The sequence below is a fragment of the Triplophysa dalaica genome, chromosome 22, assembly GCF_015846415.1.
Source record: "Triplophysa dalaica isolate WHDGS20190420 chromosome 22, ASM1584641v1, whole genome shotgun sequence".
Taxonomy (NCBI): domain Eukaryota; kingdom Metazoa; phylum Chordata; class Actinopteri; order Cypriniformes; family Nemacheilidae; genus Triplophysa; species Triplophysa dalaica.
In genome coordinates, this window is record NC_079563.1 from 2,064,838 (window position 1) to 2,209,016 (window position 144,179).

General features: G+C 39.9%; 3 protein-coding genes and 1 long non-coding RNA gene across 11 annotated transcripts in view; 1 reads left to right on the forward strand and 3 right to left on the reverse strand.

Annotated features, from left to right (window-relative positions):
- LOC130412005 (uncharacterized) overlaps positions 1–2,467 on the forward strand; it is a 4,330-nt gene extending 1,863 nt beyond the window's left edge. Inside the window, exons 1-3 of the long non-coding RNA XR_008905147.1 lie at positions 1–887; positions 1,253–1,295; positions 1,625–2,467. The exon at positions 1–887 is cut by the window's left edge and continues 1,863 nt beyond it. This is a non-coding gene — a long non-coding RNA (uncharacterized LOC130412005). The remainder of the gene's footprint in view (positions 888–1,252; positions 1,296–1,624) is intronic.
- A 7,393-nt stretch (positions 2,468–9,860) lies between these two features.
- On the reverse strand, positions 9,861–22,760 carry kcnv2a (potassium channel, subfamily V, member 2a). The gene is made up of 2 exons (XM_056735844.1): positions 21,384–22,760; positions 9,861–10,119 (listed from the first exon to the last, which is right to left on the reverse strand). Exons 1-2 carry the CDS (start codon positions 22,695–22,697, stop codon positions 9,877–9,879), a joined length of 1,557 nt encoding a protein of 518 aa, XP_056591822.1. The 5' UTR covers positions 22,698–22,760; the 3' UTR covers positions 9,861–9,876.
- Positions 22,761–23,517: 757 nt separating this feature from the next.
- On the reverse strand, positions 23,518–92,685 carry vldlr (very low density lipoprotein receptor). 5 transcript variants are annotated; one of them, XM_056735870.1, is made up of 19 exons: positions 92,612–92,685; positions 63,449–63,568; positions 56,326–56,448; positions 55,223–55,345; positions 53,996–54,367; positions 52,862–52,984; positions 51,270–51,392; positions 38,287–38,406; positions 38,054–38,179; positions 37,471–37,642; positions 37,098–37,322; positions 36,879–36,997; positions 36,258–36,397; positions 36,016–36,157; positions 35,703–35,852; positions 25,779–25,820; positions 25,382–25,465; positions 24,903–25,072; positions 23,518–24,672 (listed from the first exon to the last, which is right to left on the reverse strand). In XM_056735870.1, exons 1-19 carry the CDS (start codon positions 92,670–92,672, stop codon positions 24,637–24,639), a joined length of 2,571 nt encoding a protein of 856 aa, XP_056591848.1. In that variant the 5' UTR covers positions 92,673–92,685; the 3' UTR covers positions 23,518–24,636. The 5 variants fall into 5 exon arrangements, with proteins under 5 accessions (XP_056591848.1, XP_056591847.1, XP_056591846.1 ...); XM_056735869.1 differs by lacking the exon at positions 92,612–92,685 and adding an exon at positions 90,309–90,620 and having other exon boundaries at positions 25,382–25,462; XM_056735868.1 differs by lacking the exon at positions 92,612–92,685 and adding an exon at positions 90,309–90,620.
- A 3,171-nt stretch (positions 92,686–95,856) lies between these two features.
- On the reverse strand, positions 95,857–132,504 carry sh3bp2 (SH3-domain binding protein 2). 4 transcript variants are annotated; one of them, XM_056735876.1, is made up of 13 exons: positions 132,433–132,504; positions 119,269–119,408; positions 118,639–118,741; positions 115,824–115,941; positions 115,643–115,710; positions 112,762–112,847; positions 110,010–110,081; positions 107,825–108,353; positions 107,422–107,533; positions 102,173–102,228; positions 100,887–100,965; positions 97,609–97,668; positions 95,857–97,531 (listed from the first exon to the last, which is right to left on the reverse strand). In XM_056735876.1, exons 2-13 carry the CDS (start codon positions 119,402–119,404, stop codon positions 97,376–97,378), a joined length of 1,575 nt encoding a protein of 524 aa, XP_056591854.1. In that variant the 5' UTR covers positions 119,405–119,408; positions 132,433–132,504; the 3' UTR covers positions 95,857–97,375. The 4 variants fall into 4 exon arrangements, with proteins under 4 accessions (XP_056591854.1, XP_056591853.1, XP_056591852.1 ...); XM_056735875.1 differs by lacking the exon at positions 132,433–132,504 and adding an exon at positions 129,351–129,558; XM_056735874.1 differs by lacking the exon at positions 132,433–132,504 and adding an exon at positions 120,232–121,000 and having other exon boundaries at positions 107,422–107,530.
- Between the last annotated feature and the right edge of the window lie 11,675 nt (positions 132,505–144,179).

The following is a 144,179-nucleotide window of genomic DNA, read 5'->3' on the forward strand; positions in this document are numbered from 1 at the left end:
AAAAATTCTGTCGGTCTGCCAGCGTTTTTTGCGTGGCACCCACCAGCGGCTTGCTGCTGCTGGACCTCTGATGGTACAGCAGTGGCAAACTTACAAGAAAGGTTTCATTTATGTATTTTTACAGTCAAAGTAATCTTACGATGGGATATACTGGCTAAATATTTTAATTTAATATAATAGTAGGTTAATAATTATTTAATGCAAGAAAACTTTAGTATTAAAAATATTTTTTTCCGTTAAAACAAAAGGCTTTTAATTTGCAATTTAATGAGATTTAATAGTTTATGTAGTATATCTGGACATTCATGTGGCATTCAAACACTGTAGCGGAGGGAGTAACCATGGAAATGGGGCGGCACCAGGAACTGACAAGCAGCAAGCTTGGTTTCTGACGGGTTTCTTCAGTGTTTTCAGGTAGTCACTCAAATCACACAAATAATATACACAACTGTTGTTGACACTTTTATTACTTATAATTGACACATATCTTTTGAATATTTACTTATTTACTTAGAAAGGGTTTTATGTCTTCAAGAAAAAAGTCTGTTAGCATCTCTACCGTTTTCAGAAGAGGCTGACGTTAACTCTATAGCTCTAGCACTTCTTTATTAAAGTTTGGGCTTCTGATAAAGTCTTTATTTTGTAGATGAGAGGTTTTGATAGCTTTGTAAATGTTGTCAGTGGATTATTGGATGTATTTATGTGCGATATAACCTTCTGTAATTTACATGGAGCACAGAAATGTACTGCAACTAATTCAAGCGTGTTTTTATGTTTTATCGTAAACAGATATGGTCAAAAAGTTTTTCTCTGATTTCATGAGTGACAAAATAACACATTGATGACAACGTTGAGATTTCAACATTTCTGAAAGGAGTTACAGAAAGGTAGAATTTAAATGAGTTGAGAAAACTAAGATCATTAAATCACCTCATGTACTTTTTTTGATTTTACAACATATGACCAAGCATCTATTTACAACATGTTTTTTTCCTTTGAATTTTTTTACAGTTATTTTAAGGGTTTGACATCCAAACATGAGAGGCAATTAATTAGCAATATTAAATGAATAAGTAAACCTAAAAAGCCTAAATTCAGTTATTTTAGCAAATATGTTTTTGTATAGTCTCTGGATACTATACTTTTTGTTTTCAGTGTTTTGCCTTTACTATTGTTTGTTTTCTTTTAATGAATCTGGCACTGCATACTAAATTTTCATGACTCTGTGACAAACTGCATGTTATGTTTATAGATTCTTCCTCGCTGATGGCCGAGCGCCGTAAACCATATGACTAGTAAGTAAAACCACAAACATAAAGACTACTGTTTAAATGTTTTAGGTTATGATTTTAGTTTAGTTTAGTTTGATTGGACAAAAATACAGTATAAACTCACAAAACTCTGGACTATTGGCAGTCCATCACACTGAAAGCATTTTACTCCTATACTCTCCCAGTTTGAATCTAGATTATAACATATCTTTTTAGTCAAGCATACACATGACACATCTTGTAACCTTGTTCTCCAGTAATGAAATAAAAAATGCACATGATCATCGTTTGCTTGAAATAATACAAACAGCAGTTATGCTAATCCTTCTCCTTTTCCTGTTTCTCCCTCCGAGGGATGCACATCCTAAAGTAACTAGAGATTATAGTAGCTCCAGTTCGGTTCCAGGATCACTTGTGAAGAATTCCGATGACACCAACACTCATGAAGACTTCAGATGATGGCAAATATAGATGGACATACAAAACTGCCATGTATGATGTATTGTAATCACTGCGTAAATTTGCAGATTTTCAACCAACTTTGTATTTTTTCAATATTGGCAATATATGTGAACAGACAATGTTTACTCTTTTCAGAGTTACTCGTATTGAGATATTCCGATTTATTTTTCCACAAAACTCTGGATAAAGTGTTTTGCATCATTCACAATTTACATATATTATAGACATTGTACCAGTACAAAGTGGGTTGAAAATCTGCAAACTTACCCTATAATATGTTATTTTTAATAGAACATGACTTTGAGTACATGACTTGTATTATCTTAGAGCTATTGCGATATGAACTTTATTTGTTGCCAGAAGATATTTCTCAGTGAGTCATAGCCCCCTCTGTCTGATTAACTTCTATAGCATTGAAACATGCATTTTCTGTAAAGCTTCTTTGAAATTGTTTACATTTTAAAAATGGCTAAACCCTTTAAGACAGTTAACCTGGTATTTCCTGTGGTAAAACCATCATGTCATGTTGAAATCAAATCATGTTTTTTTTCAAACTAAGGTTTTGATATAAAAGTTCTACTATAGTAATATTATAGGAACGCAGGAGTAATGTGGTAGCATATAGTTATTGAAAAACATGGGAACAGTTGGATTACTACTATGCAAGTAAGACCATGGTTATTTTGGGATTTACTGTTGTTTTTCTACAATAATCATAGTTATTATTGGTTTATTTTGTGTTTACTATAGTCTTACCGGAAACATGGATAACTATATAATTATGGATACAAATTAATATTAACTGAATGCTTATTTGTGTAACGTTGGTTAAAAGAATTTGATAAATGTAATGCATTTGTGTATTTGATCTGTTAAAATAATACATTTGCCGTTTTTTCATTTAAAGTTTAAAGGTTCTATTTTGCTGTTTTTAAATGTAGCATTACGATGTGATTACGTGGTTGCCAATCCAAAATAATAAAGGAGTTTTTGCATGAACATACACGATTTTGGTTACATGTCTAAAGTCTAAAACTTTCTGTCAATGCAAAACCTTCAGTTTCCTCCATACTCCCCTTTGCGATTCATTGCTGTACGGCATTAGCCTACTTAACTTGCCGCATTTCGATCTGAGGTCACTAGTATTGTCAAAGGACGGGCTGTGTCGTTTTTACGCTGCAATAATAGTTAACTTTAAATTGAGTAATTTTGTATTAGTATTATCTATATAATCTAAACAATCCTTTCAATAATGTAAATAATTGTAATAATTAACTTTGATTTAATTTGAGTCAAAATTTATACTGTACATAATGATAAGGGGAGAAATAAAGCTGAACGTGTCCAAAATACCCTGAGATATTTATTATTATATCACAAAATAAATTATTAAAAATGTTTTCCACTTGTTTATTGTGCTAAGAAATCGTTATTGATGTTAATTTAATTTTATAGTTATTCTTAGCTGTGATGATTATTCATACTAATAAATTTTTTCAATGAATTGGTTCACTTGGCACGTATAGGTGGCAATTTAAACCTTTATTAAATTACAAAATTCTCTTTTCTTTCGCTGTGAGTGAACGAAAGTTTCGCGGTACAAAGGTGCGCAAGCGTGGAACAGATCGTGCAGTGTCGTAAATCGTCGCAAAACAGAATTATCATTTGCGCATGCGTGTTTTCTACTACGTCATTATGCACATGCGTGGACGGATCGAGCAGGCATCCCGGATCGTGTACCGACAGGGTAACTGCATTCATAACTATTCAAATAATCTGTGCATGGGTATTTTGTGTACTATAAAATATGTGCTAACCAGTGCAACACATGCGAGAGCGGAGACTCTGTCGAGTCCAAGTTGGTCGCTAACCTCTCTCCATATAGAAAACTCCATTTTGGCCTACGTTTACACTTTTTGGGGTTTCCTTTCCTCAACAAAGAGTAATCGTGATCCATAATAACAGAACAACAGATGCTGCGTCCCAGATGCTATATAACCCCACTTTTTTATGCATTTGCGTGTTGCCGTAGTTTCTACAACTGGAAACTGAGGGTAGTGTGGACCACAGAATATTAAGTCACTGATATGCGACAAATACAAGGGAGACAAGGGACGGGCCATTATTTTAAATAGGAATTTCTCTTGATGTGCACATTCTTGGGAACATTTGCAATAATGTAAGTACACAACTGCATGACAAATATCTCACTGTGGAAGTGATTTTTGGATATTTCATAACACAATTCTTCCGTATTGTGGCTTTAACAATATAAACAAACGTTACTGCGTATCCCCCCTCCCTACCTGAACTTCCGGTGCACACTGCACACTGCACATTCACAAACAGTTGAGTGCCTGTAGATTATTTCTGAAAGCAATCATAAAGAAACCGAGAAAAATCGTTTCATAGCTAAATTTGTCTCTCCAATATTAAGCTTTGAATCAATTAAACCAATTGTTTCGCAAAATTATTCACGTTTTTCAAGCGTTCAAAACACCGTGTGCTGGCGCCACTTACTTGGGAAAATGTTGTAAAAACATCAAGCTCTCTGGCCAAACTCAATCACAGATTATACAAAACAACAGTCTATGTTTTCTGAAAATTCTCAACTGTGTAGAAGCCTCACACTAAAACCTCATCCACCACCACTGAAAATGGCTATACCTCTGTGATAATCGTCCTCGAAAGACTCATAATGTCTTTAAATGTCCTTAAGCTAAAAATAAAATGGAAATGTTTCATAGCCTACATTCTGCGTTTTGTAAATATTTTTACAGCATGAGGGCTTTATAAGCTGGGGGTTTAACAATTATTCAATCACATCAAAATGTTTTCTTTAATCACTTTTGTTTGTAAGTTGTCCAGAAGATGCAGTGTGAGGCACATACATATTGTTTATGAATATCAGCTTCCAATAAATTAGGGTGTTGGGAGTCCAGGTGTTTCAACATCGATGGTGTTATCATAGCAGAGTTGCCAATCACAAATAATACACCACATAAATGTTACTCCACTAATCTAATATATTATGTAGCCTATGAAAAAGCCAAATGATCATATTGCCTACTCAGTCTTGTGTTATAGGCTACAATTTGTCTTAATTTCATATCAGGTAATTAATTAGGCATTTTAAGATGGTGACCGACTACAGATTTCTACAAACATAGTTTATTCGATTTTTGTTTGATAAATCTATATAGTAAAAATGTACTACCTATTAGTACATTTAGTCATTTAGCAGACGCTTTTATCCAAAGCGACTTACAAAGAGTTAGGGAGCAACAAGCGATATGTCATACAGGAGCCATAATACATTAGATGCCAATACAAAGTTACTGGTTTCAAATAAAGCTAGACCACTACCTGTTGAGAGATATATATTTTTTCATCATTTGTCTGTCAGGTATTCACAGAAGAGTTGGGTTTTAAGTAGTTTTTTGAATGTTGTGAGAGATGTGGTTGACCGGACAGAGTTAGGAAGAATGTTCCACCACCAAGAAGTTGTGAAGCAGAATGAGCGGGAACGTGATTTACAGTCCTTATGAGAAGGCAATAGTAGTGTAGGTTTTATTTATTTATTATTATTATTATTATTTTACATATGTATTTAAATCTTAAAGATAAATTTAGTATGATTTGGTTGTGTATATTCTGTTGGTTGTATTTTATTAAAATGTTTGTAATGTGTGAAATGCTGGTTCAACACTTGTCCGGAAGAACTTTGTTAATGTCTTACGAAATTGTCTTGGGAAATGCAAGCACACGTTTGAAAACATATTTACATGCCTTCCTCTGGTTCCTTCTGTCACTTTCTGCTTTTCATGGATTAAATCAGGATTATCAGTGCTTGTATTAGAAAATATTTTTTTGATGTAGTTACATTCTACTCGACTGTACTTGTCTGCATTCTTGGTGCATGGCCAACATTTACATGTTTTTGTGTAATTTAAAGTCGCAATTAAAAATAATGCTTTTTTTAAATGTCTTCGTTTTAGAGAGAATAGCTTTTAGTATAGTTTTAATATCATCCTACAAACATAACTTTCATTTTGCAATCTTCATGATTTTGATTACTAAACTGATGTTACTGGCAAATGCAGAAACGTTGTTTGAAACCATGTCGTATTCTTCCGCAGGCAGGCGACGGGCTGAGCTACAGACCTGAACACTGAATTTACACAGTGTGGTTGAAGCCAAATTATTTTAGAGACATTATTATTACAGTAGTGTTGCTTTAAAGGCGCAGTTTTTGATTTACAGTGGCCAATAGCGTTGTATTATATATTGGCAACAAATCTCTCAGTTCAAACCTATATATGTAGTTTGCAGACCTGGATTATGCAGTTCTGCGCCCCAGGCAGTTTTACGCCCACGCTGTTCCTTATTTCTCCAGTAGGGGAAGTTGATTGACAAAATAATTTTGACTCAAACTGCTATCCAACTATTTTAGTTACCACGATTTTTTGATTTTTTGTTGTTATTGTAACGATATGAAGAACAGTTTAACATATTTGTAGATATCTACTAATGGTTTTACAGTTTTTCTCAGTCGCTTTGGTGCATTTCTCACATCACATTTGCACAACAGTTAATGCATTTCTCAAAACAATACAGTACAATACAGTACAAACTGCAAAACCTAGTTGATAAACTGCAAAAGCATGTCACTTGCTCAAAATGGATAGCTCATTCCTCAAAAGCAAGTATTCATGTCAACGAAAGTGTCAGTGTCATCAAGATGAAAAGTCCTGACACCACTGTTTATGAACAAGATAGTCAAATGGCTTTGTCATGTTTTCATTATGACAGTTTACTCTGTAAAGGTTTTCCAATGCAAAAAAAGTCTGATTTTGGTGACACTTCCTGAAAATGCTCAAGACAGCACTATATACTATTTGCACATCCATTTGAAAACTACAGTAAAGTTAGACATTACTGTATTTAGTGAGATATCGGAGTACAAGACACTGAATACGTTTGTTTAACATTTTTACTGCATATGCTCTTTGCAATTCTAATTTGTTCACAGCATTGTGCAAAAGAATAAATACACCCTTATTTACAACAAACATAAAATCCCTTTGGGTAGAGCTGTGCACAACTGTAAACAATATTGCAGTACATATTGGAACTGAACATACAACATACATAGTACTGTAATTCATTCGTGCACATCCAGACGTTCCTCTCTGTCTGGCCACATAGTTACATCTACATCACAGTGAATATCATCTCTTGCAATGCAGCGAATAAAGTATCTCCTCGAGTGGCAAATCCACCCTCTGCAGGACTCTGCTGTGATGTCTCCAGTTAGACGCCTCTCATTCTCAGGGATTATGTAGATTTTGACAACTAGTCCAACATTTTTGTATGTAATGACACAAGCAATGAAATGAGGACCATTAGTTTTATATGGAATGACTATTCAGCATTCACAAGTTTAGTTAATTTTGACTGACATGACATAAGTAAATGATAATGTTATAAAACAGCAGGGAGTTGTACGAAAGCAAATGATGCATGTCCAAAAGCATTTGCAATTTGTTGGAAGGAATGAGAAAATGCTACTCTGATGTGCACAAATGACTAAATGTTGTGAAGGTTGAACTAAATGTTGTGCAAATGTTAGTGATGTCAGGATCAAGAATCGAACTCAGGTCTCCGGCATGATGGTCTGTTAATTCTACCACTTAGCCACAGGAGAGGTAAAATTCCAAATTGCAGGCAGAGACAATGATACTTGCAAAAAGGATTTAATAGTCAAACAAAGATAATCCACAGCAGGGTAATTCCACAAAAAAGGGTATCTCGAAATCAACAGGAGAAAACAGAGCTCACCGTAATACGGAACGGGCAGTAATATACATCAAACAGTTTACAGGATAAATCCAAATCGGGTATCTCGAAATCAACAAGAGAAAACAGAGCTCACCGTAATACAGAACGTACAGTAACATACATCAAAAAGTTTACAGGGTAAATCCAAAAGGGTATCTCGAAATCAACAGGAGAAAACAGAGCTCACCGTAATACGGAACGGGCAGTAACATACATCAAACAGCTTACAATGACCGAGCACAGGACAATGAACACAAGGATGTTTTAAAGGGAACAAGCCTATAGGGAACAGGTGCAAGGGATAAACGCTCAAGGAAAGCTAATTAACACAAACTAGGAAACAGGAGGGTAGGAACGATGACGCAGACCAGAGAGAGATGAAATCGTCTATCTCCCACATGAAACAGAGGATCCTGTATGATTCCACCTCTAGACCAAGAAATACCTGACAAGGTGAGGTGGAATCATGACAAGTGATGTGGGAAATGCACCAAAGCGACTGAGAACAACTATCATACATAGCTTACAGGAGACAATTGATATGCAATTGCAACTTTAGTCTTTTTGTGAATTGAAAAATGAATAATACGCACAATTGGATCAGATGTACAAAAACGATTATTTACCAAACCTCTAACTCGCGATAGACGACTAAGTTATCTGTTAGGTCTGTTCTGGTGGTTCATATTGAACAGCGAACCCATTCTGGAGAAATAAGGAACAACGGGTCCTAAAACTGCATATAGGGCGTAAAACTGCTTGGAGCGATAAACTGCATGCTCCAGGACTGCAGACTCCCCCTTCTCGTCCAAACACGTCGGTGGCCACAACAGTACAAAAAGATGTAGTCAGCCAGGAGCTAGGACCTTAATATTATAAGAACTTTCCAGCAGAGACGCATTAGGACCAACGGTAGGCAAAGGCTTTGAGCAGAGATAGGCTACTCAAAAATAGCTATGGAGATACTTTCCAGTAGAGAGATGTTGGAGAGAAATATTGCCTGAAAACCACCCCAAATGAGGTTGCTTTGATTCGGATCAGTATGTGAGTAACGTTGTTTTGTTCTGTTTGTTAGAACCAAGATATGTTGTTGTAATATTAGATGTGTGACAGAGCAATTTTGAGCGTCATTGTTTATCTGGAACCGCTTTAGTATGGTACTCGTCAGATACTGGAGAGAGAGAGCGCATTGGCGCTAAAACTGGAGAGAGAGAGAGAGAGCGCGTTTCATTCTTTTACTCAATGATTAATACATTTACAGTTAATCGTAGAGCACGATCCGTATGGATCACGGATCATTCACTCTGTATGTAGATATAAACAACTTATTCTATGGTATTATAAACTTATTGGTTCATTACGTAAAGCCTTTATACCACTGCAGCAACACTCAATCATGTTTTGAATGATTCAGTGTTTTGAACGAATCAGTTGAGTCAAAGATTCAATGACCCATCCACAAACATCTGTCTCATTCTTGATGAATCGGCCGTTTGAACGAATCGTTTGAATGAACGATTCAATGAATCGCTTAATAAAACCGCGTATCACCTGCATTTGCGCTAAATATCCACAACCAATCAAATTGTGATTTTTTAAAATCAGTCCAAACACATTTGAATTTTTATTCAGGAGTTGTGTATATACAAAACTATAGCTTTTTATGACAGTAGTTTAGTGATAAAAAAGTGCTCATTTTTTTTCAGGTTTTATTCCCTCCCATCCTGTAGCCTACTCGCGCCCCCCCGGGAGAACCACTGCTGTAGGGGACGTTTGATGCAAGATATGTAGTCATCTAGTTTATCCAAAACTTTCTACTAACTTAATTGCCCGTTTTCACAGACAAGTCTTAAGGTGATTTCTAGACTAAAATAAAAGTTTGAGCTGTCTGAACAGAAAATAACTTGCCCTAAAACTATTTTAATATTTGTCAATGCCATATGTCAATGCCATTTTTTTGTCTCAAGATGCACACAAGTAAGGTTTCTTCTAGACATTTGAATAAAATTGAGTTAAACTATCCTAATTTAACTAAGGCATCAGTCCTTCCTTGAGCTAAGCATTGTCTGCGAAACTGTGCTATAATGTCTTTTTTGAAATACTTACACTACAACGTACAATGCCAGTCTTAATGAAGTGTTACAAATGAGTTGTTACAGCCTTCACCTTTGAAGTCAAGTAAACTCAGAATTGCTCTACAGATTGCTTTAATTCGAAGTACCTTTAACTTCAAAACACTATACATCATACACACAAGAATATAAAATTGTTGAGAATGTGGGCAGATGGTTGACAGAACATTCTAGAAGTGTTCTACAAATGTCTTAGCAGCTCTTTTCACAAACCTTACTTTTCCTCTATTCTTTATGGTAGAGGTGTATTCATAGGCTTTTAACTTTGCATAGTAGTCTGAGAATTTATTGAATAGGATGGATATCGGCATTCCATTAAGAATAATGCCAAATGAGATGCAAGCAAATGCAAAAATCCTGCCCAGGTGAGTTTCTGGAAACATGTCGCCATAGCCCACAGTGGAAATGCTCACCTGTGGAATAAAAGCATAAGTAATATTTTAGTAGTTCTACAAATAAGTCATGAATCGTCAGCATTTTTCGGTAAGAACAAAGAGAGACTTTACACTGTTTTGAATAACATCATGTTATACAGTATGTGTTTAATAATTTCTATGGTTTATTTTATTTTCCATACGGTTTTCTTTTCATTATGCATGTATTGCATGAACTTATACTTACCTTATTTCCAGGAACGTTCTACCAATACCTAACCACAACAATCTTATTAACTACTATTAATTGTGCATGTATCAAGTGATAAATAAGGGTTAACTAAGGCTTGAAGTGGAAAATGCTTTATAATTAGGTTAATTACAGACTTATAAGGCAGTATTTCTTTTACATGTATGAGTCAATAAAGACATTTAATATCAGGGTTTTCTTTGAAACCAGGCATGGCATGGGCAGGGCAGGGGTCTAAACGTCTGTCTTGCCCACCCAATGAGAATAGAAAAACAACACCATAGTGTTTTCTATTGGTTGAAAACAGCTTCACTCTTCACTCACAGAGAGGCTTTAGTTTTTAACAGAGATGCTGGTGGAAGGAAAATAATGTGCAAAAGAATTTTAGGCCCACTGCATGCTGGCTTTGAGTATGAGTTTGAGTTTATATGCATGAAACATCAATAAAATCAAACGCACACAATTTAAATAAAGGGCAATAATCAACAAAATAGTTTTTTATTTCAATCTTGCAGTCTTCTGTAAAGAAAGTCTGTTTTATATACAGCGGGGAAAATAAGTATTTGACACATCAGCATTTTTATCAGTAAGGAGATTTCTAAGTGGGCTATTGACACAACATTTCCACCAGATGTAGCCATCAAGCCAAATAATGAATTCTGTAACAAAGTTCAAGTTCAAGGGAAGAAAGGAGGCAAGGGTCGGCGTGGCTGAGAAACGTAAGAATCTTTATTTTTACTTCCGGGTTTCACTTCCGGGATCAAACATTCACAAAGTCTCTTTATCTCTTCGTTGAGTAAGATTCTTTGTCTTTCCAATCCTCTTCGTCGAGGGAGATTCCTTCTCTTTAGTCCTGGACACAACGTCACGAGGCTTCCTTTCGAACACGTTTCTCAGCCGTCTCTCTCTTCCCGTTTGCTTCCTCCGTTGAGCCTTAAAAGCGTCTCCTCGCCAATTACTAGAACAAGAAGCAGGTGTTTTCACTATAGCGTTGATCTGCTTGCTTACCGTCGTTCTCCCGACCCGCCTCTCTGCCGCAGACCGTGTCAGACCACGCCCCCCTTGCCACATACCCCCACCGCCCGACTCAGGCCGAGGCTCCATCCGGCCTGTAGCCTCGTCCCCCCCCCTCCGGGAGAGAAAGTCGGCCACCGCCATCTGAGTCCCCGGCCTGTGGATCACCTGGAATTTAAATGGTTGCAAAGCAAGGTACCAACGAGTGATCCGCGCGTTGGTGTCCTTCATGCGGTGGAGCCATTGGAGTGGTGCGTGGTCCGAACAGAGCGTGAATTCCCGCCCCAGGAGGTAATAACGGAGGGTGAGAACCGCCCATCGAATCGCCAAACACTCCTTCTCGATGGTGCTGTACTTCATCTCAGCCCGAGACAGCTTGCGGCTGATGTACAGCACCGGACGATCCTCCCCCTCTATCTCCTGGGACAGGACCGCGCCCACGCCCCTATCGGAGGCATCAGTCTGCAACAGAAAAGGGAGTGAAAAATCGGGAGAGTGCAATAACGGCCCGCCACATAGAGCAGCCTTTACCTGGGTAAACCCCTGCTGGCACTGCTCTGACCATTGGACGGTATCTGGTGCCCCCTTTTTAGTGAGGTCAGTCAGCGGGCTGGTGAGGTCCGAATAATTTGGTACAAACCGTCTATAATATCCCGCCAGCCCCAGGAACTGCCGCACCTCCTTTTTGGTCTTGGGTCTCGGGGCGGTTGCAATTGCTGCCGTCTTATCAATTTGGGGACGCACTTCCCCGTGACCCAAGTGGAAACCCAGATACCTTACCTCTACTCGCCCAACCGCACACTTCTTCGGGTTAGCCGTCAGCCCCGCCCTCCTCAGCGAACTCAGAACCGCTCTCAAGTGCTGCATATGCCGCGGCCAGTCGTTACTATATATGATGATGTCATCGAGGTAAGCGGCGGCATACGCTGCGTGGGGTCTGAGTATACGGTCCATGAGACGCTGAAAAGTAGCAGGGGCCCCGAATAACCCGAACGGAAGTGTGACGAATTGGTGTAACCCGAACGGCGTCGTAAAGGCTGTCTTTTCCTTGGATAAGGGAGATAGAGGGATCTGCCAATATCCTTTCGTCAAATCCAATGTCGAATAAAAACGAGCCGTCCCTAGCCGGTCAAGTAATTCGTCAATTCGTGGCATTGGATAGGCGTCGAATTTCGACACCGCATTCACCTTGCGATAGTCCACACAGAACCGGACAGAGCCGTCGGTCTTCGGTACTAATACTATCGGGCTCGCCCAGTCACTATGGGACTCTTCTATTACCCCCATGTCCAGCATAACTTCCAATTCCTTCTGAACCACATTTTTTTTGTGTTCAGGTAACCTATATGGTCGACTGCGCACTACCGCACCCGGTTTTGTCTCAATGTGGTGCTCTATGAGGTTCGTACGGCCGGGCAGGGGTGAGAACACATCTGCAAATTCTGCCTGTACCTTTATCACATCCGTAAGCTGGGACGGCGAGAGATGATCTCCCCCTGGAGTCAGAGCGAGAGATTGCAATTTTGTGTTCGCTTCTGGCCCAAGATCATCTACTCTACTCACTGTCGTCGCCAGCATTACGGAGTTCAACTCAGTCCACTTTTTGAGGAGGTTGATATGATAAATCTGATGTGCCCCACTCCTGTCCGATCGTACTACCTCATAATTGAGATCTCCTATTCGCCGTGTGACCTCAAATGGTCCTTGCCACTTGGCGAGTAATTTAGATGTTGACGTTGGGAGTAATACAAGCACTTTCTCTCCCGGTGAAAATTTCCGCAGTCTGGCGCCTCTGTTATAATGTCGGCTCTGTCTGTCTTGTGCCTGTAACAAATTCTCCATAGAGAGCCGCCCCAGTGTATGGAGTTTTGTTCGCAGGTCCAGGACATACTGAATTTCATTTTTACTCGCGGAAGGTCCGTCCTCCCAAGCTTCTCTTAGGACGTCTAAAACCCCGCGAGGTTGACGGCCGTAGAGAAGCTCGAAGGGGGAAAACCCCGTAGAGGCTTGGGGGATCTCGCGGACCGCAAATAACAGAGGTTCCAACCACTTATCCCAATTTTTGGCGTCTTCGTGTACGAATTTCCGGATCATGGTTTTTAACGTACGATTAAACCGTTCGACCAGTCCGTCTGTTTGTGGGTGATAGACGCTGGTCCGAATCGTTTTAATCCCCAATAATCCATACAATTCGCGAAGCGTTCGTGACATAAACGCCGTGCCTTGATCTGTGAGAATCTCCTTAGGGATTCCCACACGGGAGATTAATCGAAACAGTGCGTCCGCAACACTCGTTGCCGAGATATTGCGCAGCGCCACTGCCTCCGGATATCGGGTTGCATAGTCCACAATGACTAGTGCAAATCGATGTCCTCGTGCGGATCGCTCTAACGGCCCGATCAGGTCCATACCAATTCGCTCGAAGGGGACCTGAATAAGCGGAAGCGGGCATAACGGTGCCCTTGGGGTGGCCGGTGGGTTTACCAGCTGGCATTCAGGACAAGACGCGCACCACCTGCGCACGTTCTCATGAATGCCCGGCCAAAAAAAACGGGCCGTTAGGCGATTTAAAGTTGAGGAATGTCCCAGGTGCCCCGCCATTGGATTACAATGAGCCGCCTGGAAAAGCATTTCCCGACGGCTCTTCGGTATAACTAACTGGGTTGTATCCTGCTTTGACTGAGTGTCCTGGGTCACTCTATACAACCGGTCTTTTAAAATAGCAAAATATGGATAGGTCAACGGTTGCGCAGGATGGGGAAGTTGTCCGTCGATCTTACGGACCTGATCGAACGCATGTTTGAGCGTCTCGTCCTGAGTCTGCTCCAGAGGAAAATCATCGCTCTGGGAGAGATTTCTTCTCACCACAGAGCTCCGTTCCTCTGGGGCCGTCGTCAGCGGTCCCGGCTCCACCTCTCCCAACTGCGCGACCGCCCCCCCCCATCGCTCTTGGTTTCGCCCAGAAACATCCGCACATAAGTGTCCCAACAATGTCGAAAATGACGGCCAATTCGTTCCCAAAATTAGCGGATGCCGGAGGTGCTTGTTAACAGCCACCTCTACACTATGCTTTTGTCCCCTGAATTGGATGGTCAAAGGCACCACAGGGTAGTTCACCACGTCCCCGTGCACACACCTTACCTTAACCGCGCGGCTCGTATCCATTGCCTCGAATTGAATCAGGCTTTGATGAATTGAGGTTTGGTTACACCCTGAATCCACCAACGCCTGATATATACCCCCCTAATACTCACAGGTATTTGGTACAGTCCGTCCTGACCGAGGGCAGCCTGAGGATTGTCGGGAACCCGGATCATCATGCCGACCTCCATCATCGGACATCGGTCGACAAAATGCCCGGGGTCCCCACAACGCCAACAGGCCGGCCCAGGAGTCCCCGCCACCCCAGCGGCAGGAAGCAGACCCCCGAATTGGCGAGGAGAGGCTGATGAAGGGTAAGAATTTTGGGAACCACTGCCGGTCCGTTGGGGTTGTCCCTCTTGGGACCTGAAAGCTCCATATGGCCCTGCCTCTGGTGGGAACCGGGTTCGCGGCGCCGGCCGCGGATAGAAGCCCCCCTTGGACCTGGGTAGGGGCACCGGTCTCGTCACTGTCGTAGACCTAGAGGGAGAGAGAGAAAGAGATGTTGGGGTTGTGCCGACCCCTGGGCACGCCACCAATTGGTCCTCCGCCAGCTGGATGGCCTGGGCCAATGTCGTCGGGCGGTGACACTGGACCCATTGCGCGGTTTTCTTGGGCAACCGCGCCACGAACTGCTCCAGCGTCACCAGGTCGACGATGGTGTCGACGGTAGTGGCCCCGGCCATCAGCCATCTGCGGCAGGCATCCCGGAGCTGGTGAGCGAAGGCAAAAGGTTGGGAACGTTCCCCGAACTCCAGGGATCGGAACCGCTGCCGATGCTGCTCAGGACTCCGGCCTACCCGTTGGAGGATGGCCTTCTTGAGGTCCGCATATACCAGGAGATTCGCCACCGGGAGTTGTTGGGCCGCCATCTGGGCTTCTCCAGACAGGAGTGGGATAAGGCGGGATGCCCAAGCGTCCGGCGGCCATCCGGATAGCTCCGCGGACCTCTCGAATAAGTCCAAGAAGGCTTCCGGCTCGTCCTGGGTTCCCATCTTATGCAGCGGTACCGTCCCAAAAAGCGTAGATGGTGATGCGCCTCTCTCCTGGCTCAACCAGCTCCGGAATGACTCGCGGTCCTCCTGCTGAGTCAGGACTAGAGCCTGGAATCGTGCCTCTTGGTCCTCTCGAAGCCTCAGCAGGGCCTGATGGTGTTCCTGGTGGAGACCGGCGAGTGAAGATATTACCTCCGCAAATGGCGATCCTGGCGGAGTCTGCATGGCGGCGGCTCTCTCCTTTCCTCCCGGGTTTCGGCACCAGTGTAACAAAGTTCAAGTTCAAGGGAAGAAAGGAGGCAAGGGTCGGCGTGGCTGAGAAACGTAAGAATCTTTATTTTTACTTCCGGGTTTCACTTCCGGGATCAAACATTCACACAGTCTCTTTATCTCTTCGTTGAGTAAGATTCTTTGTCTTTCCAATCCTCTTCGTCGAGGGAGATTCCTTCTCTTTAGTCCTGGACACAACGTCACGAGGCTTCCTTTCGAACACGTTTCTCAGCCGTCTCTCTCTTCCCGTTTGCTTCCTCCGTTGAGCCTTAAAAGCGTCTCCTCGCCAATTACTAGAACAAGAAGCAGGTGTTTTCACTATAGCGTTGATCTGCTTGCTTACCGTCGTTCTCCCGACCCGCCTCTCTGCCGCAGACCGTGTCAGACCACGCCCCCCTTGCCACAAATTCATTCAAAGAAATCAGAACATTTAAGTATACAAGTTCAGTCATAATAAATAAAGTGAAATGACACAGGGAATAAGTATTGAACACATGAAGGTTACAAGGTGCAAAATGGCATAGAAAGCCAGGAGATCACCTGAAATCTGTCATTATTGAGAGAGAAGCCCTGCCCCCTATCAGTACTAATTGATATCAGCTGCTTTTGTCCTAATTGATGGCCTATAAAGGCTTCTCATTTCCTAGGAGGCTCACAGGAAAGACTTCATGATGGGTAAAAGCAAAGAACTCTCTGTAGATCTTCGTAATCGTATCGTTAAAAAGAATTTTGATGGGAATGGTTATAAGTGCATTTCCAGAATGCTGAATATTCCTGTGAGCACAGTGGGGGCCATTGTCCGGAAATGGAAAGAGCATCAGTTCACCATAAACCGGCCACGATCAGGTGCTCCACGTAAGATCCCTGTCCGAGGAGTCCAAAGAATAATCAGGAATGTTCTCCAAGAGCCAAGAACCACTTGGGCAGAACTTCAGGAAGACATTGCATCAGCAGGTACTGTTGTTTCAAAGAAAACCATAAGCAATGCACTGAACCGCCATGGCATCCATGCACGCTCACCACGCAAGACTCCATTGCTGAACAGAAAGCATGTTGAGGCTCTGTTAAAGTTTGCGCAAGAGCATTGGGAGAAGCCTGTGGATTATTGGGAGACTATAGTATGGTCAGATGAAAGCAAAATTGAACTTTTTGGCAGTCATTCTACACACCATGTTTGGAGAAGAAATGGCACTGCCCAACACCCCAAGAACACCTTACCAACAGTTAAGTTTGGGGGTGGAAGCATCATGGTTTGGGGTGGAAGCATCATGGTTTGGGGTGGAAGCATCATGGTTTGGGACTGCTTTTCAGCAAGGGGTACTGACAGACTTCATATTATTGAAGGCAGGATGAACAGAGAAATATACCGAGACATTCTGGATTAAAATATGCTGCCATCTACCAGAAAGCTGAAATTGAAAAGAGGGTGGACATTTCAGCAAGACAATGATCCAAAACACAAGGCCAAGGACACAATGAAGTGGTTTGAAAGAAAGAAAATCAAGCTGCTTAAATGGCCTATTCAATCACCTGACCTAAATCCCATAGAAAATCTATGGAGAGAACTGAAGATCAAAGTTCATAAAAGAGGCCCAAGGAACCTTCAAGATTTAAAGACCATTTGTGTGGAAGAATGGGCCAGAATCACTCCTGAGCAATGCAGACGACAAACAAGAGGCGTCTAGAAGCTGTAATCACCAACAAAGGCTTTTCTACAAAGTATTAAATAAAGTGTGTTCAATACTTATCCCCTGTGTCATTTCACTTCATTTATTATGACTGAACTTGTATACTTAAATGTTCTGATTTCTTTGTATAAATTCAATATTTGGCATGATGGCTACATCTAGTGGAAATTTTGTGTCAATAGCCCACTTAGAAATCCTCTTATCGATAAAAACAATGATGTGTCAAATACTTATTTTCCCCACTGTATGTATAAACATTATAAATAATTTAAATCCTGCATGTATTGCAGTGTTTGAAGAAAGTCAACCAGCAGGAAAGACAGAGCATGATAATAAAATAATAAAAAAGCAGGGTTATTTCTTAAATGATATTTTAAGTTGTTCTAATGCATGTAGGCCTTCAAACATTAGTTTGTGTTGTTTAAAACTAAATATGAACTTTTGTTTTTTGTGATATTGCCGTTTTCTCCAGTTCTTTTTCGGCAAATAAATGCACATAAAAACAACAATTTTATATGAAATTTGAGGGAGACGTTCACAGAAATAAACAAAAACAACAATTTTACCAAAACCCATTCTTATCGTATCAGAAAATAAATAAAGGTTTAAATGGTTAAAAAATTTTTATGGCTGGGGTATATGCCCTACCTGTCGTTGCTAACTTATTTATAACTCAAGAGTCTAAACCAAAATTGATAGTTAACTTAAGGGTTTTATATGCGATAAACGGGGAAGTAGTTAGGCTGACAGAGAAAATTTTAGGATTAGAGTCTCGGATCCAATCTTTATCTGAGGATAGTAAGAATGTAAGGACCGTAGAAAACACTTTGAATGCGAGCAACATTAGCGCTCACAGCTCTGTTCCGGTTGAAAATCCCCGCAGCTGGGAAACTTTGTGACCGTGAGAAGGCATAGTCGCAGGACAAAACATCCCTCAACCGTTCCAATCACAGTCTCGAACAGGTTTGCCTCGCTCAATAACGCACCGACTGAGAAACCTGCTGAAAGTGCCCTAGTTTTTGATGATTCTAATGTTCGGAATGTTAACAGAGGCACCAGCCACCATAGTCAAATGTTTACCGGGAGCCAGAGTTCCTGACATCAAGTCAAATTTAAATATGCTGGCTAAGGCTAATCGTAAATTCAGTAAGATTGTTATTCACGTCATTACAAATGATGTTTCACTCCGTCAATCGGAGATCACAAAAGATAATAGTAAAGAGGTTGTGTGAGCATGCAAGCATGACGTCAGACACTGTAATATTCTCTGGCCCCCTCACTGCTTATCGTGGTGATGAGATTTATAGCAGATATTAAATGGCTGGTTGTCTTGAGTATAGTTTAATATAGTATAGTCTAATATAGTTTTTATAAATAACTGGAAGAGTTTTGAGAGCAGACCTGACCTGTTGAAACATCCCTCCTGGGATTGGGCTTCCCTCCTGTCTAGAAATATGGCAAAAAAGTCTTAATAATGCTAAAGCTTAACTCTCTGGGGTCCAGGTCAGGGAGCAGACAGAATGGCTTAATTTACTGTCTGCTTGCCGTCTCACGTCGCAGAATACACAAAATGTACAACATGTAGTAGACATACTCTGTTTGACCGAAACATGGCTAAAATCAGATGATTATATTACTTTAAATGAATCTCTGTCCCCTAAGATTATTATTATAAATACAAGCCTCGTCTTAATGGCAGAGGGGGAGGTGTCGCTGCACTTTACAATAATTATTTTAGCATCTCCCAGAAGTCTGACTCTAAATACAATTCTTTTGAAGACATGGTACTTCATGTATCAACACCTAATACTAAGGATAAAACATCTTTTAAATGTATTCTAGTTATTGTATATAAGCCTCCAGGGCACCAGACATGATTTGTTGGGTTCTTATCAGAACTAGTACTGGTTGCAGATAGAGTCCTTGTTATTGGTGACTTTAACATCCATGTAGTTAACGATACAGATGCCTTAGGAATGGCTTTCAAAGACACTCTTAACTCCATGGGCATTAGTCACCATGTGTCAGGACCCACTCACCTATGTAATCATACTCTAGATTTAAAACTGTCTTGGCAAATGTGGACAACGTTAAAATCCTTCAGCAGAGTGGAGACATTTCGGATCATTATCTGATAATATGTTTGCCTCACTGGCCTACGGCTGCAAATCAAACTCCTTGTTTCAAATACGGTAGAACAATTACTTCAACTACCAAAGATGCGTTTCTCGATAATCTGCCTGAATTGTCTCAAATCTCTAGTCTGAGAAATAACGTTGAAGATTTTGACATTACAATTGAAAATTTAAACTCCACCTTCTCTGAAACACTAGACACAGTTAAAGAAGATTAGAAATGGCAGCCCAACACCTCGATATAATGTACACACTCAGGCTCTTAAGAAAGCAGCCGGAAAACTGAAGCGCAACTTTAAGAAAACTAAATTAGAGATATTTCTTACAGCATGGAAGGATAGTACTCGAAAATGCAGGAAAGCCATAAAAACGTCTAGATCCCCCTACTTTTCATCACTAATAGAAAAATGTCATAAACTACATCATATGCTGTTCTGTCAAATGCAGAGAAGTTAATTCATGCATTCATGACATCAAGACTAGATTACTGTAATGCACTGTCAGGTGGTTGCCCTGCAGGTTTATTACAAAAACTCCAACTGGTCCAAAACGAGGTGGATTAAGTTCTTAACCGTACTAGAAAGTATGAGCATATTAGCCTGGTTCTGTCAACCTTGGACTGGTTACCTATAAAGCATTGCATTAAGTTTTAGATATTGCTTATTATCTACAAAGCCCTACATGGATTAGCTCTGCAATATTTGAGCGAACTTCTATTGTGTTACAATCCTTCAAGTGCATTACGCTCTCAGGTGTCCGGTCAGATGGTAATACCTAGAATTTCAAAATCAAGTGCAGGTGGTAGATCCTTTTCCTATATAGCGCCTAAATTTTGGAATAGTCTTCCCTGCACTGTCCAGGAGGCAGACACACTCTGTCAGTTTAAATATAGAGTGAAGACGCATCTTTTAATCTTGCATACACTACAGTTCCATAATATAAATCCTCTGAGGGATTATGCTGCATTATTCAGATCAACCGCAACCAGGAATATTTCCAACAACAACTGATGTACTTGTTGCATCAAAGAGTTAAGAACAGTACTCTACTCTCAGCCAGTCTTCTCTCATTGTGGAGTGGAAGAAAGAGAACGGCCATCAATGTGCTTCTAAATTAGTGAAGTACAGCTGTGTTTGTTTGTTCACTGCATTTAGAAAAATCAACCTTATATAAATGGTGGATATAACGCTGGCTTTGGAGATCGTTTGAAAATGACAGACGTAGCATTCCCGGCGCTTAATGATGCTGGTCTTGAACTCCCTGCGGTAAGTGAAATGAAGTCATGGGTTTTGTTGGATGTGTTTTGTTGGCAATCGGTGCCTATGTGCATAAGGTACACCACATTAACTTGATTGTGTATAAACAGTTATAAAGGGATAATCCGATGATGTTTTGTGTGTTTATGCTTTAGTTCCGAATTGAGTGGTTGTGCTTGGATTTTGGAAATTGTACTTTCACCAGCATCAGAGCACATTTTAATTTCTATTTAAGCACAGAAATGAAGTATAACCATCACGGTATTCTTTAAAGAACCTTTAACCTTCTTTCCATATAAACACTAAATTGCAATAAATGCTGTCCCTTAATAACATTGTACTATAATCTGATATTAAAAATTTCTGTACTTTTTTACCAGTGTTATATTTTGCAATTTTATATTTCAAGATTAAAGTTTCAAGTTATACCAAATCTTTTTCATCCTACTAAACAATGCAAAGGGAGTGCTCTGCAAAAAAGAGCTTGTGAAAGTTAAATTTTACTTACTGTCCGATAAAACAGACTTTCACCATAGAGATAAACATGAACTTACAGCTGCCCACCACCATGCATGTGGAATGCTGGTGAAGTTTGTTTGATGCACGTCATGCTCTACGGTATACACCATGGCAGAGAAGGTGAAAATCCCCATGGCAATAAAGAGGAAAAGACATCCCACTTGCTGGTAACATTGTCTGAGCGTAAAGCCAAAGGCTCGGAGTCCAGTAGAGTGACGTGCCAGTTTCAGGATCCGAAAGATACGCATGAGGCGCATGATACGCAGAACTTGACCCAATTTCCCTACACGTCCAACAGTCTCAATATCACTGCCATGTTTCCCATAATCTTCCTTCTCAAAACACTCTAGGATCATCTGAAGATATAACGGAAGAATCGCAATCAAGTCCACGGCATTCAGCATGCTTTTTCCAAAGTGTTTGAGATCAGGGGTGGACACAAGTCGAAGCATATATTCCATAGTAAAAAAATCAATGCAGAAAGTCTCCACATACTCACAGTAGGTCTTACCACTCAGCTGGCCTGTTGTAGTTGTATACTGCATTTCTTCTACTGTATTAAGAGTCATGGCCACAAGTGATACCAGCACAAAGAAACTGGATGCGACTGCCATGAGCTTGGCTGTTATAGATGAGAAGGGCTTTTCCATCATATTCCAAATAAGGAAACGAATATGACCAAAAGCCATATCTTGGAACTGGTCCTCATGTTCTTCTGTTTCCACCTCTGCTTGCAGCTCCCTTTGTATCTTGAGCTGTTCATTGAGTTCATCTTGACGTTCCTCAAATGAGATGCGGCAGCAGCGATGGGTGTACTTGATGCGAACGCCCCAATAGTTGATCTCTTCCAAGAAATTGCGGGGACACAACTCATCTTTAATCCAGACAACACCAGTTCTATAGAAGTTAAATATGTTGTGGAAGATGTCTGGGTCACGGTCAAAGAAAAACTCATTGTTCTGCACCGTGTAATCGTCACAGAGATCAAGTTTCCTGCTGTGGTCAGTATATGTTGCAAGGCGACCGATTCTTGTCTTGGGATATTTTGCAGCTACATTATAAGATATCTGGTAGACCTTGCCTCCCACGTTGATGTTGAGCATGTAATTCTTAGTTGGAGAGGATAGCTTGCTAGAGGTGGATAGCAGTTTATCCTCTTCATCATCTTCATACTCTGCATAGATGTCATAAATATCTCCACTCAGCTCCTGCATTGAATTCCATGGTTTCACCCAGTTTTGTTGGTCAATGGGAAACTCAGAATCATCAGGATCCTTGGAAGCAGGGGTTGGGACCCCAAGTTTGTAGTTGGGGAACAAGCTTTGCCTCCGTCCCTTAAACTTGATCATGGTGTCAACGTCCACTCAGCCAGGCAGATGTACTGGTTACAATGGGTGTAGAGGCAAAACATGCCTATAATACTTGTGACTCAGACTCCAGGGAGCAGCTCCGCCTTATATTGCTGACAGTGGGGATTTGAGTGCTTAAAGGTTTAAAAGCCATTATCCTCTTTCAGACATTATCCACCATGATGTCTTTCATTGGCCTCACATTCACAAATCTCCGTTACAATGTCACACCATGTCGCATGGAAAATATTAAGTTCTACCCACACTACACATTTTTACCAAATGCTGATAACCATTATCGGTGGGATGCAGGTTGGATAACCATCTGTTTGTAAGAGTTCTCTCAAAATTCCAAAAAGTTATAAGCAGCAATTTGCTTTCATTTGTAAAGAAACTCCTACTGTTGCGAGAGGTCACATTTAGTTTAAGATTAAAGTTACGTTTAAATATATGTGCCTGTATTTCAGTCTTTGTCTCACAAAGAAACCCAGGGCTTACTGGACATCTTTGTTGGATACATGGCCTGGTTGGGAGGCAAATACACATTTTTGGTACTGGAATAATTATACTTATAATTATAAACATAGAATTGTAAAAGTTTACATTAGATTATGATGTGTTATTTACAACAATTTCCTGCAGTTTATTTAACACCACTACAATATTTGTTGAGACATACTGTCTATTGTTACCAATACCAGTTCGACTATGATTATTTTACAGACACACCCCCAAACACAGCTCAAAACATCAGCTACCACACCAATATTAGTCAGTGTGAAGTCAATGTGCATATCTGGCATGACTTTCTAAAAGTAACTTAATTTAAATCTTAATTTTATTGGATGTGTTTGCAAATATTTACGTTCTCACAATACAGAGCATTTTGTTCCCCTGCTAGAAAAGGTAACAGGAACAGCAAACATACATACAAAATAGTTTAAACAAACATTTTTTAAATAGATCTTCTACCCTGGTACAATGCCCAAACATAGCAAAATTGCCTCAGTCAAATGTATACAATCTTATTTACAGAGGAAAATTTGACCAAAGGGCTTAGTCCTTATTAATTATGTTGTTGAGAGAGATATATTCAGTGTTTTAAAAATGATTTAACAGCACTTTAGCATTTAGAACTTGAAAGGATATTTCATTGAAGAATGAAAATTCTGTCTATATTGCCCTCACATTTTACCACAACCGTAAGACCTTCGTTCATCTACAGAAAACAAATTAAGCTATTTTTGATGAAGTCCATGAGCTTTCTCACCCTTCATAGACAGCAACGCAACTGCCACCTTCAAGGCACAGAAAGACAGTAAAGGCCTCGACAAAATAGTCCATGTGTCTAAAGTGGTTCCACCTTCATTTTATAAAGCGACTAGAATACTTTGAGTACAAAAAATAATAACAACTAATTCAGCAATTTCAGCTCTTTTGTGACAGTATCCAATGTCCATTCACAAGAGCACACAATGCATTCTCATCGCTTCATAAAATGAAGTTAAACCATTGTAGTCACATGGACTATTTACTAGCTTTCCGCGTCTGTGTATGGGGGGGTCAGAAAGCTTTTGGACTTAAAAAAATACCTTTAGTTGTGTTCCGAAGATGAATGAAGGTCTTACGTTTGTGAAACGACATGATGGTAATTAATGAAAATTTTTCTTTTAACTATGCCTTTAAGAATGTACTTCTGAGAAATTACTTCTATTTTGGAAACATATCTTGAAGGCATGACAGTCTAAAATATGCATTTCATTTAAACATTCCAGACAGACAAATGACCATCCGGATCTGGACATAAAAGTCAGTAGAAATGTCCTTTCTTGTACCACAATTCACATCCTGTTTCTGATTAAAAACTTGGAAATGCACTTCAGAAGGAATCTGGTTTTGAGGCCCCTGATGCCATTAGTCTGGTGGTAAATAAACTTGGTTACGACAAATCTTCTTCTGTGCTTACCACTGAAATCTGGATGAAAAGAAATAAAGCAGGAATATGAGATGTAGTCTCCCAAACTCAAAGAATTAATTCAGGCACAATTACTTTTATAAAACAGCAAAGTACAACATTTCAAAAGCCATGGATTAAGTGCCTTTGCTTTCCATTTTACGTTGACAGGATATTTACAATATTTTATAACAATGAGATAAACCGTATCTAAGTTTTTTAATGATTGACAATAAAGATGCATAACTCACAGCAGGGTATGTGTGGCCAACAGAGGCAGAGTGTCTATTTATATCTATATTGAGGTCTTCTTCAGTAGTCTTCAGATACACTGGGTTATCAAAATTCATACTCTTCTTGTTTTTAATCTGCCAGTTCCTCCACATCAAGTAACCACCCGCTGCAGCCATGGCCAACAACACTGTAGACAAAGAGCATTAAGGTATTTAAGATTTTAATATTTTAGATTTTGGAATACCATTTTAAGCATAACATAAAACATTTAAATTACGTTTTTTGATGCAGGGGGACCTCAAACACATCAATAAAACCTTTGGACTACCAATCTCAAATCAAAACACATAATACAGTAAACAATATATATATATAACACAGCTGGCGATTTTTGAATGTTTATTTAAAAACACTTTACATTAAAAGAGTCCTGAAAATATGCACAAGTGTCCGGATTTAATTGAATCATAGCAAAAAGCAGAAATGCCGTACTTACACACAGGCAGAATGGCCCAGGCAGCAGCAGATCCTTTGGCTGATGAATTGACTTCATGTATAGAAGTACTTATATTTCCTTCTACTGGTAAAAGAAAATCAAGCTTCAGACATATTAATCATAATACGAGCTGACTAAGCAAAATTATATTTTGGAAATGCTTTAAACAAAATTGTGAGTAATATACAACAATATTACATGAACACAATCAAATGAGCATTGAGATGACAGCAACAGGAAGAAAAGGATGACAGCCATTAATGAAAGGCCTATTATTAAAAAGTAAGTGCTTTCTACTCTAAATGCAGATGTAAAGAGTAGGCTACATTATCAGTTTTTATTATTAAGATTTGCAAGAGGTTAGCTGGTTAACTGAGGGAGGCAAATATAGTCTTACCAGCATGACCTGGTTCAGGGGCTGTGTTTGGTTCTGGAGACACTTTAAAACAAATGATTATCTTAGTTTTGGGAAAATGGAAATAAATCTTGTGGCGCTTACAATACATTAAATTGAAATTGATTTATTATAGTTTTATAGCTCAGTTGAATTCAACCATTGTTGCCCAATATGCTGTATGGAGATACAGGAAAACACATAAGAGCGGTACAATAACAGTTACAATAACAAACATAAAGTGCACTAAATACCCTCCCAAAAAGCCTGAGTAAATAAATACGTTTCTAACATTGATTTAAAAACAGTATAGTATCTAATGTTCACAGGTAGCAAATTCCATAGTTTCAGAACGGCAACCGAAAATGAGCGAACCCCCTTATGTTTTAAACTAGACCTTGAAATTGTTAAGAGGAACTGATCAGAAGACCTCAAAGATCTGGTAAATGAGTGACATATCACTAAAGCATGAAGATAAGATGGTGTCAAACTGTTAAGAGATTTAAATAAAAGTTTGTATTCTATACGGATCCAAACCAGCAAGCATTGGAAAGAAGAGAAGATTTGTGTTTACCGGTCAACATTCTGGATGCTGCATTTTGAACCACTTGCAAACGTATCCCAGCTGTCTGGATAACTCCTATATAAGAAGTATTGCAATAATCGAGTCTCGAAATAATGAAGCCATGGATGAGTTTCTCCAAGTGGGTAAAAGAAAGAAATGTCTTCACTTCATCAAAAGGTCAAAGATAAAATAGCAAGATTTAACTGTGTATTTATTTGCTTATCAAACTTAAAGAGGTCCTTTTCAATGATTCCACCTGTTTAACTATAGATAGTGTGTAATGTTGCTGTTGAAGCATAAATAATATCTGCAAAATTATGAAGCTCACAGTTTTTTGCAAAGCGACATACATTCTTTAAAAAAATGCCTTGGCATTGTTAGCGCCACGTTCTTACCACTGAGCTAAAGGAAAGCTACAACTGAATACAAAACACCTAAATTCTTAACCACTTTATTGTGCACTGCCGGAGAGCCCTGATTTAAACATAGGCCACATCTCTGTTTTATCATCATTACGTTTTTTGGTAACACTTTATAATAACTGCACGCTATGAATCATTAGTTAAGCATCAGTACATAGTTAATTAATCATTTATGAAGCATTGGCCCCGCATTAATAGACATTAGTAAGCAGTTTATTAATACAGCTATTAATAATTTGTTCTTGATTTATAAGCATGTGTATAATGTAGGATCTTGGCCGGATCAAAGGTGACCATTTGTCGTCGTAAAATACTACGACCTCTCTGTAGGGGTCTAACTGCTCTCTCTTAAGCATCCATCATTTCTCCAACGATGGACCATTTGCTCTAAAAGGAATGTGGCCTAGGTTTTCATCTCCTCTGGAAATTGTCTGTCTTTTCTCCTTATCCACAAAATAAGGTTCTAAATGGATATACCTCTATATCTCCACATTGTATGTTTGTTCCGATGTTATTCGGCCTCGCCTATAACCTCAAAAGCATGTATGTTTAGTTGTATTCTGCTTATATTTTCATTCTGGTACAAACTTCAGGTCAATGTACTTATAATCCTGGCATGTTTTATATCTAAATGTTTCTCTCTTCATTCCTTGAAAGATTATGTATAGCACAGAAATGTGTTGTATACAATACTCCTAAGGTCCTCATCACATTGGACCGCTCGCCTTGGAAGGGCGTGAACCCTTCAAGCATAAAGCATCCGTACACAGAGCTATCGAGGCTCATCTCGTGTCCTCGCGCTCCTGCCCGGCACGTCATCGAGACCTGTCTCTCCCCTGGAGACAGTTTCATCCGGCAGTTTACATCGGCTAACTTCGTCCTACCTTCGTTAGCCAATCCGGCTCCAAGAAAGAAGTAGACGGACTCACCCGCTTGCTTTGAAACCATCAGGACTCAAAGAACCTTTTTCAACGCGCACAGAACTTGTCTCGGCACACTCAGCGAACCAATGCAAGTATCCAACTATATCCTAAATAGCTGCGTTTAAGCTTTAACCCCTTTTTACAAAGGAGATTGGACTCGATGGTTCATGCAGATGTGAATAGCTGTTTGTAATACTGCCAATCTTTACTTTGTCTATTTCTTACCTTCTTTACTGCATTTATGTTTCATGTTTCGTTTGTTAGTTTGTTAGTCAGTCGGTTTGTTTTCCCTTTAGTGTGGTCAATAAACCTGCATTTGTCTGCACGCTCAAATTGTTGCTGTGTCTCTTTATCACATTTTAACGTCACTTAAACTGCTTGATTTCGTTACAATTTCTGGAGCGGTACTGTACTACATACAGTAAGAGTGTTATGTTTCCAAGGCCAGGAAAGTAATATTTCTTAGATTTGATATACGATCTGCGGATCACTCGCTGGACGAGTGAATTTAGTTTGTCGCTATTATCAGGTCTGCCGAATCCGATAAAGTGTATAAAACAGGTATAGTTAGTCATCATTAATTATACCTCTTTTACTGTGATCAAACTCATAGTTTCCCCCGAAATACACTACATAATTGGTGGAGAATGCAGGCAGTTTTAAACATTGTTTGTGAGCAAAGCCCAGTTTCAGTTTCATTTGTGTTGGCATTTGTGTATAACGGTAATGCGCGCTGAGCGATACTTGAAACTCGCTCTTTGTATGAATGATTGAATGGTTAAGTTACTGCGCCGAAACACACTCTGAGTTTCATTCCAGGAATCTCCAGTCACTGTTAATGATGGTCGAGCTAACTACCATTTCAAATTTGACCCTATAAAATGAATAAATCTTTTATAGTGAGTCACGATATTGTTGACCGCCCTAATCTGAGCGAAGAAATCCTCTGTTAGCGCGAAGGAAATATTGGAGCGGATTTCCTCCCTGTTTCATGTATACGGCCGAATTTTGTGTATTTTAGACTGATGTAAGAGCCATTGACGCATTTTCCAATGAGTGTTCAGCTAAATATACACCCCTTCCCGAAGTTGAACCATTAGCCTAGCTAGCTAATGCGTGCTTTTTGTTTCCTCGTAGACAAGGCGTAAGGATATTGTTTTTGTGATTTACTTTACTGGATGTTGTGAAGTTAAACAATAGATGACGAACGTTAAAAGGGAAGTGCTTTAAAATCTTGATCAAGTTAATTGTACGACTGCGAAGAAATCCCGTTGTGTGTTTGTTTTGAATGTTACTGTGTGTTTTTAAACTCAGTTTGGGCAGCGAAGAAATCCTGTCGCACGCATACAGGTAGTGAACTGACGCGTAGCTTAGATCCGCCGAGATCGAACGTCACCATCCGTGACGCCCCCAAAGTGGGCGATTTGATTTGAATTTATATCAATCTGACGTTAAATTCTGTAGCATAATTGTCTTGTAGACCCAGTTAAGAAAGTTATTGGTTGACTTGTGTTTTGACGTATATTTTAGATGTAAATTCTTTTCTACAGCAATTGCCGCTTGAATGTTCAGAGTAAAGTGATTGTTAAAGTCTTTGTGTAAACAAGAAGGTAATCACGTTGAAGTCAGAGGATATGGTAATACGACTTACTAACACCAGAGGGCAGTGTAGCGTGTTGTAGGTGACTAACACTTTCCTTACTCCACCCCTTCCTCCCTGACTTCCTTTTGGCGTGGCTCAACCACGCCCACCTTGTGGGTCCTCTGTCAGTCTCTTCCTTCTTTACCTTCACTCATTTCCATTTTGTTGTTTTGACTTCTCAGTTTATTTTTATTTATTTACTTATTTGATTTTGAGTTTCAGTTTAATTAATTATAATAATAATTAGTTTTCAGGTTACTTGTTTTATTTTGTTTCAGTTTTCAACATTGTAGGTTTATTTGTTTTCATTTCCTCATTACTCCCTATACAGCCCCCTACCTAGGAACATCATTAATTTGATTTGATTAAAGGATTAAATGTCATTAATTCTACCCCTGTTCAGCCTTTGTGTTTCCTTATAGGTAGCACTTCCCCTAGCACAACTGGGTAGCGAAGTGACGGCTCTCCTCAGTGGTACCTTGTGAGTGGATCCGGCTCTCTTGGCGTGCCTGGCACTGGTGGTGGATTGCTCAGATACCTCTGTCCCCGACTCTAGGTGACGGCACGCAGGGAGACTTTCAGCCACTGGTTTAGTGGGGGACCAACAACGTTGGCTGGTGCACTGCAGCAAATTTTGGGGTATATAACGCCGGGAAGTGCCATTTAGCGGGAAGAAAAGCCTACGGGCTATGTCTGTTGCGAGTGGCACCCCCGGGTAAAACCCCAATTTTTCTCTGTGCCCACCAACCGGTCACCCACTCGGTACGGCCATGTTGTGCTGAGAGTTGTAACTGTTTGAGTGGTCGCACCTGAGTGGCGCGTAGGGCGAGGGGTCTGGGTTGTTTGCCACTGTGTGTCCAGAAGGGCTGGAGAGTTGGATTTGTTTACCTGGGACCCATCTGGAAGCCCTCACTTCACGCCAGGTCTATGCAAATAAGGTACAGCCCCTACAGATTTTCTATAGGCAGAAAGAAAAGTAGGAATGCTCCCTTCCCCCGCGTTTAAACTGTTTAGTTTATTCCCTGTTATTTTGAGTTTAGCTGCCTCCCTAGGCTATATGACAACATAGCGCCCCCTACCTACAGGCCCCGTCATAACCCTAGGGTTCCCAACCAGCAGAGCCAAGTTAAGCAACCCTCTCTTGCCCCTTTTCTATCTTTTTATTTTGATTTCTTTTTTATTTAATTTTGTTTTACTTTTGTTTTCTGGAAGACTGAATCTGCATGAGCCATCAGGGAATTCTCAGTAATATGTTGATGAAAACTCCCAGGTCATTAGAATGACACACTAAGTTTAGACCCATCGAAACATTTACTCCAACAATTTCCCTGGGCCCACATACACTCACTCACACACCTTCTATCCAGCACTGACAATTCACCGCTAGGTTAAATAGGTGTTTGAGTTACGCCACTGACTGTTCACCCAGTTAGCTGCACAACACATATCATCGAAGCGTTATAGAGCTCACTGAACTTGTAGGGACTTGCATTGGCCTTTTGTGCTCTTCTTTCTCGACCCAGTGTGCCAGCATGTCCAGTCTATCCAGCCCTGCCACCCACTGGGACCATCTAGAGGTCTGGCTGACCGCAATGACGGAGGCCCTCCTGCCCGAGGCGACCAGGGATCTACAGGACCTGAGCCGTGAGCAGCTGGATGACGACTTGAACCGGCTGATGGCCCCCGATCCAACACAGAGCTACACCCACAAGGAGCTGGCTAGGATCAGCGGTGCCCTCGCCCACAACCTCATCGTCCAGTTGAAGCTGAGCGACGGAAACGTCACCCTCCTGGAGCAAGAGACAGCAGCACTAAAGCTTCATGCTGAAGAGGCACGCAGGAACCAGGAAGACGTCCAGAACCGCCTAGATCAACTGACCCTGGAGGCCCAGGAGCTGGCAACGGATGAGCGGCACCCAGAGCTAAAGGAGGAGGTGCAAAGGCTCCGGGATACCGTAACCGACCTCCGTACAGACATCGAGCACAGAGAACGGTTGGAGAAGCAGGCCCGCAAGGACCAAGAATGCAAGCTCCAGGAAGCAGAGACTCTATTACGACGGGCTGAAACCAAACTGAAAGAGAGGAAGGCAAAAGCCAAAGCCTCCGAGAAACACTTTCAAGCAGCCCGAGTAGAAGTCCAAGCCTTGGCTCAGCAACACGACCAACTCCAGTCGGAATTTGATAACGTGCAAAGAGAACTAAAGTACGCCTATATGTTTCAAGCTGAACCAAGGGGGGGAAGAACTTCCCCCGATAAGCAGGACCAGACTTCCCAGCCAAGCATCATCCGGGAAAGAGGAAGCTGATAGCCTGCGGTTTAAGACATCACCTTCCAGTATCCAAGAGCCCTTAACCGCCACTGAGGGATGGGAGCATCTCAAGAGAATCCCTACAACAACCCACTGCATGGCTCCCAAGGACCTTGACAAACTGGCCAGGAACATCCCCACGTTTACCCCAAACCCTGCAGGAGGACACGACATACACTCCTACCTGCAGGATATTAACTTTCATCTTCAAAACATGGCAAAAGTTTCCACCAGAGACACTCTGTACTTGCTCAGGATTACCTCCAGCCGCGAGGTGCGCAGCTTCCTGGACCGGCAGTCAGACACTGTCAAAGGGGACTACAAGCAACTGCAGCAGGCTCTGATAAAGGAGTTTTCAGACCCAGAGTTTGAACAGGGATTGGTTGCTGCCATGTACCTTAAACAGGGCCGTCTCGAAACCCTACAGGCCTATTATAACAGACTGAGACAACCCTACTTTGGTGCCAGAAATGACCCAGAGATGGAGGAGGATTTTAACTTTAGAACTCTTTTCCTGCGCAACCTGCATCCTAGCGTGAGCCACCACTTAGGAGTCACGGCATGCCACCGCACCATGACCACTCAACAGCTGCGGGATCTAGCCCATAAGGCCTATGTAAAGCACAGGACTGCCTCTGAAAAGACTGTTAGGATTCCTTTTATTTCTCCCTGTCTCTGAACACTACCCAGAGCTGACTCTAGAGGGCACCACATCACTGAGGACGAATAAGACCCACATGTCACTTTGACTATTACGATCCAAATAATCATCGTCTGACTAAGCTTCTATGCGAACCCCGTCGGCTGAAGGGGGGAATATGTAGGATCTTGGCCGGATCAAAGGTGACCATTTGTCGTCGTAAAATGTATGCCTTGTGAAGCATTTACAAATGAGAATTAAAGGCTCAGTTATCTTCTAAACAGAAATAGGAAAAACACAACACAGAGGGATACAGAACATAGAAATATTTATTTCAAGAAGCAAAAGAAATTAAACTGTACAACTGTACATATTAATGAATATAAAACGATTTAATATAAAATAAAAAATAAACCTCTGCAAAAACTAAATTGTACAACCGAACATATAAATTAACATTAAATTAATTTATATAAAATGAAAAATAAACTTCTGAAAAAAAAAAAAAAATCCTGCACACCTCCAGAAAAAATATAGCTAAGAAAGTGATATGCAACTCTCATTTGTAAATGCTTTACAAGGCATACATAGTCCTCACTTTAGATGAGCTCACAAAAAATAGTTCTCTAACATCTAGTAAATGTTTTATTACTACCTTAATTACTCATGAATTACAGCAGGAATGTGTGTTAAAAAAGCATTTATTAACAAATTAAGTAACTTTTACGATATGTCAGAATAATAAGATGTATACATGTGCATTCAAAGAGTATATTAATCATTTACTTACACTTTCTAAATGATCTCATGAACCACTGACAACTCCTAACTAACTGGTTTGTTAGTAATGTAATCCTTAATTTAGAAATTATTAATTCATCCTTAATAAAGTATGAAAATTTGATTATTAAGCATATTATATACATGCTTATAAATCAAGAACAAAGCATTTATAGCTGTATTTATAAACTGCTTACTAATGTCTATTAATGTGGGGCCAATGCTTCATAAATGATTAATTAACTATGTACTGATGCTTAACTAATGATTCATAGCGTGCAGTTATTATAAAGTGTTACCCGTTTTTTGTTTTGGGCCATTCAGCTTTTAACGACATTAGGGGCATTTTAAAAGCAGAGTTAAAGCAATCATACCATTCTTTTGTAATGAACCTAAAGGGAGCATATGCAACAAAAACAAAAGGGGAGAAAGAATGGACCCTTGAGGGTTGTTCCAGTCGAGACAGTGGTGTTCAATGATATCAAAGGCTGCACTATGATCTATTACATTTACATTTATACATTTGGCAGACGCTTTTATAAAAAGCGACTTCAACTGCATTAAACTACACAATTATTTTCATGTTGCTAGCACCATGCTCTAATCACTGAACTACAGGAAAGCTCATAATAACACTAGGATAGCAGACATCCCAGAATCAACAGTTAATAAAATATTAGTGTAAAACTTAAACGGTTATTTACTTTGCAACGCCCTTAAACCTGATTGAAAACTTTTTTTTTCTAAAAAATGTATGTAATCGAGTAATAACTACGTACTAACTTCTCTTAAATATTAGAGAGGAAAAGCAGTTTAGAGATTGGTCCAAAATAGGATAGGTCTGCAGGATCCAAAATAGATTTTTTTTTTTTACTTTATTAGAGTCAATTTTACTACGAGGACCCACCATTGCCATTGTCAGTCTCCATAAGACAACTGAATAACAAAAATGTAAAGCTGTAAGCTGTCTACATACTAAGCAGTAGACCTACAACTAATAACAATTCAACACAGCTCCATAAGACCAAACAAGCCCGAATGTCTTTATAAATAAATGGACATGACAACACTGCAAGAGAGCACATTGTGACCAGCCTTTCAAGCATAAACAAAACACAAGTGTTTTTTAGCCAAACAATTATGAGATACTGATCTTTTGACATATAAAATTCCTTGATATAATTTATTTATTTATATTTATCTATTACACACATCTTCAAACACCCTCCTCATCAATAACGAAAGTATTAATAAAATTGTCCAAATTGCTACCTTGAACGCCTGGCCTACAAATGCTGCTATTTAGGGCTGCACAATTAATCGTAATTCACATTGTGATTAATTTGATGTGGCTTTCACGATTATGAAGTCGAATTGCCGCAGTTATTTATTATGCACAGCTAGTTCATGAAGCATAGTTCTGTGATCAGTGAGAAATGCTGCTGAACTGCCGTCTGAAAACACTGTGTGTTTGAGTTGCTTAAAAGGTGCATTTAAAAAAGCAACACCCGTCAAACATCATCATTATAGATATAATTTATTATCATGAAAATACATGAGCAGGCTTGAAAAAGACAGATAAGCTGTGTCCCAATTCAGGGGCTGGGTGCTTTGAAGGCTGCATTTCAAGACCAATTGCGTCATAGCATCATGACTAAAGGCTGTTAAGGTTGTCCCATTTCGAAGGATGCTTCAAAGTTAGTCTCAAATATGACTGCTTCCGCGGGCTGACAAGGCCAAAACAAATGGATCCTTAATGGCTATCACGAGATTCATTACGCGCCGTTATGGATGCATATTGCTTAATATAAATTTGAAACTTTAGTTAAGTAAAAGTATGTAATCTGTCGAAAACTGTTCCTGTCTATGGTTTTATATTATACATGATGTTGTTCATTCATATTGTTAATGCATTATTTTGTTTTAGATGTGTACATTTCTAAGGTTGGTAAATTCTATATACTGTTGGGATGTTTTCATCTAAATAAATGTATCATGTTCAGGAGCAGCAGGTGACTTAACGTGGAAATCCTGCATAAGACTAGACCATCTCATTTTGGTTCACTTCGTGGACTTCGGGGGCTGCGTGCTTTGAAGACAGAGATCCGCAATCCTATAAAGGCCGAATTGGGACACAGCTATAGAAAGATGCCAGATGCGGATAGAAAGACGGCATTTTCCTGGTTAAACGTGTGGTACATCTTCCGTGGACAATTGGAGTTTCTGCGCGAGAGTGCCCTCTGGCTTTTTAGATGCAGCTGCATTTAACTATACTTAACTGAAAAGCTGCACACGTGCAGTTTCTTTCAGATTAATCCTATAGCCATGTTTAATTGCAATAGATTCTATTTATACTGTGCCATTAGCATATCACTACAACTGACGCAACACAACACATGACTTGTCACGCCACATCCAGTGTGGACACATTTTTTTATTATAATACTTTATTCTGTGTTTTGCCGTGTAGCATCACACCGTGTCCGGTGTAGACACCATTTAAGAGATTCTGTGATTTTCACTTAGTGTAGATAGCTTAAATTGCTAAGAAATTACAATTTTCACTTAGTGTTCATGGGATCTGATTGCTAAAAGTGCATTAAAAAACTCTTGAACATATTTTTTAACAAGGTGACCTTTACTTACCTGGTCTACAACGCACTCCACCCAGAGAGAGTATTTGACCTTGCGGACAAACACAGGTGTATTTTGGGGAATGTTTGTTAATCTGTGGAGCTGGCAAACACATAAACGAACAGCCTCCATTCTCCATCTTCTCATTACACCAGTTTGTCCCTGTTTTGAGAACACAAAGCCTTTACTCTTATAGGCAATAATAAAGGGAGACGAGACAGTAACTAATGAGTCACTGCTAATAATGCCAACATTTTTAAGACTGAATTAATTACTCTGTTACTGTGGAATTACTTCTAACATTCTAGACATATGCAAGACCCACCTGACAGCTGAATTAGCTCATGGTACACAATGATGTCCTGTGGTTCATTGAGGTTGCTGGCCAGCATAGTTATATCAGAGCCGGTGAACTTGTTTGCACCATATATGGCCTCGTTTTCACCGTCTGTCCAGAATACACGATCCTGTGGTAAGTGGGATGATCTGGTTAAAGGATGATCTGATATAATCAATTAATTTTAGAAGCAGTAGCCATGTTTGATCAAGTTTTGGAGATCCGTGTACCTCAAAAACTGTCATAGCTAAAGGGTGAGCAAGGTAATATGGGGATTGCAGCACTTTTCTACGATTGTCTCCATTCAGGTCAACACTACAGAGCATGTGCAGCTTGGAGTCCACCCAATATAGTCTCCCCTTGATCAGATCTATGAAGACATGAGTTTTGATAGAGGCAGAAAACATGTTTTGTCTATAGCATTTTTATACTGTCTAGAAAACAAGTAAGTGGTGCTTGCCCATAGTTTTGGGTAATTGCCACGAAACTCAGTGTTATCACATTACCATTCAGTTACAGTGCTCTAAGTGTTTGCTTACTGGTTGCTTAGTGGACAAAGTCAGACTCCTCATGATACCCTGGTGCTTTAATTTACATTTGAGGAGTTACCTGAGCCATATAATCAGGTTTCTTTCTCACTTGCGTTACTCACCATGATAACCTAAAATAATAGCACATCTCCACTCAAGCGAAAAGCCCATAGAGAGAAATATACAGAAACTAATATGTTACAATGTAGGTGATTTCAACAAACCCCAACCATAGGCAAACACGACCTACAGAAAAAGACAACACCTACTGTATTGATTCAATTACTTTCAGGCAAAAAAGACCACACCAAGCTTACGGACCAAGTGTGATTCCATTGGGCCACTGAATGTCCATCTCAACTAGCACCTGTCTGTCAACTCCATTCATTCCAGACTTTTCAATCTTGGCTGGTTCACCCCAGTCGGACCAATACAGAAACCTAACATTGTAGAAAGGTTACAGTACTGATAAATTCAGAAAACATAAAAAACAGGCAAATATCAGCCAAAATGGTTTTATGTCTGTTCTAATCACATTACCCTGATAGAGGATCTACAGCAATAGAGGCCGGTTCTTTTAGACCACTGTCAAACAGCACCTTCCTCTTGGTCCCATTGAAGCTGGCCACAGATATACTCTTACTACCCAGGTCTGACCAATAGATGTTTTTGTAAATCCAGTCCACTGCTATTCCAACAGGCATTTGAACACTGTCAATCACTTTGCTATGACTTGCCCCATCCTCCTGCTTATCCAATACTGTGCTGTGGAGAAAGGCATCAACTCATAAGGGACATACAAGATTTAAGATCATCTAAAAGAGCACATCAATGACATTTATGCACAAATACATTTAATGTTTAAAATTTGTTGTATATGAGACATGCTTCAGACCAGATAACCAACGGTTACCTGAAAATCGCTTTTTGGCCCAGATCTGCCCAGAATATCCTCTGTTGAGCAAAGTCAGCATCTAGAGCCACAGTGTTCCGCAGATGCTCCACAATCTGAGTGTATTCACGACGTTCAAGGCCTAGTTTACGAATATCTCTTCGATTGGTGAAAATAAGACAGGGCTCTTTACCTGAGCATGCAAAATGACCATAAAGGCTGTAATTCACAGACTACCAACAAGTTAACCTATACAGTAATTCCTCTATATCTAACTAAAGAAATTTTGATAGAACTACTGTTGTACAGTTTACGGCTTTAATAATGGCTATAATTTGTGATTATTTTTATGAAATTTTATAACACAACAAAATCAAATGCTTACAAAACAGTTAGTGTTGTAGAATGGCTTTATTAACTTGCTATGTTGTGTTGAAACAATAATGATAGCAGCCTGAGATATTTCTTGAAACATGATATCTGTGGCATAGTTCTAATGGAATGGAAGCAAATGTTTAAAAAACATTTTACCTCTTTTTAACCAAGCTAAATAACTGAGAAATTGACTTCAAGTGTGTTAAAATGAAATTCTAAATTCTCTTACCTACAGCCTTGCACACGCCAGTGGTGGGATCCATCTGATAGCCATTGTGACATTCACACTTGTAGCCGCCTTTAAGATTTATACAGATTTGACTACATATACCAGGGTTTAGACACTCATTGATATCTGCAGAAAAAAATAAAATCAAGAAATGTTTACAAAATAAAATCAAGATTTTTAGCTCCTACAATAATTATTCTAAATCATTATACATCCGTTTTAGATATTCATACCACCACAGGTCTTGTGATCAATAAGCTGGAGTCCCGGTGGACAGTCACACTCATAGCCAATCGTCATGTCACTGCAGATGTGCGAGCAGCCGCCGTTGTTTAGCAGGCATTCGTTCATATCTAAAATAAATGGCGAACACCAATGTGATACATTTGAAATACCAATTTAGCACACTAGCAAGAGACTGCACTCAGGAGAAGTACTCAACATAATGAAACAATGTCCTGGCCTCTGGATTAAAAACATGGAGCATTCTGGAAAAAAGTGTCATTTATATTTTTGCTCAATTGAACCTCAGACGCCAAATCTGAATTAATGAAAATATTTAAGTTATATACTGTGAACTAGTTCATAATCACATTGCTTTAGTTGCACTTGCTCTAGAGTACTGTTTATTGTGACCGGAGGTGGATGTATTGCGACAGTGTATTTGTAGGTAGCATTTTTGTATGCAACCATTGGTAGTGGCAAAAGACGACTATAAAAACATAAGTGAATGGTGGATGTGCGGTTTTCGGGATAAAAACAAAGTTTTCATTTCTCAACTATTTCAATATTTTACTATTTAACTGGACTACAGAAATGTTTTGGCTCAAGTTATTGATGGTTAGACTTTTTTAGGGTTATACAACATTTATTTTCATACTGAATTGTTAAAACTCAAGCGTTCAGTTGTCAAGCGTTCATTTAAACGTAATCATTTGCATTGTAATTGTGTACACTTCACAAATGTTATATAATTTAAGGTAGATGAAATGCACATGATCAGAACACGGTTATGTAGTCTGATGGCCTAAACAGAGAGGCTTTAAAGGACCCCTCAGAAAGCATCATTTACAATTATGCATTTGGCAGACGCTTTTATCCAAAGCGATTTACATTGCTTGTAGTCAGATTATATTTTTATAATACAATGCAATCACACAGGATCAAACCTATGGCCTTGGCATTGCTAGTTCCATGCCCTAACTACTGAGCCACAGAAAATCTGTAATCAATAATCCTTATGCATTACTTGGCATACAGTACTTTGTACGGTTACTTTCATGAAGCACAGCATTTATAAAATAAACTCTTCATAACGTCCAGACAAATAAAGCAACACTCTCCAAGAGGTAAAGATATTAATGAATACACTATAAAGAGAAGACAAGGACAACTACAGAGGGTTCAGAACAAGGTGAAAAAGCCTAAAGAATAGGATGGGTAGATTAGACTATACTTCTTAAATAGCCGCAACAATCTTATGTAAGTAAAACATTTTTATATTATTCGTCACTATTCTTTTTTAGAGATTGCTTGATGTGCCCTGAGCCCTATTCGCAGGAGATTAGTAATACCTGGGGACCTCATTTGTGTTAATTGTAGAGGTGTTCTCTGATCTCAAGCCAGTGTGAATTGGGATCTCTGTGAATTGGCAGGCTCATATATAGTTTGTCAAGGTTTTATCCACCGTTTGCGAATAATGGAGGATGTTTTGAAGTGTTTTGGTATTATTTCGGGTGCTGGGTGTTATCCATAAGTTACCGGGAGTCTCCCATGCGTTTATTTATCATTAAAACTCCTGTAACATTTGGGACCCGCGATTGCGGTGATCTTTTATCCGGTTCGCCATCACAGGTCTCAAATGCTGACAGGTACGGTCATATATCATTAAACGCAATACAACTATAGGCTATACAAACAACTCGGCCGCCCAGAGGCCTCCGAGATCTCGCGCGACGTCTGCTTCCCAGCAGCCCAGGACTCCTTTGAGATTGGCTCCGGTTCCTGTCCCCCAGCGCAGGCGGCACCCCGGAAGCGGAAGCTGAGGGGAAAACCTCCATCCTGTCAGCAACCTTCTGGCAAGAAGTGACACTGACGGGAAGACCCCAGGGAGAACAACATCGGGCCCGACATTCACAGCCACCTCTCTAAACGGTCGGTACGGGGCGTTTCCTGCCTCGTCACCAAACTTTTCAGGAACTCACAAAGAGAGTTTTCCATTCTCCCCGGGTGTACTTTGCAGCCGATCCCGCACTCCACCGTACTGTGCTTGGCAATCCGACCCCACGTCTTGGCGAGGCGTGAGGTCGAACACAAACGAAAGCAGCCACCACTCTCAAACCGACAGTGCGTGCAGCTGTTCCGCCAGGCAGGTAAGTCGGCAGAGCCAACCTTCCCTCCGGGGTCCCCCCTTCCGCCACGTAAGCGAAACTGCGACTGTTGAGTGTGTGAAGTGTCCACACTTCATGTTTTTGGTTGAAAATGTGCATAATCCGGAAACTGAAAGGGGCGATGAATTAAGACCTCAATTTTAACCCAAGCTTTTGTTTTATGAGAGGGAATCGTATTCAACTGAACATCCTTTAAATGTCCCTTGTTACTGAAATTACAATTGTTATAAACAACAGGCTCTGCAAACGGCAGGTACTGGAATGCACCTATCTATAGGTTGAACACCACCTCCACAGAAAATTACTAACGACAACTTCTCTTGCCCCGCCCTCTAGAGCGTGCAAGCAATAAACATGCCGTTAAAGATCGCAAAATATTGTGGAGTCAGTGTCTGGTTATGGAAGAACACAGTCGCTGCATAATCTTCCTTCGGATTCCGACATTAGTAATGTGTAACCAGTATTTCATTATATTAGGATGCAAGGTCATGGAATGCGTTGTTGAAATTTATTTTAATGAGGTTCCAGCTCACGTGTGAAACATTGCCGCGGATTCCTTTGTGAACAAGGCAGAGGTCGATGATGGAATTGTGGAGAGACTTAAATTTAAAAACAGTGCTGTGCCGTCAATATTGGATCCGATAGGAATGACGCATCAATCTTATGCAAGTACAACATTTTTGTACTATGTGTCATTATTGCTTTGTTAGAGATATGTTAGCTTGATATGCCCTGAGCCGTACTCGCACAGGATTAGTATTACCTGGGGTCCTGTAGTCATTTGTCATACTTGCAGAGGTTGTGTGTGATCTTAATTCCATACGAATCGTTAAACACCACACAACTTTAGGCTATACAGACTATAAGCAAAGCCATGCCATCACATCCAGGAAATAAGTCAGTAAATTTGATTAAAATCACAGGCTTCATTTATCCCGTGCGATTGCACTTCATGAAATACAGATGTGGGGAGGTAATTTATAAATAACACGAGGTCCCCAGATAATACTAATCCTGTGCGAATAGGGCAAATATGTTACCTAACATTACATCTCTAACCAAATTTCTGAATGATACAAATAAGTTTACTACGCAAACTGCTATCCAATCATAGCAGTGGGTGTTTACTTCAAAGTCTTCATGGTGGAACGCTAATTCAAACTGATCGTTGGTCAAGCCGGCCTTAAAACAGAGTGTCAGATACACTTCATGTCTGGTATACGAGTATTCTCTGCCAGGTCTATCAAGTAATTTGTTTTCCTATTCTACAAAATAATCTGTTGAATTAACACAGGTGTCATTTTAGGTGGGTTTTGTCAGCGCTGCTATAGTTAGCAGTTACTCTATTAAGTTATCTAAGAATAATGGTTGCGTATTAAGAAAAAAAAGACTGTGAATGGGTGATATTGCTAGTTCATGAGGATTATTATGCCATACGTATCTTAACTCATTTAGACGAGCACATAATGTAGCGTCTTTTCTCAATGCAGTGTATCAAATCAGTATTTAGTGCTAATTGAATGCATTGTTACTGGGCAACAGATGTGTTTTGTCAGTTTTTAATTACATCAAATTGTATGAGATTACACTCGTGTGCTCTTTGGAAATGGTTTAAACATTAAAAACGGTTTGTTTTAATAGACAAAAGGCGTAAAAAAGACGGACATTGTATAAAGAAGATTCTTGATCTCAAATCAGCCCTGAAACCAGGTGTCAATGTTATGATTAAAATGCACAGAACGATGCATACTCTATATTTCTTTTATCCTAGGACCCAGACAGCACTTGAGGACCAATTGGAGGAGCAAAACACTGTAGTAACAGTCCCTCATGTGGATGGAGTGTATGCTATCATGAATAGGTTCAGTTAAGGACAACTATTAAGCAAATCTCACAATTCAAAGATATTTACTTAGTGTTCAATTTTGTGCTGCAGCCTGTTGAAAAACATTTTTGAAGCTAAAAGCATCAGATTATAATTGATCTCTATTGTTTTTGTTTAATCTAACACCCTTATAATGTTCATTATGCTTAGCACAAAAAAAAGCAGTATTCAAAAAAAATTTGTATACTCAATTTTTTATTAAATAATTGATGTAGTAAGTGCCTGAAAATAAAATAAAAGCAGTCACTTTCATAAGGCTTTATTTAAATAGGAAGGCCAAAACCATACTGTATTGACAAATAATAATAATGGAAAATATACGTGATTTCTACCGACAGCAATGGTATCTCTTAAATCAAAAGTAAAACTCCAAAATGCTAAATAAAATGAAAAAAATATATAATGCAAATGTAATAGTCCTTAAGAGAGTGAGGTGATATGACACAGTTTCTACTTCTGCTGCATCTTCTCAGAGTAAATAAAAGCAAACTTCACAACAGGAACGTAATGAGAGACTGGTTTAATAGAGTTTGTTAATACAATATACTAAAAATAGTATTACATCTGCAAGAGAATTGTCTTTTGTGGTGGTTTTACTTAGCAGCTTGTTTTTACTGAAATGTAAAGATTCACATTACATGAAATTCACTGATTCACTGCACTCACGGGTCTCATTGATGAAACACGAGCAGAAATATCTTTTGTGTAAATTGTTCGAAAAGTTGTCTTGACATAAATGTTTGTTGGTATGAAAGAAATGTAAACCTGCTCCATACCACGTGAAAAATATTGCGTGAAACCGCACATAACGTTCTGTATTCTGTTAGACAAACTGATGACACTGCATTTTGATGCATTTTGATCATAATGATATTTCATGAGCTCTTTTGCCCTGTCCCTTATAATTTTAATCTTTTTTACGTTCTGTTAAACGCAGACTTGTCACTTTCCTTGTTTACACAGCTGTCCAATAAAAATGGAGAAGAGGCAAGACAAACATTACATTAACCAACAATCATACACAAAAATGGAGAAGTTAATATAAATGGTTACTCCATTTTCATTTTAAGTAATATTCTGTAAATTAAGATATTAGGAAAAATTAGGCTAACTGTTGCTGATTTTCTAAATCATAGCAACCAACGCATCTCCAGAATAACGCGCAGTGCCTCCAAAGCATTCACAGGCGCAACCAGCTGGTCGCTTTCAGAAGAGCACCACATATTATTATTTTAGCTTTCCAAAACGCTTTGGTGGACACAGTTTAAATGATGAATTTATTGGTTAGCACATTGCATATTAGTCTCTTATCCAATATAATGTATCCAAACCAGAGAATGAAGTCCGGAGGATTCCAGCATTCCTAGATATGTAATTTGCATAGCCGGAATTCATACGTCGGGATTATGCTTATTCTGAATGAGCGTGCATGCGCGCCCTGTTTACGAGTGATTGGAATTAATTTACACACACACACACATTTTACTATCAAATCTGATGTTTACAAAGCATTCATGAGTCCGGAGGACATTTTTCGGGAAGGTCTGTTTATGTGCAAATTACTCTGAATTTACACATATAATTATGAATGTTCCCTTTCTGTCTGTCTCTCGACGTGGTGTCGAGAACGACAGATGGAGGTTCGCCCTTGAGAACCAATCAACTCTGACTACTATAGAAAAGGCCAATGAAATTTGGCGAATGAAATTTGCATGCCTGGCTCCGCCCCCGGATATCCGGTATAAAAGGAAGCCGGCGTGCAGAATTCACTTACCTTCTGTTCTTCAGAGCCTTCGCTCATGACTACGAACAGAACGAATTCAATGAATTCTTCTTCTTCTACATTGCCGGATCTACGACGTGTTGCAGCGGATCGTCCCTACTTGCGGCGACCTTCCCCTGGGCGTCTCGGCGGTTCCGGAGGTGTTAGAGATTTTTCTAAAAAAGTCCTTTTCAGGACTGACTGAGCATTCTCCAGCGTGGCATGTCCCGCTGTTCTCTTGGGTGCGGCACCCTCATCGAGGAGGGGGATGGACACGATCGCTGGGTTAGGCGTCTGGGCGTCCAGCACGCTGAAGCAGCGTTCGTTGACACATCTGCCCGCACCGCGGGCAGATTGTCATTCAGAAGTTGCGGTCACGGGTGGCTGTCTTCCTACGGGAACTAGCCACCATTTCGTCTGCTACCTGGGCTGTGACATCTGTGGCTACGGCCCTGATGACCACCCTCGTAGCAGCGTTAGTGATACGGGGAACTCTGTGAACGTAAACCCGCCAGCCAAGTGCTCACGGGCCGATCGCACCCTGATTCGCTCTTCTAAACGTTCCCCAACCGGCGGTGGCATACCGTCCGGATCCTCACGCACACACTCGGAAACGATGTGTGACGTAGATGAGATGTCACTCGCAGTATCTGAGGGAGACTGGCATCCGACTCTGACGAATCCAAGCTCCACCCCCAGCGGTCGAGTTCAGGAGGAAGCAGAAGTGATGTCTTCCATGCTAACCCGGGGATGCGTGGTTCCTGAGGTCGGAGCGCGGTGCAAACCGCGCCCACCCCGGGTGCCATGTTTTTCCCGGAGGTGCATGAGGAGCTGTGTAAAACTTGGAGCGTTCCAGTGAAACCAGCTCCGGCTCCCTTACTTCCCTCGATGGTGGGGCAGCCAAGGAGTGCGTCGATATCCCCCGGGTGGAACGTCCGCCCGCGGTGCACCTGTGCCGCGGACGGCTACCACCTGTGGGGGAATCGGCCACACCTACCGTCCAAAGCACATAAGACTTCGGCATCACTGGTGTCGGGCGACTAAGGTGGCGGCGCGGGCCCTGGGTAGGACGATGTCCACGGTAGTGGTCCAGGAGAGACACCCCCGGCTATGCCTTGTGCAGAAGAGTGACACCAAGGAAGTCCGCTTTCTTGATGCACTCATCTCGCAAGGTGGGTTGTTGGTAACACCGTCGAGGACTGCGCTCAGCAATTTTTGACGGTTAAGCAGACCGTGGCAATTAGCCAAATTTTTTCACGCCGTAACTCGGCCGCCAACAGGGCTCCGAGATCTCACGTGACGTCTGCTTCCCTGCAACCCAGGACCCCTTCGACATCGGCTCCAGTTCCTGTGCCCCCACAGGCGGCACCCCGGAAGCAGAGGTCGAGGGGGAAACCTCCACCCCGTCAACAACCTTCTTCCGAGAAGGGGCACTGACGGGAAGACCCAAGGGAGAAAAACATCGGGCCCGAACCTTCACAGCCACGGCTCTGATCGGTCGATACGGGACGATTCCTGCCTCGTCACCAAAGCCGGGCCCTTTTCAGGGCTTGGCGCCCGCTTACTCGCAGAGTTTTCTGTTCTCCCCGGGTGTACTTGCAGCCTATCGCACACTCCACTGGACTGTGCACGGCGAACCGACCTCACACCCTCGCTCACAGCAGCTAACACATCTTGCTCGACGCCTCCTCCGGTGGAGTCAACAGGTGACCCGTTCCCTACGGGCCACACACACCCCGGGCAAACTGAACTAGACAGCCGACGTGCTTTCTCACCAGTTTATGCCTCGTGGAGAGTGACGACTCCACCCCCGCGCAGTCCAGCTCATTTGGAGGCTGTTCGGGTAGGCCCAGGTAAACCTGTTCGCCTCCCGTAACACCACGTTACGTTTGCCCGCCTGGTATTCCCTGCCCTCGGCACGGATATCCTGGCCCACAGCTGACCGCGGGATGGGCGGAAGCACACCTTCCCCCCCCAGGAGCCTCCTTGCACAGACGCTACTCCCACTCTATGGCAGAGACCATCACCCAGGCCAGGGCCCCATCTACTAGGCGGTTACACGCCTCTAGACAGCGCCTCTTCTCATCCTGGTGTCTCCCTCAATGAGAAAGACCCACTGAGGTGCTCGATCAGGATTGTGTTTTCCTTCTTACGAGACTGGAGACTCATCACGACTCAGTTGGTGGAAAGTTTCTAGGGCAACACGACCTGTTCACCATGTTCCTAAGGGGCGTGAGAGGGCGGAATCTGCCTCATCTCCGCCCCATACCCTCTTGGGACCCTAAGTGGTTTTGGGGAGCCTCAGTGCCCCCCAAGAGCCCCTCGGAGGTTCCGATCTTCCTCACAGAGTAAGACTGCACTCCTGACGGCGCTCACTTCCTTCAAGAGAATAGGGGACCACCGATCATCCTCTGTGTCCCCGGATTGCCTTAAATTCGGCCCTGGAAACTCTCACGCTATCTTGAGACCCAGGCCCGGATGCGTGCCCAAGAAGTTCCCACTACTCCCTCCGGGGCCAAGTGGTGGACTTGCAGGCGCTCCCCATAGGGGAGGAAGACCCAACCCGATCAGTGTTGTGTCCAGTACGTGCTGGACCGCACGCAGAGCTCTGAAGCTCTGACCAGCTCCGTGTCTGTTGGAGGACAGCAGAAGGGGAAGGCTGTCTCCAAACAGAGGCTGGCGCACTGGGTCGTGGACGCCGTTACGACGGCATTCCGATCTCAGAATCTCCCATGCCCATTGTCAGTGAGGGCTCACTCCACACGGAGTTTAGCCACCTCCTGGGCACTGGCAGAAGCGCCTTTCTAGCAGACATCTGTAGAGCTGCGGGTTGGTCTATGCCCAAACACCTTCGCAAGGGTTAACAACCTTCGCGTAAACCCGGTGTCAGCCCACGTCCTACGTGGCGACATGTAGGACTGGCATCCGGGGGGGCGTATGCCTGCGAAAGCACCTTTCCACATGGCTAAGAAACTGGTACCTCACCAACCTCCCTTCTTACCCAGACACTGGTTAAGAATAGGCATTCCATCCATCACTAAGCAAGCACCCCCAGGGGGGCTGGCTGGGCAGAGCAGCCTTCCCCCTTAAACCGGGATACCATGTGAGCTATCACAGATAGCTCTAACCAGACCTAGTGCTACCGGACGTCTGTAACACCCCCTCCGTGGGCTGTTCCGTCTGATGTATCCTCATGAGAATGGTTCCCACTCCTGGTAACCCATGAGCTTCCCCAGGTGGACCTCCACCTCGCGGTTAACTACCCACTCCGCACGTTCCATGCGTTCTCCTCCAAGGACGAGACCATACCTATATCCACCATATTCCTCCCCACGGGTAGGAGGTGGTCTCTGCAGTGCTTCTCTGATTAATAGTTGCGCTCACCGGTGTAAACCCGAGCCGGACGGCCTCTCGCCAGTAGAGAGCTAAGGCCTCGTCCGTGAAAGGTTACCGGTCAGGGCTGTACCCATCTTTCTCCAAGAAAGGTCTGGAACCCCCCGACCACCACACTGGAAGGTTACAGTTTCACGAAAGCATCGAGCTGACACGCCCAGGCTTGTTACCGTCGCTTCGCTAGAGATTGTGACGCGATACAGCTTTGTGGCGTTTTCCATAGGCAACCCCATCTGTCGTTCTCGACACAACGTCGAGAGACCGACAGAAAGGGAACGTCTTGGTTACGTATGTAACCTCAGTTCCCTGATGGAGGTAACGAGACGTTGTGTCCCTTATGCCACAAACACGTATCGTATTCTGCTGCAGTTGTGAGAGGCTCTCAGGCTCTTCAGAACAAAAGGTAAGTGAATGCTGCACGCCGGCTTCCTTTTATAACGGATATCCGGGGGCGGAGCCCGGCATGCAAATTTCATTCGCCAAATTTCATTGGCCTTTTCTATAGTAGTCAGAGTTGATTGGTTCTCAAGGGCGAACCCCCATCTGTCGTTCTCGACACAACGTCTCGTTCCCTCCATCAGGGAACTGAGGTTACATACGTAACCAAGACGTTTCATGAATCATGAATGTAGTGTCTGGATCACTGTGAGGAAAGCCATTCAGCCTCTCACTCCCTCTTGTCTTGGTTTCAAGATAACATCTTCAAAGACCATAGCAAACCTGGCTCCATGGGGTCTGGTTTTAGGGTTTAAACTCTCAAAGATAGTGTGATAACCATTTGGTTTCCCTGTAGGATGTTTACGACTCATAGGCTTCAAAGCATAAGTGATTAAGTTTGTGTCTCATCTCTAACTTAACATCTGAGGCTAACCAGAGAAACTTCTCTGACAAATAGGAACTTATGTGATTTAAACTATCCTTTCTGTAAATCTATCTAAATGTCTAGGTTGTGTGCTCGTGCTGTTTTCTATACTCTGTAACTGTTAGATATGCAAGTTTTGATTCAGGGTTCATTTGACTTATTCATACGTTCACAGTTCAATGCCTTACATGTTTCATATGTAACTACACATCTTTGAATCCCCTGTATGATGAGCTATGTTATAAAAACATAGCATACATCATAATATGTCGATAACTAAGTTTAGGTATTAAATGCAAACTGACCATACTGTCAGAGCCAGGCAAATGAGGTGCCATGAGAAACAAAGGAACCTTCATAGGCCCCCTTATCACTTTCATGGCATTGGCCCGCAGACCATTTCGGGGCAGGGCAGGTATGCATTTAAAACACCATCACCGAACCAGATTTTGGTTGACTTTTTGGAATCGGAAGGGAAAAGAAAGAGGACGAGAAGGACACTCCAACGGACACCCCCGCTTGGGGCTCCCCTCTGGGGAGTCCGTTTAGGCCATGGAACTTTGGACTCAGAACCCAAACTCAGCGTTTCAACAGGACTGCATTCTGAAACCATTCAAGATTTCCATCCACGCGCATATGGATATTGTTCCAACAACGAGATTGCAAGTATCCGTTTCTAAATAAAGATTAGCTGCGTTAAGAGCGTGCCTCTTTGTTAAAGATGATTTTATTGGTTTTCAGACATGTTTTACCTGCCACGCGGCCATGCCCTCTCACTCACTCACTCACTCACTCACTCTCTCTCAATCACTCTCTCTCTCTCTCTCTCTCTCTCTCTCTCTCTCTCTCATTCTCTCTCTCTCTGCGCATCCTAGCGCGTTTGTGTTTCATGTATTTGTTTTTCGTCATTATGTTTACCATGTAGAGTAGAGTTTAATAAAAACCATAAAGGCATTTGTGATTGGTTCTCTGTGTTCATGCTCACAAACTTGGTCACTTAAACTGTGTTCCGATCTATGCTACCTCTGCTCTTAATTCTGTTTGGTAAAGTCACGCTACTTATAGACATGAGATAACGTTAGTGTATAAATCATCAATGCATTTGCTGGACGAATACATATAGGATTTTTATCACTATACTGCTAATCAGAATTGTAAAATATGTATGTGTAATGACGATTATTATACGTATTTTCCTTTGAGTTAAACTAATTCCTTGACTGAAATTGACGTTTTAAATAACTAATTTCATGTATTTGATCTTGATAGATCTGGTGGAGAATCTTATTTTGGTGAGTTAAACTCATCCTTATTTTAACATGCAGCTAAAAATGCTACATGAATGAGGCCCACTAAATGCTAAAATGTGTTTTTGACCAACTTAAATTGATGGCCATGCATGTATGTTAACATGTATGTTAATTTAACAGATTATATGGTCGGATAGGACAACAAATTACTTACTGGACCTGGCAGAGAATACTCATAACAGACATAAAAAGTGTATAATTATGTTAAATACACAATATAATTATGTAAAATTACCTGTGATTGTCCGGGATTTACAGCTCACGGTTATTCATCTTTAAGTATATGCCGCAAGTCGCGTTTGGAGTGATGTCAACACCCTCTTGGACTGATTGGCTACAGGAGGGGCTGTGAACTAGTGGAGCAATGGTAACGCTAAAGCTTGCCCTAATTATCATGAAATTCGAACTGCGGCATTTGAAAAAGCAAGTGCAGAATATAGAAAAACTAGCAAAAAAATAAGGTATGCGTAGAACATATAAGAAGATAATATCAGAGAACAGTTAAAAATTTGTAAAACAACCAAGGAAAACATTATTTTTTTGTGTGCGATTTGGACAACTTTTTCTTAAAGGAATACATTTTGTCCAATATAATTTAAAATGTGTTTAAAGTTCTGACAAGCAATTTATATATTTTTTTATAATTTATTTTTAATATGCCCGCTATACTTTTGCCATGAAATTTATCCCATAAAAACCAAGTGTATAACAGATCCTCTCTGGGTACCCTCATACTCTCAAGGCTCAAGTACTTTTTTTGCGTTCTGCTCAATTTCTCACATAGTAGAGCTTGAAGGAAAACATTCTGAGAATTACATTTAAAGAGATAGTTCCCCCAAGAAACTAAATTTGCCCAAGGTTACTCAACCTCAAAGCAGCTCCACAAAGTGCATCCATCGATCAAAGAACGATCGATGCGACTACGAGGTCTTAACAAAGGTCTTCAGTTATCCCTCCACTGTGGACGACGAGAGGGTTTTTGCTCTGGCAAATGACACAGGTGTGTCTTAACTTCCAATGGGGAAAGCAGCAGCAGCAAGGAGACAGCCAAACAAATAAAAATGCTGTGTTTTTCAACAAATTGACCATGTCCAGCATGAGAAGCCAGCACATTTAATATTGTAAAGAAGTCAGAATGCATGAAACACTGCTGCATGTCCTCTTTTAGACCACAGAGCCATGTTCTTTGATCTATGGATGCACTTTTTGAGCATCAAAAACTCGCCCCCTATTCATTCCCATTCGACCGCTTGGAAGAATAAGGATATGTGTTATTACAACTCTGACAGCATAACTCTTCAAGAAGACAGTCATATTCACATAGGATGCCTTGAGGTTGATTAAAACATGGGCAAATTATGTTACTCGGATGAAGTATCCCTTTATCAAAGTTTTAACTCCCTTGTCAGCAGTTCACAGAAGGAAAAAAAACACACAAAAAACACTTCAGAGTTCTTCTGTCTGTCTGAATACGACCAGGGGATGTATTTAGTTCTTGTAGTAGGTACTTGCATCAACAATTACAATATAGGGATTATGAAAACATTCCTGGAATGCGAAAAAACCTTATAGTCAGTGATCTAATGACAATATCAGTAAAGCATTTGTACTTACTGCACTCTTTGATGGGTTCATCGCTCCAGTCAGGGCAGTCACGGGCCTTATTACACACTTTACTCATCTCAATGCATTCCCCACTGCGACACTTAAATGTGTCAGGGCCGCTACACTGAGTTACTGAACCAATAAACAAAGAGTACATGAGTTTCTTACCATAAAAAGTGGACCACTTTACAATGACATTAACTAAATTATTTTACATAAACTAACAATAATAAATAATTATGAATAACAAAGGCTGTAGAAATATTTTTAAATGTTCGTTTTCACTTATATTAACATTCTTAAAATCAGTTAAAGCAATTTACTAAGATGTACAATAAACAATTGTATTGCTTTTTACATTTTTATTACTATTAAATCAATAAATGTTGCAATAATTATGTTGCTACTTGCTTGCTAACACATTAACCAATGTTATCATACGGCACACTGGAATACTTGATTCTGATCAATAACATACCCTGTCATTAAGGTTTGTATTAGTAACAAATGGGCTAATAACAAAATTCTCGCAAAATTTACACGCTGTGTAATAAGCTTTGTGTTGGGGTCCTATAACAACTGGCTGGCGTTACAGTCTCCCAAACTCAATTGACCCTGGTGAAAGTGCTATCTAGGGCTGTCACGATTATTAATTAAGCATCTCATTGCAATTGTTTGAACTCATCCTGATGGTTTCAGATCATTGCAATTATTGCACATCTCTATAGAAATCACAAGGGGGATATGCAGTAACTGCATATTGCACATTTTAGTGTTTATATTGTAACTAAAGTATGATAATACTGGTGAAATGTACCAACAGTCACAATTTTTTTTAAAGCATGTTCTATTAACAATATGTAGCACAATTTTATATTATTTAAGCTAATCTCAATGTGTAAACCAGCCTACCAAAGTTTTATGAACATAGAAGTAACATTTTATTGTAGTCTTGCAAGTGAGAAAAAAACGGATTAAAAGCTTTTCTTTGAGCGTTAGCATTTTTATGGTGGCTTCAATTTACTCCTGAACAGACTCGTTTTGCATGATTTGGGCAGCTGTGTTATTGGCATGTATCTTAGACCTTACATACATGATTACCCCGTTTTTTTGAAGAGAAAATAAAACAGTCTTATATTCTGAACAATATGGTTGTTTCAAAGCCGAATAAAAAAATGTCATATTTCAAATAAAATTTCATAGCCCTAAAACAGACAATTAATCTTCCTAATCGCAATGATTTATTACACAATTGATAGTCAGCCAAATTTCAACAACGTGACAGCCCTAGTGTTAAATAAAGAGATAGTTCACACAAAAATTAAAATTCTGTTTACTCACAGTCTTGTCATTTTAAACCAGTATGACTTTCTTTCACAGTAAATGATGACAGTATTTTCATTTTTGGGTGGACAATCCCTTTAAAATACATTCAGAGTAAAGCAAATATCTGATTTTGAGCATAATCAAATATTTTATATCTACATTTTGCATGCAAAAAACATGTAGTAGAACTATATCTGGCCCAACTCTTCGCCATTTCCCCAATGCGGAAAAGAAATTAAAAACAGAAAATATGCTTTCCAGTTCTACAGACTCACCATTTTTGCAGTTTACTTCATCTGTGCCATCCCCACAATCTCTAAACCCATTGCACTGCCGGCTGCCATGGATACAGCTTCCATCCTCACACTTGAATTGGTCAGGCCGGCATGTACGGACAGCTGTGTAGGGGAGGAACAAAGAACCCACAGGAAGGAGTTAGGACCAATGCCCGGTTGTATAAAAATCCTTAAATAGATACTCCACCCAAAAATGAAAATTCTGTCATGAATTCAAAAATCCTAACCATCCCTAAGAATTTTTACTATGTATTCTGCAAGGGAGAAGTGGTTGCTATAGTTACACTATAAAACACACCTACTGTTGAATTGATTTAGGTTATGGACATTAAAGACTAAAATCACCCTCTAAATACACTATAACCCCTCAAACCGATATTTTTCCAATAATCACATATAATTAGTTTCAAAGTGAGAATTTCTATGTTGGACATTGTGCGTTGTTACTTCCTCCTCCTCAAATAATATTACATCAGTCATTGCGTTTGAGACTTTGGTCCCTTAATAACTTGGTGACGTTAATTAGGAAATCAATCTTAACTTGAGCTCTTGTTATTTACATTGAAAACTATATATAGTTATATAATGCTGTCGAAGATGGCAATATATTGTGCAGTGCCTGGTTGTGGAAGACCACAGTCGCTGCATAACCTTCCTTTGGATTCTGATTAGGAATGCGTGGTTGAAGTTTATTTTTAAAGAAGTTCCACTTCACTTGGTTAAAACATTGTGCATTTGTCAACTTCATTTCACTGCGGATTCCTTGGTGAACAAATCACAGGTCAACACTGGATTTGCAGAGAGACTGAGAGTTAAAAGTCATGCAGCGCTGTCAATATTGGAACCATCAGGAATGGCGCAGAAATCGTATGTGAGTAAAACATATTTGTACTATGCGTCATTTGTACTAGCATTCAATGCAATTTTTTGTGTCTTTATTATTTGTGTTTAACAATATTTTTTTAATAAGCACCTGTTCACCACTTAACTCTATGTATGTCTTACAACACAACTCTTCTTTGTGAATTGTTTGGGACACACCAAACTCCATATCCTCAAAAATATTGAATAGAGTATTGTAAAATCTTTCCCATCCGACATCAGTGTACTCACAGCAGTTTTTCTCGTCACTGCTGTCCTTGCAGTCTGAATCACCGTCACAGCGCCACTTCTTATGGATGCATTCCCCAGAACCACACTGCATTTCACTGGACGAACATTTTGCCGGCGGCGTTGGGTTGCGGCCACAACGTTCAGGGGACTCGTCTGATTGGTCTTGGCAGTCTACATCATCATCGCATAACCAGCTCCTAGGAATGCATGTGATGTTCCCACAGGGAACCTCACTGGGACCACAGGAGGATGGAACACAGTCATTCTCATCACTGCCATCCCCACAGTCATCCTCACCATTGCAGACAAAATTACGAGACACGCAGCGACTGCTGGCACAGGTGAACTCCAGAGGTGAACATGTGATGTTTCCTGACAAAATGCCATGAAGAAATGTTTGATGAGTCCGATCCATTTTCCCAAGAGCATACTGATCAGATGTTTTTTCACTCAAGGAAACAAGATCCCCCAAAACAGCAAAAGCATTACTATCAGAAAATATACAGGGGGAAAAGCTAACAGTACTGTCATACAGGTAGAAAAAAATAGGTAATTTTTGAATTACTTTTAGCAAATACACTTTGAAATCCAAACACTACACTAATGACCTTTGGATGTCAGTTATTGAACACTTATTCTGTACAAGCCATAAACAAGTCAAATTCTAAATCTAAACTCAGACACTCCTTAGAATAAATAATATATGGTACTAGTACATAGCTTTTAAATTGTGGACAGAATTGATTAAGCAGCATGTGAGATTACAAGGGGCTTTGATCTTCTGTGCAAGAGACTTGCCAATAAAAAAAAAATAGTCTAGTCTATTTCTAGAAGAATAAATAAAACATTTGATAGTCATGATTTTTCAGGTTGATGGTGGTCTAGTGGGTTAAAGCACTGAACTGGTAAATCAAAGGTTGCTGGTTCGATCCCAGCAGCCACCACCAGTGTGTCCTTGAGCAAGACACTTTACTCCATGTTGCTCCAGGGGGATTGTCCCTGTAATAAGTGCACTGTAAGTCGCTTTGGATAAAGGCGTCTGCCAAATGACTAAATTAATTAATACAATTAATGAATTAATTAATTCCTTCATATGGATTTCTCTGAATGACTAATGTGCCAATATTGCCTTAACAGTAAGCAGCAAGAAGTGAGGCAAACAACCCCTAACAGTAACAGTTTGGCTGTTACAGTTTGGCTCAGCAAATGATGTGCCTGGTGACTCACCACAATTCACCTCATCTTCCCCATTGTCGCAATCTTTCTCACCATCACACTTCCAGAAGACCGGAATGCACTGTGTGGAGCCAACCCCACAGCTGAACTCATTCACTCGGCAGGTTCTCGTGTCTAGGTAAAAGAGAACCAGACATGACATTTGACCTAATTCACAAATAATTTCAGACCTAAACTCGCTTCAGTTTAGCAAGCAAACACAAATGGCTTTAGCCAATCCCATTAAATTGGATTTTTGCTTCAAATGCAGCAAATATTTACTAGTTTGGCATCAAGATTATTTATTGTGTTTCAAAGAATAGCTTTTATGTTTGGTGAGAAGGAGGGATCATTGATGGAATGATGACTGATCCATTCAAGTACTTGCAGGGCGTAGCAATAAAGGAAGAGTGCACTGCTGCATGTTACATGGGTTTAAATCCTCACATAGAAACACCTTTAGACGATTTGAACAATTAAGTTGAATCCCTTTTGGCAATGCTCCAAAGACCAGCAACAGTTCATAGGGCAGATGGCTAATATACACAATGGAAAAAACTAATTCCAAAACAGAAGAAATGGTTCAATAGTTATATTGCATAATCTGTGTTACCTCTGATATTTTACACTGCAAGCATTACATGCAAATATGTAACTGCAACTGCCAGCGTAGTCCACCCAGTTCTGGTCAACATCATAATAATATTTATTTATGAGCTAACTATTGAAAAGGTTTGAATCTTAGCCCTTTATGTTCAATCAGATGTTTTAAGGGTAATGTTTTTGTGCAAAAATAATTTCACTTATACACCAATCTTGTGGTTTTAGACAAGTTTTAGACAGTTCCCCCCTACTTTACTTTAGTTACTTTTAAAAACGTTATATACAGATGTGACTAAATATAACATTACAGATTAAGATTCTCCATTAATTGATAGTAAAATCACACTCCAGTTAAAACAAACAAACAAACTGTACAGTGTAAAATTGTGTACCTGAAGATGAATTACCATTTCAAACTGAATAGCCAAAGTCCACAGTCACAAAAGCAAAACACAAAGCACAGCTGAACAAAATTACTGCTTCAGTCTCAAAGCTACAAAAATCAAACTTACGGCACATCTCAATGCTTTCATCTGAGCCATCCTCACAGTCCGGTTCACCATCACACTGCCATCTCTTAGGTACACACTGACCACTGTGACAGACAAAGTCCACTTCTTCGCAGGTCTTCCTTACTGGTAAAGATAAAATAAAACTCTTAAAATACCACTTGAGCAGAGGCTCAAGAGTAAGAGCACAATACATGAGATCAAACACATGCTTGAAATATTTGCCAATGACCCCTTGGTGAGGGCTTGTCAAATCCATCCTGGAGGGCCACTGAGACCTGCATAGTTTAGTTACAACCCAAATCCATCATACCTGGTCATAATTTTCAAGTAATCCTGAAATTTTGAATAGCTTGGTCAGATGAATTTGATTAGGGTTGGAACTAAACTCTGCAGGTCTCCCTCTATGGCCCGAGTTGACTAGCCCTGCCCTAGGTGTACAAGCATGGATTTTGAAGGGGACTGTATGATGTTTGGAAATTCTAAATTCTTGGACGTTATGAAGCAAACAGTGAAATGATGTCACAGTTTTTAATTAATTCATTTATTTGCTTTATTCAAAAATAAAGCAAGAACATAAATATTGTGAATTTTATTACAAATGAATGGGCAAGTTGCACGTAGATTATAGATTTCTGAGTGTGGGCAGGCTTATTTCCAGTTGTATAAAACTGTTTGGGAAATGTAAGTTTTCCATTGGCAAATATGAATGTTTTTTTAGATTTTGCCATCATTGACATCATTTTAGTCGCATATGCTCCCTAAATTTAACCTCTGTGACCTCAAAATATACTTTTGGAGCATTTGTGAAAGTGCATGTTTGTTGTGGTCCGACCTGTTCTTTTTGTGGAGGCCACCGTCGACGGTGCAAATTTACTTGTTTTTAAAGTGTTTCCAAAAGAAGTGCCAGGCTAGCGAGAGAGGGAGCCAACGGTCAAATAACAGTCAGAGTGTTTCGGTTGGAGGGACATTATATAGACCGCAAAAAATCCAGTCGTTTTGTTAGAAAAGGGACAGCAGTGAATAATAGACTTGAAATATGTATGCTTCAATTTAAAACGTGATAACAAACAGGCTTTGAAGCCTTTTTAGATTGTCTGGACAAACTAAAAGATTGGCTTGCTAGTAATTTCCTAAGCCTCAATGAGAGTATAAACAAATGTATATTGTTTGGTTCAAATGATCGATGTGGACATGATTTTGAATCAGAATTTCTTACTCCATACATCATGTACAAGAAACTTAGGTGTTTGGTTTGATGACAATCTTAAATTTGATAAGCAGATAAGTGCTGTAGTCAAGTCCTGTTTTAATCATCTTCGTCTTCTGACGAAGGTGAAGCCTTTTTTGTCTCTAAAGAAGTTTGAAATGGTCATGCATGCTTTTGTAACATCTCGATTGGATTACTCCAACTCATTGTATACCAGTGCTCCCTAGTCATGTGTTTCACGTCTGCAGTTGTGTAGGATCTGGTCGGACCAAAGGTGACTATTTGGGCTTCGTAAAACACCATGGGCTCTCCGAAGGAATAGAATCGGCGCCAGCGAGTCTGATCCAACTGCCCTGTCTTAAAGCATCCCTTTACGGAGTGCTCCCCCAAGGAAGAAAAGCCATTTGGCCCCTAAAGACTGAGAACCTTAGTTTCATTCCTTTAAATTTCTCTTTCACTCTCCGTAGCCACGAAAGACTGGTTTAAAATGTATATACATGTATTCCAACATTGTATGCTTGTCCCCATGTTATTCGGCCTCACCGATAACCTCAAAAGGCATGTGTGCTTAGTTGTATTCTGTTTATATTTACATTATTGAACAAACTACAGGCCAATGTACCTATAATCCTTGCATGTTTCTTATTTAAATGTTTCCCTCTTCATTCCTTAAAATATGGTGTATAGCACATTAATGTATTTTATACCATGCTCATTTTATCTTATTCTAAGAGTATTACAGCCCCAAACTTCTAGGTGACCATACATGCAAATGAGCTAATGAGCATGACAAAGAAACATTGATTTTGTGCCAAAAATCATCTCATCGCTTTGGATCGCCCACCTTGGAGGGGCGTGAAGCCCCCAGTTTTAAAACATCTGTGAACGGAGCAAATGATGAAAAAAAATCATGCTCTCTTCCGGCAGTTTGCTTCGGCTAAGTTCGTTCTACCTTTGTTAGCCAATCCGGTTCTAAGAAAGAATTAGACGGACTCACCTGCTTGCTTTGAAACCATCAGGACTCTGAAAACCCTTTTCCACGCTCACAAGAACTTGTCCCAGCACACTCAGGAAGTCAGTGCAAGTATCTCAACCATATTCTAAATAGCTGTGTTTAAGCTATAACCCCTTATAACAAACAAGACTGTCCTCGATGGTTCATGCAGATGTGAATAGCTGTTTGTAATACTGCCACTCTTTGCTTTGTCCATTTCTTCAATTTCTTTACTGCTTTTACGTTTCATGTCTTGTTTGTTTAGCGTTTGTTATTTCTTAGCTAGGTCGGTTTGTTTTCCCTTTAGTGTGGCCAATATATTCTGTGTTTACTTATCACATATTAACATCACTTAAACAGCTTGATTTCATTATAATTTCTGAAGCGGTACTGCACTACAGTAAGAGTGTTATGTTTCCAAGGCCAGGAAAGTAATATTTGTTAGAGTTTATATACGATCTGCTTATCACTCGCTGGACGAGTGCATTTAGTTTGACGCAATTATTAGGTCTACTGCATCAGGTAAAGTGTGTAAAAATAGGTATGGTTAATCATCATTAATTATACGTATTTTACTGTGGTTAAACTCATAGTTATCCCCGAAATACACTACAGTTGGTTCAGAATGCAGCGGCTCGGCATATTTATGGGAAGCGCAAACCTGAGTCTATTACACCTGTTTTGATTTCATTGCATTGGCTGCCTGTCAAATACAAAATTGATTTTACTTTTTGTATATAAATCTTCATAATCAGGTTCGACAGTATCTATCTGAGTAACTACATCCATATACTCGGTCTCGAGCGCTAAGATCAGCTGACTCTGGCTAACTGCAAGTTCCCAGGGCATGTCTTAAAAACAGAGGTGATCGTGCTTTTTCTGTTGTTGGCCCCAAGTTGTGTGGAATAGTCTCCCAGTCCATATCATATCTTCAACTTGATCTATTTTTAAGTCTACTCTTAAAACGTATTTCTTCTCTTTAGCGTAATATTTTTTCATCTGGTGTGTAAACATGAACTTTATCCATTATACAGTGTGTATTTTATAGTTTGTGTTTTATTACTTAAAATCTCATTGATCGGTTGTTTTATATGTGCTATATAAAATAAACGTTTTATTTTATTGGATTAATCATTCATCACAATGGGTAAAACCAAAGAATATAGGAGCCTGATAAAAATGTTTGTTAAAACAAAAAGTCGTCTGATGGACTTCGGGGGTTTTGCATCTGAACTCTTCATATATAGATGTGTGTATATATATATATATATATATACACACCATTTACTTACTTGTTAACTGTGGTATTGCTCAAAGCGTTCCGCTCTGTTTATGAACTGATGCAGGCACAATTCACAGTACATGCATTGGAGCTGTATCTCGAACATTTCTTTGATCTATTTGTAAAATACTTTGTACGCTTCATCGACACCTTGGACTGGGGGTCTTTGCCAAAATGGGGAACAGCGGCACCTCAGTCGCTTTAAATGCACATTATGAGCGACCCAAACTCGCACTGCTTTTAGATCGAGCAGCATTTCCTACTGATCCCAGAGCCATGCTTCACGGACAAGCTACGCATCAATAAAATAATCGATGCCTTGCATAGATTGATAGCCAGCTTGATTTCAATAGGATTTAGTGCTATATCGATAAATTATCGTGCAGCCCTAGGTCGTGGGTTCGAATCCAGTGTGGAGCGTGTTTAGTATTTTTGTGTAGAGTCTGTGCTGCATTCTTGCCTGTTCTTCGTGACCTTGCCGTTTTTCATATGCATTCCGTTTAATCAGTTTTTTCGCTCTGTGCTACGCTTGTGGTTCGCCTTTGGGGACTTGGCCCTGTAGTGCTGCTTGCAGCTCTTGTTATTATTATTATTCTTAACCAATGGGAGTATATGGCACCCCTATGAAATGTACGTAGGAAAATTGTGAAACTTGGCCAACTTGTAGTGTTGGTACTCATTTGTCATGTGACCAAGTATGGGGTCTCTAGCACTCACTTTTTAGCACCATCAGCTGTTCAAATATACACTTTCAAACGGCCCGAACTTTTGAATTCACTGATGTACAAAATTTACACTCAGCACATTCAATGCACTTGTCAGACTAATCGCATTCTATGCGTTACACTTAAACTCAGTCAATTACAGTAGCAGCCATCTCGCTACTGTAATGTTTGTCAGAAATGTTTGTCAGAAAATCAAGATCTCTGTGTCTACGGATTCCTTGTGTCATGCTGGATCGTACGATTAAGATTCTGTCACGATTTGATGATCGGCCTTTCAGCCATTTTGTAAATTATCATTAATTGTGATATTTTTTAAACTGCAAATATACACTTGAAGTTTCAAGACAGGGCCACCTAGCTTTCATGAGATATGACGCTTTTTTATATAATTGCTTATAACTCTTAAATGCTTTGTCTGGAATTTGTTTTCTGATGATCTTTGTTTATCCTGGTCTTTGCCGATTAAATTGATGCCTCGTTTAATATTTTCAAACATTTTCCTCATAACTTTTTTCTCGCTGCTCATTTAACAAATGTGGTCTAATAAGTCCCGCATGTATGATCAAACCCCACAGAAATGCAAATACTGATTTTAGATTTTTTTATGCTTCGGGTGCAAGAGGTCATCTGTTCGAAGCCCAAGAGGCACGTGTTGCTTGTTTATATAATGTGTATGTTGTGATAACATTTTTGGCAGTTCTTTAACTCAGTTCCCACCAGCCTTTTTTTTTTTAAGTTGACGTTTTTTAACATTTTCACCAAACTTTAATGGCTCACAGTTCATTTTCTGTAAAGAATATATGGACAAACAATATGTCCAATGAAAAAAACATGTATGGTCACTAGGGCTGCAACAAACGATTATTTTGATAGTCGACTAATCTAACGATTATTAGATCGATTAATCGACTAATCGGCTATTATTTCGATGACTAATCAGTACGTTTTTAATGATTATTCAGCTTTTGCAACTAGTTAAAACATTGAGTTATAGATAATTTACGTAATGAATAAAATCAATTCAGCTTTTGAAATTTGCTTTAATGAACTTGAACCAACTGGTTACTCTCTTTAGGTTTGCTGATTCTGTCCAACTCGAATCACACAAATACTCTCTCTCTAGAAACTTTTAAATACAAATAAAAATAAATAAATCAGGTACATTAAAGGCAAATTTTTTTTAAATGTAAACAAATCTCTTGACAGAAGCATTAAGCAGCATTTATATGAAAACAGTTCAGTTTAACTCTATCCCCGTCAGCCTTTTAAAAAAAAAGTTGCCAGCCTACGCCAGCGTTTTTTTACATTTTAACCAAACTTTGATGGCTCACACTACATTTTCTGTAAAGAATATATGGACAAACAATATGTCCAATGAAAGAACACAGTCTCTCCTTTTAAACAAACGAAACCGTATTCTTCAATCTTGATTAGATCTTTTTTTATCACTCCTTAGATGTGGGTAGGTTTCTTCAAAAATGCATCACTTTGATTAAAAGATAATTTTGAGTCTATTAGTTTTTTTTTGTCAAAGATTCCGCACAGATTACACTCAGAACAATCATTAAAAACCGATAAGAAATAAACTTAGGTTCTAGGATTCTGTATTTTCCCGAAATGTGTGTAACAGCGCCACCTGCTGTACAACAGTATAACCACTTATTGCCGTTATAACTCGTTTGGCAGGGAACCGTTTTTTTTAAATGACGAGATAAATCATCAATCATGTCGGTGAAAGAGTTATTGAAAAAGAGCAAGAAACAGAAGAAAATATTTTAAAATAAAGTCAAGAGATAAGACTCCAATCATTTAACCCTCTCTTATAATCATTTTCCTCTCATGTAATACCTAATAGTGTTATAATAATCAAAACAGGCTTGACTTTTAAACTCGATCAAAGCTTTTTACTTTGCAAAACGAATAAAAACATAACTGTAATTATATGATTATTGTTGTAATTATCATTACTGTTATTATTGCATTCTCTCATAAAAAGATTTACCGCTAAATTAGTTAGTTAGGTCTAGACGGAGAACACTCGCCTCTCTTCGGCTCATTCTCCGGGATGTTTCATTTTAAATACTCCAGCATGCAGGTTGTGCTGATGTGAAAGGCAAGTTCTGCCTTGCTTGCATTATACAACCGCATTTTTTTGTTTTCAATTTGGTAAATCTTTCCCACACTTTACTTGTTCACATTCGTTTGTACTCCGCCATAATTCTCGCTGCGTGTCCTTCTACTGCGATAGCATTCGGGAAGGCTGCATTACACTCTAGCGCTGCAGTGCCGTAGCGGTCAAATTGTGATATTGCAGGCCCTTAAATTAAGTCACGTAATCAAACGACTACTCGACAACAAGAATATTTGTCGACAATATCGACTAATCATTTCAGCCCTAATGGTCACCAGAGAACTGTGTGGACATTCTTTGTTTTGAGTTATTAACCAGTGCTCACATATGTGCAGTTTGTGTTTTTTTCCCTTTTGATTCGTTGCGCTGGTGAGGCTCTGCACTGCTCTTGCAGCGACTTATGGGAATGGCCCTGTATTGCTGCTTACAGCTATATTATTCATTTAATTTGTTAGATCATTTTAATTTTAGAAGTATATGAAACAAAAACATGGCAAATGGACAACATTCACTTAAGGTACTTAATATGTCCTCCTTATGATAAGATATAAATTAAAAGTTGAATCACAAGGTTTAACCAGGAAAGAGATAACATTGTGAAATTACACTAGTTTGTGGGTGTGGCTTTTCTGGCATTAACAGAGATGACACACACACATCAGGAAAATGCTGAACATTGTGCTGCAGAGATTTAATTATTGCATGGCCAATTAACTGTATGAGAGTTAAAGATGACCGTTTAAATCTCTACACAGAAACACACTTCTCCAGAAAAAAAACTCACCGCAGGAGGTCTCATCACTGCCATCTGAGCAATCCTGGTCACCATCACACTTCCACACAGACGGAATACACCTACCGTTCCCACACTGAAACTGAGACTGCTCACATTCTGTTCTGGAAGCTGTGAAGCACAGTAAAAAGACATGGTTTCAAGGCTTGGCAGTCAGTCTTGCAATGGCTCAATGATCTACAAATTGTCATAATTAGCACAACTAAACTTTCCCAATATTTCTGTAGAAAGTTTACCTGTGGTAAGATTTAGCCAAACAATGCTTTGAAAGCACTTCTTACCCAATAAATTGGTCTCATTCATGAAACACACGCATGACAGACTGATGACAAAAAACGAAAGTTAGGAGTTCGGTCGTATAAAAATAAAGAGATTAATAGTTGACTACTTAATCAAACATTCGCATGCCGCCAATCTCATTGTACGAATGATCGTACCTTGATAAATGTGGCAGCTGAAATTGGCGGTTATTTACATATACTGTACACCCCTATAAATTCATTGTTTAAACACCAAGATTTTTTGACATGGAGAAACGTAAATCGGCCAAAAAGAGAAACTTTTCAGATTTAGAAATAAAGTTTACCCTTGAAAAGGGAATCAAAGGATTTAAAAATACAGTTTGGAAAGAGATCGCTGCGGCCAATAGCATGGTGTAGAGGACCGAACTCCAGCTGAGGTTTATTTTTTTTATTGGATATTTATGTTTTGTAAATATGACCGAAAATATTTTTTATTATAAGTGTTTCATTTTTTACATTTACATTTACATTTAGTCATTTAGCAGACGCTTTTATCCAAAGCGACTTACAAGTGGGGTAGATAATGGAAGCAATTAGGACAGCATAAGTACAACAAAAGCATAAGTGCAATCAAAAAGAAGACTAGTCTCATATAGCCTAACACAGTATACGGAACCATTCATTCATACATTTTTATTTTTTTTTTTTTAGAGTAGAGAAGAAAAGAGTAGAGAAGAAAAGAGTCAGAACAGATCAGTCAGATTTTGGTGGAAGAGATGTGTTTTCAGGCGTTTCTTAAAGATGGCTACAGAATCTGCAGATCTTGTAGCAGTGGGCAGATCATTCCACATAGGTGGAACAGATTTTTCACTATGATTTTTATACTGAAAGTATTGTTGTTGCTTAAAATTACTTTGGTTCTAAAATGCATTTAAAATTAAACAAAATGACTTCAGTGTTGAAAAACTTTGTTTCAGTTACATTAATGTGTTAATGTAAAAACAAATGTAGATATAAATTGCTGAACATTATTTTGGCGCAATTATAGAATAATATTTATATTTAAATGTTTCAACGGTTTTCTTTATTTAGGTGAAGAAAAAATGGTCTGTGATGGAGGAGACCGATGCATGTTTAAAATCTAATGCTGCTAATATTGCATTTCAGGCTGCTCAAATAAAGCACACACCGTTTTTTGATTGCTTCATTTATTTTTTCAAATCTGTAAGAGGCAGGACCAGCTTCAACCCCCACATACCGGCCTGGAACCTGCGACAAAAAAGCCAGGTAACCTCGATCTATGACCCAGTACGCGTCTTACATGCCATCGAACCTTGCAAAAAAATAAAAAAATCATGCTCTGTTTTCATTCAAATGCATATTTGTCAAACAAAGAAGCTGTCATTTTGTTAAAAGGTAAACATACCCATTGATTGTAACTGATTATTGAAGGTTTTAAAATGTTTTACTTTTAAATGTGCATTTTAATTGGGGCAGTCATGGCCTAATGGATAGAGACTTGTGACCCAAACGTTGCCAATTCGAGCCTCAGTAACAGCAGGGATTGTAGTTGAGGGGAGTGAATGATCAGCGCTCTCCTCCACCTTCAATACCACAGCTGAGGTGGTGAGACACCATTACCCCCAACTGCTCCCCGGGTGCCCCAGCTGTGGCTGCTCACTACTCTGGGTGTGTATTCACGGTGTATGTGTTACTCCCTGCTTTGTGTGTGCACTAGAATGGGTTTATTGCGTCAGAATCTATTTTTACATTTGTTATACTAGTAGGCCAAGTTCCAAGAAAGTGTAAATGATTCACGGGTGACCAGCCAGATATAGAAACAAATGAGCAGATAGGAGTGTTTGGAAACCTGTTTGCAATTCCGCTTGGTGATACCATGGCAAAATAAATTACTGACTTCGCTTTTAAAGAGCTGGTTTACAACTAACTTTTGACAGCTTAAACTTATTTTCTTCACAAGTAGATGTGCGTTCCAGTGGTCTTATTCTCAAGGTTCTTAATATCGGGTTCATTTTATGAAGCAGTAATTTTCCACTGTCTAGGAATATTAACACCTGCTTAATGTGTTTCTATAAGAATGAGCGATGGAACTCCAGACTGACTTCTAGGCAGAGTTATGTTTTAAAGTCTTCAGGTTCCCCTGATTGGTTTCCCGTTCCTATATGCATCGCTGCCGGGGGCTAGTTTGTATCCTCTGACACTTGCTTCACCTCACATTTGTTCTTGGTCTTAATATTAGTGTATTTTACTATCGTTACCTATCACTGTCGTTGCGGAATTATTTATAACTTTATATTCTAAACCTATATTAATTGAAACGTAACGCCACTAGCATAGTATTAGCGTGTTAGCTTGCCTTCTGTTTACACTGTGTAATATCATCTCCCCCTATTTGTCTTGTGTGCTATCTGTTACTCTTTTAAAGCGTATATACTAAGGCTCTTCAAGCAACCTTGGTAAGTTAGGATTGCACTTCATACCCGGTGAGGCATGGCTTCTATTCCTATTGTTTTTACTTCCACCTCATGTCATATGTTTAGCTTAGCCTTCTCTGTCAGCAATGAGGGTTTTACATGCAATAAATGCAGGGAAGTAGTTAGGCTGACGGAGAAGATCTTAGAATTAGAGTCTTGCATCCAATCTTTATTTGAGGATAGTAAGAGTGTTAGGACCGTAGAAAACACTTTGGATGTGAGCAATGTTAGTGCACACAGCTCGGTTCCGGTTGAAAATCCCCTGCAGCTGGGAAACTTTGTGACCATGAGACGGCATAGTCGCAAGACAAAACATCACTCAACCGTTCCGATTAAAGTCTTGAACAGGTTTGCCCTGCTCAGTGATGCACCGACTGAGAAACCTCCTGAAAGTGCCCAAGTGATTGGTGATTCTATTGTCCGGAATGTTAACATAGAGTCACCAGCCACCATAGTCAAATGTTTACCGGGAGCCAGAGCACCTGACATCAAGTCAAATTTAGGCTAATCGTAAATTCTGTAAGATTGTTATTCACGTCGGCACAAATGATGTTAGACTCCGTCAATCGGAGATCACTAAAGATAATATTAAAGAGGTGTGTGAGCTTGCAAGCACGATGTCAGACACTGTAATATTCTCTGGCACCCTCACTTCTTACCGTGGTGATGAGATTTATAGCAGATTATCATCACTAAATGGCTGGTTGTCTGAGTGGTGCCTGCATGATAATATAGATTTTATAAATAACTGGAAGAGTTTTGAGGGCAGACCTGACCTGTTGAAACAAGATGGTCTCCATCCCTCCTGGGATGGGGTTTCACTCCTCTCTAGAAATTTGACACACCGTCTTAATAATGCTAAAGGCTGACTACCTGGGGCCCAGCTAAGGAACGAGACAGAATGGCTTAATCAACTGTCTGCTTGCCGTCTCACGTTACAGAATACACAAAATTTACAACATGTAATAATCCCTTCTCACAAACAACATAAAATAGAGACTGTGTCTGTCTTCCGGAATAGCAAACATTAGATAATGCGTAAACCTCTTGAAAGTAATTTAATAAACGTTAAACAAATCAAACATGAACAAAATACAGATAATCAACTGTTACGACTTGGATTGCTTAATATTAGATCTCGCTCAAATAAGGCACTTTTTGTTAACGATATGATAACCGATGATAAAACAGACATGCTCTGTTTGACAGAAACATGGCTAAAGCCAGATAATTTTATATTACTCTAAAATAATCCGTTCCCCAAGACGATTACTATAAACACGAGCCTCGTCTTAAAGGAGGAGGGGGAGATGTCGCTGCACTTCACAATAATTATTTTATCACCTCTCAGAAGTCTAATTTCAAATACAATTCTTTTGAAGTCATGGTACTTAACGTATCAACACCTAAAACTAAGGACAAAACATTGAAAAAAAATATTCTAGCTATTGTATATAGTCCTCCAGGGCACCACACAGATTTTATTCAAGAATTTGGTGGGTTCTTATCAGAACTAGTACTGGCCGCAGATAGAGTCCTTGTCGTTGGTGACTTTAACATCCATGTAGATAATGATACAGATGCCTTGGGAATGGCTTTCAAAGACACTCTTAACTCCATGGGCGTTAATCAACATGTGTCAGGACCCACTCACCTTCGTAATCATACTTTAGATTTAATACTATCTTACGGTATAAATGTGCACGATGTTAAAATCGTTCAGCAGAGTGAAGACATTTCGGATCATTATCTAATATTATATTTGCTTCACTGGCCTACGGCTGCAAATCAAACTCCTTGTTACAAATATGGTAGAACGATTACTTCAACTACCAAAGATGCGTTTCTCGACAATCTGCCTGAATTGTCTCAAATATCTAGCAAGAGTAAAAAAGTTGACAATCTTGACACTACTATTGAAAATTAACTCTACCTTCTCGGAAACATTAGACACAGTTGCTCCTCTGCGTTTAAAGAAGATTAAAAATGGTAGCCCGACACCGTGGAATAATGAACACAGTCAGGCTATAAAGAAAGCGTCCTGGAAAATGGAGCGGAACTTTAAGAAAACTAATTTAGAGGTATTTCGTATAGCATGGAAGGATAGTACTCGAAAATACAGGAATGGCTGGTTAGTGGCTGACAGAGCGGTCACCTTACACAGGGTGGGACCCGGAAAGGTTGACTGCTCTGCCTACTTACCTGCTTATTGTTACCGCCAGCCGATGCAACGTCACGTGGAGATTGCGGAAGGCAGCGATATCACTGGGGGGAAGCCCGGAGAGAGGGTGTACTCTCCATCCCCACGGCTCTCCTGTCAGGGCCGCTCTGAGGCGGTTACTTAACAGGGTAGAGGCCTCCTCCTGCGAGGCTCTGCATCTCTGACAGCCATCCTTGGAGGGCACAGTATCAGAGGGGCCACCGCGGGGAGGCAGGGCTGATGGAGGGCAGGTTGTGCTCAGGACCTTAGCAATCCATAGATGGTCGGGTCACGGAACAGTCTGCTTCTTCACCATAGAATATCTCCACAGTGTCACCATACAGCCCTGCTTGCGCGGTGCCCTAGAAGGCGGACCTACTGAGCTTCATCACACAAGGTTGAGCTACAGATCCTTGGACCACTATCATGTACATCGTCCGACCCAATACATTCGCCCTGACCTTCGTCGCTCGAGGCGCGAGGCCTGTGGCGGTGCGCAGCCGGGTCGACTTTCCCATCAACCAGATCCAAACGCTCTGGCATATGACCCAATGGGTCGCCATAACGTTTTGGACCATATTGACCGCCATAGCGTGGAGGGTGAAAGCAGCTTAACCCACAGCATTAAAACTCCTCGACACGAGTGTTGAAGAGCTACATGCCCTGGAAGGGAGACTTGGTCGACTCCTCCAAGTGGTGCACCACGGCTGCAAGTCCACCTGGGTGGTCAACATAGCCCTTAGCTGCCTTCACCGTCAGGAAAGTAATAGCTCCCTGAGCCCCTCAGACAGGAGGACGGCATACTCCACGTCTAGTGAGCGCCACGTGGATCTCCGGGTCGGCCGCGAGCCTTTGTGGAGGGCGGGGCCACTGAAGCCCGACGCCCGCGACAGCCCGGGGAAGCACGGCAATCACTTTTACGTTGCCTCTTGAGCTCGACCGCCCAGAGGCGGGAGCTCTAAGGGGCTTCGCATCAGACAGGAGCATGCCGTGAACGGCATACTCCATGTCTAGTGAGCTCAACGTGCATCTAAGGCCCCAGGGTAGCACGGCCGTCATCTCTGCGTTGCCTCCTCTTGGGCTGGACCGCCCGAAGGTGGTAGCTCCAAGAGGCTTCGCATCTGATGACCGGAGGTAGCTATCAGATGTAATGACAGAGCCCATTGTCGAGTCTTGCCCGCTATGGGACGGTACACCACCGTCACAGCTGCAACATCTCACCACACACCGTTTCCGGTGCGTGGTGTAGGAACAAGACGGTGGGACTGTCTCTTGGGGAACGGTCAGACGAGGCGAAATGCTCATGTCCTCACATCCCTCTCGCCCCTCCCCGCAGCGGACGGCAGGGGCATAGCCACTGCCATCACGAAGCGGGAAGCAGCGAGTTGGCAGCTGAGTCCCGTGGGAACACAGCCGCCCGTGACGCAACGTCTGAATCATACACCGCCCGCAGTGCGGACAGAACTGATCCACAATGGCCGCCCCAGCATGCTGGAAGCCAAACACCCGGGGTAGCCGCTCTGTCCGTCCCCGCTCCTGGATGAGAGTGGAAACTGTGAAAATATTTGTCCTGAAAAGGACCTGCTCTTTTAGATCTGCAGATCGCTGCCGAGACGCCCATGGGAAGTCTGCACTCCGGAGGAGAAATCTGCCGCCAACAGGAAAGAGTCCACTCGCCGAGGGGGATCCGCCGTCTGGAGGGAGAAGTCCGCTGCTCTGCGTCACAAGTCCAGCAGGAACTCGAAGAGATAAACTCGACATCATACGCCGAGAAGGTTCTGATATTCGTTATTGGTGCTGCTAGACCTTAGTGCTGCATTTGACACCATTGACCACAGCATACTCCTACATAGACTCGAAAATTACGGCGGCATTAACAGAATGGCATTGAAATGGTTTAAGTCTTATTTATCCGACCGTTTTCAATTTGTAGTAATAAACAATGAGGTGTCCCGCAAATCGCAAGTCCAGTACGGTGTACCACAGGGCTCAGTCTTAGGGCCTCTGCTCTTCGCATTATATATGCTACATCTAGGAGATATAATAAAGCGACACAGAATTAGCTTTCACTGTTATGCTGATGATACTCAACTTTATATTTCCTCGAAGCCTCATGAAAGCCAGCAGTTCCATCGAATAAAGGAATGCATAGTTGATTTAAAAAACTGAATGAGTAACAATTTTTTACTACTGAACTCGGACAAAACAGAAGTTTTACTTACTGGACCGAAAACCGCCATACGTAACAACCAAGAATACTGCTTAACTATTGACAGATGCTCCATAAAATCCTTGTCGTCAGCTAAGAATCTTGGCGTTGTATTCGATAGTACTCTGTCATTTGAGAGCCATGTCGCAAACACCTGTAAAATTGCAATTTTCCATTTTAAGAATATATCTAAACTACGTCAAATGCTGTCACTGTCAGAGGCAGATAAATTAATTCATGCATTAATGACATCAAGACTAGATTATTGTTATGCACTTTTAGATGGTTGCCCTGCAGGCCTATTACAAAAACGGCAAGTGGTTCAAAACGCGGCAGCTCAAATTCTTACAAGTACAAAAACGTGTGAGCATATAACCTCGGTTCTGTCAACCTTGCACTGGTTACCTATAAAGCACCGCATTAACTTTAAGATCTTGCTTATTACCTATAAAGCCCTACATGGTCTAGCGCCGCAGTATTTGAATAAACTTCTATTGTATTACAATCCTCCACGTGCAGTACACTCTCAGGCGTCCAGTCAGTTGGTAATACCTAGAATTTCAAAATCAAGTGCAGGTGGTAGATCCTTTTCTTATCTAGCGCCTAAACTTTGGAATATTCTTCCCTGCACTGTCCGGGAGGCAGACACACTGTCAGTTTAAATCTAGACTAAAGACGCATCTTTTCAATCTTGCATATGCACTTCCATAATATTAATTCTCAGGCGATCTAGGCTGCATTATTTAGATCAACCGGAACCAGGAACACATCCAACAACAAATGATGTACTTGTTGCATCAAAGAGTGCAGAACAGTACTCTACTCTCAGCCAGTCTTGCCTCTTTGTTCCAAGGTTATCGCAGGATCCAGTTCATGCCCAGACCTGATGGCAGAGCGGAGAATGGGAAGCGGTGACCTGACAAGAGCTGAGATGATAGAGCTGGATAAAGGATGCGGCAACTTGACACGATTTTCGTACAACACTTCAAATGCTATTAGATTGTTAATGATAATCTTACTTAAACTACCTTATTAGTAAGTTTAGCAAATCTAGATTATTAGAAACCTTTTCATTTATATGTGGCCAACAGGAAAGAAGGTTCACATTTATTATCATAAATTTATAATACAATTAATGAATAATGCTTAATATGACTAATATTAAATCGGAAATGAATTATGGGCTTAACTAGTGATAATGATCTTTGAATTAGTTGATCTAGTTGTATGATCTTTGAAGTATAACTACTATATATTAGGATAAAATTAGATATTAAAAGAGTACCTGAAATAATAATGGGTTTAGATTTGAACACAAATACAGGCAAAGGAAGAGAACATTTTGTTTTTATTATTATAAATAATCTCCACAGCCCATATTTAGTAATCATTATGGTCTAAATAATAGTCAAACACCTATTATGTAAAAGTATCTGAGAGGTGCGCTTTCTAAATCTCTCTTTAATGAACCATCATATGTAAACCAACAAATTTAAAAACTAGACACTGTATTGAACAGGGAAACTAATGATAATTATGTTATTTAAGAGGCTCTTATGAAGGAAATTTTTTGGAACGGTTGCATGACCAATTGCCCTGAGTCAGCTTTACTAACAATCGGCTTCTCAACTGTCAAGTGGACACCACCAAACTGACACATGCTGTTGGGAGCTGAAGGAGTATGAAAGACAGTAACCCACTGCAATTCATGATGAAAGTAAATGGTGAGTCCACTTGATCTAATTTATTATGTGATAAAGGGATTGATAAATATTGGGACGTCATGTTTCACGTCAGGACTTTTTTTATCAAATTTTTAATAGAAAATTTTTCTGACCTGATCTCTATGCTTTCATAGACCTAGGATTTTATTTTTAACAATAGATTCAGTAATTACTCCAAAGTTCCAGTTTTTTTAGGGAGCTGTCAGCTGAGCTCTGTGAGAAATTTACTAAATTTTTGTTGAAAAAGTGAGTGCTATCCATTATTCTTTGGCCACACAGCTCCAAGACCTGCTGTCTTTGAATTGACTGTCCAGTCAGGCAAAAGTGTCCAACTGTTGATTGAATCATCTTTGGGCAGTTTTGAGTCCGATTTGTTGAAAGTGTTTGATGTAGTTCTAAACAATAGACTGGGTCACTAAAGTTAAGTGCTGTTTGACTTTAAATAATAAATAATTTTTATTTTAAATAGTTTTATACACTGTGTCGATAACAGTGACAGCAATGAAGAACAATGTCTATGGCGGTCCACAGCAAGATCGGTTTTCATAGAAAAGAATATGCAATTAGCCACTCAGTATTACTGTACGTTTAAAGGCATCTAGAGTATGATAAATTCAATATGAGCACATTTATGGTTTAGATATAGCATACTATAATCATTATAAATGATATAAACAAAAGAAATTGAGAACATTTTTAAGTGACTTACTTTAGTTAGTTTTAAATTGATATCATGTTCCTGATATATATTTTATATTCCCCTAAACAGCAGAACTAATCAATAACGGTTAGACAGAGACAATATCTTTAGATCAATTGGAAAAATGCATGTTAAATATGTATATAATAAATGAATATGAAACGATCGGTTGTCATAACATTAAACTATACTTAGCTATCCTTATAGAGGTAAACAACTAGGGTTTAAGTGAAAAGGCAAAACCAATCATATTGGCGTCAAATTGCAGAAAAGGAAACTTAACCATTTGTGTACCATATGCGATTGTAAAAGATTCTAAATTTCAATTAAATGATTTCTGGATAAATAAATGTTGAATAAAATAAGTAATAAGTAAATCTAATGAGGCACATATAGGCATGTTCCCAGGAAATTGTGTAACGATTTGGCATCTTAATACAGAAATGTTTGCTGAAAAACGAACAGCAAAATATTTGAATAACAGGTTTGCCTCAGTCACAATAACTGACAATTTAAAAATCATAGGTATGTAAAATTGTGAGAATCAAACATTAGCATATCAAATAATTTTACCGTATGAAAAGCAGGGTGTGCCCAGAGCAGATTATTTTTGAATATGTGGGGATAAGAATTTAAGACCGACACTGCTTGGCACCAACAAGTAAAATGGCCTGGCAAAATAGAGAAGCACTGAATTGGCTTTTAGCAGAAAAAGGAGGCGTATGCATACTGTTTGGAGAGGACTGTTGTACATACATTTCAAACAATACTGCCCCTGATGGGTCGTTCACAAAAGCTATGGAAAAATTGAGAAACTTAAGAAACAAAATAACAGCCAATGATGGCTAAGACAAAGAAATTGGAACATGGCTGGACTTCTTTGTATCATAAACTTCATGGCCAATTAAGATAGGAGTTTTTTGCAGCAATAGGATTTACTATATTTTCTGTAGTATTTTGCTGTCTTTTACCAGATATAAGAGCTATGGTGATGAAAGCTACAGACAAACAGATGATATTGAGAACGGAATTAAGTACATATTACAATATTGAAGAAAACATGCTGAATATGTTAGCTGTTATAAGCGAATAAGAGGAAACGATGAGAAAGACAAGTGTCCCATGATTTACTCATTGTTTTTTGGACAGCGAGGGAGAAGAGTTTAGAATTGTATAATCATGCATGGGAATAGTTTTAGATATTACCTTAGACATTGTTAGGCAAGTAGTTAGATTTATTTTTGTTTAACTTTTTATTATTTTGACATCAACACGTTTCAATGTTTGATGTTTCAACTAATCATTAGTGCTCTATAATCAAACACTATTATGCGAGTGCACTTGGTGCACATGTGTGTATTTTATTTTGTTTTATTTATTATTTTTGAATCTAAAACATATAACATGTAATTTTCATTTATTATTTTGTCGATATAACCAAAACTGTTATGTAAGTGCACCTGGTGCACATATGTGTATTTGTCATTGTATCTTCCTGAATTATGAGAAGTTGCCAAACAAGTGAGCTTCAGAACCTGATCTAAATAGCAGCAAGTGGTGGCGCCAATGGTACTGGGCCAGTGAGTGTTAAATCTGAAGACAGCATCGTCCAGACGGTTTTCATCTGGACCAGTTTGAGTGGGTCCCAGGGCATGCATAAGGCGATGTAACGCGAAGGACCCAAGCATCTTGACAAGTCTTCCCGACCACATTGAATGACTATTCCGACAACAGAAAATGGCTACTATCTTAGAGAGAACCAGATTTACTGACACGACTAGCAAACAACTGGTCAATGTTACCCTGAATTGAACTGCATCAAATGACACTGTGAAACTCTATGAAACGATTGACACCGGAAAGAACTTTGACAAACTGAGTGACACTACACTTCTGTTCTGAACAAAAAATCAACAATTCGAAGGAAACGATAGATCAACGACACATTGACACATTGATGGACCACCCTGGTCCTCCACATCCTCATGAAATGAACATGTGGTGGAGACTGACGAACCGAACGGCAAGAATCTACTGGAACTAGTCTACAAGATGTCATCACTTGGTAAGAACCATGTGACAAAAGTGTTCACATATCTATGAGGAGACGAAAACCAACCGCAATACCAGAGAGGCATGTCTGAGATGTCTGAGAAAAAGAGCAAGAACAGGAGCGATGGGCAGAAAAATGATATAGATGTTCCGGACGAAAGAGGCGCTGGAATCATTGAAGACAACTACTGGCTGTGTGGGTACTGATTGTACTTATACAGAGGAACTGGACAGGACTGTGTTCCCTAATAAAGTTACATGGTGGAGTGATCATCATACCACATGAAGTGATTACAAGACAACAGAGGACACGAAGAGGACTGTTTGAATTTCTATCTGATAGCTCTGTGCCAAAGAATCATCACATATGGACTGTGGCGAAGAAAGTCTCAGCTGATTTTAGTCCAATGTTAGGAGTCAGCTCTCTAATGAATGGAGTTGAGATCACCAGATTTGAGTTTACTTCATATATGAAGACAACAAAAATTTTAATGAAAGCCATCAAGGAGGGGCTACCTGGAATACGACGGACAGTTTTGCAAAATCATCTGATCTTGGACCAGTTCAGAGCAGCGAAAGGAGGACTTTGTGCAGTATTTGGAGAAACCTGTGGCACCTATATTCCAGAGAAGAAGGAACATCTCATCAGCAAGGAATGAAGATCATCTCTTTAATGATTGAGACTTTCACCAAAACTGAGGTTGACTCAGAAGAATTTAATTGGGACTGGATGACAAGTGTGTTTACTAACATGAAAAATTTGATGTTGATTGAGGCTTGCTTTATTGCATGCATTATATTGACGTTATGCATTAAGTCATTTCAACGAACAGCTGCAGCCACTGTTCCCAGTCAGATGATTGTTTATGTTGTATCACAACATAGCATGAATAAGGATCACTCACAAGTTACTATTGACTAAAAACGGTCAAGAAAATTGATGCATATTACAGGGTTAAAAACAGAAATACTCATGTTATGAAGTATTTACAGAAGGGTGGAAGGATTTTTTATTTATTTTTTATTGCTTGCTCGTAACCTAAGTATTATTGGAACCTAGGTATCATTTCAACTTACGTAGTACATTATCTTAAGTGTTTTATCATTCACTGAATGCACACGCAATTTATTAATCTATTTGAGCACTATTGATTTTTTATTTTAGATGTATTTTAGATTTACAATATATATTAGTCTATAATTTCCTTTTTACAGATACCATTTAGTTGGAGTGTGAGGCTTGTCAGCCTCAAAGGGGGGATTATATGGTGGTTTTTCTATTATAGTATTGAGTTTTCTTACACAAAATGATACATTTAGTTAGTTATAGGATTTCATGTATTCTTATGAAACAATATTGGGCCTCGTGTATAAGTATGAGCTCATGAACACCTGCATGAACAACAAGCATCTTATCTTAGCTGCACGTACACCACAAATAAGTTTTAATAAGGAAGTTTGGTTTGTCATAGAGTCAAGGATGCTGGTATCTCTAAACAGTGAGCTCATTTTTAAAAAAGTAATGTTATGAGTCTGAACACTTGAACATCTGCACACACACCAAATATCTTTTAACACTAAGACGAACTCCCCACACACTTTTGTAGAGAAGTTTAATTAAATCGCATACAAACAAGGATACTGGGTAGTTCATTATCGCTAAACCATGAGCTCATCTTTGATAAAAACATGGTTAAATCATGTATCGTCCGAAACCCCCAGGAAAGTGTCAAGATAAAGAGGCACTTGTTTTTGAGGGGTGCACGCAACCATTAAATCTTAATATGGTAGGCCGGAACAATGAGCTCAGAGGGACGGGCTAATGAAAATGTGATGTCATATGAAACCTGATTGGAAGAAGACGATGTCATGCGCACATGATTGGTTTAAACTGTGATAACAACTTGAAAACAATGTATAAAAGATGGAGTCAGATATGTATTCGTTGGATCCCTTCAGATGAACTCTGAATATCCCACTTTGTTTGTCCGGGCAAATAAAGTTTAAACTCTTGGCACCTGGAACCCTTGTCTCTGAGATTTCTTTCTGCGATGAAAGGTCGATTCGCCACAACAAGAGTCACGTCACGAAACATCAACATGTCACCAGGAGCCGCTTTTCGGAATTATGTGCTTTAGGAACTCATAGAACGGCAGACCCCATGTACTACCCATTATTTGAAGCAGAGAGGTCTGCGGATTCACCAAACAAACTTCTTTATGGTACTACTCAAGAAAAATGTCACCTACATCTCGGATGGCCTGAGGGTGAGGAAATAAAAGGCAAATTGGAGTTTTGGGCTGAACTATCCCTTTAAACATTCCAAGCGAGGCAAATCTTGGTTTATCAAATACACTTGCTTAAAGAGACCTACCAAATTGCTCTAAAATTTGGACTGGGCGATTAATCGAAAAGTAATCGAAACTGACACTAAGAAGCTCTAACCGACATAATTTTTCAATTACGGTTGTTTCCATTACTTTCCCTTTAATATCCATGTCTACGCTTGCCGTTATACCTCACTTTTTTCTTATCAGAGCAAAAGAGACTTAAAATCTTCAATTTATTTTGGGCATACACATGTATGTAAGACATTATTAGAAATTGTAAGTTGTCTACTTTTACGTGTGTATGCTAACAAAAACATCAGAGCATTGTCATTTTTTTAAATAAATAAAATATACTGGCCATTGTCAGCAGTCACTGATCCAAAACTCTGCAAATACTTATCACACAAGCATGAAACGTATGTCTAAAGAAAGCTTAAAATGTCTACTTTTTTAATGACCTGATTCAAATGGAAATCAAATATTCTGTGTTTAAGTAATATGCGTGAAAGACAGGTAGAGTTGATACGAGACATTCTTCCAGGTCTGCTCCCGTTTAGTAACCACAAGACTCTTAGTCCAAAAATGTGCATAATGTGAGAAATATAGACATAGGCCTACTGAAACACGTTTACTTCATATTTCTTTAGACAGCCTGCTGAGGTTTAAGCTCTGTTCAACTATTTAAAACTCCATTAAACACCATCTGTTTCTTTCATGTGACAGCTCTTATGACGGCAGGACTGGTGTCTCCAGGCAGGGTCCTAAAGTACACCATCTCTCAGGACACATGCAGACAGATGATTTGCTGATTTGTGTTGCGTTTTTTCTCCTGTCTTCAGTAGCAGAGGAAATGATTCCAAAAAATAGCACAAAGATGTTATTCGAAAGGTTCAATACATAACAATAACAACTTTGTATTGTCTTTAATTATCTAAAGATAACATGAGATAAGAATCCTTTCATTAGAAAAAATACCCCACCTATAGTGGGGCATACAGTATACACTACAAACCTTGTCAGTGATCTACGGGGGCTATTTCACGGAATGAATCTTTTTATTCCACGGCAACAATATATTTCACGGTAACAATCCCCTATTATATTTCTATATTTTATACCTAATTTTTCTAAGATTGATTACCTTTATTTATTTATTATAGTTAATTTAAATGCTCACCATAGTCTAAATGTAGCCAAGTTCTGAAAATGTAATGAAGATATCAGATTAAGTTCTGATTTTGAGATTTATTATTTATGTATTTATATTTATCTTCCGGCTATATCATATGTATACAGTTGGAAGGTAGACAACATGTATAACAATGACGTATGAATATATGCACAAACAATGAGAGTACAGTATACAGGTAATTTGTGGTCATGGGGTCTGTACTGGTCTTAATCGCTCTTTCACTCTCTATGAGCATTTTTAGTGTGTTGCGACTCTCGGTTTGTTTTTTCTGGCGCTTGCAGCGTGTCATGTCAAAGCGCCCACGCGGCCAGCATCATCTCGCGTTTCAATGCAAGTTTCACCTTGGCTTGCCTGAAGTTCATTTTTTTTTTTATATTATTAACTATGTATTTACTAAAGGCAATTGTAGTACCCTCGTAGTGCATAGTGCCTCCTGCATAGAGAAATTTGAGGTCGGCCGCTAAAAGGAGAGATATAAGGAGCTGTATTAGCTGTTTTTCACAGCTGTTCGTAAAATTTCTTAAATTAACCTACTGTAAATCATTATAATGTTTTTAGCTATTAAGTTGGCTAGTTGAATCAGCGTTACTGTACACAGCGAGCTCGCCATGTGAACGCATATTGTACACACAAATTAATGATTCCATCGAACCGATTTGTTTAAATAGAGTGCAAGAGATCAACAAATCATTCAAAGCTCAGTGTCCCACAAGAGAACATAGGATGTGAATGAGCTTTGCTTAATGGTTTCCTTAGGGGCTTAGTTAGTTGAAAAGGATAAAATGTTGAACTTTTCTGTTCAGGTGAATAAATTTTATGTTTTAACTTAATAGTTGTCAATTTCAACAATTTTTTTAAAATTTAAAATAATTATTATCTTAAGCCACTTAAGTCACATGGGCGTTGCACCATCTCTGCACCATCTCACCATTTCTGCTCATTTTGAGCCAGGAAAAACCCTGGCCTCTGGTTTATACTCTGCCGAGGGATAACAGAAGTTTGACATTATCGTTTATAGCTTTTTTCAATATTTTTTCTCTTAAACGAACGCATCGATAAGAAGAACTTTCTAGAGCTTATAAAAATTGACCCCCATTCACTCCCATTCTACCGCTTGGAAGAAATAAGATACGTGGTTTTAGAACTCCGACTGCATAATCCTTCAAGAATAAAGTCTTAAATGAGTGACTGAGCTGAATGTTCCAGACCTCATACCCCGTTCGGTCTGCACAGCTCTGCAATTGAACACACCTAAATCTACACGTTTTGTGTCAAAGCTATTATCGGCGGATGCTGATCGGCGACCAATCAATCACAGCACCCTTACTATGGAGATGGTGGTCTAGTGGGTTAAACCACTGAACTGGTAAATCAAAGGTTGCTGGTTCGATCCCAGCTGCCCCCACCAGTGTGTCCTTGAGCAAGACACTTTACTCCATGCTGCTACAGGGGGATTGTCCCTGTAATAAGTGCACTGTAAGTCGCTTTGGATAAAAGCGTCTGCCAAATGACTAAATGTAAATGTAAATGTACTAGACCACTCCACAAGATGTAACACTGGTCCAGAAGCACTTCCGGTTTCAATTTGATTTATTTTAATATTTTTTTCTCACATATATGATTTTAAGATATTCGTAGACCTTTCCTGTTGCTCCGTGGTTAAGAGCATGGTGCTAACAATGCCAAGGATGTGGATTCAATCCCAGGGGACTGCACATACACTGTAAAAAATTGCTGTTAAAAAACAGCAATTTCCAACAGTAAAATACTGTTATAAAAAAAAAAGTTTCATTCTGTAGGTTAACAGACCAAGGCCCATAGATTTATCCCTTTCTGTAAATTTGCAGCATTTAACTGTACAGCCGTTGGCTCCTGAAAAAATTACAGTATTACGGTGTGAAAGGCAGCATGTGGGCTTGGTGATTTTTAACAAGTCCTACTATTTCTAAACAGCGTGGTAATCAAGATCACGCCACAGCTCGTCTCTTCCTATAGAGCATAAAATTCTGTCTCAATTCTGGCATTTTTCTTATGTTTTTTTTTCAACACTCTTTGTGTGAAACAGAATAAGGGTCGTTTTTGTCTGGTCAGCCAGAAGCTACATCCTGGTTTGAGTTAGGCTTGCCATAAAAAGGACGTAATTCAGTTAAGATTTTGGTTAGCCACAAAGTTTAAAGCAAAAAAAACTGCCAATAATAATAATATCTAATAACATGATACTATTATGAAGACCCTTTGCAGGGACATCAAAACCAGTTTATATCAAATGAGGAATACAACAGATAATTTTAAGAAGGGAATATTTATGATGTTATATTATATAAACATTTATTTACTTAAACCTCATTTAATATTATTTGTATTGGTGTTTTTTTGTGACTGAATGGTACAGTTTGAGCATTGAGAGCCGAATCCTTCGCCTGCTTTTTAATCACTGAACCAGTATTCGAAGTGCTTCGTGAAATCGAGTAACCCTGATGTCTTTGCAGATACGATGATGTAGTTTGCCATGCATCTTAGAAGTTTTAGTCGATTTGCGACTTAAGCGTTAAATGCGGCCTATGAAAAGGACTTCATTTCCTAGAATGCTTCCTCTCACTAGAAGAACCAGAAGTTCGTAATTCAAATTCTACCATCATTTTGTTGATTTTCAATACAGTTCGGTAAGTTGAAACTTTTACTTAAATCTAAACTAACAGGTTTTAGTTCCTAATAATTTTTTTTCAAAGTTTATCCATGATTGAGATTTGTTTTTAGAAAACATTTGACGGCACTTGAAACCAGACAGCACAATAGACGCTTTTAACCATGCCCCGAAGGGAGCTTTTATTCACGTATTTGGGAGTCGTGATAGGTAAGTAGGAGAATTAGGTTGATGCTCCTGGTAGACGTGATTCCTCGGCTCTCTTCTACTCCGGGGCGGGTAAGGCGTCTTTGGCTGCTTCCGCGAAGTCTGCCGATCCTCAATCGCTCTCTGTATTGCAGAAAAGAAACCACTGTTAGTCACAGGAGAAACCGGAAAGTAAGCTCTCTTCCACCTTGGTTTCACCGGCTTATATCCGGGAGTTTCGAGTGGCTGCAGCTGTGGAGCGATCGGCAGACTTGATTGTCATTGGTTCCCATGGCGACGCTGATTACGCACCGGCGGACTCACCACACTCCCCCCCCCAAGCGTCGTCCTTGTCCGGGGCATCATCCTGTGTGAAGAAAACTTGAAGTGAAAAGGGGGAGGGAGCGTACCTGACCGAGACGTCCAACCTGACCACAACCTTGAGCAATCGGCATTGCAATGGGAAGCGCCTGACCGATGTACAATTTTAAAGTGGAAGTCCTGGAGTGCAAGAAACCACCTAGTGATACGAGGGTTAGTATCCTTTGCCTTGGCAATCCAGATCAACGGTGCGTGGTCTGTTACCAGTGAGAACGTTCTGCCGAGCAAATAATACTGCAACTCTAGAACTGCCCACTTTATGGCAAGGGCTTCCTTCTCGACCGTGGCATACCGTGACTCTGCCGGGGTGAGCTTCCGACTGAGATACAGGACCGGGTGCTCCTCTCCTCCCTTCTGTTGAGAGAGTACCGCTCCCAAACCGAGGTCGGAGGCGTCTCTATGAAGGATAAAGGGACAGCCAAAGTCGGGGGCATGTAGAACCGGGGATGACAAAAGGGCCTGCTTTAAAGTCTGAAATACCACTTCTGCTTCCGAACTCCAGTTTACCTTCTCTGGCTGCCCCTTCTTGGTCAGGTCGGTCAGGGGACTGGCTATGGAGGAGAAGTTAGAAATGAAGCATCTATAGTAGCCTGTTAACCCGAGGAAGGCACGTAGCTGTGTCTTGTTGGTAGGGCGGGCTGCCCTCTGGACTGCTTCGACCTTTTGTGTCTGAGGTTGTACTAATCCCCGGCCAACTCAAAAACCAAGGTATTGTGCTTCAGCTAGTCCGAGATGACACTTCCTCGGGTTTGCGGCCAGCCCCGCTTTCCTGATATCGGACAGCACTCTCCGTAACCTGACGAGATGTTCATCCCAGTTGTTGAAGTGAATGACGAGGTCGTCCAGGTAAGCGGCTGCATACTATTGATGAGGTCTCAACAATATATCCATCATACGTTGGAATGTGGCAGGTGCCCCATGAAGTCCGAAAGGCAATACCCGATACTGCCAATGTCCGGAAGGTGTACTGAAGGCAGTTTTCTCCCTTGATTCCGGGGTGAGGGGCACCTGCCAATAACCTTTTGTGGGGTCCAAGGTTGAGATGAAGCGTGCTTAACCTAACCTATCGAGTAACTCATCGACCCTGGGCATTGGGAAACTGTCAAATGTGGACACCTCTTCAGCCGGCGAAAATCGTTACAAAAACGGAGAGTGCCGTCCGGTTTCGGGACCATGACGATTGGGCTGGACCAGGGGCTACGTGATGCTTCAATTACCTGAAGGTCTCTCATCCGTGTAACCTCCTCCTCAATCGCCAGTCGACGAGCCTCAGGGACCCGGTAGGGCCGCTGTCTAACCACGACACCCAGGGGTGTCCGGATTTCGTGCTGGACAATCCGAGTCTGCCCGGGTCGCTCACGAAACACATCTGCGAATTGACTGACCAGGGTACTCAGTTCGGTCTTCTGGACGGAGGAGAGCTGTTCTCCCATATGAAGCACCGGTGGCTCAGTGTCTGCAAAAGCTGTCATGTGTTTGGGATGCCACCCAATTCTTCAGGAGGTTTATATGATATAACTGCTCCTCCTTCCGTCTTCCCGGCTGACGGACCCGATAATTGACCTTCCAGGAGGCGAGGAACTTGGAGGTGGGTGAGGGTGTCAGTATCAGCACTCGATAGCCGGGTTGTAGTTCCATAGGTTGTGCGGGCCGGTCATATAGTCGTCGTTGGATGCGTTGGGACTCTGTGAGGTGTTCTCTGACCAGTGGCATGACACGATCAATACGTTGTCTCATGTGTTGTACGTGTTCTATCACGCTTCTATGGGGGGCGGGTTGGTTTTCCCAGGCCTCTCGGGCTACATCCAGTAGAACCCTAGGTTGTCTCCCAAACAACAGCTCAAAGGGCGTAAATATGGTTGACGCCTGAGGAACCACTCGTACACCGAAGAGCACATAGGGAAGCATGAGGTCCCAATCGCGCCCATCCTCTGCCACCACCCGCCGTAAAATCCTCTTCAGGGTTTGGTTAAACCGCTTAACAAGGCCATCGGTCTGTGGGTGGAATACTGAAGTCCGTAGTTGTTTTACCTTGAGGAGGTGGCAGAGGTCAGCCATCAGCCGGGACATGAAGGGAGTCCCCTGGTCAGTCAAGATTTCCGTGGGGATTCCTACCCGGGTGCAGAGTATGAACAACTCGTGTGCGAAGGCTTTGGCTGTAGCTTTCCTTAAGGGGACGGCTTCGGGTAACGATTGGCATAATCCACTATTACTAAAATGTGTTCGTGGCCAAGGGCAGACTTTGGCAATGGCCCCACCAGGTCCATACCGATGCGAGAGAAGGGTACCTCAATGATGGGGAGAGGAATTAAAGGGGTGGGGGGTGGTCGTATTGGCGACGTTCGCTGGCAGGTAGGACAGCCTTGGCAGAACCTTTTCACTTCCGCTTCTAACCCTGGCCAATGGAACCAGTCCCGTATCTGCTGGGCTGTATTTGCCGCTCCCAAGTGTCCAGCCATGGCATGTGTGTGTGCTAGCTCCATTACAGTAGCCGTCTTGCTTCTTGGGACCACCAACAAGTGTTTTTCCTCTCCCCTTCTTAGTGCGACACAATACAACAGACCCTTTTTTACGACGAAATAGGGTGTTGGGTGGGGTCGGGGGTGTTGCTTCTTTTCGTCTACTACACGTACTTTTCCCCAGCAGTGTCTTAGTCGGTCATCCTCTCTCTGTTCTCGGCCAAAGGAGCCACCTTCCGTGACTCGCTGAAACAGATCAGAGATTATATTTGGGCCTTTTGAAATGTCCTCACCTTCTCGTTCGGTCCCCGTGGGCAGCAGGACGGGCTGCTGTCGTGCTGTCCTCCGCTGACGGTAGTCTCTCGGTTTCTGTGAGTCACGCCTAGTCGAACCTGCTAACAACTGCTTAAACCCGGGCCAATCTCTTCCTAACAGGAGGGGGGCCGGGAGGTCGTCCATGACGCCGAAATCAACGGGCCAGGAACCAGATTTAGCCGAGATTGTGACTCGGAAAGCAGGAACCTCTCGGGTGTCGCCATGAATGCAGGTTATGGGCAGGGAAAGTTTACCTCTTGGCCGAGGTCGAAGAACACTGGAGTATACCAGTGTCACCGAACTTCCTGAGTCGAGGGTTGCGCGTACGTCCTGGCCATCAAGCCTTACTAGGTGCTCTGGGGCCCCTGAAACTGCTTCTCGATGCATAGTACAACCAGCGAGCCATGCGCGAGAAACAGGGCTTGTAGCCTCCGTGGGTATCGGCTCGTCTTGAGGGAATGTCGGTGCGGGTCTGTTGATTGTGCCGGAGGTGGTCGCCATCCGCGGTTTCCTCTCTTGGCAGGAGTTAATGCTCTCTCTCCCATCTCACGGCTAAAAGTTGTCTCTGCTAACTCTACGGCCTCTACCAACTCCCTGATGGACGAAGGGTCCCGCATCCCCACGAGAGATCGATATCGGCGGGGTAGAGCCCGCAAGAGCTGGTCCACGACAACAATCTCTGCGACTTGAGCTCCAGAGGGCTCTCCGGTTAACAGCCATAGATGGCTGAGCCTCGAGAGGTGCGCCGCCTGTATTCGGATCGTCTGTTCTTCGTCAAATACCTAGGAGTGGGACAGGCCTACTCGAGCGAGAATCTCCCTCTTTAGCGTATCGTAGTCCTCGTTATGGGGAGCCTGGAGAGAAAAATAGGTCCTGTTGGGCCCCCTTTGGGAGTCATGATAGGTAAGTAGGGGAATTAGGTTGACGCTCCTGGTAGACGTGATTCCTCGGCTCTCTTCTACTCCGGGGCGGGTAAGGGGTCTTTGGCTGCTTCCGCGAAGTCTGCCAATCCTCAATCGCTCTCTGTATTGCAGAAAAGAAACCAGTGTTAGTCACAGGAGAAACCGGAAAGTAAGCTCTCTTCCGCCTTGGTTTCACCGGCTTATATCCGGGAGTTTCGAGTGGCTGCAGCTGTTGAGCGATCGGCAGACTTGATTGTCGTTGGTTCCCATGGCGACGCTGATTACGCACCGGCGGACTCGCCACACACTAAATAAGTGGATGTTGTGCTTGCAGTCTGGGTAAAGAGTGATGTTTGTTAAACATATTTCATTTAAAAGCTATGTGTATTTTGATTTTTGAAATTATGTCGTTGACAGTGTGAAATAATAAAAAAAGAACACGACAGTAGCGCATCTTGTGGAACAGTAGACTCATCTCCAGTCAAAGACAGACTCCCTGAGGCCACCAAAAAGGAAAACAAAGCAAGGCTGTATATTATTTCATTCTTTAACATTTTTCTAACAGGTCCTTGTACTTTTGTACAATTTCAACTGAATCTGTAACAATTTGATAATTATATGTTTCTAATTGGTCTTGTATGTACTGTAATTTTTCTAATATCGGTATAAATTCCAAAAGCATGTTATAGTAATTTGGCTTAATACTGACAGCATGTTTTCAAACATTCAAGGTAATTGATCTTGGATGATTTGGTGGAGTGGATCTGAAGACACAGTCTGGTGAATGAAGCTAGCAATAAAAAACCCAGGCCAAAACTGTGAACTTGAGGGCAGTACATGGGAAAATAGGATTCCCAATTTTGTTGTGATTGGTAAGAGCCTGGAACTCTTAAATCTACAAACAATTTGTTCATGTATTAAATGTAAAACTCTTAGGCCTGATGGTGTATTATAGTGTGAAATGTCTCTAATTATTATGCATTTTATTTAATCACATTTTTAACTCTGTATTTCTATGCTTTTATTTTAGAGGCAGTAAAAAGTTGTTTATCTGCACAGATGACTGAGCGATAGGTCAAAAAAAGTTCCTAAACCTGGGTTTCATCTAATTCTTTTTGTTTTCTACAGTGTTGTTTGTAACTTATTTGATTAATATATATTTGCACCTTTGTAAACATACTTTTTGTCTTTAATTTCTCTTGTTTGTTTATTCAGTTTGTTTATTGGTTTCTGTTATTATATTTTTTATGCACTAAATATTTTACATTGTTTTAATTTAATCCTTAATATATGAATTTAGGGCTCAGTTTATTGTTGCTGTGTTTTTTGTATTGTGTAACTATTTACAGTATATGTTGCTTTTAGTTTATTGTTTCACAATATGTGTTGCGTATTTTCCATTGTATTTTTATGTTTCTGTTGTATTCTGTGACTTTGTTTTTCTTTTTCTGTTGTCTAAATGTTGGTTTGATTGTTTTTTGGGACCTCTTTTGACGTTGTATTTATTTTTGCTGCATTTGAGTAGATTTTATTTTTCAGCATCAGTTAAACACAATACTTGCATTTGCTTGGCGTCTGTGTTTTTTTCTCCAATTATTCAATATATTATTATACATCTCTGGAAGAAATAAGGTATTTATTTGCGATTTGGGCAGTAGAGTAAATATTAAATAACATAGCCATAACTGTGAAATTACAGTACAGCCATATGACAGAAAACTGTACTTAAACTTTACAATTACGGTAAATCGCTGCCAGAACTTTACTGTGGAATAACAGCACAACTGTTAAATGAATAACGGCTGCAAAGCTGTAAAAATAACAGTTAATGGCTGGAACCACTGATGCCAGTACTTTACTGTGAAATAACACTACAGCAGTAAAAAAGAATACTGTACTTAAACGTACAATTGCGTTATACAGCTGCCAGTACTTTACTGTGAAATAACAGTACAGCCATAAAACAGAAATCTGTTCTTGAACTGTACAATTGCTGTAAATAACTGCCAGTAATTTACTGTGGAATTACAGCATAACTGTAAAATTAAAAACGGTTGCAAGCATGGAAAATTACAGTAAATGGCTGGAACCACTGCTGCCAGTACTTTACTGTAAATTTACGGGGACATTTTTTACAGCGTGCATGTGGAAAGCGTAAAATATACATACAAGTTATACACCATAAAAATATAATACAAATATAAGTGCACCACAAAAGACGTGAGATAAAAAGCAATTGAATAACAGCGTTATTATAAATGCGTAAATGTACATTTACATTTACATTTACGCATTTGGCAGACGCTTTTATCCAAAGCGACTTACATTGTTTTATCCTATACATTTTACATAGGTATTTGCTTTCCCCTGGGATCGAACCCACAACCTTACGTTGTTAACGCAATGCTCTTACCACTGAACTACAGGAAAGCTAGCTCATTAGCTAGCAATAAATAATTTATTTGTTGACCTCAAATTGTAAGCAGTTCAACTAAAACAGAAAGATTAGTATGTCACGCATCAAAATGAGAGTCAAAATATTACACGCTCAAAAATGACCTTTTGTTTGTTTAAACACAACTAAAAACAAGGCCAAACATATTGCGTTACGGCCAAGGGCGTAGATTTGGTATGAACATTGGGGGGGTTGAACATCCCAGATAGCACACGAACATCACAGAGACGTCTATTTGATGTGTGTGTTTACATCTGGAAGACATATTTTTTAGAGTGTTTGCTCATCTGCAATACGTCTATAGGACGTTTCCTGTTAGAAGATGTCTTTAAGATGTAATGATTTAGAATGTATGTGTAGTGGAGTAGGCAGGGCGAGACCGTGGTTCGAGACCGGGGAGTAATTGTGAATGAGCGGCAGCTGTGCGCACACCGGGCTCGAATCACATGGAGATTGGGAGCATATAAGAGAACGAGCGACCGAACCGTCGAAGAGAGAGGACTTGGCCCAAATTGTGTTTACGTTTGTAGTTATGTTCTTGTGTTTTATACTTGTGTTTATATTTATGTTCTTGTGTTTTATATTTATGTTTTGTTCGCCGGCGGTCGTCCGTGAGGGGCCGCAGGCTGTTATTATTTATATTAAAACTTTGTTCAATGTTTGCCGGTTCTCGCCTCCTTCCTTCCATGTCTGAATCGTGTTACAGTATGTTAAACTGACATAAATTCTAACATAGAAGAGATTATAAAAAGAAAGAAATTATTGAAAGCGCCAGTAGGCGGCAGCGATTCACTGTTTTAATGAGTGAGCTACTTAAATTATTCATTCATCCAATTCGTTCAAAAGTCAGATTATTTTAGGAAGAAAAAAAACATCAACGTGAATGCTTTTGTCATTGATAATTACAGACACTATTGAAAAATGAGCTAGCAAAACAGATGGCTGCTTTGGTAACTTGTTATATTGATAGTTATAGCTAAATACATTTCAATGGATTAGCTAGCTAACATATAGGCTATGGTGTGTACTTTGCTATTATTACACAATATTCTCATACCTCATTCTCAGTACATGCTTTATTTATTTTTTTCATTTTTGGCGTACGTTAAGTTACCCGTGTGCTCACGCGTTGTTTTGGTGAAAGTGCGACTCCTTGGTTGGGCGTTACCAATCGGTTCAATGGAGGGAGGGTATTTTTTGTCTAATTTATTATGACACACTCATATTTGATTATGAACAAAATTATTGTCACAAAATAAAGTAATTCTACATCTTTTTCATTTCATCTACTGTGATTTTCATGTTGAAATATTGGAGGGGTTGTTACTGATGGATTTGAATATTGGGGGGGTTACCTCCCCCCCATAAACTACGCCCCTGGTTACGGCGATACTAACGATCGTGTCTTCAAATAACACGCCCAAAAACTTAGCGTTGACACGGAACAAAAAGTCACGTTTAGAATTGTCACGATGACGCGTCCAAATTACACGCGTTTCAAGTTGTAAATATTGTCCCCGTTCGCATTCAATAGTGTTATGCGCAAGTATGGCGTTTATTTTGTAAAAATAAAATGCGTTTATAAAAGCATGCACAATTTGTATGAAAAGTTTTACTACGAATAACACTGTTAAATTATGATTACTGTAGTAAGGCTATTGTTAAAACCATGTCCCAACAACATTATTAAATTGTTTAACAGCACAAGACTAAAAACGAATAAAAAAGTATATAACCACTCCTAAAAGCAAGATCTAGTTAATCACCCTGGTGAGCATGTAAGTGGGCCAAGAGCATATTGATGTAGTTTAAGCGTTTCATGTGCACATAAACTGGATACATGTTTATTGTCTGTTAACGTGAAACGCGAATATTAAAAATGAATCGTGCATTTAAAAAATGGCCACGTCTAAATAAATTGGGCCTATATTAAAAACAAATAAATGATCTACTAAAAGCAGGCATTGGCATACACGTCGGCATTCGTTGATATGCTTTAAAACGTAAAGCTCAAACACTTCAAACGTACGATTGAACATAAAAAGGGGGAAGACGTGTTGATAAATAACGTTACCAAATTGAATAGTGTTAAAGGAGGATTTTCTGTACACATTGGCAAATGCCTGTAGACACGCTGTCAATGTGCGGTCAACAAACCATTAAATTAAATCAATTTCCAACTGAAAATGAAAATAATATAGCATACACTAACACTAGTTTACCAGTGAAAGAAAGAACTGAGCAGCGTTATTTAAGACGTGGAATTTAAATTCTCTAATAAAAGACAGCAACAGTCAAAGAACGCGGCATTGTCCAATATTATCTTTCCATGGCAACCACTGTTACCATCGTATGGAACACTCACCGAGGGAAAATCCACACCGCTGAAGACATACTGGCAGACAGAGAATCCACAAAATAGACGTGAACATTTCGCATTAGAGCTGATGGCTGTGATGTCGGTCTGTGGCCTTTTCCCTGATATTGTAGCACAGCCGACACGTCTCCGTGGGACAAACAGAATGCAGCCTGGTCTGCGGGCTTTTATCTCATTTAGGCAGTTCCTTAGTCAGCCCCTCCACGCAAACGAACGAGTTACGGTACCGCAATCCATGTCCTAATATATTGATAGCGTTAACCTGCAGCGAATAACCGCGCCGCTACCGTACACAGGGGCTTTCTCCTTCAACATGTCATTTTACACATTGTGTTAACCCTTTCTTCACCCCAACTGTCTCACACACGTTTGTGCATGGTCTATGAGAAATTATTCAATCCCTTACTTCAACAATTGTTCTGATTTAAAAAAGAATGACAAGGTTTTCCTTATTTAAACATTTTTACGAAAATATTTTTTAAGCCGTTTTAATTATTCTATGAAAATATTAGTTTTTTAGCTTATGGCCATGTAATGTAGTGTGTACGTACATATGTTTTTAGTAAAGACTTACCAAGTTTTGCTTTATAAATAGACTTAAATATAAAAAATTAACCTTTATAAATAAACCTAAAGAATAACTGTGTTTAACAGTGCTCCATACATTCCACCCAGCATTACCCTTTGAAAGAAAAACTTCACATTTAAATAAAACACTCTTCAAAATTTCCACTGCATTCCGAATAAAAACATCAGAAACTGTGCATCAAACATCTGAAGACAGCATAGAAGTGATACATTTTTGAAAATAGGATTACTTGAACAAAAGATGATCTGGGTCAGAAGTTAAATGTACGTTGATCTGTAGTTCATTGAAAAGAGTGTTCTTGGCAAAAGTCGGACAGATCAGCGTGCAAGCAAGCATATTAACTCTGTGCGTTATTTAACTGGACTTATTAGAGTCATTTGTTCTTGCATCTTCATCCTCTCGGATCTAGAGTTTCTATTTATTGTGATGACTGTTTTGTGACTTCTACTTTTGCTCAGTGCCAGAGGTTTAAAAACCACTCAGAATATCATAGCAACCGCATAACAACACCCTAACAACCACTCAGAAAACCCTGGCAAAAACATAAGGTCCTGCAAACCACCCCAATAACAGGGAATATCCTACAAAAAGAATATATTATAATATATTGGAAAATATAATTAAATGTATTAAACAACACATGTTCATATTGGAACCAATTGCTTTTATTTTTAAATAATTATCAATTCCGATTAATTATTATTCAAATATATTTATTGGATAAATCCCTTGAGATGCACCATCGCGTTTTCAATGGGGTCCTGAAATTATTCAATATTGTAGTCTATTAAATGTCTAATATTATATATTTGAAAATTTATTTTAAATTATTTAATATAATGATTGTTTATATAAAATTTGCATAATAGATCGTGTTGGTTAATTTTCATCGTCAAGCAGACAAACTATACAGTGAAATTGAAAGATTACACGAAACAATTTCCAGTTTATGAAACTGAAATACACAGGATAATTCCTGTAACTCATGTAAGCCTATTTTACACCGACCTTCCGGTCTCTCTCGTCATGAAACCAATAAGGAAGTAACTTAAACCGCAATTCCTCGACTGGCCGCTAGAGACTGGCTCCAAAAGGGAGTACATTTCATAGCACCCCATGTTAAAATGCCCAACTTCACAGCAGAAAAAATATGTTAACAGCCCGGTATAAAAAATGGTTTTGGTATATAGCTAATTTTATCCTTCATGACGGCCGAGGGGGGTGATTTAAAAAAAAAACCATCTGTTTAAATTATATTATGCCTTAAATTTCTTTATAGCCTAATTAAGGGTGACATCTGGTCACTTGAGTGACCGCTGAATGATCATCTCTTCCATCCCAACCTTCAATGCCCTTGACTAGCAGCCTCTATATTACCAGTGGAAGATTAGATCAGCTCCAGTTTGCCTGAGCTACCTTGATCACGTCAAGCTAGGCAGGTGTGGTTTCAGTAACCAGGCACCACAACCTATTTTGTAATTTCCGGTAGTAACATGCATGGTTTTGTGCCAAATAATAGAAGTAAATGGGGGTCATGCTATTGATTACCAACTTTCTGTAAATATCTTTTTAATATGTGTTCTGCGGAAGAAACAATTAATAAAGGTTTGACATGACAAGAGGGTGAGTAAATGATGAAAGTATCACTTTAAAGTCACTGACACTGGCCTTTGGAACAGTAGCGGAAACTTCATCCTCTTACCTGAACCCACTCCAACAGGTACAGTATACCTCACCATTCTCAATGTGGCACACAAAATCATTTACTTATTCCGTTCTTCTCTTCTGGAAGGAAAGGCCAGCCTCCACCTGTTAGTAGAAAAGTTAGAGCTGGAAATCCAACATCTGGAAAAAGAAGCAATTTACTATCATATTGAAGACATTGACACACGACCTGTTGTTTCAACCGTATTTAATATTACGATTCCTCTCCAAGTAGGCCGCCTCAACCACTTATTTACAAATAGAAAAATATGTGACTTGTGTGCCGTGAAAAGTTGAATGAAATTTAAGGAATAATGAAAAATAAAAGCTACAAAAATGACATTACCATGAGATTAAATATGTAAAGCTGAACAAAATAGTTTGCAAATCTGTTTCTCATAACCCTGCCTGTTAATTTGTCATCTAAAATCAATTTATTGCCCTATTCCGTATCTAAAACCATAATTCCAGTTAATTTATTTGTATTTAGATACTACTACTTTTGTTCAACATAATTGTTTGAAATTGCTGTTACCATCATCAATTTATTAGGATTTGACAATAGTATATACATTTGACATCAAATATCATATAATTGAACACAGATGTATGTCACAGACCGTATAGTCATTTATTATTTTGCCCTAGAATTTATTACATGGATCTGTTTATTTATAGTGATTAATAAAGTGATATAATATTGAATCATGACGGAGAATCAGTGATAATATCATTACATCACATGCAGATCAGTGTTAACGGGGCTCTGTTCAAGACTCACTGGCAGTTAGCCTGTCCAGGACCAGGTTAGTCTCTTAAAAGAAGTTGCCATCTTAATTGAGGTAAATTTATATAGTGCTTTTCTAGAGCTCAAACCGCTTTACAAATCAAAACATGAATACAACTAAAACAGAAAAATACAAGAAAATATGCAATATACATATAAAACATCACAAACAATCATGGTGCCAGATTCAAAACAAATATAGTCCAACGTAAGAGATATACAATTATCTGTTATAAACTACACAATGCTTTTGACAGGTTTCATGAGATGCACTCATGCACACATACAGTGTGTGTACAGACTTCATATAAGTAGAATTCAAAATACAATATAAGGCTTCCAGAATAGAATTTATCTATAAAATGTACAAAGTGCTTGAATACCTCAATCTGATCTCCATATTTATGACTTCTTAATATTAATCTTGTTCCAATAATATAATATAAATAATAATATTAAATCTATCACTACTAAACCAGTGACTGTTATTCATTCAGTTTTTCAAGAGATACCCGTTCGGATGATTAACCCCTGCCAGATTATAGATTCTCTATCTTTATCGTACCTTTGCTTTGTCTTGCGTATATCAGCACTTCTCACATGTTGCCGGTGTCCCCAATCAAAATCAACGAGGGGAGACGTTATTTTGCGGAGAGTCCAAATTCGACTCACCGGTACCTGCCACACTGAAAAAAATGATTCTTGAGGGTTAGTAAATATTACTCATTCAAATCAGTTACATTTTACTTACATATACTAGCAAAGTAAACTACATGCAAACTTCCTGAATCTACTCAATAAAATTGAGGCAAGAATTTCCACTCAATTAGATTGAGTAGATTTTATTCTATGTTTTTAAGTGAAGAGTACCTACATTTATCAGATATAAGTCATGACACACTAAAAGAAACTAGATAAAGTCTACCTAATATTTCTCAATGTGAATTACTTAAAAATTTTTAGTAATATTAGATAATATAACCGTCAACAGTTCAGCCTAATATTTCTCAATGTGAATTACTTATAAAAATTGAGTAATATTAGATAATATAACCGTCAACAGTTCATCTGCTGATTATGAATGATAAATATTGAATAATTAAACACTAAATATGACTTATTCGGAGAAGCTTGAATTGACCTGAAAATGGTCAGAAACAGGAGATCACATCAATTGCTTTTATTGACCAAATAACAAACGTCTACAAAACCCCTTTGTTACAATGAACACAAGATTCATTTGTGTCACTATTATTGTGATCAGTGTTCACTTTAGTTGATATCTTGACTCTTACATTTATGCATTTGACAGATGCCTTACATTTCATTATACTATGCATTTTATCTGAGTATGTGCAATCCCTTGTGATTGAACCCGTGACCTTGGCGTTACTAGTGTCATACTCCTACCACTGAGTCACAGAAATGCACACATTGAAAGCACACATTATTACACAGTTACATAATAGTCACTATTACGAGATTCGATCACCTCTGACTGTTTAGATATAATTTAGATATAACAATATTTTATATTTGACTAATAACTTTAGTACTGCCACGTAAATTATAAGTGATTTTGAGAAGTTCATAGCTGCTGAATCACACAGATACCCGGACACATGAAGAATCACTGTATGAAACTCAACAATGGTGACAATCAACAAAAAAAGCTTCATGCTGCAATGAATGCTGGGAAACATCATAATACTAAACTCATTCATGACTCCCAGCATGCATTGCAGTTTACCTGAATTACTTTGATGATTATCACCATTGTTGAGGTGTGTATGATTGATATTGATATCTACGTGTAATCTGAAAATGCAAAGTTCTACTTGGCACATGCCGTGGGAACTTTATTTTGTCATTTCATTATAGAATATTTCTCGATTTCATAAACTCTTTAAATTGACATTTAAATATTAAATATTCATTAGCTTATATTATGTAGCATATTATACTACTGCAAACAAACTCTTTTGTTAGTAACACAGAAGTGTGACACGTGAAACACAACTGTGACTGATTAAAGATAAGTAAGTTTGTTACCTGCAAGAGTCAAGAGCTCAACTAAAGTGAACACTGATCACAATAATGGTGACATCAAATGAATCTTGTGTTCATTGTCAAAAAGGGGTTTTGTAGTCATTTGTTAATTGGTCAATAAAAGCAATTGATGTGATCTCCTGTTTCTGACCATTTTTGTTGGTTATATAAACTAATATTACTCAATTTTTATAAGTAATTAAAATTGAGAAATATTATGTAGACTTTATCTAATTTCTTTTAGTGTGTCATGACTCATATCTGATAAATTTAGGTACTCTTTACTTAAAAACATAGAATAAAACATATACAATCTAATTGAGTGGAAATCTTTGCCTCAATCTTATTGAGTAGATTCAAGAAGTTTACATGTAGTTTACTTTGCTACCTAGTATATGTAAGTAAAATTTAACTGATTTGCATGAGTAATATTTACTAATCCTAAAGAATATTTTTTTTTACATTGCAGTCAATGTCAAAGCATCATTGTATGGGCGATTATAATAATGACACCCTGCTACAGAGAGGGAACATTTAGCATATGCTGCATTCCAGACAAGTGATTTAGAATATTTCCACCTCAAAACCAATCATAAATGTCTGGAAAGGCACTCGAAGTCTGACATGGGACCTCTGAACTCCCAGATCGATCAACGTCGACCTCAGAAGACGGGCGCTAACAGAAACAGATTCAGTTTTGAATGACAACTGTGAAGTGAGATGTGAGAAGGCAAACATAACAAAGTTAACGGTTTTACAATAAAAATGATAAATGATAAGATTTCAAAGATGCAAACGACTTAACTTTTGTGAATTCTGCTGTTTCCTATGAAAACGTAGGTTGTTTGTCACAATGCAAGAATTAACATTTTTAGTTCGGTTCTTTTGGAGTCTGGACCAAAAAGAAAAAAAAAATTAGTCCTGTTTCGCATGGCGTTCAGACTGGCATTTTAACAACGAACATAAAGATAATCGAACCTAACAGTTTACGTGTAACGTCGCAACGTGATTGAGAAGATTTTATGATTTGTATTTTAAAACGGAATTTACCGGACATCCAAAACAAAGCTGTGTGCTGGTTATACATGCTCAGCGCATATGAGAGTATTTTTAGCCAGCCGGTACCTCGCTAGTGTTTAAAGCAGTCAAAACGGCGCCAGGAAGTCATCCGTTACATGTGCAAGCACATATCTAATAATAACTTTCCTTTCATATTACCAAATTACTTGATTTTCGTGTCGTATATTGTTATCAGTTCCTGATTTTGGTTCGGTTCGAAGTCTTTGGTCCGAGTTGCGTTCATTTTTCAATCGAACTGCGCTAAAGTTCATTTGAAAGTGGACCGAGACCAATCCTTTCAGGGTTCTCGGTCCGCTTGTTCAGAATGCACCATTGTTTGAGTGGCAGCGTTCACACTTACACAAATTTAACCGCAATCGCACCAGAGTTCGTTTTAACCGAACCAAACATGGCATATATGAACACGATCTTAAGGCGTGTTCTACTTCAGATGCCTAAAAACATAATTTTTTATAAACTTATTCGTAAATAGATACGTTTATAGCTTCTAAGGCATAAGATATGCCTGTGTATATGTTGGATTGAATTAACAGAACAATTCAATAAACTGCAGAACTATTATCACAGGTAATGAAATGACTATTTTGTGGACAAATTTGTATTTAACATAAACAGTTGTTTGGAAAATGGTTCCTTTAGTGAATAAACATGTTGTACCAGTAATATCCACAAAAACTGTTTTTCGTTGTAGTGGTGACAATCTGCATATGTCACTGTGCACAAGAGAGTACTGGGAGAAAAATCCCCACAGAGAACAGTACAGACAGTACAGTCCGAGCAAACCACAACCTGAAGCATGGAGTGCACAATGCATTTTGGTGTTTCAACTCAGGTAAAAGGCTGATGTCACCTCGGTGGTTTGTATCCATAAGGTATTTGTAAGCACAAAGAATTGTTTGGCAAAGAGTTGTTGCTGCTGGGGAGTGCATAAATGTAGTAGTGCTCAACCAGAGCAGCTAATGTTGGAAATGTTACATCTGTTTCCAGGTACACCCTCTGGTCCTACAAATGTAAAAGTGTGATAAATTATAGCAACACAAACAGTGTAAAGATTTAGTGTGTGTCGATGCTATACTGGCCTCCTCAAAGAGCCTGTAGTTTCTGGCTTTGTTTATGCTCATGTCCCAAACAACCAGCACCTGCATCAAAAATAAAACATGTAAACATGTTGCACAATGCCATATCATACATTTATGATTCTCTTGGCCTTCTTAAGGGCCAGGTATAGTTGACTTTCCACGTCCGTCTCCAAGCGCATACGTGTACGCAAAGCTTCCAAAGCATACTCCACCATGGATACGCGTGGACTGCAACAGGTCCGACACTCAGCATTTTCTCGCGCATAACCTGTTGTACACGTTCAGTCTGCGGACCCTTCTGATGACAAAAATTATGTTGTGGACGGACTATACCGTACTTTCACCTTAAAATAATTTTAAAAGGATGTTACACGATCATATTTGGGGGTTATGGAACAACCTTCTTTAAAGGGGTCATACCCTTCGAATCTGTTTTTCTCAAACAAAGGTAGTGTATAATGTTGCTGTCTGAGTACAAAAAAATGTCTACAAAGTTACAACGCTTAAAGTTGACTTTCAAGGTAGAAATTTTCTTTAATAGATAATAGATTTTCTTCAATAGCTGCTTCAGAGAAGACGAAGTCGCTGCAGAAGTGTTTTGTTACAATGACGATCATTTGACTGAGCTGCATGCTTTCACTTTTATCATAGTCCCTGTTCACTGCTGTTTGCCCTAAAATTCAGCCACACACATGTTAAAATATAGACCAATGGTCACCGATAACATCCATGACTTCTGAGTGAAAGCTGTTCTGTGTATACTGTTTATTGCTAAGAGCTAAAGCTCAAGGTATGATAAGGCGGGACGTTCTCTACGAAAGCGTTCAACTTTTGAACACAAACATTTCAAATGAAACATGTACAGTCCTGCTTGTGAAGGGTCTCCGTGTAGATCCAATCCCAAAGACTTCTGCTGTATCCAAATTCTCCTACTTATCCTATGTACTAAAAGTATGAATTTTTAGTACACTTTTTGTGGGCGCGTAGCAAAAGAACTGGGACATACAAATTTACAAAGGAAGTGAATGTTGTTGAAGTTAAAGAACAGTAATATGTTCTTGTAAAAAAAAGTAGTAACGTTATCTGCCACTATTTATAAGTATCAATAGCATCTAACTATTTAATCCAAAGAAAATACTGCTGTTTTCGGTTAGAGTAAAAAGCATTGCCGCCTTGGGCACCCTCAGGTACCCTGAGCCTGTGCAGATCCACTGAAACTGCTACTTATTCAATGTGAGGCCAATTGACTAAAGGCTCCTAAAGGAGCAACAGAACTACCCTGAGAGCCTTTTACACTGGCTGTTGTTCTGGAAACCGTTTGGGGTGAGTTGGGTTTAGGGTCTCCTAATGAATATTTACTAGAGCTGGATTGAGATTGGGGAAAAGTACCACTGTAAAAGCTACTTCCTCCATGGGAAGGCATCTGACTAGAAACTCCTGTTTGAGGCCAAGAACCAATCTGTGAGTTGAAAGGAACTTTACTATAAACCTGGATCACTTGTGGACTGACTAGAAACTAGGTGTGAGAACTAAAACTTTGAAACTGTAGGAGAACCGGGAGCAGGCTGGCTAAATGTACACTGAACAGATCCACTGAAACTGCTGCTCATTCCCTGTGAGGCCAAACCGTGTGATGCCAGGGGAGCGTTTACGTATTTTCAGCCTGCCTTGTAAAATTACTCTGTTTAAATAGATACTCCGTAAATGAAAATATTTTATCAAAAATAAAGATAATACATTTTATAAATGTATCTATTCACTAATATCCATTGAAAACATTAATAACGTGACTGTTTTTGTTTAAATACCATTACTGTTACAATGACAACACAAGTGTCTCATTATGTTAGTGAACGTCAAATGTCACCAGCGATGATGACTTTCAGACTTTTTTTTACTGAACATTTATATCCTCTTGCAGGGCTTCAGCAGGGTCAACCCAGAAATTAAAGCCACTTTCTGAGTTTTTCATGCAGGCCAGCAGTAATATAAGACAGTTATTTCTTGATTTGAGATTGTGGCTAGGTCTACAGGCAGAATGTGTAACGTTATGTGATGATTTCTGTGTTGTCACCGTGAAGCATGCGTTGTGTTTAATTGTGTGACTGGTTTGCCCATTGTTTTTGTTTGGGTGGTTAAGATGCAGCTAGTTTTCGTACAACAGATTATACTTTGGCTATATGGACGTGTCGTCACTTTACCAGGTGAACGCCACGTGATTGCACCGGAGCACGCCCATATGAAGGGCAAAACATTCAACAAGATGACTGCTTACAATCAGGAAACGCAATTCTGTGCAACATTTCAGTGTCCAGGAACACTTGATTTTCCTCAGCCATTTTGCTGCGTGTTTTATCACTCAGGGGGACGTGTCCTGGTGCTGAACGGGGGCATGTACCGGCGTGTTCATGTTCATTTATTTACATTAAACTTAAGCGGCTCGCCCACAGCATAGACATAACTTCTGCCGTGGCAGAAAATTTAATCACAGCACCCCCTGCTTTGTATGGAAGTGGCGTTCTACCGTATTTGAATGTTGTAGCGAAATGTCAACTTTGTGAAAGTATCATTGCAAATACTCTAGAACAGCACTTCTTTATACCATAGCTGTGTGCTGCAATTAACAGTATCTGCTAAATTGAACTATTTTCTAATTTGCTTTAAGTCTCCCCAACCGGAAACTGCCTAGGGTTCTTCATGTGAAACTCGGAAGTCACACATGCATATAGCCCATTGACTATTTTAAAGTCTGTAAGTGACACACTTCCTGTTGCCAGCTTGTGGGGTTGGTTGCAAATGCAGTCTTTGGATGAATCAGAATAGCTCCCCGACATCTTATCTTTTTTTGGTTCTGAAGCTAAATGGAGGTACTGGGATTGACGAAACACTCGAGGGCGAGTCATTTATAATTGAATTTTCATTTTTTGATGGAATTCCCCTTAAAACAAGAAACTCTTCAACAGCTATTACAAAAATGAAAACTATCACAGATTCCCCAGGTAATATAGTACAGTATTAAGAATATGGGGTGTGTAAACTTTGAACATGGTTATAAAAAACATACTAAATGTATTAGTATTATTATTATTTTATTATTATGGCAAGACAAATTATTATGACTTATTTTGTTCAGGTCAGCTATAAATCAAAAACAAATCTTAATTTTCAAAGTTCCCTTTATTTTTCTAATACGTTAAGCATTTCCAGATTATGCAAGGTGTATGTAAACTTTCTACCACAATTGTACATCCTGATAATTGCAAGGCGGGTTTCTGTACCTGTGATGTCTTCCCTGTTCCTGATTTCCGGATGCAGTAAAGACCATTCTGTAGAGAGCTGTATGTCTCTTTGAATAATCTGTGATCAGAGAGTCGACACATGATAATTAATTTGTCTGTAGCAATTATACAATGTGTAAAATTGATATATTGCTGTTGTGCATTTACAACTTCTTTTCAGTAGAGGGCAGTGGTACAAAAAAATTGCATGTTCCTTTGATGGTTGCTAAAACAGTGCTAGAAATGTAACTAGAAATGTATAACAACAAAACAAATTTAGAGGGTTAAGGCCCCACAAAAATGCACAACAAGCACAACAAGTTTCAACCCCATATCCTTTCTTTGTTGGAAGTAATATGTATATTTATATACATACATATATACATTTTATATATGTATATATACATTTTATATATATATATAAATATATACTCAAGCACACACACACTTTTCTGTGCATTGAAATTAAATAAAATATTGACTAAAAAATTATTGGAAAAACTTCACTAAAGATGTTTTTTTAATTGCCTCAAACATAAAGTGAAATAAGTTTGAATTAAACTTATAATAACTAACAAAAACTAAAATAAAACTAAAATATAAATTAATTGATCTTAAAATCTCAACACAAAATAAATCTTATGCAATGAAAATGATATACCAAATTGCTAAAACTTTTAACAATCTTAAAATAAAAGCTAAACTTAACACAAACTAAACACAGACTTAATTATCTCCGTGGGGACAGTCCATAGGCGTAATGAGTTGTATACTGTAAAAACTGTATATTTTATCCCCTACCCCTAAATCTAAAGATTTTAGAAAACTTTTTGCATTTTAAGATTAAAAAAAATATTATCTTAAAATTATTATATCATTCTGTATAATTATAAGCTTTTGTGCACATGGGGACCAAAATTTCGGTCCCCACAGTTACATGAGTCCCCATGAGTTGGTGTGCATTCGGGTTTAGTTCCCAACAAACATATAAAAACCAAGTCCACACACACTCACGATGTTAGGTCTCTTTAAACAATTACATTATGCCAGGTATAAAATATATTGTATTTCTAATCCATAACACAGCATACCATTTAAAATGACATCAAAATGTATGACAGAAGCCATATAGTCACTTCAAAAATCGTTCTTCAGTAAAATGTATAATGATACTTGTAATGAAATCAAAATGTGTAGCCTAAGCCACAGTCCCCCTGAAATGCTGTTAGAGCACACAATTTGGGAAGCACTGAACTATAGCTTATATGCAAAAATCTTGTGTTTACCTCTCAACATTATTCGTTTCTGTCGTGTCTACAAAAACAGAGGGAGGTAGTTGCACCTGCAGAGAAAAAAAACTGTATAAATGTGTGATGTTCACTAAATGCCAACATTTTGTGTGGGTTGTCATGTTGTAACAAAATTGGGTCAAGATGTAACATTTGCTACATTTCAGAGATGCTATTTTTACTGCAATGGCAAAACAAAGTGGCTAATTTGAGAAATTATACCAATCCCACACAATCTATTTTGATTCATTGGGGAAGTGAGTCATGTTTTTCCACCATAGCAGCTGTACAACTGACAGTTAAACCACAACTCTGTCACGATCTGTTCTCTGCTCTTCCATTGATTCACCACTAGATGTCGCCTAGTCACCACAAGGACCCTCCCACGGACTTAATTTCCCATAACCCTTTGCACACATCTGCAGCCAATCAAAAACAACTTTATGCTTCATTATTTTTGTGTTGAGACTTCTGTCTGAGGTTTGGTTGACCATAGGCGGAGCAAGAATGAATATTCATGAGATTCCTATTTCGTGTTAATCTGTCACTGAAAATATTAGAGCACACTCTTCTGATCGAACTGAAATTTTTTAATTATGCTTACGCTTGGGTATCGTAAGAGGTTATTCAACAAGCATGAACTGTTAGTGTTAAGCTGTGCACAGTAGTTTGTAGATTAGTCTTGTTCTTGGAGTGGAGTCATGGCATAGCCTTAGGGTTTTGTGTGAGAAAGACATACAGTTGTGTTCAAAATTATTCAACCCCCACTGAAATTGATTGTTTTGGTCGGTTTGACATTGATTATGATCATTCAGTCATCCTGCTTACAATTAAATCAAAGAGGCACGTGTAGGTCAGACAAATATAACATAACATTTATAATGAAATAACCACAAATGTCTTTTGTGAGCTCACATCATTATCAGTTTTATTCAACCCCCAAGTGACATTCAATCTTAGTACTTAGTACAACATCCTTTTACAGTTATAACAGCTTTTAAACGTGAAGCATAGCTTGACACAAGTGTCTTGCAGCGATCTACGGGTATCTTCGCCCATTCATCATGGGCAAAAGCCTCCAGTTCAGTCACATTCTTAGGCTTGCACTGCAACTGCTTTCTTTAAGTCCCACCAGAGGTTCTCAATCGGATTTAAGTCTGGTGACTGCGATGGCCACTTCAAAATGTTCCAGCCTTTAATCTGCAACCATGCTCTAGTGGACTTGGAGGTATGCTTGGGATCATTGTCCTGTTGAAAGGTCCAACGTCTTCCAAGCCTCAGGTTTGTGACGGACTGCATCACATTGTCATCCAATATCTCCTGGTACTGAAGAGAATTCATGGTACCTTGCACACGCTGAAGCTTCCCAGTACCTGCAGAAGCAAAACAGCGCCAAAGCATGATTGACCCCCCGCCATGCTTCACAGTAGGCAAGGTGTTCTTTTCTTCATAGGCCTTGTTCTTCCTCCTTTAAACATAGCGTTGATCCATGGGCCCAAACAGTTCTAATTTTGGTTCATCAGTCCACAGAACACTATCCCAAAACTTCTGTGGTTTGTCCACATGACTTTTGGCATACTGCAGTCGACTCTTCTTATTCTTTGGGGACAGCAAGGGGGTGCGCCTGGGAGTTCTGGCATGGAGGCCTTCATTACGCAGGGTGCGCCGTATTGTCTGAGCAGAAACTTCAGTACCCATATCTGACAAATCTTTTCTCAGTTCCTCAGCAGTCACACGGGGACTTTTCTCCACTCTACGCTTGAGGTAGCACATAGCTACCTTTGGGTTCCAAAATAAATATTAACTAGCCAATTAAAACAGTACACTCATCTCATCTAGCTAGAGTGGCTCACCAGAAGTCTAAACACAAACAGCTCAAAGATAGGGGCCAAAATAAGGTGTATTGTGTACTTTGATAGCTCTGTCCAGTGATAGCGGCATTTCAGAGCCAGTGCGAAAAATCATAGTTTAGTTTAGTCTTGCACCTGGATTCTAGGGCTGTCTCAATTATTTAAAAAACCTCTCATCACAATTATTTGTCGTCATAGCAATTATTTCAGATAACCACAATTATTGTGAATCCTTAGAAAACAAGGGTGATCTGCAGGAGCTGCTGCCATTCATCTACCGCCCTTGATCTGCACTCAATGTTGCATTCAAATGACATTTACCCATCATTTGAGTTGAACTAGTTTCTAATCTAAAACAAATTAGTAAATTAGTGTTAAGTAATATAGGCCCGGTTTCACAGACTAGGCTTAGTATAAATCAGGAGTATTCCTTACTTACATTTAGTCATTTAACAGATGTTTTTTATCCAAAGCGATTAAGTTAAATAAGTAATATCTATAAGGGGGCATTTCATACAGAACATGTTATTCCATTCTAATGCGTTAACCTTTCTGTTTTTCTATGAAAACTTGACAGACGTGCATGATTAAAATAATTAAAATTTTTACATGCAGCGCTGCTCATCTATGTCAGTTCCAAAGCAATGGATCAATCAGAAGAATTTGGAGGCGGAGCAAGCGTTGCATGCTTCTGTTTACAGTAGCCAGTTGGTATGACATGGCAACATGGCGGAGACGTCTTGAGACACTCGCGTTTTACGCGGCACATATTTAAAAACAATTGCTGAGCAATGTGTAATTTCCTCTTAAGCTTTCCTGTTGCTCAGTGGATAGAGCATGGCATTAGCAATGCTTCCTTGTGGATATTTGCTCGCTGGCTTTTGGTCGGGGTCACTAAGTGCAGCTGTGACACGTCAGAGGGGATCTGGCCCTCCCGGCTGAGCCTGGTTTCTCACAAGGTTTTTTTTTCTCCATTTATCAATCATTGAAGTTTGGGCTCCTCGCCACAGCAGGGCAGTGTTGGGAGACTGCGTTTATTTATTTATTAATTAGATATTATTTATTAGAATGATCTTGCTTTTTCTATAAACACCATGCACTGTGCTGTGTTTTACCTTTTCAGTTTTTCCTGTTTGCTCCTGTAAAGCTACGTTGGAACAATGCACATTGTGAAAAGCGCTGTATACCCTAGTCAACATTTGAAGTGGATCAAAAAAGTAAATAAAAATTGTCATAAGACAAGAACAGGTATTGTTCAAAATTCATGTATAAACATTTAGGTCTGCTATTAATCAATGTTGTCATCAATGGGATTTCATTCCTCATCACTTTTAATGATGCCCAGATATAATTGTTTCTGACAAGTTGTGAATTGGCTTGTCACACATTTGTTAAAACAAAAGTTAACCAAAAAACTGTTGGTTATTCAGTACTTCACTTGAAGTCACAATGGACTAGATATGCCTCTTAAACATTGCAGTGCACAATGTCATGCCATTGGAGTGCCTCAAGGAGCCAGCAAAATGGTCATAATGGTGATGGACTGGATAGTCTACTGTACTGTAGTCACTCTGTGGGAAGCGTCAGTGTAAAGACTCAAAACAGGAAAGAAAGTTTTTACAGTTAAAAAAAAAGATGTTATTGAACATGTTACAGCAGATCAATAAACAAGTCATGAACAAAAAACAGCCAGTCAGTAGGCAGTGTTACTCCCTCTGACATTGATCACAGCCTCACATCGCCTGTGCATGGCTTGAGATGAGGTTTTGGATATTCTGTTAAGGGATGGTTTGCCATTCCTCCGCTGTTTGAAATTCCACACAGGTTTTTGGAGGGACCTGACGTAGTTGCACTCTTGACTGTAGCTGCTCCCAAATGTGCTCAATAGGGTTCAAGTCGGGTGACGGGGCTGTCGACTCCATCCTTGAGATGCCCTCCTCCTCCAAGAATTCCTTCACCAGCCTAGCTAGATGTGGGCGGGGTTGTCATCCATAATCCAGGCGCCAGCATACGGTCGCACAACTGGTCTCAGAATATCATTTATGTACCTTTTGCCTGTCAGACTCCCATTTTCGATAATGACAAGCTCTGTCCTTCCACCCATGAAGATGCCTGCCCAAACCATGACCGATGATCCGCCAAAACTGTCATGCTGTACAACATTTTGTGGCAAATTTCTCTGCCCAGGGCGACGCCAAACCCTCCTACGCCTGTCTAGGAAGTCCACACAGAACCAGGACTCATCTGTAAAGAGCACTGTACCCAACTCCTTCAGTGTCCACCTGCGCTGTTCTCTGGCCCACTGCAGACGTGCCGGTTTGTGTGCATTGGAAAGAGGCACCCTCACAACTGGTCTTCTGGCTCTCAAGCCAACTTCATGGAGTTTTCTTCTCGCAGTCTGAGTGGATACTCGCACCCCGGTCGCATCCTGTAGGTAATTTCGCAGGCTGACTGCAGGCATGAAATGATTTCTGCGGGCATGCAGGGTCAAGTACAGGTCTTGATTTGGTGTTGTGACACATTGCCTGCCTCCACCATGCCTTCAACTTGCACTTCCAGACCTTCTGAACCGGTTCCAGGCTCTGGAAATGAAACTTTGAGACCTCACCACTGCATCTGCAACTACACGCTGAGTCATGCCTCCTTGCATAATCCCAATGGCCCTGTTGAGGTCAGAATCCTGCAATCTTACTAAACATAGCATTTTCAAGGCTTTCTGACCTCAAGGGCAGTTTTTAGAGCCTTAAATGATAACCAGTTCCCAATTTTGGACACCTGTGACAGGTCAATTGGTACCTAGTGACAAACAAACAATCATTTCTGGAGACCCTCAAAAGCCATTAAGGATGACTTTTCTTTAATGACAACATAGACTAATAACACACTTCATGTTATGCACGAATTGCTTAGAAACACATTTTGAATTTAGAACAACTTTGATGAAAGGTTTTGATCCACTTCAAACGTTGACTAGTGTAAATAAACTTGAATTGAATTGAAGATCATGGGTTCAAACCCAGGTAGTAAAGTATCATGCAATGTAAGTCACTTCTAAAAAAAAATGTCTGCAAAATGCGTAGAAAAGTCCCTTTTACAAAATCTGTTATAAACAAAGAATACTGTTGTGTATCTTGAGGCAAAACAATATTACAGACATATTTTAAGATTTTAAGTCAAGTTATTTTCAGTGAAGACAGTTAAATATTCATTTTAGTCAGGGAGTAGCCTTGAGCCTAGTCTATGAAACCGGGCATTAAATACCCAAACATTTATTTTAGGGACATGTTTTGCCTTCAACATGTTTATGCTATGTATCTTTAAAGTGCTACTTTGTCATTTTTTGTAAATGATATTCTTACATTTGAACTTGTTGTCTAAGTAAAAAAGTATGCTTACATTTTCATAATCATCATCATCAGATTCTTCACTGTTTTTCTGAGGCAGCCACTTTTTTAAAGAGTTTTCTTCTGAAGAGGAACGAAAACTTTGTCCATCTGGCGATGCTCTTCTGAAATAAAATGTATGAATATTTGTATAAATATTTTTTTTCAGGGACTGATGACATATGTTCTGTTGTAAAATTAGTAAATACAGCACATGTTTGTTGTACCAAAAATAATTCACTTCAATCATAGAATGTGGCTGGTGTTTCTAGCATATGAAGAAACTGAGCATGAATGAAATTTAACATTTTAAATGCAATTAAAGTATTAATTTGCTGTGTAAACAGTAATATATTCCACCGTTTTCTGGAATAATTTAAAATGAAAGAAAATACAGAACTCCTGAAGACACTTACTGGACCAAATGTCTATTGGGTTTAGGTTTGATTGGTAATGGAGGCTTTGGTATCTGGGCCAACTGAGTCTTGTTACCCAGAGGAGAAGACAGATGAGGTGACAGATGAAATTTGTTCTCTGCTATGGACTTGCTCCCCAAGTGGTGGCTGGAAGTGGGTGGTTTATTTGCAGGGTTTAGAATCACTTTCTGTAAGTTCTCAACAATAGGTAAAGTAGCTGCAGTATTTCCGACTAGAGACCTATTTGGCTTTTTCTCGCAAATAGGTATTGTGGCAAACGAGCCTGGCGGGGGCAGTAAAAGAGCCATGGGACCACCAGGACCTCTGTTTGGTGTGTGCATGTCTGGTTTCTGTAAATGTGAAGCGTATGGTAGAGGTGGAAGTGGACCCTTGTTTGTAGGTATGCAGGAAGGAGGTTTTTTGAATGACGGAGGAAGCGGTGGTGGTGGTCCTTTCGTTTGCCGGTTTTCTCTAGACAGGTGAGGAACTGGGGGTGGAGGATAAGGTGGGGGTGGAACCATGGGACGACCTGAAAAAAACAACAATAATGTGTTACACTGTATACAAGCTAAAATTGTTGTGTTAAAAACAACACAATATGTTCCTAACTGACCACATCTCTGTGTCATAAACCCTGTCTATGTTTCCCCGATTATTGTTGATCTTTGGTTTGTATGCCTTATAGAACAACGGACCACAACATTAATCCAGCAGTAGGATGGCACCCAGCAATGCGCCTTGTCTTGATCTGCCAGGGCTCCTGCTCCATTGAGGATCATAAACAGGAATTTTTGGAACTTGCACATCACACACGCTTTGCATATAAATCCCTCTTTTTTTCCAGTGTAGTCTGAATGATCCTCTACGAACTCTGTTTACCAGTTATGATCATCAAGGGAGTTTTATCAACTTTATTGAGCAGGCCCTGGCGCAAAGTGGATCTACTTTTACAGTTGGTGAAGTAGAGGACGAAGCTTCCCCAGAATGTTTTTGGAAGGGGGGCAAGAATCAGGTTCGCTGACCACAGGGTCATCACACCCGAGACTCCTGTCAAGATGGCCGCCAGTCTAGAGCCCGCTGGCAAGATGGCCTGCAGTCCAGAGCCCACTCGCAAGATGGGTGCCAAACTAGAGCCTTCAGGCGTTCTGGCTTCCAGTCTAGAACTTCATAAGAAGTTCTTCATAAGAAGTTCATAAGATGGTGGGTTGAAGGTCATGGTGTCTGGTTTCAAACCTGGCAGATGCCCATCTAATAACTGTTCGGAGGGCCAATGTCTCCAGGGTCCAGAGTCCAGTGCTGCCAGAGGTAACTGGTCCTGAAGCTCTTCCTTTTGAGTCTGCTCTGCTGGTGGTGGTTGCTGCATTTGGGTGTGTCTTGGCTGTGCATTGCTCTTCCTTTCCAGAGGCCATTGACAAAATGTCTGCCGCTCCCGAGACCGCTGACCACTTGTCTTATTATTAATAACTCTTTATCCATGTGGATCTGCTTCCTTCCTGGATTACTTAAACATTACACTGTCTAATCATATTTAGTGTAACTTTAATCAGCCTTGTGTTGGTCCCTTTCATTTATTTAAACATTTCACCTCCATTGACGAGTCATCTCGTCATTTAAACTTTTAACTTTAAACCTTTGGGAGAAAGTACAAAATCCCAGAACCTACATCTTATTTATATATCTTATCGGTTTTAAATCATTGTTCTGAGTGTAATCTGGGCAGAGTCTTTCACAAAAAAGAAACCTACCCACATTTAAGGAGTGAGAAAAAGAACAAATGAAGATAGGTGAATACGGTTTCTTTTGTTTAAAACCAGATACTCTGTTCTTTCATTGGACATATTGTTTTTCCATGTATTTGTTACAGAAAATGTACTCCGAGCCATTCAAGTTTGGTGAAAATGATAAAAATCGCTGGCATAGGCTGGCAACTTTTAAAAAAATAGGCTGGCGGGGAAAGAGTTAAAACACAATCACATTACACGAAATAACATGCGGTATTAAAATGACACATGTTAAAGTTCCATAACACAAAAATGTGTTAACACATCCTTTTTGAGAGTGTAGGTATTTGTTAAATTAAAAATTGTCTGTCATTATAAATACTAAATTTACTAAGAACAAAAACGCCCTATGCAAAATGCTTGACACAAACAAGCAAAGAAATTAAAAAGCATCAAACACAGACCTGGTGGAATTGGTGGTTCGTCTTGTTTGTGGTTGTCCTCTTCATCACTGTCTTCATCTTGTATCATATAATCTAAATGAATAAATTTGTAGTTTACAACATGGTCTTCACCAAATTAGCAAATAGCAAAAATATTAAAGATATTTAATTACAGCCATTGGCTATCAAAACACGTTTTTTTTATCATTTCACAATGTGTGTTTTATTGTGTAATTATATAATATTGTGTAATCATGTAATTATGAAACATTTTAAAATGTGACAAAAGTTTTGCAGATATACATGTGGTTAAAATGTAACAGAGACAATATACAGTATACAGAATCTATTGCTTTTTCTATCACTGAGTAGGAAATGCCATGATAGAAAAAAACTTCAAGGAGATACACCTTTTGTGCCATCATCCTCAAACAAAAATACATAGGCCTAAAGTATATTGATATAGGATATCAGCTAAATTACCATTTTTACTAAACAATAATTAAAAAACAAATTAAACAAATTAAAAAATTGTGCTCCACTAAATATATTGAACATTAAATATCCCCCTCCTTGAACTGTCACCTTACTGTTGTGGAGGGGTTTGAGTACCCGAAAGACCCTAGGAGCTATGTTGTCTGGGGCAATATGCCCCTGGTAGGTTCTCCCAAGGCAAACAGGTCCTAGGCGACGGGTCAGACTAAGAGCGGTTCAAAAACCCTTATGATGACAAGTAATTGGAGGACCGTGACGTCGCCTGGCATGGCGCAGCCAGGGCCCCACCCTGGAGCCAGGCCCGGGGTTGGGGCTCGTATGCGAGCGCCTGGTTGTCGGGCCTCCCCCCATGGGGTCCGACCGGGCTCAGCCCGAAGGAGCGATGTGGGGCCACCCTCCCGTGGACCCACCACCTGTAGGAGGGACCGTAAGGGGCCGGTGCTTAGTGAATCGGGCGACAGTCGAAGGCGGGGGCCTCAACAACCCGATCCCTGGACGCGGAATCTAGCCCTAGGGACATGGAACGTCACCTCGCTGGCGGGAAGGAGCCTGAGATTGTGCGTGAGGTTCAGAGATTTCGACTAGAGATAGTTGGGACCACCTCTACGTACAGCTCGGGCTCTGGAGCCATGCTCCTCGAGAGAGAATGGACTCTTCACCACTCTGGAGTTGCCCATGGTGAGAAGCGGCGGGCTGGTGTTGGTTGCTAACCCCGGTTAGAGATCTTCAACTTGACCTCATCTCATTATAGGATATCATTGGGCGGTGGAAGGAATACTTCGAGGATCTCCTCAATCCCGCCGTCACGTCTTCCGTTGAGGAAGCAGGGGCTGAGGGCTCGGAGGCGGGCACGTCTATCACCCGGGCTGAAGTCACCGAGGTAGTCAAGAAACTACCAATATATTTTACACGCCCTGAGTACCTCAAGTCTCTGGATGTTGTGGGGCTGTCTTGGCTGACACGCCTCTGCAGCACCGCGTGGCGGTCGGGGACAGTGCCCTTGGACTGGGAGACCGGGGTGGTGGTCCCTCTTTTTAAGAAGGGGGACCGGAGGGTGTGCTCCAACTATCGGGGTATCACACTTCTCAGCCTCCCCGGGAAAGTCTATGCCAGAGTACTGGAGAGGAGAATCCGGCCGATGGTAGAACCACGGATTCAGGAGGAACAGTGTGGTTTTCATCCCGGTCGTGGAACACTGGACCAGCTCTATACCCTCTCCAGGGTGCTGGAGGGTTCATGGGAGATTGCACAACCAATCCACATGTGTTTTGTGGATTTGGAGAAGGAATTCGACCTTTCCCTCGCGGCATCTTGTGGAGGGTGCTCTGGGAGTATGGGATTCGGGACCCTTTGCTAAGGTCTATCCGGTCCCTGTACGACTGGAGCAGGAGCTTGGTTCGCATTGCCGGAAGTTTGCCTGGCCATAATTAATATGGACAGAATTTCTAGGCGCAGCCAGGGGCCGGAGGGCGTCGGGTTTGGGGACCACACGATTTCATCTCTGCTCTTTGCGGATGATGTCGTCGTGCTGCCCCCATCAGATCAGGACCTTCAGCATGCACTGGGACGGTTTGCAGCCGAGTGTGAAGCGGCTGGGATGAGAATCAGTACCTCCAAATCTGAGGCCATGGTTCTCAGTCAGAAAAGGGTGGCTTAGCCACTTCGGGGGGGGGGAAGAGCTCCTGCCTCAAGTGGAGGAGTTCAAGTATCTGGGGGTCTTGTTCACGAGTGAGGGAAGGATGGAACGGGAGACTGACAGACGGATCAGTGAAGCTTCTGCAGTAATGCGGTCGCTGTACCGGTCTGTCGTGGTGAGGAAGGAGCTGAGCCGCAAGGCAAAGCTCTCGATTTACCAGTCAATCTACGTTCCTACTCTCACCTATGGTCATGAACTGTGGGTCATGATCGAAAGGACAAGATCCCGGATACAGGCGGGTGAAATGAGCTTTCTCCGCAGGGTGGCTGGGCGATCCCTTAGAGATAGGGTGAGAAGCTCCGTAACTCGGGAGGAGCTCAGAATAGAGCCGCTGCTCCTCCACATCGAGAGGGGCCAGCTGCGGTTGCTCGGGCATCTTTTCCGGATGCCCCCTGGCTGCCTTCCCGGGAAGGTGTTCCGGGCATGTCCCACCGGGAGGACACCCTGGGGAAGACCTAGGACACGCTGGAGGGCTGCCCCCGCGACACGGCCCAGGATAAGCGAAAGAAGATGGATGGATTAAATATATCAAATTTAATTATAAATTATAAAAATGTACCTGTTTCTAAATAATTTATCTACCTGCTTCAGGGTTATCATCAAAATCACTGATTTCCACAGGTTCTTCCAATGGACCATAGACACTCTCTTCATCCAAGTCGTCACTACTACAATACAAATGAAAAAAATATGCAAACATGCTTGGTTACAGCAGCAGATAAAGAATAACACCAGGAGGCCATGAATAAAAAGAAAAAGGGAGGTTGTAACTGCTAGAGTGTGTGAAATTCCTGATAAAACCAACATAAACTTGAAGAGTTAAAAACACAGTTGCCCGGTTTAACAGACAAGGCTTAAAACTAATCCCAGAATAAAATGCAAGTTTGAGCTGTCTTAATTTAAAATATATTGCCCTGACATATCTTAAAATATGTCATTGCCTTTGTTTTGTCTCAAGATACACACAGTTATGTTTTTTGTTAAGTATTGTTGACTTATGACTTTGATATCCTAATTTAACTGAGAGGTTGTCTACAGAGTTTTCGTTTTCAAAATGCTCTTCTTCCACATGCTCTTTTCTTGCAATTTCAAGCTTTTCTCAAACGCTGCACATCCACACAACTTACATCCATGTATTGCGCATGAGTAAAACCTCGTCAGCTTGTGTTATTTCTGTTAGGCGTTTATTTACTTTCTGCCTTATTATGTCGCGGCAATGTGGAGCAAAGACACCGTTTTTTTTAATAGATGGACAATGAGGTAACTTAGAGATGTTGCTGCGGGTAACACTAGCCTATAAAACTGCAAAAGTGAAAGAACTCGCGCTCCGCTGTCAAACAATAACTGCAAGTATTTAAATATTCTGTATCCTAAAATGCAATCTAAAGAATGCATGAACTGACATTAGTGCTATCAAGTGGGAGAATGGGAGAGCAGTCGAAACAACTGTGTCACATGTTTTTATAATCTCTGTTTCCCTCATCTGCACTGCAACATGAAAACTGCATTTTCAAATGTAACCCATTGTGTTTAAGTAGAAGTAATTCATGACAGAATTTTTCTTTTTGGGTGGAGTGTCCCTTTTAGACAACTCTTAGGAAATGCTCCTGAGAGTAGTCTTAGCTTTGACTTAAGTGTCAAAAATATCTACAGGAAGGACTTTTTTGAGAGTGGGATACTTTTATAAAGAAGCTAAAAGCAACTTTTAGCCAAGCCTAAGACTGATTCTTAAGTTCTGAGTGAGATATTTCTTTAGCAAACCTAAATATGGATATTTCTCTTAAACAAATGCATTGATTCAGAAGACCTTTGCTAAAACCACGGATCCGCGTCAAGCAGTTATTTGATCGATGGATGCGCTTTTCGTAGCTTCAAAAAGTCGACACCCATTCATTCCCATTCTACCGCTTGGAAGTAAAATGATACGTGGTATTATAACTCTTGACTGCAAAAGTCTTCAAGAAGAATACCATATACAGTAAGGATGCTTTGAGGGTGAGAAAAACATGGGGAAATTTTGGTTTGCTAGTGAAATATTGCTTTAAGTCTTAAGGGTAACAATAAAAGCTTTCCTCTAGCTCAGTGGTAAGAGCATTGTGTTAACAACGCAAGGTTGTGGGTTCGATCTCAGGGGATTGCAAATACCTATGTGAAAGGTATAGGATAAAGCAATGTAAGTCGCATAAAAGCATCTACCAAATGCCTAAATGTAAATGTAAATACTTTAAACACAAAATGGCCTTGACCTCTGACTCCGCCAATAAGGAGCCTGCAAGTGTAAATTCAAAGCAGCTTTGCATTATTGATATGTGACTGAATTAAGACATTACAAATATTTAATTTTTATTTAAAGCTGCAATCCATAAATTATTTGGGTAAAATAAACCAAAATTAAGGTATTGGGCAAGTATAAAAAGTGTTGAAAACTATCTGCCTACTTTCCCCTGATTGACAGCTGTGAGCTTATAATAGTGATTTACTGTATAAGTTGAGCTGTATGATTTCATGGGAAATGTTAGTTTAACATTGGTTTACTTCAATCCATGAAGATAAATATATATAGTAACCTGCAGTTGTATATTTCAAACAGAGATGGCAACATTCGATTCAAAAGTGAAGAATTTAGGTTTTGAAAATTTACTTTGCATTATGTGCAAAAATATTATAAATAAGAACATACATTTCTTGCTCAGTTTAACACACTGTTAAGTTTTAACACATAATTAAAATAATGGAGGTGCTGAATCACATCCTTCTTTGTTGCACACCAAAATTGCAAATCCCCCAAACAGTTTTTATTTGACTATTTATTATTTTATTATTTCATTAACTCCCTGTCTTCATATCATTCCAACATTTTTGGCCCTATTATACCATTGCAATGTGTTTTCAAGCGAGTGCAGGTTTTTTTTTTAAGTACTGGCAACTTGTTACTCCTAACTAGATTAGGATACCTCTCCGGCACTCTTTAATGATTTAGCAGTTGAGACCTATTTTAATACTAAGGAACCTTTGATAAATCACACTTATTCTTAAGTCTAGAATTAAGTATATGATACATTTAGAATTTTGACTCTCTTAAAATAAAGTCTTTACTCTAAGAAGCGTAATATATACGGCCCCTGGTTTGATTTGGTTAAAAGAGGTTAATTGATAAACAAAATAGATTTTTTACATTTACATTTAGGCATTTGGCAGACGCTTTTATCCATAGCGACTTGCATTGCTTTATCCTATACATTTATACATAGGTATTTGCAATCCCCTGGGATCGAACCCACAACCTTGTGTCGTTAACGCAATGCTCTTACCACTGAGCTACAGGAGATCCATTTCATAACTCCATTTCACAGAATCTTGGTTTCTTGGAGAGATCTTTGCACAGTACTGTATCGCCAATATGACCATATTTATTCTCACAGACTGAGCAGTAACATTTTTAAATTGTAATAACAGTTTTTACCTTGGAATCTGCAATTCTCTTTTATCATTATAATGATCTATTTCTTTTCTCAGGTGTTGCATCCATTTCTGTCAGAGAGACAAAAATACATAGTCAGATTTTACTGAATCAAAACATGTAATATGCATTCTTAATACATTTAGAACTATACTAAGAATTTCATTCCATAACATGATCTCACCCTTCTTTCAGCCTCACTTGCCGCTGAGAAATACCACGTACGATGCGTCTTACTGAAGTGCACAATCTTGAATGGAAAAACATTGCTAGATGTTGTTTCCTCTGCTGCCCGTAAAATTCTGCCAATCAATAACACCATTTTGGCTTTTAGTTCAAAAAATAATTTTAAATGTTTATGTGTTCACACCTCAAAACATGTTTGTTAAATTTCATTGTGACTGACATTTTGAGGGGAGATTGCAAAGTGAAGCATTCATATTACGGTTGCTCACAAAACACAATGAAAAAATAATACAATTAAATTACAAAGACTTTAAACGACAGACCCGAATCATATCTAGTCAAACAGAATATCATAGAGACTTGGTGGTGAGCTCTTTTGACTTTAACCACCCAAAACAAAATGGCAGCCACATAACAACTGAAACTGTTTTCTTTGACCATTAATCTTGAAGTTGTAAAGATACTTTCATAAAATATATGTGTGTATATTTTGTAAAAGTGTGCTTCTTATTGTCAAGTGTACTGCTGTTTTTACTATACAAGCGCACAACAAAGAAGTTTATCCACAAAGAAGTGTTTAACTACAAAATCCAAAACAACGGAGAATCGACACAAAGAGGTAACAGCAAACCAAACGATAACCGGCCAAGAACACAACTAAACAAGAGTATATATAACAAGGCTAATGAGGGGGTGACAGGTGATGAGTGACTATGGCAACAAATGAGTGAATGAACAGAGCGATGAAAAACTAACAAGACAGGCAAAGAAACATAACAGAAATACACAAGCGAAAGTCCATAACTGTGATAATCGCCCCCTCCCGGAAAGGCACGTCCTCGCGCCATAGAATACAAAGTCCAGCTGAGGAGGGAAGATCATATCATTCCAACACATTGTTTCTAAAAAAGTCCATTATCTCTGCCTCTGCACTGCTATCATGTTACAGAGCATTACTTGAATGCGCACAGAAGGACTGCATGCCTTTTATCTTGAGCTCAAAGAAGTTGTTAAAGCGGTCATAAACACATAAATACGTGTTTTTCTGTGTCTTTGGTGTGTTATAAGTTGCCAATGCATGTATAAGACATGTAAAATTGCAAAAATTTAAGTGTCAAAACAAAAGATGCATTTATCTAAAAGCTATTGCTCACCCAGACCTGCCTGAAACCCCTTGTGTAACCACACCCCCACGGATGTACGTCATTTCATGGTATGACTTGACTAAGACTGCCTAAATCTATACGCAAGTAAGGTGGGAGAACTTGTAAATCTGTATTGTCGCCGCTGCAGCCATGTCGTGGAGACGCTGTGTGTTTCGTTGTGAAAAAGAAGGCCTCTTTGTTTGCCCTTCCAAACCATGAGATAAAAAAAACGAATGGTTACATTTTATTTACAATACTGTTCCAGAACAGAACAATCCCAATATTCAAGTGTGTGCAGCGCATTTCACAGATGATCGCTTCATGAACCTGGGAGAGATCAAGTGCACGAAAGCTTTTGTAAAAAGTGGGGCAATTCCAACCATCACAACTTTGCAAGGACAGTCTGGCGCTTCAGATTCACAGTCTGTAAGTATATTTTCATTGTAAAAGACTCTGTTATGGACTTTTGTGTTGTGTTTGTAGCGCATGTTGTTTCTTCGTGTAATTCTGCAAAATGCAGACACCAGGGCAACGTGAAAAAAGACAACATAAGTCCTAATAATGAGTAATTATGTTTTAACTAGAGGCAACAAATGTCGTGTTTATAACAGTTTGTTTTGTCTTTGTTGAGTCGCGACAAGATATGGCATAACAGTGGTTGATCACTAATGGCAAATCTTTATAAGGTAATATAACTGATAATGGTCAGTGGTTCTGTTTTGAAGGGAACCAGGCAGGGAGCAGATTCAAATGCAGTTAGAGATTTATTTACATTAAAACATGAAAGCATCAAGAAACTAGAAACCAGATAAAAAATATATATAACTCCAGAAACATGTAACAGCAATGACTGAAATAAACACCCTGATATAAAGACTTAAATACGTATAGACAAACCAGATAACAAAACACGGGTGTGGGTCATTAAACAAAAATGACTCCAGGCAAAGGATTACAGGAAATGTAGTATAATAACGGCAGTCCAGATGTTGATGGGAGTGTCCTCTGGTTGAGCATGAAGGGCACATCAGCTGGTGACAGTGACAAATACAGGCCCAGTTCCTATTTAAAATTAAAATCTGCACTAGAGAAAATAGTTAGCACTGCCTATTATGCTTAACTTGAACAAGAAAAAAAGATTAATCGTAAAATATCAAATAAATGTCATAAAAGGCATTAAATGTAACTTTTGTATGCATGTAAACACATTTTTACAAGTCAACTATCTGTGTTGCTTGAACATTGTTGCCTTAAATAATTTTTTGCAAGATCCCTTTAAATCTGAGGTGACAATATTAATTAACTCTTCATACCACAGTGGAAAAACTCTCACACAGTAATAACCTGTCAGCCCATACTAGCATTACTTATACATTAAAAATATATACATCAATTACATTCAACAGAATATTTAATAGACATGAATGCAGCGCTGCCAATAAAACTTCATGACGACCGGTTCAATGTAAAATAGAAACTTAATACTTTATTCAAGAATGCACTGTGGACAGGATGTGGTCAACAATCAAGTGAACTTTTTATGTATGTGAAACTTAGTATGGACACTTGAAACTGAAGACCAGAATAAATATGCACTGCAACTAAACAAATGCAGTGGCAGCAGCCAGGGACAATTATAAAGACTTCTGACGAATTGATGTAACCGACCTGTTGTAGCCTTTAAGAGAGAATGCTCCTTGTGGTGTAGCTGAAGTACTGCTCTTGAAATAGTACACACAGCCTTTGTGAATTATGACAAACCGGAGAGGCCCTGTAGGATTGGCAGATACTCAATATATGTTCTTTCAAGTAACATTCAACAGCCCAATAATGTCAACAATTTAAAGCTTTTCAGTTCTTTTTCATAAAAGATATTAATAAAGGATATGTTTTGCCTTAATCTGCATTCACACCGCATACAATGAGTAGTAACAGAGTGAGATGACCTTATTTATTTCAGTGAGAGCGACAGTGATCACTGACGACTAAACTGAAGAAAGTTTAACTTCATGCAAAATATTAGCCATTTTCAAGAGGCGACTATCAATGGGAGTCATGAGTGTCCATGGACTATAAGAACTATAGGGACGCCTTTATAATCAACCTTATAGCAAGTTATGGGCACAGAGTCGCTATTGGAGTGAATGCAACTCTATTTATATGTATTCCTTAACATTTGCCCTAACACAATCAAACCACAGATGGAAACATGGACTAAGCTTCATGTCATAAACAAATGTGGTTTATTATAAATATCTGTATCTGGGTAACAGATTCCAGTGAACTGTGATAACTCACATTTCATCAGGCTGAACTGGCTACCCCCTTTCTTGTGCAGATATCCAGATATGGTCACACCTCCTGGCATGGTGAGCAGATTCTGAGCTCCAATAGCCCTCATAGGAAGGGGCCAGGAGACTATTGGAACCGCCATGCTTCTACAACCAAGAAGAAAGATTAATAATTACAGTGCTAAAGCTGCTGTGTCATTTCTGTGTCATTAGCAGCAAATACAGCAAATTCAATAACATTATTTATATAGCACATTTCACAATTTTGTATTGTGGCAAAGCAGCTTTGCATACTGTACAGTACATTTAGGCAGTGGTCATTATAGGTGGGAGAATACATTGTATTTTAATAATATAATTGCAAAAAGTAACTATAACATTTTAATGTTAAAGGGATACTCCCCCCCCCAAGTTTTTTCTAAACCTGTATAAATTACTTTGAATACAAAGAAAGATATTTGGAAGAATGTTAGCAAGTGACAGCTCTTGGACATCGTTGACTACAATGCAATAATGCAATAATGTTTCCGACTATGATAGTCAATGATGTCCCAGAACTGTCAGTTGCCAACAATCTCCTAAATAACTTTCTTTGTGTTCAACAGAAGGTTTGTAATACTAAAACCTCAGTTACAGCTGTAACAATGTTAGAGAACACCTAGTAGCTATAACAGTGACAAAGTTAGCAAATTCAGTCAATACACAAAGATCAGTCCAAAATATGAATAAATTAATAAATAACTAAATATAAGCACAATGGGTAAACAAAATGCACTAACAACCGCAGGAAACTTAACTTTCCTACTACAGCACATCTACCATTTCCACACAGCACATTAGTAAATACTGCATTTAATGATATATATCTGCGCAACCTAATTTCAAACAAAGAAATATCTTCCCACACACATAGTTCCATGATCCCGGAATTACTCCCTCCATTCCAACAGACCGAACAATGAAAGCTTACCTTCGACTGACACATCTTGTGATGTTCTGCAATGCTGTTCTCTCTTTGAACATACTAAACATCAAGAAGAAACTTGGGACTTTGAAAAAATGTTCTTCTCCACCACAGACTTTACACATAAATCTCTAAACTTCCAGCAAAACCTTCGATCTGGCCAGGACACAGAAAGGACAGGAATCACTACATTTCCTCTAGGAAGTTCAGGCTGCAGGATGCACTGCTGGTTGCACATAGCAGAATTTGCTATTCCCTACCCGCAGAGATGGGTACAAATACATCAAGAAGTATTATAATTCTAACACTTAAAAGCAGAGTAGTAGAAACCTTTCTTTCATTCCAGATACAAGTCCCTTCAGATACTATTATCAATCAATAGTATAGTGGTCCAATAATATTTTCATTAATAAAAGACAAAAATTGCGGAAAGTTGGTAATTAAATATGTATAACGACAGTAAAAACTACCATGGTTAAAAAAGGTCATGACTAGCAAAGATGTTAAAGCAGAAGTAAGATCGGTGCTGCTTTTCCATGGTGAAGTCAATGGGTTTCAAAACAAGATGGCATTGTTGCAGTGTTTCCTCTGGACAGGTAGGTGCGTGGTATGATTTGATTTTGATGGGTTTTATTTATGACGCATTATGTTCATACCTGTCAACACTCGCCACCCTCCTGTTTTGTGGTTTTTCTCCCATGAACACATTTACAAGGAGCCCGGGACCCCCAGAAACATGACCGTGGTCTCCTAGATGTTGGTACCGAACGTTGACAGGTATGATTATATTGCATACCATTGCAAATTATATCAACGACAGCATGACCTAGCATCTTATCGTGAACTATTTATATCATGTCATGAACAAACTTTACACACTGACACATCATGCTAGACAAACGGAAACGTCTTGGTTATGTCTGTAACCTCAGTTCCCTGATGGAGGGAACGAGACGTTGTGTTGAGTTGTATCAACTCTGACTACTATAGAAGAGGCCAATGAAATTTGGCGAATTAAATTTGCATGCCGGTCTTCCGCCCCCGGATATTCGGTATAAAAGGAAGATGGCGTGCAGCATTCATTTACCTTTTGTTCTGAAGAGCCTGAGAGCCGCTCATGACTACAGCAGAGGATGATACGTGTTGTGGCATAAGCGACACAACGTCTCGTTCCCTCCATCAGGGAATTGAGGTTACAGATGTAACTAAGACGTTCCCTTTCTGTCGGTCTCTCGACGTTGTGTCGAGACGACAGATGGGGTTTTTATGGAAAACGGCACAACGCTGTATCGTGTCACAATCTCTAGTGAAGCGATGGTAGCAGGCCTGGGCATGTCAGCACTAGGCTTTCGCAAGACTGCACGTATCAAGGCCTGGGTCTCAGGATAACGTGAGAGTTGCCAGGGCCGAATTCAAGGCAATCCAGGGAAAAGGAGAATGCTTGAAGGTCCCCTACCCTCTTGAAAGGAGCGAGTGCCATCAGGAGGGCCGTCTTACCTGAAAGGTGAGGAAGATCGGAGGGGCTCAAAGGGGGGCCCAGAGAGGCCCGCCAGGACTATATTAAGGTCCCAAGAGGGTATGGAGCGGAGACAAGGCGTATTTCCCTTAGGAAACCTGGTGACCAGGTCATGCTGCACTAAAGAGTTTCCATCAACTGAGTCGTGACGAATGCCGATAGTGACTACATTCACCTTCAGTGGGGGGGAGATGTTAGTCTCCGGTCTCTTGTAGGAAGGACAACACAATCCCGATCGAGCGCCTCCGTGGGTCTTCTCGTTGATACAGACACCAGGACGAGAAGAGGCGCCATTAGTAAGCGTATAACCGCCTAGTAGATGGGGCCCTAGGCTTGGTGATGGTCTCCGCCACAGAGGGGGGGGTAGCCAACTCAAGATCTCGTCGTCCCTTCTAGAGACCAGACATGGAGGTTCCAGAGGTCTGGTCTGGGATGCCAGAACGTATCCTTCCCCTGAGAGAGCAGGTCCTCCGTCAGGGGAATGGGCCAGGGGGAGTTGTTACCCAGAGCATCAGCTCTGAGAACTAAGTGCGGTTTGGCCAAGCGGCGCAACCAATAACACTTGGTGCTCCTCTTCTATGACTATGCACAGTGTCTGTGCAATGAGGCTCATTGGGGGGAAGGCGTACTTCCGCTTGTCCTGCGGCCAGCTATGCACAAGGGCATCCGTGCTGAGGGGACCTCGGACAGGGAGTACCAAGCGGGAAATGGGTGGTGTCACGGGAGGCGAACAGGATAACCTGGGCCTGCCCGAACAGCATCCAAATGAGCTGGACTTGCGCGGGGGTGGAGTCGCCACTCTCCGCGAGGCGTATACTGAGAAGAGAGCGCGTCGGCTGTCTGGTTCAGGTTGCCTGAGATGTGTGTGGCCTGCAGGGAGCTGATCACCTGTTGACTCCACCGGAGAAGGCGTCGGGCAAGTCATGTTTGCTTCCATGAGTGAAACCACCCTGTGATAGCTGTAGTGCTGCGGACAGCATGTGTTTGTACTGCACGAAAGCCGTAGCCTCCTCAGTGGAAGTAGCACAGCTCACAACTCTAGGCAAATTGGTATGCCAACGCAGGCGGGGGCCCGTCCAGGAGGACGCCATGTGTCCCAGGAGCCTCTGAAAACTGTTTCAGGGGGACCGCTGACTTCCTGAATCGTTCCAGACAGTTCAACACCGACTGGCCGCGTTCTGCGGACAGTTGCGCCGGCCTGGTGACAGAGTTGAGCTCCATGCCGAGAAAGAGGATGCTCTGCACTGGGGAGAGCTTGCTCCTTTCTCGGTTAACCTGTAGTCCCAATCGATCTACATGCCGGAGCACCTGGTCCCTTTGCGTACACAACAGATATCGCGAGTGTGCCAGTCATCGAGATAGTTCAGTACCCGCACACCTTTTCCCCGAGGGGAGAAAGGGCTGCTTCCACGATCTTCGTGAAGACCCACGGGGACAGGGACAGACAGAAAGGGAGGACTCTGTACTGATATGCCCGCCCCTCGAACGCGAACCGTAGGAACAACCGGCGTCGATGGAGGATCGAGACATGAAATTAAGCGTCCATCAGATCGATTGCCACGAAGCAATCCTGACACCCGATGGATGTCAGGATGCGCCTCTACGCGATCGTCCTGAATGGCAGCTTGTGAAGGTGCTTTTTCAGGGTACACAGATCTAGAATGGGGCAAGACCCGCTGTCTCTTTTGGGAACAATGAAGTACGAGCTGTTAAACCCGCTGAACATCTTAGCTTGAGGGACAAACTCGATGCCTGTTTTGCCAGAAGGGTGGCAACTTCTGCCCGAAGTACGGAGACTTCCCTGCCTCTGACCGAGGTGGAGAGGATGCCCCGAACTTGGAAGGGTTTCTGGCGAGCTGGATCGAGTAGCCAAGACGGACCGTCCTCAGTAGCCACCGAGTCAGTGTGGGCAGCTCTCAAGCTCCCAGGGACTGAACAGGGGGACCAAGGGGATGGTCTGCTTCACCATTCTTGCGAGAAGGTTGCTGATGAGGTGGAGGTTTCCCCCTCGACCTCTAGCTCCGGGGTGCAGCCCGTGCTGGGGGCAAAGATACCAGAGCGGATGTCGAAGGGGTCCTGGGCTGCTGGGAAGAAGACATCGTGCGAGATCTCGGAGGCCTCTGGACGGCCGAGTCGCGACGCGGTAAGATGTGGCTAAACGCCTCTGTCGGCTTCTTCACCGCCGCTGAGCGAAGTCCTCGACGGTGTCACCAACCGTGCGAGATGGGTGCATCGAGAAAGCAGACTTTTTCTGTGTCACTCATCTGCGCAAGGTTTAGCCAGAGGGGTCTCCACTAGTGTGGACATCGTCCGACCCAAGGCCCGTGCCGTCACCTTGGTTGCCCGTAGGGCGAGGTCAGTGGCCTTACCCTCGTGGAGCTCTCTTAACGCCCTGGCCTGGTGGACCTGCAGGATGGCCATGGCGTCAAGAGAGGAGGCAGCCTGGACTGCAGCACCGCAAGCCTTCGATACCAGTGATGCCGAAGTCTTACACGCTTTAGACGTTAGGCGTGGCCGATTCCCGAGCCATGAGTGGATCGTTCAAAGTCTTGCACAGATCTTCATGCACCTCCAGGAAAAATGACACCGGGGGTGGGTGCGGTTTGACACAATTCGCTCGAAGTATGCATGGCCCTTACGAGCCACGTTTCATGGTTTGGAGCTGGTGCTTTGGGTGTCGAAAGACAGAGAACCGATTTGAAACTAGGCTCTGGGTCCGAAGCAGCACTCAAACTGCCTTGGTGGGAAAGGAGTGACAGAAAGGCTTGCCATCGCAGCTGGGACTGGGACCTCAGAGCTGCTTTGTGCCGCCCCACAAAATCGGGGTAGCAGGCAGAAAACTGCTGGTTCGATCCCAGCAGCCACCACCAGTGTGTCCTTGAGCAAGACACTTTACTCCATGTTGCTCCAGGGGGATTGTCCCTGTGATAAGTGCACTGTAAGACGCTTTGGATAAAAGCGTCTGCCAAATTACTAAATTAAAACTGCCTGAGCCTATCGTTTTCCCATTTATTACGCTTTCTAAATAAAAGCAAACCATTTTCTTACATGTCATCAGCTTATTAAAGAACAAGTAACATTTGATTTTAAGGTCCTACTTTGGTTTATGAAGTTTATGTACACAGAAGGTGTAAAAACTAGTGGTGGGCCGTTAACGCCGTTAACGCAGTGAGACTCTTATCGCGCGATAAAAAAAATGTCGCCGTTAATCTATTCTCAAAGTTGGGTTGGGAGCTGGGTCTATACTACGCAAGCTATGATGACTTTCACCTTGATATTTTAGCGCAGATGTATACCAGCTTAACTGCACTGTACGGGGCGAGAACAAGTCTTTTTAACTCGCGTGATTCGTGTCATTCGCCTCGCCTCATCATCTCATAACCAGGGCTTCATTCGCGCGATTCGCGCCGCAAGTAGGTCTATTGCCTCTTTGCATTAACACATAAATCACTTGCGCTTGACACGCCATTCGCGTTTGGTCTGAACACAACATAACGTTACTGTGAAATTACCGCATCAACCGTGACGTGCTAACATGGATGCAGCTATGAAGCCGCCGGGTTTGCTTCAGGGAAAATTAATTTTTAAGAAGCTTCCCAATGGAAACATCGACAAGACTAAGGTTGTTTGCACCTTGTGCAATGCGGAATTGGTTTAAAAAAAAAAAAAAAACTTTCTCTCAACAGGTACTGGTCTAGCTTTAGTTGAAACCAGTAACTTTGTATTGAGATCTAATGTTATATGGCTCCTGTATGACAGGTCGCTTGTTGCTCCCTCACATTTTCTAAGTCACTTTGGATAAAAGCGTCTGCTAAATGACTAAATGTAAATGTACTGTAGGAGCTCTTCCAGTCTCAAGTACCACCTAAACGCAAAGCATCCCTTAGCTAATGCGAAAGTAAACACAAGTACATCTTATTGAACATAACTTATTTTCATCACCAATTATCATAGTAGAACAGCTTTCTCAAGCAGTTTGAGATGCATTTTGGAAACAGGAGATGAGCCTCTGGTCTAATGCGCCACCTGGCTTGAGAAACCCGTTCTCAAAGACTTACTTTTAGTCATTATTTGGGTAGCACACATATTCTGAATGCCTTCGGCAGAATTCAAATGAGCCATTTTAATCTAGATTAATCTAGATTAATTCCAAGATTAATCTAGATTAATCTAGATTAAAAAAAATTAATCTATGCCAACCGCTAGTAAAAACACTATTCTGTTGTAATAATAGGCAGTTATTCTTACCTTACTTCTTGACTGACTCTCAAATTATTTGTTCCGCGATTTATCCGTCTAATCCCCTCCTATCCGTTAGCCTAGTGTCATGTGATTGGTCAGATATGGTGTAGTCTGTTATGATGGGTCAAACGCGTTCATCATGTGTCGCAAATGGAACGCCTACCATCATTACTGCATTACAGTTTACAGGTGGTTGGATATTATATACAGTGTATAGATAGCGATGGCGGGGATTTTACCTTACCAGTTTGAGCCCGAGTCTGACAAAGAAACATCTGAAGACGATAGTAGATAATAGATAGATGATAAAAGATTAAACACTTTGTGGTGAGGAAGGCGGGACGTGAGCCGGCAGAAGGGGCCTGTCGCGTGAGTGATAGTTGGAATCAGCTGTGCGACACAGGTCCCCCATATCTCACGGAGGAAATCGTGAGCATAAGAGGACAAGCGACAGGACTGCTGATGAGAGAGGGCCGGGCCTGGACATATGTTTTAAGTTTGTATTTATGTTCTTGTGGCCAGCAGTCGACCGTGAGGTGGCTGTCGGCATTTTACTTCTGTGTTATTGTTTGTTTATTTTGATTAAAGTTTCTTTAAATGTTCGCCGGTTCCCACCTCCTTCCTTCCCTACTTTGAACTGTATTACAATCTGCAATACATAGTTTGCTCATATGCAATACGTCTCGGAGATGTCTAAAGTCAGACCTCATATAGACATCTAGAAGATGTCTTTAAGATGTTTATGATTTAGAATGAATGTAAAACTCCCATTTCTAAGATGTTTAGCAGACGATTTTACGCAGCAGATCTCCAGATCTTTAGCAGACGTATTACAGACGTTCAGACGTCTCCGAGATGTATTGCAGATGAGCAAACTATATATTGCAGATGTCTTGCAGATGTAAATCCAGACGTCAAATAGATGTAGGGCAGATGGATTGTGCTATCTGGGGGGTCTTCTCAATACTCGTGCCTCCCCCCACTGCAGTTGGGTGTCTTTTATTGTCAATTAAGCACTTGATATCTTGACATCAACTTTCAACAGCGGTCCAAGTTCAGAAATATATGTTAATGCGCTTTGTTTCCACGGATCCTCCTACATGTGCACTCTTCTCCCATCGGAAGACAGAGAGAGAGACGCGCAATTGCTGTTCTGCTTGTGCTCAAATTACAGTCTGAAACATGTTTTTATATATTTTAAGTCAAAAGCAAAGTTTTCAAATTCAGTAAGTTAAGACACAATTACAAAGGCCATGTTGGCACATATATTTCACACACTTTTTTAAATAATCGATTTTTTATGTATCGATGCAGAATCGTTCACATCAGCATTGCGATGCATTTTAAAAATGATTATATTCAACGGGCCTAACATACATGTCTTAATTATCAGTCATCCAAAGACGATAGTAGATAATAGATAGACGATTATAGATTTAACACTTAAAATGGCCTAGTTCATAGCTATATAAACAAACTGTAATACCCCCCAAATAACGTTACATGTTAACTTCAGCGTTAAACGCATTAGCTAAACACAGACATAAGGTACACAAATATTTCTTGAAGTTCAGACAATAATAAATAGTCACACTTACACTTCTTTCAAGTATAGTCTTTTAACATATCCTGCAGTGAATGTGCCAAGGTTATTGAAGCAATCTTCGGTGGAATGACGCGCGCACAGTAAAACCTTGGGGTTATACTCATGTCATTAGAAAATGAATTGTAACCATTGTTTAAAAAGACGCACTTAGTTTCAAAACGTAGAACACAGGTTTTATACGGCACACACATCACGAACGAGTGACAGCGTTTTGGGGGACGAGAGTGAAGTTTTCGCGGCAGTCCCAGCAAAACGTAGGGGGGGACTATGTCTAGTGATGTAGATACGCGGCGGTACTCGTTCACATCTCGTTTGCGTGATTCAGAGTCGACTCCCTTTTTTACAAGCCAATAACTTTGTTATTTATTCACCTTTGGACTTACAACTTGGCAGACTGCATACTTTCAAACACTGCAACATAACACACTGGATGAAATGTAATTTTCATGATCTAATGCTACTTACTCTTTATATTATGTCACCCCTAAATGATATACAATGCAAAATCATGCTCGTCTGGCACTTTACATCAACCAGATGTTAATCTCTTTTCAAAATGGACCATACTATTCAAATGGAAACATACTTGTATTGTTACTCAGACAGGTTTTTGCTCTCTTTTTTGTACATTTTTGTACGGTTTCCTAATTCTTTAAACTGTTAAAACCCAGATGTGAGTAGAGCAGCAGATGCAGTCATTATTAACTGTATCTGTCTTTTCTTTCCTCTCCTAATATGTAGGGTATATATCATTTAAAAATGGATGATAGTACATCGTGAGACCTGCTTTAAATAAAACAGGAGATGACATCCACATGTAACACAATGTCTATCAATAAAAAATAGGTTATTTTTTCAAACAGTTGCCCACATCGAATGGTAGTGTGTTCTGAAGAATGTGCCTCTCATTATGCAAATGCCAGTTATCCTGTGTATAAAGGTCACACAAATACTTGTTTGTTTTATAATTGAGTGGATGTCTACTGTTAAGAAACTTATGAGAATATTAACTATGATTGTCTGTGTATGATCTTCCATAAGACACTAAAATACATATTAAGAAATATAAATTTTAACCAAATTTGAATAGATACATAAAAAAGTATACAGTATATGTACAGTTAATTGGGCCAAAATGAAATACTTTCTTTACTTGGTACTTTTCCATCACAACGAGGCACAAAATTACTAGCAAAAACCTTTACTCATAACGTTCCACTGTAGTTGAATGAATTGCCAGCCTCTACCTGAACGCAGCATCCGTCACAACTTTCAAAACACCTCAAAACATACATATTCCGCATTTATCTGACTAACCAACAATTGTCTTTGTTTTATGTCTAATTTAAAAATAAATGTTCATGTTGTTCATTCGTTACTTTGCTTAATTCGACTTTAATCCTCCTAGTAACATGGCCCCCATCAGACTCTACTCTTCTCATAGCTACACCCTAGGCAATGACTGCAAAATTTGGGGATGACACTTCAGAAAAGCAACAGTTTACAGATCCATGCAACAACAAAACTGATTAACAAAAGTGAGCTACCAAGTTCAACTCAAAAAATTAGCTATTTTGTATATAAGAAGATTAATACTAAATCAAATTATTGGATTTGACAGTGAACAACAATAACCTGTACAAAAAATACTCTAATACTTTCAACCAATGCATACAATTTCGACATACATTGGTCGGAAAATTTATAGTTTTTATACATTGGTTGAAATGCATATAGGTTGAAAGAAGTCCACCTACTCACCTCTTAATTTGGTTTTGTAAGCACATTTTCCCATGAGAATGTTGAGAATAACCAAAAAATTGTTTGTTTTTCACCGAAAGCGCCATTCGTACAGGCCTGTGTTTGTCACCATGTTCTTGGTTGATACTTGTTATCGGAAGTTTAAAGAGTCAGTTTCAGTTTGGCACAACTGATAGCGTGGTTGACTAGAGACAGCCTGTGATCTCACCCTCATGCACAGTGCAAGTCATTTCCTCTCATGGCCCACACTGGTGTACTTTTTGTCTATAATGTCACTTCCTTTTGGTTGCTGTATGGATAAACTGACTGGCCACAGTCCCTTTCTTGGGACTCAAGTTCAATGAAGAAGAGAGATAGGGACTTTCCACATCCTTTGCTATGAAATTATTTAGTCTGAAACATGGCTATTCTAACAAACCTGCAACTCTGTTGCAGAAATAAAATTGCATGACTTCTCTGACTCCAATTGTAAGCATCTATGTTCGTTTATAAAACAAATGTTCTAGAATACAAACTAAGATTACAAACTTCAGAGTCAGACAATATGTCTGACTTAATGTCATAGTTTCTTACTCATAATACAAGTGTTATTTTTCCAAACATTTTTCTACTTTAGACATGAAAATACCTTGTTGATAAACATGTAGAGAGGTGTAATTTGTATTCTAAATCACCTGACTTTTTTCCTTTTTCTACTGTTAAGAATTTATTTCCTTTCAGCACACGAATATTTAACATTGGTTGCCAAATATGGTCAGCTTCCTTTCAAAGAAGCTACTCGCTACATGTGAAAGTACATGACTTTTTTTCACTTCCTTACTTCATGAACGCAGTTGAATATCTTATACAAGCCAAATCACAAATATCTCCCCATATATCTTTATAGCAGTGTGATAGAGCGAGTAGTAGCAGTATTATATCACAAGATTATAGTCTATAAAGGCAGCCAAACAGAGAGACAGGGACTTTCCACGTCCTTTACTATGAAATTATGTAGTTTGAAAAATGTCTAGTCCAACAAACCTACAACTGTATTGCAGAAATAAAATTGCATGACTTCTACGACTCCAATTGTAGGATTTATGTTCATTTATAAAAGTAAAGGTTCTATAATACAAACGAAGACTACAAACTACAAAATCAGACAATAGGTCTGACTTTAGGTCATTGTTTTTTACTCATAATACAAGTGTTATTTGCCGAACATTTTTCTACTTCAGACATAAAACCCTTTGTTGATAAACATGTAGAGAGGTGTTATTTTTATTCTAAATTATCGTTTTTCCTTTTCTAGTGTTCAGAAATAATTTCCTTTCAGCATACATATATTTAACATTAGTTGCCAAATATGGTCAGCTTTCTTTCAAATAAAGGTATGTGAGAGTAAATTACTTTTTTTTTCACTTCCTTACTTAATGAACGCAGTTGAATATCTTATACATGCCAAAACACAAATATCTTCCCAGATATCTGTATAGCAGTGTGATAGAGCGAGTAGTAGCAGTCTTTTATCACACGATTATCGCCTATAAAGGCAGCCAATCACTTTATAGTATATGTGACCCTGCCCGTGAAAAACCAGCTATAGTTTTATTTTGTGATTAACTAGTTGTGTCCGAAATGACACACCTCAATGCACTAAACTGCTTTTTGCTAAAAAAGAAGTAGAACCGGTTCCCCAGATGAATAGAAATGATGTCAAACATATACAGTAACACAACAGCGGTAAACAAAGGTCAGTGTTTACATTGTACTTTTGATGTAATTGTACTTGTTTTGTCCCCTGAAGCGTAATTGTCCCCACAGGTTAGCTTTGATCGATCTCTTTCGCTGTGTGAGCAGAACTGCGACCGTTGAGTGCTTGAAGTGTCCAGCTTCATTAAAATTTCTGTTAAATAAGTGCATCATCCGGGTACTTAAAGTGCACTTTTTTGTGGCATTTTCAATGTAAACACACTACTCATACTATAAATACTTTTCACACTATTTATACTATGACTTTCATGTAGCTCAGTGGTTAGAGCATGGCGCTAGCAATGCCAAGGTCATGGGTTCATTCCCAGGGATTGCACACAATATTATAATTCAATGTAAACTGCTTTTGGATAAAAGCATCTGCCAAATTAGTAAATATAAATGTTCTTAAAGATGGAATAGAATATTGCATAAATGCATGATTTGGGTCGGACCTACTGTTTTTTACATAAAATCATGCTACATAATATAAGAAACAATCTGTGAAAATATTGAAGAAAGATCTTAAGTTAGACAATATCAAAAAAATTGAAATCATAGTGAAATTAATGGTTGACTGTTGGAAGAATGGTCAGAAGAATATAAATAAAGAGACAAAAATTTGAATATAAATTTCAAGCATTTCAGATAAATATAATTTATGTCAGATATCAACACTTTAATCCATACGTAAAAACAACCCATCCGCAGTTAAAAAGTAGCCCAATTCCAGATTAATATCAGTCCATGTTCAGATACTTTAATGGGTGGAGTGAAGTGGGGTGCTATTTCATCCTGTATTCCACTTTGAGAAATCGTGTCCCCCTCAGTAAAGGGCTCAATGTAATCGCAACCAACACATTCACATAGAAAACAGAACCATTAACATTCCAATTTTTACTAGATCCTTTTCAAACCATTTTTAAACTGTGAGCTACCGGACTAAAGGAATATTTTAAATACACTTCCCAAAACCAGCCCACTTAAAAAAATAGCTAAATTAATTTGAATACACTTAAACTTGCCACCATGGCAATGCTGACACGTTACTGTATCCTAACTGGGATGATACCTTTTTCTGTTTGTTTCATTTACTGCCTTCAACATCCTCTTAAAATAAAAAATCTGCTGAAATCCCCTAAAAGAGGATGCAGACCTGAGTTCCTTCCCTTTTAATTTGTTCGGTGGGATGTGCAGTTATAGTGTCTCTAGATCTCCAAAATCAAGCCCAAAATATTTGAACACAAAAGCAGTTTGAAGAAACATTTAAATATAAATGAATCCGCTATTACCAGAATGATTTGAGGCCTCAAGAGGATACATTTATTTTGAAATAGTAAAGACTTACCCATTGAAATGATCTATTGAAGGTTGAGTATGTACGTTTAAGCTATGTGGTTAGTAGTGAGCACAAGTCCACTTCCTCTATGCTGAACTTGAATGTGTTATTTTTGAGATCCTCCCATTTACCACTGCTCATAAACAGACAAACAGTTACAGTCAATGTGAAGTATAATCGATCAACTTCACTGGGCATTATAACAGTGTTTTAAAGCCCTGATAAAATCTAAATAAATATATAAAAGATGAAGTCATATAGTCATTTCAATGATTATAGTTTGGCATTTTAGAAGTCGTAACATTAGAATTTAACAATAGGCCTACTTAAAAAAAAACATTTGCAGCATTAGGAGTGTGAGTCAACATGAAAGTTGAAGTCATAATATTATTAGAACGAAGTAAAGCAATGAGATTTTCCTTAAACAAATGTGTACATATAACCTTATTTGTGATTTTACAAATATTATTTATCTTTGAGAAATTGCTCAAGCAGCATGTCCCTTTAAGGTGGCACAGTACTAGATATAATTTTATTATAATATTTGTTCTGTTCCACCTTAAAGCATCAGCAAACTCAGACATTTAACACCATTGTGATCTAATGGATCCATGTGTCCCTCACTTGCCCATAACCTGAATTTTGTAAGTATTTATAAATATTCAACATGTTTGATTATCGATCGGGGCGGCTCCAATATTGTTCTGATCAGGTTTGTTCACTCTTAACACACATCACACCACACAAAAACCTGATTAGATAATCTTTAAAGCTGTTTAAGATGATCAGAACTTAATTTTTTTGGGGATTGTCAGAAGGGGAAAATTGTCCCGATTATCTACAAGTCAAGGTTTTGACAGTAAATGTTACAAGTCCAAATTGTACTAGTCCAGGAGGAGACAGGAGAGAGAATGGATCTAAGGGCCTGTTGTCGTATGAGAACAGCATATGAAAATGAAAACAATTCTTGTTTTTACTGCGTTTACACTATCAAAAACGCACATCACATGACCATTTAGGCAGCTGGGCAGTTGAATACGCATGCATACAAGTTCTTGTTGATGACAGTTGGTAACTAGTCACAGACAAGCCAGTACAAAACAAACATGATGGCGGAGTAAAGCAAGGACGTCTTTGTGTGGATATATGAGGTGTTATCCATGTTATTAAACTTGTTTCATTTCATCCGGCACCACGCAGACCAATCGACGGATGACATTGAAGTGTGAGAAGGACTTATAAGCATACTCTTGATTTTCTCTTGTTTTTCATCTGTTTACACAGAAACGCAACTACAGAGTTTTCAAACTGAAACAGGGTCTGTAGAGTGTCTCCGTTTTTTCGGGGTTAAAAAGCTTTGGAGTAGTGTAAACGGCAGCACATAACCGTAGCAAGAGTTAGGCGTTTTAAAGGAAAATGCACTAGTATGAACGTAGCCTCAGTGCATGAAGTTTTAATAAAAGAAACAAACAAAGACAAGAACAAAAGTAACAACAAGGACAGGTGTGAGACTACAAACAATGACTGACAAAAGAAAGGTGAAGTGCAAGGACCATACACAACAGGCAAAGAACATAACAAGGAGTAGCAGAACACCAGGGGACAGTTGTTGAAAAAATGTAATCTGGATAAGGTAATCCATTTTAAAACTGCAAAACACATGCAAAACTGGATTGAATAACCCTGATCTTTTTCAGATTACCAGATCTTGATTAAAAATTGAGGCCCTAATGGGACATATGGCATGGAAAACAAAAAAATATTTATCATTGCCTTTTTCTCTCAGAAAAGTTGTGTTGATCCCGCCCATTTTTGCACCGTCCGAATGTAAAGTCTAGTGTGGCATCAGTGCAACAAAAACACACATCATGACCGATGCTTTCATGCGTGTTTATGAAAGGTTTAAAATGTGTAATGACAAACACCGTATCTGCTTTTCAAGGCAAGATCAAATTTAGTTGTGTCCTGTATTCACTCTTATAGAAATGAGAACTACCATGAAATAGTACATTATGTGTGACAATAATTTTTTATGTCATAGCATAATACCTCAAATGTTCATACTGAAATACTAAAGTATACTTGTAAAATGAAAGAGTTTAGCCACATTTCTACTAAAAACAATGACGATGTATATGAGGCAGCAGGATACCAGCCCACATAAAGATACCAGCCCACAAACAGAGGAAGTACTACACAGAGGCTGTGTGGTTAAAAGAATTCCAGCCAGCTAGTGGCATGTAAATGAGAACAGTTGAATGTTGAACTAACTGTGACCAGCGAATGTCTTATTGTTTATTTTCCATATGCTTTACCACCATCTTCCACCCACACATGACATTCAAGAACATTTACACAAAGAACAAACACATAAAAAGTGCACCAGAAACAGGGTAAGACGTAAACTGTTCAACCGATAACTATTTCAATCATAGAACATATAAACTAATTGATAAATTATGAATTTCACATATTTTAGTTCATTTATTAATTTACTAGGTTTCACTTAACAGATCTTAAAATAAAGCAACCGGAAAACAATGACTCAAGAGCAATGACACAAATGTTCCACTGAAACAATGTTTTTAAGACTCATAAACCATTTAGATTACAGTATCAAAAACGTTAATAAAACACGCAGACCTTGGACTTGTGGAATGTGGCAGACTGACTGATTCAAGATTTTTTTATGTTCATTGTTTAGCAGCCACTTTCATCCAAAGTGTCTTGAAATGTGGAACATCACAAGCTATTAAATATAAAGTTCAGTACAGGTTAAAAAAAAAAGAGCTCGGGTAAAAAAAGAATAGCAAATGAAGTCTCTACCAACTCCAAGAGCAGAGTTTAAGGGATAGATCCCAGATGAAAAGAAGAATCAGAGCATGACTTTGTCCAAATACCCACACTTGCGGTCTTGGCCACTTGAGAGCATGCTAGCGAGAGGAAGTAAGAGCGCAAATCTGTCCCATGTCTTGATAATGCCTTCAGAGTGGTGTTCAAGGCTAAGTGTTTCCATGCGAGATGGTGGTCTAGTGGGTTAAACCACTGAACTGGTAAATCAAAGGTTGCTGGTTCGATCCCTGTAATAAGTGCACTGTAAGTTGCTTTGGATAAAAGCGCCTGCCAAATGACTAAATTAAATTAAATTAAAAGTGTTTCCAATCATGAATCACGCTCTGGATATAAATCATAAGCCTTTTTGACAGAATCTCACGCGATGTTGTGGAAACCTTTCCAGTAAGTTATACTCCTACTTTTGAAGTCATATTTATTTTATGTTATGCTTTGATACAATACAAATAAAGCGCTATAAAAAAAATCTGACTTGACTTAACTGTGTAATATAATTTTGTAGTAAGACTCCAGTGATAGGTTATGGATTTTGTAAAACTGCTTTTTATCACATAATTAGATATTATTAATGACATGGTATGTTTGCACTTGCTATGTGTGTGAGGTTGAGGTGAGGTTGTGAATTGCAACCAACGGCTAACTCCATTGCTCTTCCCTCCCAGACATGTGGCACTATGGTAGCTGACAAAGGACAAAGATGTCATCACATTTTCGCTTCTATGCTGAAGGACATAACACATTTACAAAACGCTCTGTAGAACAGTTTGTCCGTTTTTCTATAGCATGTATAGATATAATAAATAAGATGTAGTTATGGATATTAAATGATATGAACTTTAATACTGACAGAAAGTTCTGAACTGGCTTCTTCGTGTGGCCTACCAAAGAAAATGTCACATCACAAAAGCCTTTGACTTCCACGATATGCAACATATAATAGTGCATAACCAAGAGAGGTAATTAGAGTAACCTAATCATTCCCTCTAATGACTAAAATAACAATAAAAAACCCACTGCATCTATTATTTCAATGCACTTAAGGTAGAATACATCATGATTTTCCTTTTAAACAAACATTACAATATTCCTTCCACCGCCCGATGACATCCCCGGTCGAGGTCAACAGCTGCCTCCCTCCACTGTAAACAGCATTGGTAGGGGGAAGCAGTGCCCTACCAACGCTGTTTACAGTGGAGGGACCAACGCTGTTTACAGTGGAGGGGGGCAGCTGTTGACCTCGACCGGGGATATCATCGGGCGGTGGAAGGATTACTTTGAGGATCTCCTCAATCCCGCTGTCACGTCTTCCATTGAGGAATTAGAGGCTGAGGGCTCGGAGGCGGACTCATCCATCACGAGGGCAGAAGTCACCGAGGTAGTCAAGAAACTCCTCGGTGGCAGTTCTCCGGGGGTGGATGAGATCTGCCCCGAGTACCTCAAGTCCCTCGATGTTGTTGGGCTGTCTTGGCTGACACGCCTCTGCAGCACCGCATGGCGGTCGGGGACAGTGCCTTTGGACTGGCAGACCGGGGTGGTGGTCCCTCTTTTAAAAAGGGGGACCGGAGGGTGTACTCCAACTATCGGGGATCACACTTCTCAGCCTCCCCGGGAAAGTCTATGCCAGGGTACTGGAGAGGAGAATCCGGCTGATGGTAGAACCTCGGATTCAGGAGGAACAGTGTGGTTTTCGTCCCGGTCGTGGAACACTGGACCAGCTCTATACCCTCTCCAGGGTGCTGGAGGGTTCATGGGAGATTGCCCAACCAATCCACATGTGTTTTGTGGATTTGGAGAAGGCATTCGACCTTTCCCTCGCGGCATCTTGTGGAGGGTGCTCTGGGAGTATGGGATTCGGGACCCTTTGCTAAGGGCTATCCGGTCCCTGTACGACTGGAACAGGAGCTTGGTTTGCATTGGCTGCAGTTTGCCTGTCCATAATTTTTATGGACAGAATTTCTAGGCGCAGCCAGGGGCCGGAGGGCGTCGGGTTTGGGGACCACACGATTTCATCTCTACTCTTTGCGGATGATGTCGTCGTGCTGCCCCTATCAGACCAGGACCTTCAGCATGCACTGGGACGGTTTGCAGCCGAGTGTGAAGCGGCTGGGATAAGAATCAGTACCTCCAAATCTGAGGCCATGGTTGCTGAGCCATGGTTGCCAAGCTGAGGTGGCTCGGGCATCTTTTCCGGATGCCCCCTGGACGTCTTCCCGGGAAGGAGTTCCGGGCATGTCCCACCAGGAGGAGACCCTGGGGAAGACCTAGGACACGCTGGAGGGACTATGTCTCCCGGCTGGCCGAGCTTGAGGAAGTGTCTAGGGCAGGGGTGTCAAACATACGGCCCGCGGGCCGGAACCGGCCCCCCAGGAGGTTCGTTCAGGCCCGCGGGATAATTTGAGAGTGGAAAAAATGCATAAAAGACATGAAATTAATATTTTTAATTCGCTGCAATTCATTGATTATCCGCTAAGGAGCGCACTCTTTCCATCAGAGTAGAAGACAAGCCGCATCACTGAGACAGACTTAAAACAGCAGACGGTATCAATGCGTCATCTGCTGCTTGTTACGACGTTGTTAATACCTTGGTCTCTATTTCTCCGCTACACCCTCTTTAGCCAAAATGTCGTTATCAAAACGGAGAAAAGTAGATAAGGAGTGTAGAATTTTCAAAGAAAAATGGACCACGTCCTATTTATTTACAGATATGCACGGAAAACCTTCGTGCTTGGTGTGTTTGCAACAAGTTTCGGTAATGAAGGAATATAATATTCGACGCCACTACGAGACTCATCACAGCGAAAAATATGACGGCTTGCAAGGACAACTAAGAAGAGATAAGATTAACGAATTGCTGGCGGGTCTGAGGAAACAGCAGTCAACTTTCATCCAGAGCCGAGAAGTCAGTGAAGCAGCGGTAAAAGCCAGCTACCTAATTGCAAGCGAAATAGCATTAGCATCGAAGCCGTATTCCGACGGTGACTTTGTTAAACGATGCATGATGAAAGCGGCTGAACTTGTATGTCCCGAGAAGCGACAAGCTTTTGCCAATATTAGCCTGACGAGGAATACTATAGCAGAGAGGATTTCGGAACTATCGGCAGATTTAGACAGTCAATTGAAACAGAGAGTCAAGTCATTTATTGCATTTTCCGTGGCAATTGACGAGAGCACTGACATCACAGACGTGGCCCAACTGGCCATATTTATTCGAGGAGTTGATGAGACATTGACAGTTACTGAAGAGTTTCTTGAGTTGGTGCCAATGATGGACACCACAACAGCCGAGGACATTTTCGGCTCTGTTGTTGCTGCATTAGACAAAGTTGGAGTGGACTGGTCCCGCGCTGTCAGCCTGGCTACAGACGGCGCGCCATCCATGGTCGGAAAGAAAGCAGGTGTCGCGACAAAGTTCAAAGACAAAGTACAAGCTCTTAATGGAGGAGATAGTTTCTGGACATTTCACTGTATTTTGCACCAGGAGGCATTGTGTTGCAAGTCGCTGAAAATGGACCACGTCATGGAAGTGGTTGTTCGCACTGTAAATTTCATCCGGTCCAGAGGTCTGAACCATCGTCAGTTTGACAAACTTCTCAGCGACAGAAACATTACCCACAGCCTGCCATACCACACTGAAGTGAGATGGTTAAGCCGAGGCGCTGTGCTGAGGCATTTCTTTGATCTACGAGAGGAAATCGGACAGTTCATGGAAAAAAAAGGAAAACCGGTGTTGGAATTACAATCTCAGGAATGGCTACGGGACCTTGCATTCTTGGTTGATATTACTGAACACTTGAACAATCTAAACAAAATGTTGCAAGGCCGCAAAAAAGTTGTCACACAGTTTTCTGACAACATACATGCATTTAAGTTAAAGCTGACTTTGTGGGAGATGCAACTGGCAAATGGAACTCCTGCTCATTTCTCTTGTTTGAGAGATGTGTGTGTGACCAGACCTGATGCGGACATTAAACGGTACAAAGACAAAATTGCAGGACTACTGCGGGAGTTTGAGAAACGTTTTCAGGTATTTGGTGAACTTGAGACAGAATTTTCAGTTTTTCGCTCACCTTTCACAGTTAAAGCTTCTGATCTGCCGGTCGAAATTCAGCTAGAGATAATTGATTTGCAGTGTGATGCAGATTTGAAGAGCAAATTTGCCTCTGTAGGTCTGGACAAATTTTATCAGTATCTACTACCAGGGTACCCCAAATTAACAGCCCTGGCTGCTAAAATTTTGTGCATGTTTGGGACAACTTACCTTTGTGAACAAATTTTCTCAGTGATGAATATCAATAAAACAAAAATGCGTTCAAGGCTCACAAACAAGCACTTAAATGACATTCTGAAAGTGACAGCTAGTCAGGACATGACACCTGGTGTTGATGCACTTGTACAGGCCAAAAGATGCCAAGTTTCAGGAACAAATACAAGTCCAGACTAGACTAGACCTTTAAAATGCTGCCTTAGATACTGTTTGCATTGAAAGAATACAGCTCTGTGAAGATGAATCCTTACTGTGGTGATTTAAAAAATGTGCACTTTAATGTTAGTCAGCAGCTTCAAAATAAAAGTTGTGTAAGTGGTTTAAAAATTCCTTTTTTTAAAAGTCTCATTTAATCTTAAAGTGCATTACTATATTTTTTAGTACCAATTAAAGTTTTGTGCCTTTTCACATTTGTCTAAGGAAATATGAGATGTTTTATGAAATGTTTTGTAAAAGGATAGTTTATTAAATTTCAATCTTTTCCTAATGTTCTTGTGCTTTTTTACACCAAAACAAAGGAAAGACATGATATTTTAATTATTTATAGCAGAGTATGGTATAATTTTAATGGTCCGGCCCACTTGACATCTCCCTAGGCCGTATGTGGCCCACGATGCGAAATGAGTTTGACACCCCTGGTCTAGGGAGAGGGAAGTCTGGGCATCCCTGCTTAGAGTGCTGCCCCCGCAACCCGGCCCAGGATAAGCGGAAGAAAATGGATGGATGGACAAACAATACATTGATTTAAACTCTCACTTCCTGCAGAAAAAAACTAGCCTAGAATACAACATGAACCCATGTGCTTGCCTGGTCTACCTGTTCTAGTTTGACCAACAAAACTTGTTCTTGACTTTTATCAATGGGATGCATTGATTCAATAACAAATGATGTATAAAGGAAGTGAAACTTGTCCAATTAAAGTGCACCCATGCCTCAGATGGCAAATGATGCATGTCTTTAGCCCAAACATCCGAGTTCTGTTTCTATTATTAAATCCTTTCAGCAGAATTGTTTACAGTGTCACAAAAGTCTGTTTTTTTGTGAATAAAAAAACGAATAAAAAATCAACCAATTTCATATTTTGTTAATGTTTCATTTAAAACATTGCTTTTAACTATTGTTATAATTTAAATAAATATAGTATATAGTAAATATAGTGTAATATTTTAACAGTGTATGTATACACTTTGTTTTAGGTGTTGTATCATGTGTGTTTATTAAAACTGTACATTTATATTGGACCGTATTTTCAAAACGGCAACATTTTTACAATTTTTTGAAAAATACCTATCCTTGTTTAACAAGGCCCACTATACGACCCTCAGGCTCACACTAAAGCACCCCTTCACGGGGAAATAAGTTGAGTTAAACCAGATCTATTTTTCAAGTCAATATCGCCCCCTGCAGTTAAAAACACATACTGCACAAGCATTTGAACACTATGGGGTGGTTTCCCGGACAGGGCATAAACCTATCCCAGACTAATTTAAATGTTAGAGGCGTCTTAATCGGAAACAACTTGCACAGACATATTTTAAAATATATGAGTGTGATTATTTTGTCTCATGATGCCCACCAGTATGTTTTTTGTAATGTATGTTTTTAAAGACAATTTAAATATTCTAATTTAACCAAGGCCTAGTCCTGCTTTAAAATAATCCCTGTCCAGGAAACTTTCCCTAAAACTCATTACGAAATCTTTGGTAAAATGAATGACAGTTTCAGGTTTAATGCTCAAATAAAACAATAAAATAAAATGTTTAGTGTTTTATTTTTATTTTGTTTGCGTTGGTGTACTATTGTTACACACAACAATTATTTAAAATATAGGCCCGGTTTCACAAGGTTTAAGGCTAGTCGCAGACTAAAATGAATATGTGACCTGTCTTAACTGAATAAACTTGCCCAGTAATATCTTTAAATATATCAGTTTCATCGTTTTGTCTCGGGATGCACACCGGTTATGTGTTCAGTAAGGCTATTTTATAAAAGCAACATAAATCTTTTGATTCAACTAAGGCATAGTCCTGGCTTAACATAAAACGTATCTGAAAAACTGGTCCTTAATGTGACAAAATTACACAAAATTTACTTTTATTTTAGACATGGCCAACATTTATTATGAATTAATCTTATTTGTCTTGACATACAAACTTGGGTAGTTGTTAACAAAGTACAAAACTGTAAAAAATAAATAATTATTGAATTCATCTTCATGGCAGGGTTGTATCAAATAAATGCAACTGGAGACTAAAATAACTGCTAAGCATTACATTTGGAGAGCCAGAGAAAAGCATGACTAATCTACAAATTTGATTAACATCTGTGCATGTGTGGTATATGAAAAATATACAAATGTTTTTGCAGTTTTATATCTTCTTATAAATAACCTTTTATGTGTGTTTATTTAATATAATAGGCTTAGAGGCATGATCACAGTCTGCTAGGAATTACTATTGATTTACAATAAAGACGCTGGTGAGAAAGTAAAAATGTACTACACGTGCAGTAATTTGCTGCACGTGTAAGAATAAAGATTGATATATCAGGAGAGTATACTAGAAAATGTCTTTTTATGTGTGAGTAACTGACTGTGTTGCTCACTTGCTCCCTCAACAGCCCTTGTAAAGTCCCAAAAACAGACGTTTTACAGGCCTCATGTCTCTGAAAGGAAAGGGAAAAGAAGTATGTAAGAAACCCCTGCCACGGTCACCACTTAAAATAGCCACTTCTCAAGACATGTATAGCATAAAATAAAAGAAACAATCCTATTAAAAGCCCAAGAAGGCCCAGAGATTCCTATACTTATAGAAATAATGGCAACTTGAGCTTTTTTCTCAGAAGTGTGTAAAAGTATCTGTTGATCTGTCAACATCTGTCAACAAAACATTATCTCAAAGGATGTAAATATGAGATCAATAATACTTCAAAAGAAAAAAGAATACTTACATTAATTTTTATTAAAAAGATTATTTGAGTAACGAAATACATTTATCTAAGTTACACATTTAAGACAACATTTTAGTATCTGTATTTCATTAGTTACTTTTAAAATCAAATAACATCAGTTACATCTGAAAAATATTTTAGATGACCAAAGTCATTATTTGGACTTTTAAAATCAATTATTGATTTTAAACATTAGTATAAACTGTAACGGGCAATTAATTTAAACTTGCAGAATATGTAATATCTTAATAATTTTAACAAAATAAGAGTTATCTGGGTTCATAGAGATTGCAGGTTAACTTTGTTAAGTACTGTCCTGAATAAGCAGTTTCACGTAATAAAAGTTTACATACATTATACCCCACAAGACAAACTGGCTGAATTTATACAAATTGCCAGAAATCACCTTAATGATCAACTACTGTTTTCACGTTTCGTGATATTTGTCCCTTGATTATGTCATTTTAAGGTAATTGTGACTTTTTATCTTACAGTTCTGACTTTTTCTCACTTTCGCGAGTTTATACCTCACAAACCTAGTAATATTATATGCACTTGCAATTGCGGACTTTAATGTCTATTGGGGGAAACACACTCAGAGTTACAGGGGAAAAAATTGAATTTTTATAGGGTTACAAAGTCAGAATTGCATGATATATATAAGTCAGAGCTGTATGAAATAAAGTTTTTGATTTTTCATGCAATTTTGATTTCATAACTTGCAATTGTTTAAATTGTGCAATTATAAGGTATAGACCGTATTATTAATTTTATTTGGCGATTCAAAAAAGTGTCAATGAAACACAATGCATTCAGAGAAGGGGGTGAAAATGTTTGAACCAGATGACATGTAAAAAATTTTATTTTTTTCACCAATTCAGTATATTTTAATAAATCCTTTGTGACCATGTATTGAGGACGTATGAAAAAGTTAAATTTTTTTGAATCTTGGCAAAAGCCTTAAAAAACGTGTCCGCTTCCTCAAATATTGTTGTGAGTTAATCACACAATATTTTCAAAAAAGGTTCATTCTAGAACTGTAGGGTTCTATTCTCGGTCACAAAAAACTTTTAGAACTTTATATGCCAAAAATACTTATACCTTATATGCTTACTTTTAAATAGCTGTTGATGTATTGTGATGTTACTCGCTGATTGGTCTGGGTGTCAGTGTCAAACAAGCCTATTTTGCGAGGGGGCTGATGAGGTGAATCAGATGTGTTATATAAATAAACATTCTGAGAGGAAATTAATCTAAATTACCAATAGTCAATTTTATGAATTATGACGCTAGTAGTGGCAGTAGATAAGTGCTGTCAATTGAATAAAAACAATGATTATTCATATGAATTCACATTCATAATTCACAATTCATATACCATTTATGTTTTAAATATACTTTTAGATTCTAATCATTTCACATTTAATCTGAAAATTAATACAGAAACAATATAAAGACAATTTTTTATATTTATTTTATGCCATCATTTTATGAATGAAAATATGTATCACTGATATCAATACTATCACTGAGTTTCTTTAAATAATTTAACATTCATTTTAGACGTTCAACATTGAAGAAAAAATTACATTTATAAGCTTTAAAATATTTTAAGTTAAGTGAACTTTTAACAATCTTTACAATCCTGTTATAATATCATATCTGTGCTGTGCCCTTCTTTCCAATCTGT

Coding starts and splice junctions, on each gene's coding strand:
- kcnv2a (XM_056735844.1), bottom strand. CDS start 22,697: ATGATCAAGTTTAAGGGACGGAGGCAAAGCTTGTTCCCCAACTACAAA. Junction 10,120..21,383: donor ATGCATGGTGGTGGGCAGCT/GTAAGTTCATGT, acceptor TTTATTCCACAG/GTGAGCATTTCCACTGTGGG.
- vldlr (XM_056735868.1), bottom strand. CDS start 90,375: ATGTTCACGTCTATTTTGTGGATTCTCTGTCTGCCAGTATGTCTTCAG. Junction 52,985..53,995: donor CAGTGACGAGAAAAACTGCT/GTGAGTACACTG, acceptor TCCCCTACACAG/CTGTCCGTACATGCCGGCCT. Junction 37,323..37,470: donor GGCCAAAAAGCGATTTTCAG/GTAACCGTTGGT, acceptor CTTTCTCCACAG/CACAGTATTGGATAAGCAGG.
- sh3bp2 (XM_056735873.1), bottom strand. CDS start 120,350: ATGTGTAAAGTCTGTGGTGGAGAAGAACATTTTTTCAAAGTCCCAAGT. Junction 119,409..120,231: donor ACAAGATGTGTCAGTCGAAG/GTAAGCTTTCAT, acceptor TCTTGGTTGTAG/AAGCATGGCGGTTCCAATAG. Junction 115,942..118,638: donor TCTCTTAAAGGCTACAACAG/GTCGGTTACATC, acceptor ATTGATTGGCAG/AATTTTACGGGCAGCAGAGG.